The 144,179-nt window shown below is 38.5% G+C and overlaps 6 protein-coding genes and 2 non-coding genes across 8 annotated transcripts; 3 read left to right on the top strand and 5 right to left on the bottom strand.

Moving 5' to 3' along the window:
• The first annotated feature begins 22,698 nt into the window (after window positions 1–22,698).
• Window positions 22,699–22,770, top strand: TRNAW-CCA (transfer RNA tryptophan (anticodon CCA)). Its single transcript has one exon. It is a non-coding gene; the product is annotated as a tRNA-Trp (tRNA).
• Window positions 22,771–23,195: 425 nt separating this feature from the next.
• Window positions 23,196–23,267, bottom strand: TRNAW-CCA (transfer RNA tryptophan (anticodon CCA)). Its single transcript has one exon. It is a non-coding gene; the product is annotated as a tRNA-Trp (tRNA).
• A 6,165-nt stretch (window positions 23,268–29,432) lies between these two features.
• On the top strand, window positions 29,433–55,829 carry LOC141386907 (cytochrome P450 6a22-like). The gene is made up of 3 exons (XM_073955809.1): window positions 29,433–29,716; window positions 50,356–51,125; window positions 55,396–55,829. Exons 1-3 carry the CDS (start codon window positions 29,433–29,435, stop codon window positions 55,827–55,829), a joined length of 1,488 nt encoding a protein of 495 aa, XP_073811910.1.
• Window positions 55,830–62,798: 6,969 nt separating this feature from the next.
• LOC141405768 (polyprenol dehydrogenase) lies at window positions 62,799–89,464 on the bottom strand. The gene is made up of 6 exons (XM_073990454.1): window positions 89,129–89,464; window positions 72,578–72,821; window positions 72,399–72,506; window positions 63,877–64,050; window positions 63,605–63,812; window positions 62,799–63,537 (listed from the first exon to the last, which is right to left on the bottom strand). The coding sequence occupies exons 2-6, from the start codon at window positions 72,753–72,755 to the stop codon at window positions 63,144–63,146; spliced, it is 1,062 nt and encodes a 353-aa protein (XP_073846555.1). The 5' UTR covers window positions 72,756–72,821; window positions 89,129–89,464; the 3' UTR covers window positions 62,799–63,143.
• A 2,252-nt stretch (window positions 89,465–91,716) lies between these two features.
• NtR (neuronal acetylcholine receptor subunit NtR) lies at window positions 91,717–99,736 on the top strand. The gene is made up of 8 exons (XM_073990923.1): window positions 91,717–92,303; window positions 92,383–92,514; window positions 92,607–92,947; window positions 96,083–96,189; window positions 96,259–96,668; window positions 96,728–96,868; window positions 96,930–97,096; window positions 99,550–99,736. The coding sequence occupies exons 1-8, from the start codon at window positions 92,000–92,002 to the stop codon at window positions 99,676–99,678; spliced, it is 1,731 nt and encodes a 576-aa protein (XP_073847024.1). The 5' UTR covers window positions 91,717–91,999; the 3' UTR covers window positions 99,679–99,736.
• On the bottom strand, window positions 99,717–100,940 carry LOC141405962 (uncharacterized). Its single transcript, XM_073990924.1, has 3 exons — window positions 100,805–100,940; window positions 100,420–100,743; window positions 99,717–100,357 (listed from the first exon to the last, which is right to left on the bottom strand). Exons 1-3 carry the CDS (start codon window positions 100,814–100,816, stop codon window positions 100,109–100,111), a joined length of 585 nt encoding a protein of 194 aa, XP_073847025.1. The 5' UTR covers window positions 100,817–100,940; the 3' UTR covers window positions 99,717–100,108.
• An 8,129-nt stretch (window positions 100,941–109,069) lies between these two features.
• LOC141406295 (uncharacterized) lies at window positions 109,070–112,997 on the bottom strand. The gene is made up of 3 exons (XM_073991549.1): window positions 112,624–112,997; window positions 112,063–112,563; window positions 109,070–109,995 (listed from the first exon to the last, which is right to left on the bottom strand). The coding sequence occupies exons 1-3, from the start codon at window positions 112,633–112,635 to the stop codon at window positions 109,558–109,560; spliced, it is 951 nt and encodes a 316-aa protein (XP_073847650.1). The 5' UTR covers window positions 112,636–112,997; the 3' UTR covers window positions 109,070–109,557.
• A 9,602-nt stretch (window positions 112,998–122,599) lies between these two features.
• Window positions 122,600–137,703, bottom strand: LOC141405762 (uncharacterized). Its single transcript, XM_073990448.1, has 5 exons — window positions 137,392–137,703; window positions 136,665–136,890; window positions 133,478–133,496; window positions 125,474–125,675; window positions 122,600–123,089 (listed from the first exon to the last, which is right to left on the bottom strand). The coding sequence occupies exons 1-5, from the start codon at window positions 137,701–137,703 to the stop codon at window positions 122,742–122,744; spliced, it is 1,107 nt and encodes a 368-aa protein (XP_073846549.1). The 3' UTR covers window positions 122,600–122,741.
• Between the last annotated feature and the right edge of the window lie 6,476 nt (window positions 137,704–144,179).

Consider the following 144,179-nt stretch of genomic DNA (forward strand, 5'->3'; position numbering starts at 1 on the left):
GCCATCATTGTCATCATCTTTTGTACATTCACCAACCAATAGCTGTTGGTTGGAAAGGCGTTGGAATTGTCCAAACCATCTATGCCAGAAAACGCTCGAACAGCAACAACCAACAACAACAGCAACGTCAACATTATTACTGCCATTACCACCACTAAAATGCAATCCAATATCTCTTTGAAGTTGATCTTCTTCACATGGTTTCAAAAATTCTTCTTCATGTTGTTGTTGTTGCTTCTGTTTTACATGGCCTGTGGTAATGGGTTATTTGTTTTTAATTTGTTTTGGTTTGAAGGCATCTTTGGAAGAATTAAAATTGAAATAATTAAACAAAAACTATAACAATTTGTTAATTTTAAAATTCGGAATTTTTACCTTGATAAATTTCCGCTATTAAATGATGTTGAAGTTACTTTTGGGTCACAAAATAAGAAAAAAGAAGATTTTCTTAGGCTTGCCATAAGATGATAACAAATCTGATAGCTTTTTCAACAATCTTCCATTAAAGAACCAGTGAGCATAGCAAATCTGCGATATTTAACAAAAAGATCAGAGGATTTTCTTATAAAATATCAAAAGATATTCACACGAAGAGGGAAGTATTTCCCCTTAAAAGATCAGAAGAATCTGAAATATCTTTTCTTACAGCTTCATTATACTGCTTATAGGTTAGGATTAAAAAAAATCACAGGTCATCTGTTATAATATCCCCATTGGACAGAGTATATTTTCATATCAGAATCAGGTAATCTTCGCACAGAAGGTCAGCTGATCATCTCATAAAAATCGGTTGATCTTCGCATAGAAGATCAGGTGATCGCCTCGCAGAAGATCAAGTTATCTTCTTATAGAAGATCCGGTGATCTTCTCATAAAAGTTCGAGTAATCGTGTGATCTGCTCATTGAAGATTATCTGATCTTCTCACAGTAGATTAAGGGATCTTCTCATAGAAGATCAGCTGATCTTTTCATAGAAGATCAGGTGATCTTCTAATAAAAGATCAAGTGATCTTCACTTAGCAGATCAGGTGATCTTTACGTAGAAGATCAGGATATCTTCATATAATATTGATATTGGATGATATTCTCATAGAAGATCAAGTTATTTTCTCATAGAAGATTAAGTGATTTTCCTAGAAGATCAGATGATCATCTGATAAATGATCAGACTATCTTCCCATAGGAAATCAGACCATCTTCTCATAGAAGATTAGATGATCTTTCCATATATCAGACGAATTCGTCATAGAAGTTCAGACGAACTTCTTATAGAAGACAGGGTGATCTTCTCATGGAAGATCACGCAATCTTCTCTTTGTAGATCAGAGGACCCTCTCATGATTCTTTTATAAAACTTCAGTTGATCTTCCTTTAGAAGCCGGTATGATCTTATAGAATATTGGGTGATCATCTTATAAAAAATCGTTTAATATTCTCGTAGAAGAGCGGGATGACCTTCTTATAGAATATCAGGCGATCTTCTCATGGAAAATCTGATGATCTTCTCAATGAAAATGTAGTGATCTTCAAAACGAAGATGTGGAGATTATCTTTATAGAATATCAGGCGATCTTCTCATAGAAAATCGGATGATCTACTCATATAAGATCGGGCGATCTTCTGATAGAAGTTAAGGGGATCTTCTCAGGTGATCTTTTCATAAAAAATCGAATGATCTTCTGATAGAAGATCAGATGATCGTCTCATAGAAAATCGGATGATCTTGTTATAGAAGATCGGGTGATATTCTAATAGAAGATCGGGTGATCAGGTGATCTTCTCATAGAAGATCAGGCGTTCTTTTCATGAATGATCAAGTGGTCTTCTCATTGAAGATTAGGTGATCTCCACATTGAAAATCTCATGGAATATCAAATTAATTCCTTTTAGAAGATCAGACGATATTCTTATAGAAGGTGAAACGCTTTCCTCATTGAAGATCAGACGCTCTACCCATCTTCTCATAGAAAATCGGATGATCTTCGCATAAGAGATAGGATAATTTTCACATAGATGATCGGATGATCTTCTCATAGAAGATTGGGTGATCTTCTGATAGAAGACCGAGAGATCATCTGATAGAAGATCAGGTGTTCTGTGATGATCAAATGGCCTTCACATAAAATATCACGTGATTTTCACATCGAAAATCAGGTGATTTCCTCATAGCAAATTACGTGATTACCTCATTTCTTTTAGAAGATCGGACGATACTCTTATTGAAGATAAAACGCTTTCCTCATTGAAGATCAGACGTCTTCCCATAGAAGATCCAACGAACTTTGCACAGAGGAGAAGACGATCTTCTTGAAGAAGATCTTACGATGTATTTACATATGATCAGGTGATCTTCTCATAGAAGATCAGATGATCTTCTTATAGAACATCAGGTGATCCTCTTATAGAAGACCAGTTGATCTTCTTATAGAGTTTGCTGTTGAAGATCGGATGATCTTCTTATAGAAGATCAGATGATCTTCTTATAGAAGATCAGTTGATCTACTTATAGAAGATCACACGTTCTTCTCATACACGATAAGGTGATCCTCCATGTGAAATGAGGTGACATTTTCATACAAAATCGGGTGACATTCTCATGGAAAATCAGGTGATTTCCCCCTTTAAAGATCAGAAAATCTTCTCATACAATATAGTTTAAAATATTCATGGAAGGTCAAGTGATCTTTTCATTGAAGATCAAGCGGTCTTATCATAGAAGATCAGGGGATATTCTCATAGATAATCAAGTGATCTTCTCATAAAATATCATGTAATCTTAGCATAGAATAGAAGATTGAGATAGATAGAAGATAGATATTCTCGTAAAATATCAAGGGATCTTCCCACCGAAGATAAAGGGTTCTTCCCACAGAAGATCAAGTTTTCTCATAGAAAATCAGGCGGTCTTCGCAAAGAAGGTCAGACTAACATGATCGGGTTAGTTCCCCAGGTGATCTTCTCATAGAAACTCATGTGATCTTCTCTTAGAAGATCAGGTGATCTTCCATAGAATATCAGGTGATCTTCCACAGGAGATGATCTTCCATAGATGATCATGTGATCTTCTCATAGAAGATCAAGTGATCTTCTCATAGAAGATCTGGTGTTCTTCTCATAGAAGATCTGGTGATCTTCTCATAGAAGATCTGGTGTTCTTCTCGTAGAATATCAGGTTATTTTCTCATAGAAGATCAGGTGATTTTCTTATAAAGATCAGGTGATTTTCTCATAGAAGATCTGGTGATTTTTCATAGAAGACCAGGTGATCTTCTCATAGAAGTTCCTCTTATAGAAGATCAGCTGATCTACTCATAGAAGATCAGGTGATCTTCTCATAGAAGATATAGTGATCTTCCCATAGATGATCAGGTGATCTTCTCATAGAAGATCTGGTGATCTTCTCATAGAAGATCTGGTGATCTTCTGAAAGAAGATCAGGTGATCTTCAATAGAAGATCAGGTGATCTTCCATAGAAGATCAGGTGATCTTCCATAGAAGATCAGGTGATCTTCCATAGAACATCAGGTTATCTTCTCATAGAAGATCGGGTGATCTTCTCATAGAAGATCTGGTGATCTTCTCATAAAGGATCTGGTATTCTTCTCATAGAAGATCAGGTGATTTTCTCATAGAAGATCTAGTGATCTTCCCATAGAAGATCAGGTGATCTTCTCATAGAACATCATGTTATTATCTCATAGAAGCTCTTGTGATCTTCTCATAGAAGATCTGGTGTTCTTCTCGTAGAAGATCAGGTGATTTTCTCATATAAGATCAGGTGATTTTCTCATATAAGATCAGGTGATCTTCTCATAGAAGATCAGTTGATCTTCTCATAGAAGATCAAGTGATCTTCCATAGAAGATTAGGTGATCTTCCATAGAAGATCTGGTGTTCTTCTAATAGAAGATCTGGTGTTTTACACATAGAAGATCTGGTGTTCTTCTCGTAGAAGATCAGGTGATTTTCTCATAGAAGATCAGGTGAGTTTCTCATAGAAGATCGGGTGATCTTCTCATAGAAGATCAGGTGATCTTCTCATAAAAGATCTGGTGTTCTTCTCATAGAAGATCTGGTGTTCTTCTCATAGAAGGTCAGTAGATCTTCTACAGAAGATCGGGAGATATTCCTATAGAAAATCTAATGATCTTGCAATAGAAGATCAGGAGGTATTCTCATAGAATATCAAATGATATTCTTATAGAAGATCAAAAGGATCTTCTCAGAGGATCTTCTCAAAGTAGATTATTTGATATTTTCTTAGAAGATCAAGTGATCCTCTCGTAGATGATGAAGCGATCTTCTTATAGAATATCACGAGATCTTCTTAAGGAAGATTAAATGATCTTCTCATGCACATATAAGTGACTTTCTCATAAAAGAGGAGCTATCTTCTCATAGAATATCAAACGCTATTCTTATAGCATATCAGGTGCTCTTGTTATATCACATATCAAGTGTTCTTCTCATAGAAGATTAGTTGATCTTCTTATAGAAGAAAAAATCTTCTCATAGAAGATCAACTGATCTTCCCATATAGAAGATCATTTGATAGATTACTTGGATCAACGACTATAGACTAATTGAAATTCAAACTCCAATTTCCGATCATGTTTTGCTATATATTTTCTTATTTTACATTTATTTCTTAACATTTCTTATTTGTTACTTTCCAATGCCATGACGAACGCCTGGCACATTGCTCCTCAAAATAATAAAGGCCGATTTTGTAAAACAATTGCGGAACAACAATAAGTTCAGTAACAACAAATAGCCTTAGGCTTTTAATAATTATTTGAAAAGTAATTACTTCTTTTTTCCTAAAAAAAACATGTATGTAGTAAATAAAACCTTGAAGCAAAACGCAAGCGGAGTCATTTCTGATCTACGTGAACTAATAAACATTGCATCTCTCTTCCATTGATGTTGAAATCATCACACTCAATACATTGTTTACACCTATAATGTATGTATGTTGCCATGCATGTTTCGAAGAACTGTGGCGAATCTCCTGTTTCGAGAAGGGATTACATTTGTTTACTTGTATTTAAGGCTTCCACATAAAGTAAAGTCTTTTGAAATAGTAACCAAAATATTGTTGATTTGAAATTGAAGATAGTAACGAACTTGTTTTTCACATATTCTTCTTCTTTCTGAGGAGAATCCTAGCAAGGCCATTAAGACTTCTTCAGACTCTAGGAATTATCTAAAATTGTTTAAAACGTGGAATTTAATAACCCAGTTCTGCATTCCAATTGTTTTTCAAACATTTTAAAACTAAACAAATGATCTAAGTAGGAAACTAATAACAATCATCCGCTTAATAATGATCCACTTTACAAGAATCAAAATAATTTGTCTAAGTAAAACCATGTTATCGAACAATTTTATTTGCCTTTTTTATTGAATAGTTTAAAAAAGTTTCCCAATACTTAGCATGAGAAACACTTATTTGTCTTCCTATGGCATTGTTTGGAGTTGTATTCCGTCCTCAGTTTGTATTTAAAATAATTACACACATTCATTACATTGGTTACACGCATCGAATGCATGGCAATGGAGGGATTGCTGTGGCACTGCAATCAACACCCATTTATATAAAAAAAAACATTCCGAAAATAAAGAAACGAAACAGAAGCAGCAATGAAATCAAATTTTTACCAAATAAATTTTCTTAAAAAAAAACAAAAAAAAAACTATTGATTTCCTTTTCTGGCTCCACGATGAGTTGGACTGACTCTAAGGGAGTAAGTAAAGGGAGGGGGAGCTGAAACCGGTAATTGCATAATTTTCTTAAAAAAGAAGCATTTTAAACAAACAATTGTTTTGAGATTCCCTGAATGCCACATAACTACCACCATACTGACTGACATACTAAGCTGCTACTGCTGACTTGTTGCTGGTATTGGCAAAATATCGATATCGCATATCTTTCACAAAAAAGCAAAACAAGGAAGAATTAAAGAAGAAGAGGCAATACCCCAAAGTAGCTGAAAACTTTCAAATCTTCAAAGCAAATTTTGGAGGTATTTCATTAAACGGAAGCCTTTAAAGTCTATTTAAAAAAACAACTAAACAAATGTAATCCCTCCTCGAAACAAGTGATTCGCTGCAGTTTATTAAAATCAACTTATGCCGCCACAGGGGAAAGAGGAAGAGGGAGACAAATCAGAAAATTTGCCAACAAATATTCCGCACTTAATGAAATTCTGCTAGTCATTCATGGTAAATAGGACTGAATGATAGGTGTAAACACTAGTTAAAGTGTGAAGATTCCAACCGACTGGCAGACAGGGTAGAGAGAGGAAATGTTTTGGGGAACGGTTGTTAGTGGTCTCAAGGTAACACAATCTCAGTAACGGGAAGAAAAAGTGATTTCGGTTTTTAATAAGTAATATATGCCTTGGGCTATTTGTTGTTATTGTTGAAATAATTGATGTTGCGAACTTGTTATGGTAGTAGACAGCTTTTTTGATAATCAAAATCAAGGTTGTGATTTCGAAAAAAAGAATCCTTTCAATTAAAATTGTATGATAAGAGAAATTGTCTTTTCTCCCTGAAGGTGTGTAAGTAGAACACAAGATCTCACAAGAATGTTTTAAATAATTCAAGTGATATTCTATAAGCAGATGCTCCGACTTCCTATGATATAATCCGAGAGAAGATGATTTTCCGGTCGTCAACTACAATAAACTCTTGTTCCGTATGATATCTTTCATCAGTCATAAGAAAGAATGTCTTCTAAATTTTAAGAAGATATTCTATGAAAAGATCGACTGAAATGAACATCTTTGAGAAGATCCCCTGATCTTCTATGATGAAATCCCCTGTTCGTATGTGTGAAGATCGACATCACTACTACACAAACATCAACTGACCTTCTACGAAAAAAAATGCCTAAGAAAAGATCGTCAGGTCTTCATAGAGAAAATCACCTGGTCTTCTATGATAAAATTTCCTCACCTTCTGTGGGAAGGTTGTCTGATCTTTTATAAAAGATCGACCTATATTCTATGTGAATATGATCTTATCTTCTATAAGAAAATCGTCGGTTCTTCTATAAGAAGATTGTCGGATCTTTTATAAGTAGATCCCCTGGTCATTATGAAAGATACGCTTAATTACTATTGGAAAATAATCTTATCTTCTATGGGAAGATCATTTTACCTTTTATGAGAAGATCGCCAGATCTTCTTCATGAAGATAGCCTGATATTTTATGAGAAGACCACCATCTTCTGTGAGAAGATCACCTAATCCTCCTTGACAAAATCATCTCATCTTATGTGAGAAGATCACATGGTGCTATACGAGAAGATCTTCTGGTTTTCTTTGAGAAGATCACCTGATTCTCTATAAGAAGATCTTAAAATATTCTATGTGAAGATCATAATAGATTAGAGGATCTTCTGAAAGAACACAAAGTGGTCGCCTCATGAAAGATAAAGTTATCTTCTTACATAAGATCAGACGATCTTCTTATATAAGATAGAATGATCTTTTCATGAAAGACCAAATACCTTCCCATAGAAGATAAAACGATCTTCTGACAGAAAATCAAATGACTATCTCTTAGATGATCACGTGATCTTTTCCTAGATGATCAATTGACCTTCACCGAGAAGAACAAGTGATCTTCTGTTAGAAGATCAAGTGATCTTCGTTTAGAAGATCAAGTGATCTTCGTACAGTAGATCAAGTGATCTTCGTACAGAATATCAAGTGACTTTCGTACAGAAGATCAAGCGAACATCTTACAGAATATCAAGTGATCTTCTTATAGAAGATCAAGTGATCTTCTTGCAGAAGATCAAGCGATCTTCTTATAGAAGATCAAGTGATCTTCGTGTAGAAGATCAAGCGATCTTCGTGTAGAAGATCAAGTGATCTTCGTATAGAAGATCAAGTGATCTTCGTACAGAAGATCAATTGATCTTCGTATAGAAGATCAAGTGATCTTCGTATAGATGATCAAGTAATCTTCGTATAGATGATCAAGCGAACTTCTCACAGAAGATCAAGTGATCTTCTTACAGAAGATCAAGTGATCTTCTTATAGAAGATCAAGTGATCTTCTTATAGAAGATCAAGTGATCTTCTTGTAGAAGATCAAGTGTCCTTCTTATAGAAGATCAAGTGATCTTCTTATAGAAGATCAAGTGATCTTCTAATAGATGATCAAGTGATCTTCTTATAGAAGATCAAGTGATATACTTATAGAAGATCAAGTGATCTTCGTATAGAAGATCGAGTGATCTTCATATAGAAGATCGATGGATCTTCTGATAGAAGGTCGATGGATTCTCTCATAGAAGAACGATGGATCTTCTCATTGAAGATCGTAGAAGATCAAGTTATCTTTTTAGTGAAAATCAATGGATCTTTTTAGTGAAGATCAATGAATCTTTTCATAGAAGACTGAAAGGTTTTCTCATGGTTGATCGAGCAATGGGTCTTCTCATACAAGATTGATAGATCTTCTCATAGAAAATCCATGTATCTTCTCACAGAAGATCGATTGTTTTCTCATAGAAGATCGATGGATATTCTTACAGAAGATCGATGGATCTTTTCATAGAATATCGATGGATCTTTTTATAGAAGATCGATGGAGCTTCTCATTGAAGATCGATAGTTCTTCTCATAGAAAATCGATGGATATTCGCACTGAAGATCGATAGTTCTTCTCATAGAAGATCGATGGATCTTCTCATAGAAGATTGATGGATCTTCTCACACAAGATCGATGGATCTTCTCATAGAAAATCGATGGATCCGCTCATAGAAACTCGATGGATCTTCCCATAGAAGATCGATAGGTTTTCTCATGATGGATCTTCTCATTGAAGATCAGAGGATCTGCTCATCGAAGATCAAGCTATTTTCTCATAGAAGATTGAGGCAACTTCTCATTGTAGATCAGGGCAACTTTACAGTGAAGATCAAGCTATCTTCTTATAGAATATCAATGATCTTTTTATAGAAGATCAAGGTATCTACTGCTTGAAGATTAGGGGATCTTCTCATTGTAGATTAAGTGATATTCTCAAAGAAGAAAAAAGGATCGTTGAAGATGGATCTTCTCATAGATGATCGATGTATCTTCTTCCATAATATCGATGAGTCTTCTCACTAAAGATCAAGGGATCTCTTCATAGAAGATCAAGAGATCTTCTCATAGAAGATCAAGGGATTTTCTCATAGGGTTTCTCATTGAAGATTAATGGATCTGCTCATTGAAGATTACGCGATATTTTCTTTGCAGATCTTCTCATGTATGATCAACGGATCGTCTCACTAAAGATGAAGGGATCCCTTCATTGAAGATCAAGGATCTTCGCATAGAAGACAAAGGCAATTTCTCATTAGAGATCAATGCATCTTCTCATTGAATATCAAACGATTCCCTCATAGAAGATAAAATCATTTTCTCATCAGAAATCAATGCATCTTCTCATTGAAGATCAAGCGATCCTCTCATAGAAGATTAAGGCATCTATTCATTGAATATCAATTTTCTCATTGATCGATAGATATTGTCATAAAAATCAAGTGATCTTCTTATAGAAGATCAAGCGATCTTCTTATAGAAGATCAAGCGATCTTCTTATAGAAGATCAAGTGATCGATTTATAGAAGGTCAAGTGATCATCTTATAGAAGATCATGGGTCCTTATTATAAAAGATCAAGTAAATTGCTTATAGAATATCATGTGAACTTCTTATAGAAGATCAAGTGATCTTCTTATAGAAGATTATAGAAGTGATCTTCTTATAGAAGATCAAGTGATCTTTTTATAGGAGATCAAGCGATCTTTTTATAGAAGATCAAGCGATCTTTTTATAGAAGATCAAGTGATCTTCTTATATAAGACCAAGTGATCTTCTTATAGAAGTTTATAGAAGTAATCTTCTTGTAGAAGATCAAGTCATCTTCTCCAAGAATATCAGCACATAATCTCCGTAAAGATCAAGTGATCTTCTCATAGAATGTGTATTGATTTTCTCAAAGATGATCAATTGAAATTCCCATGGAAGATCATCTAGTAGATGATCAAGTGATCTTCCCCTAAAAGATCAAGTAATTAGAAGAACAAGTGATCTTCTCACAGAAAATCGATGAATCTTCTCAAAGAAGATTAGATGATCTTCCCATAGATGATCAAGGGATAGTGATTTTCTCATAGAACATCAAGTGAACTTTCCATAGAAGATCAAAGACCTTCTCATAGAACATCAAGTGATTTTCCCAAAGAAAATCAAGTTATTTACTCCTAGTATATCAGGTGATTTTCTCCAAGAAGATCAAGTGATCTTTTTACTGAATGTCAAGTGATATTCTCATAGACGACCAGATGTTCTCAGATGCGATGTTCCCATAGAAAATCACAGGATCTCCTCCTGGAAGTTTAAAGGATCTCTTCGAAGAAGATCTGAGTATCTTCCTATAGAAGATAATGTGATATTCTCATAGAAGGTTAAGAGATCTCCCCACCAAGCTGTTCGATGGCAAAGATCTCATTCAATCATGGGTAAAGGTGATCTGGCATGACATCTTCTTAGGTGAATCACCTATGAATTTTATAAGATCAGCCTATGCCCAATATCCAAAACCCCTAATAATACCTGTGGCAATTAAAAAGTGTATGTAACATGGATCCATGGCAACCCTGTAAGCGAGAATAACAAAGATAACGTTGTTAACCCTGTTTTCGATGCGTTTCGATGTTTTCGACTGGCTTATGTGTTTCACGAAATCGATTATTTCTATATTTTCGTGACTTTTGCACATTATTCCACTAAATATTCAAAAATAAGCAAAATTTCATTTTATTTCTGCTGAAATATGACCAGTTTTCTCTTTTCTGGGATAGCGTTTTTTCTTAGCGCTAAATTTTAATAATTTGCTATAAAATATAATATTTTTGCACACAGGAGCAAAGATTCGCAATTATTAAAATGTATACTAATAGTGCAGAAAAAGTTCGATAATAATCTGTTTTTGGCAAAATATTTAACACAAGTTACCAAAACCGAATATTTTTGACGCATCGAAAACAGGGTTAACACTGTTTTCTTTGTTATTCTCGCTTATAGGGTTGCCATGGATCCATGTTACATACACTTTTTAATTGCCACAGGACCAACATTTTTTTAAGTATTTGGGTTTTTGGATATTGGGCATGGGCTGCTAAAATACTGAGGTGTTATTATTGGTGAAATTAAAAACCGAATATTTTTGACACTCACTGTATGTATATCCATAAGTTATCTTTACAGAGAACCCACAAAGAACCATTATGAGGAAATCCTTTTTTCTTAAGAAACCAAGATGATTACTTTTTCCCATACCAATATCTTCTGTCGAAGAAGGTTATCTCCTCAGGGAAAACCAATATTAAGGTCTATAAAAACAACAATTTCCGCCTGATATTTGTTTATGTATTTGGTCATTTATTCAAATTTTAATATAACGTATAATTGTTACAATGAACTCCATTTATTACAATAGACATAAATTGCCAGCAATAAAAAATTGTTATGCCAAAATTTCAAGTTCAAATTGATAGGAGTTTGAATTACTTTACTCATCCCTTAATCTTTCCGCATGCTGTTAGCAAATAATAACTTATTTCGATGGATACCCATAACATCTGCGGGGCATTCCAAACTCTATTAACATTCTTTCTCAAGATAATTATGAAGACGAACATAAAACGTAACAACCGCCAAACATAAAACGTAATTTAACCAGAGCAACAATGATCCGGAGACGGTCATAATTCCATCGCTTAAAGAGATAAATTCTTTAAACAAATGTATGTACATAGTTGTAGTTGCTGTTGTACCGCAGGTCACATAAAATTCACAGCTTTTGAGTTTTATTGTCATATAAATAATTTTTAATTAATAAACGTAACAACGCTTTAATTTTATCTGAGGAAACAGCCAAACAGCCCGCCAGCCAACTCTTGTAGCAGACGTGAAAAACACGCACTTAATAGTCATCAAAAATGGACATAAAAATAGTCGTCCACTTGAGGATTTAACAATGTGGTCGAATGAAAAAGAAAAAGAAGAAGAAGAAAAATAAGCGGCAATAATTGAAGATGTTCGACATAACAAATAAACCAAAGAAGAAGAAGAAGAGTTTTATCCACCAAAAATACTACACATGACAAGATTCGCATGAGAACTAGAGGTTGGTTGTTACATTCATTCTTTGCCCGGGTACGAAGTCCATTTGAACAAAACCACAATTCCATGTCCGTCTGTCTGTCCATGGATTCTTCGTCTAGCCAGGCCACATGAATTAACAATTGTTCCATGAACAAATAATGCCAATTAACCTTTTAACATTTCATTTCATTGCTTCGCTGGCTTGCATTGCGAACGTTCTTTTTCCTTCCTCCTCTTCTTCTTCTCCTCCGTTGTGATGTGATTTGGGGTCTTCCAAGTTGAAAATGTGGCCAAAATGCACCTCATCCAAAATGAAAACAACAACCATATCTTCTGCCGTCATAATAAGTACCACCATTAAAAGTTCTCGTAAAAACACTTGATGATGACCACGCATGCGCATTGTCTGACGTACTGAACGGAGAACAAGAAGAAGAACACGAATAAACAGATTTAATGACAACCACAATAACTCAATGCTAGAAGCTAGAGCGGATTATGGGCTAGATCAGAACAAGAGGTAATAAATCATATTCAAATGGTTTGATAAAAGACGAATTTCTAAAGCCCTACACATTCGGAGGGACATGATCATGGAAGATCAAGAGATCTTTTTAGTGAAGATCAATGGATCTTCTCATTGAAGATCAAGGAAACTTCTTATTGAAGATCTAGGGATCTTGTTATTGAATATCAAGGGATCCTCTCATTGAAGATCAAGGGATCTCCTCATTGAAGATCAATGAATACTCTCATGGAAACTCAATGGATCTTATCATTATAGAAGATCAAGGAATTTTCTCGTTTAAGTTCAAGTGATCTTCTCGCTGAAGAGCAAGGGATCTTCTCATTGAAAATCAAGAGATCTTATTAAAAATCAAGGAATCTCCTCGTTGAAGTTCACAAGATCTTCTCATAGAAGATCAAACGATCTTCTGATAGAAGATCGAGGGATTTTCTTCTTGCAGGTGAAGGGATCTCTTCATAGAAGTTCAAGGAAGCTTTTCATTAAAGATGAAGGGATCGTCTCATTGAAGATCAAAGGATCTTCTCACTGAATATTAAGAGATCTTCTCATTGAAGATCAAGGGACCTTCTCATAGGACATCAATGGATTTTTTCATTGAAGATCGAAGGATCTTCTCATAGAAGATAGATAAATCTTCTCATAGAAGGTCAATGGATCTTTTCATAAAAGATCGATGGATCTTCTCATAGAAGATTGATGGAGCTTCTCACACAAGATCGATGGATCTTCTATTAGAACATCGATGGATCTTCCCATAGAAGATCGACAGGTTTTCTCATCATGGATCTTGTCGAAGATCGTTGGATCTTCTCATAGAAAATCGATGGATTTTCTCATAGAAGATTGATGGATCTTCTCACAGAAGATCGATGGATCTTCTCATAGAAGGCCGATAGGTCTTCCCTTAGAAGAGCGATGTATCTTCTCATTGAAGACCGATGGGCCTTTCATAGAAGATCGGTGGAGCTTCTCACACAAGATCGATGGATCTTCTCATAGAACATCGATGGATCTTCCCATAGAAGATCGACAGGTTTTCTCATGATGGATCTTGTCGAAGATCGTTGGATCTTCTCATAGCAAATCGATGGATTTTCTCATAGAAGATTGATGGATCTTCCCACAGAAGATCGATGGATCTTCTCATTGAAGACCGATGGGTCTTTCATAGAAGATCGGTGGAGCTTCTCACACAAGATCGTTGGATCTTCTCATAGAAGATCGATTGAACTTCTCATAGAAGATCGATGGATCTTCTCATAGAGCATCCATGGATCTTCCCATAGAAAATCGATAGGTCTTCTCATAGACAATCGATAGGTCTTCTCATAGAAGTTTGATAGGTCTTCTAATAGAAGATAGATGGATCTTCTCATAAAAGATCGATATATCTTCTCATTGAAGATCGATGGAGCTTCTCACACAAGATCGATGGATCTTCTCATAGAACATCGATGGATCTTCCCATAGAAGATCGATAGGTTTTCTCATGATGTATCGATGGGTTTTCTTGTGGGAGATCGTTGGATCTTCTCATAGAAGATCGATGGATTTTCGCATAGAAGATTGATGGATCTTCTCACACAAGATCGATGGATCTTCTCATAGAACATCGATGGATCTTGTCATTGAAGATCGATAGTTCTTCTCATAGAAGATCGATGGATCTTTTCATAGAAGATCGATGGACCTTTTCATAGAAGATTGATGGATATTCTCACAGAAGATCGATGGATCTTCTCATAGAAGATCGATGGATCTGCTCAAAGAAACTCGATGGATCTTCTCACACAAGATCGATGGATCTTCTCATAGAACATCGATGGATCTTCCCATAGAAGATCGATAGGGTTTCTCATAATGGATCGATGGGTTTTCTTGTGGAAGATCATTGAATCTTCTCATAGAAGATCGATGGATCTTCTCATAGAAAATCGATGGATCTTCTCATAGAAGATCGTTGGATCTTCTTGTAGAAGATCGTTGGATCTTCTCGTAGAAGATCGATAGGTCTTCTCATAGAAGATCGATAGGTCTTCTCATAGAAGATCGATAGGTCGATTGAACTTCTCATAGAAGATCGATGGATCTTCTCATAGAGCATCCATGGATCTTCCCATAGAAGATCGATAGGTCTTCTCATAGAAGGTCGATAGGTCTTCTCATAGAAGATCGATAGGTCTTGTCATAGAAGATCGATAGGTCTTCTCATAGAAAATCGATGGACCTTCTCATAGAAGATCGATGGATATTCTCGTTGAAGATCCATGGATATTCTCATTGAAGATCCATGAATCTTCTCATAGAAGATCTATGTATATTCTCATAGAAGATCGATGGGTCTTCTTATAGAAGGTCGATGGATCTTATCATAGAAAATCGATGGATCTTCTCGAAGGAGATCGGTAGGTCCTCTCACAGAGCTCGATAGGTCTTCTCATAGAAGATACATGGATCTTCTAATAGAAGATAGATGGATCTTCTCATAAAAGATCTATGGGTCTGCTCATAGAAGATCGATGGGACTTCTCATAGAAGATCGATGGGTCTTCTCATAGAAGATCGATGGACGTTCTCATAGAAGATCAATGGATCTTCTCATTGACGATCAAGGGATCTTCTCTTTGAAGATCAAGGGATCTTCTCTTTGAAGATCAAGACATCTTCTCTTTGAAGATCTAGATATCTTCTCATTGAAGATCAAAATATCTTCTCATTGAAGATCAAAATATCTGCTCATTGAAGATCATAGGATCTTCTCATCGAAGACCAAGCTATTTTCTCATAGAAGATTGAGGAAACTTCTCATTGTAGATCAGGGTATCTTTCCTGTGAAGATCAAGATATCTTCTCATAGAAGATCAATGATCTTCTTATAGAAGATCAAGGGATCTACTGCTTGAAGATAAGCAGATTTTCTCATTGTAGATTAAGTGATATTCTCACAGAAGAAAAAGGGATCTTATCATTGAAGATGGATCTTCTCATATATGATCGATGTATCTTCTTCTCACTTAAGATCAAGGTATCTCTTCATAGAAGAGCAAAGGATTTTCTCATAGAGGTCAAGGGATTTCTCATTGAAGATTAATGGATCAGCTCATTGAAGATCAAGGGGTCTTCTCATGTATGATCAACGGATCCTCTAACGGAAGATCAAGGGATCTTCTACTTGCAGATCAAGTGATTTTCTCATGAAAAATCAAAGCATATTCTCATTGAACATCAAGGGATCTTCCTTTTGAAGATCAGGGGATTTTCCCATAGAAGATCTAGGCGTCTTCTCATTTAAGATCAAGGGATTTTTCATTGAAGATCAAGGGATCTTCTCATAGAAGATACAGGCATTTTCTCATTAGAGATCAAGGCATCTTTTCATTGAAGATTTATCGATCTTCTCATTGATCGATAGATATTCTTATAAAAAAATCGATGGATGTTCCTATAGAAGATCAGTTAGTCTTATAATAGAAGAGCGATGTATATTCTCACACAAGATTGATGACTCTTCTCCTGGAGGATCATTGGATCTTCTCATCGAGGATCTCTGCAATTTGTCGTAGAAGATCGATGGAACTTTTCATGGATGATCATTGAATCTTCTAATAGAGCATCGCTTCTCATAGAAAATTAATGGATCTTCTTATAAATCATTGGATCTTCTCATGGAGGATCGATGGATCCTCCCATAGAAGATCGATGGATCTTCCTATAGAAGATCGATAAAACTTCTCCTAGAGGTCTATTGGATATTTGTATAGTTTCTGGAGTTTTGTGCAAAATAGCGTACCCAACAAACTTGTGCCATCAAATTTAAAGTTGTCTCATAATAGAAGGTATTCTCCAAAAAAAATATGTACAAACATATGACCTGTCGTTACCATCCAAAAACAAACGTTAACCAAAATCAAACAACCAAGAATATGACGAATTCTAAGTCACATGAGTGACTGAGTGAGTGCATACATATATCGTGGAGCTTCGCACAACCTCCTAAACATAATTTGTATGTTTTTAATGTATGTAAATAAATATTTTTTTCTCGTTGTCATAACGTGTAAATATTTCAAGTCAACTTACTTACCTGCCTACAAAGCCATCACTTCTCAGGTGGTGGTGGCTGTGCAAAAAAAAAACTCAAAAACCTCAACATGGATTCCTCTTTAGAAGACCACAACAAACAACAACAAAGAAACGAAAAAATGAAGCGGATATGCAATATGACAAGAAGATGATGAAGAAGAATAACAACGTGGTTTACAACAACAATAAACTCATGATTCACTAACTCCTCATTCATTCTTCACTCACTTTACTGACTGACTTACAATGTGATGCGGTTTTTGGCTGATGATATGAGCCCAACGCGGTGTAAATTCTGACAAGTTCAAATAGCTACCGGTGCGGTGGTGATGATGACGCTCGTCATGTCATCACCCTGCGCACAGTAGTAACAACAACTAATAAATACATGAATTTATGATGTTGAATTGAAATGGGAACCACCATTCCAAATCCCTTCAAATTACCAGCCGATGAAGTAATCTTGCCTCCGGTTGTTGAATGCTGCTAATAAAAATGGAAATAATAGTTAGTTGTAGGAAAACAATTTTAACTGGATCATAAAACATGTTATAACCATGTGGAAGAAGCAGAAGCACCAGTGGGAAATTATTAAAGTTTGTTGCTATGAATTATTTGCTAATTAAATTTTTAAAGAATTGCAGTTTGATGGAATGTGGGCTGGTGTGTCATCATTTGGGATTTGCTGCTAAAGAAGTAATAAAATTTAGAGTAACTTGATATGGCGGATATTGAAGTGGTGTCGCTATTTTGACATATTTAGTCGATAGCCTTAGATGCTATTGCTATTTTTTATACAATTTTATAATTTTTGGTGAATAATATAATTTTTGGTCTGATAAAAGACTTAAGACCAAGTTCGACCTAATAAAATGATTTCGGGATCACATTAACTCTTGATGGGAGTGGCCGATTTGGTCCATGCTTTACGCATCCTAATATATCTACCAGATATATGTAGATCAGGTTCGAATGTGGACTATATTCCTCCACTCCTTCGGGTACCTCACACACAAACCATTAGATAAATTCACTTTAAACCCTGCTCTTGAAGCACTTTGATTTTTGTTGAAGCAACTTGCATTTGCTGCCTCAATTACGACAGTAAAACTTTTTTCTGGGGTAAGTTCATACTTCTTGAGAAAACAGTCAGAAAGGTGTAAAAAACCCCTGTGGCACCATATGTAGTGGCTTGAACCCAATACTGTGTTTGTCCACACTTTCTATATCGTAATATTTCTTTGAATATGAGATGAAATTGGAAGGTGGTGCTTATAGGTCCACTCCTTCCAGTAACTCCCCTACAAAAGTTCGAAAATATTCGCAATATCTCAATCCAATCCATATGTTTGTCGGTTCATACGCCCAAAATTTTGAAAACGCCCCAAAATACATAAGCTTTTTTGGGAAAAAACCTATTTCAATCCACACAGGCTGAGGGTATACCGACTGATACTTTTTTACTTGTTATCAGATATATTAATTTGTTCGAGATTTATTGTACGCTCCATCCAGCCAGACTGACGGAAAGGGCTAGATCGAATCCAAAATCGTCTGAAGCGGATTTCGGAAAAACATAGTTGGATTTCAAAACCAATACTTCGATGAGGGTATAACCAGAAGACCAGACTTTCATGATATGGGGAACAAGAGCTATTTCTTCCTACTGATGACAAGAAGGTCTTCCTAGAAGACAAGAAAGTTTTCCTATAAAAAAACAAGTATATCTTCTTAAAGAAGACAAGAATGCCTTCCCTATAGAAGATTAGAATGCCACCTGGTCCTAAGAAGACCATAAGATCTTCCCTATAGAAGACCAGAAGGTCTTCCTTGAGAAAAACAAAAGGTATTCCTATAGAAGAGCAGAAGGTCCTGTTATAGAAAATTTAAAGGTCTTCATTACGGTATTCTAAGAAGATCACACGGTCTTCTTATAGAACCCCAGAAGTTTTTCCAACCACTCTGTATTCTCATAGAACAATAGTAGGTTTTCCTATGGAAGGCAATAAAATCTTCTCATAGATGACCAGAAGGTCTTCCTTAAGAAACCCTACATGGAAGATCAAAAGTTCTTCCCATGGAAGATCAGGCCTTTCTAAAGAACACAAGAAGGTCTTTCTCTAGAAGAGCTGAAGGTCTTCCAACAGAAGATAAAAAGAAGATACCCAGTAGGTCTCTAATAAATAACCCGTGTTTCTTCCCATAGAAGATCAGCAAGTTTTTCTACAGTAGACCAAAAGGTCTAAAAGGAAATGATCGGGAGGTCTTTCCTTAGACGATCAAAAAGTCTTTTTACAAAAAAAAAATTGTTAGAGTAGACCAGAAGGTCTTCGAGCAATCGAACCAGGATGTCTTCTCATAGAAAAAACAAATGTTCTTAATATATAAGACCAGAAGGTGTTCCTACGTGTGATCAAAAGGTGTTTTTTCCTGTAGAAGACCAGCAAATCATCCGATAGACGAACAGAAGGTATTCCGACAAAAAGAAAATACCCAGTAGGTCTTACAATAAATAACTCGGTTTTCTTCCCATAAAAGATCAGCAGGTTTTTCTACAGTAGACCAAAAGGTCTAAAAGGAAATGATCGGGAGGTCTTTCCTTAGACGATCAAAAAGTGTTTTTACAAACAAATTTTGTTAGGGGAGACCAGAAGGTCTTCGTACAAAGATCCAGAATGTCTTCTCACATAAAAACAAATGTTCTTAATATACATTACATGTGATCAAAATGTGTATTTTTCCTTCAGAAGACTAGCAGATCATCCCATAGACGAACAGAAGGTATTCCGATATAAGAATGAAAGGTATTCCTATAGAAAAGTAAAAGGTTACTCTTAAGAAGATCAACAGGTTTTTCTAAAGAAGTGCAGAAAATCTTCCAATAGACCTGAAGGTATTTCTCCCCTCGTATAGAAGATCAGCAAATCATTTTAAAGAAGACAAAAAGGTCATCCTATAGAAGATCTATAGAAAAATCGACTGATCTTCTCTTCTATAAGGATATCAACTGATCTTCTATCAGCATACCAGCCGATTTTCTCCAAAAAGATAAAGTGATCTTCTACAAGGAGATCAACTGATATTCAGCAAGAAGATACACTGATCTTATACAAGAAGATGAGGATATTAACTGATTTTCGTACCAACTGATATCCTCTTAGATGAGGAAATCAACTGATCTGTTATAAGACAAGATGGTCTTCTTATAGAAGAATAGGAGGTTTTCGTAAAGAGCAATAAAATATATTTCTATAGAAAACCAGAAGGCTTCTTCTATCGTCCGATTTTCAAGAAGAAAATTAATTCATTTTCCATAAGAAAATTACCTTATCTTCTATCAGAATATCAACTGATTTTCAGCAAGAAGATATACATACTACACAATATCACGTCAGCGGGTTCTTTGTACCGGATTGACCCGATACCAAAAGCGTTTCGGCCAGCGGCTGCCAACCCAACCCAACACCGAATCTTCTGCAAGAAAATCAAGCGATCTTGATAATGATTCTCTTCAAAAAATGTTCATCCACAGTTGCCATTTCTTGCCAGCATTCTGACCGTTTGGAATGCTCAAGGAGGCTTTTGGCATAATACCCAGCAACGAGCGTGAGTGAATAGCTCTTCAGCCACACTATCGCGAACAGCATCAATAATTCCAGTTGTACGAGCTGTACGAGCATGTACTGGTGTTTTCACTCCTCCTACAGACCCGACCGATTTGCTCAAATTTTTGTACGATTTTCAGACTCTACGCACATTTGGGCTATAAAATCGGCCGAAAAAACCTTGAAGTGCACGATTGCCTTGTGTGCCTTTCCATGGTTCAAATTGAGTTTGTATGAAATTGAGAAATGTCAAATGAAGTCCAGAAATAGACTTGGAGTTTAGGTGTTGTTTACATTCAATGACAGCCCTTAAAATGTAACATTGCCCGCTTACAAGATGAACTAGTTCGGCATCGGTAACTCGTCGATTCTTAGGGCTACAGTAACTAGTTCCACTTTAGACCCCTCACAGTGCATTACTAGTTCGGCCCAGAATTATTTCTGGGCTAATTGTGACAATTGGAATTTTCATTGGTAGTGGGTAGAGAAGATGGCAAATTGTATATTTCCTTCGTATTCCTTTTTTATACCAGAACAATGTGAAACATTAGGTACGAATATGTGCAGTCCATCAGCACTACCCGCTTGCGCAATGGGCTAGTTCGCATCGGAAACTCGTCGATTCTCAGCGTTACAGTAACTAGTTCCACTTCTGACCCCACACAGTGCAATCAACTGTAAACTTTAACATGGGGATGTCATAGGAGGTAACCAATTGACACTCTATGCATTACCTGTAGGTGGTATTGTACTAGTTCCAGGTTTACAGTCATATACCAGTTTATTTATAAAAAAAGTGGTGGGAAATAGTCACAACTGACGCTTCGTCGTTTACTTGGGGATATATTAGGTGTCAATTGGTTCCCTTCGCATTACTTATGGGTCAATTGTGAACTAGTACCACTTACCTCTAGTTTAGGACGACAGTTGAACCTCGATTATCCGTGAATCGATTATCCGTGAATCGATTATCCGGGAACCTCCATTATCCGGGATAAAAAAGAAATGTTGGTCTTTTTCCATTTCCTATATTTTTGGTTATAAACTTTATTATCCGGGAGTAAAAGCACACTTTCCAATAAATTTGATTAAGCAAACAAAAGAAAACTGGAAATTCTCCCATATTACACAATTTGTATATTAATAGTTTTACAAAAACCATGGGACAAAGTCAATTCAGATGAATCTGAAGATGGTATTATGTATCTTTCTAAAGTTTTGTAGAATACCTTTAGAAATATAACAAAAATTACTGACTCTATTATTATCGTACAAAACTATGCCATTTTTACTTATAAATATGTTTAAAAACTGCATAAAAACATTGCCTCCATTATCCGTGAAAATCGATTATCCGTAATGCCTCCGGTCCCGACCATCACGGATAATCGAGGTCCGACTGTATTTAAATTGCGACAATTGGAATTGCTAGCGGGTTTGCTATAGCTTCTGTTATTGGATGTTGCATTTATATGTTATTAAGAAAATGCAAATGTGAATTATTTATATAAATCGTCGTTTAAGTAAAAAAAATTGTGGATTTAATATAAAAGTGAATAATCGCATCTGACGTCTCGTCGTTTACTTTGGGATAAAAAGGTGTCAATTGGTTCCCTTCGCATTACTTAGTGGTCAATTGTGTACTAGTACCGCATAGAACTAGTTCTGGACTACTTAAATCACAGCAATTGGAATTTTCATTGCAAGCGGGTGGTGTCCAAAATAAATGAGAGAGAATTGATGGGAGAGTAATGTCCCTTTGTTAAACAACGGCTAACATAACTCTCATTTGAATTCGTTATTCTCTGTTGTTACGACAACGTTCATTCGTTGACATCAATGATATAAGCACCCTTTGGTGTTGAACTCAGTTCTATCAGCAAAATATCTCATCTTCAGCAAATACCTCATTTGCTCTGGCACCTAAAACAAGTGTTTTGAGCAAAACCGAATTTTTTGGCAGAAATTCAATGGGATTGTAAACATGTTTGATGTAAATGCGGTTCTACGATCATTCATAAAATTACTTTAGCCTTAGAATGCGTTTAAATTAGCACTTATGATCATAATAAAAAGTCTACTTTTTGCTCCAGTTCCCTTTTTTATAAATACGATTTATTTATTTTTTTTTTTTTGTGGTACAATGGTATCTTATTCTATCCCGTGCAAGCCATGGTGAGGGTCATAAAAAACAATTTAAAACATTTGCCGTACCTTTGTTATTGAAAACGATTTGAAATAAACGTTTAGAACTTGTATGTTCATAGTTGATTACGCATTATTGACACCCACCCTCCATGGGACTCCGTGGCGCAACGGTAGCGCGTCTGACTCCAGATCAGAAGGTTGCGTGTTCAAATCACGTCGGGGTCAATTCGACTAATCCTTTGTTTTTTTTTCTCTATTTTGTTATTGATTTTTTTCTTAGTTTTATTCTTAACAATGGTACAGAATACAAAATTTTCATAAACTATTTTCCAAAATTATTTAAATTTTTTTTTTATATTTTTTCATAGCACAATGACAGAAAACACAAAAGAAAAAACAATTATCTGTTGACATTCGCTGTCATTATTGTAATTTGAAATCCAATCGATGGTTCACAAAAATGCTGTGCGACAAGCGACAAAACGAATGTGGCTCCCAATCAAAAAAAAAAACAAATAATATCTGCAACAACAATTGACAATAAATGTAGATAACTTTTATTGGGAATTCGCTGCCTAAATTACTTTTTTATTGTTTATTTGCATGAAAATATAAAAGTAAAAAAATATAAAAAATAATTTCAAGTTGCTTGACCCCGACGTGATTTGAACACGCAACCTTCTGATCTGGAGTCAGACGCGCTACCGTTGCGCCACGGAGTCACATGTTGGACAGTTGCCAATACCCTCATATAAGTTACGGCAACCCGAGTTGTTGGTTTACTCAAGTTTTCTGTATCCACAATATGGTTCTCATTTCACCACTTATCCAACGTGGTGTGTTCTGTTGAAATACAACACAGTATAGCGAAGACACATTCCAATGGAAACAGCAACCACGCAACTACGTTAACAACAGCTAGCTAAACAACCCTGAATTAATGACGGACAAAATGTTTTTACAAAAAAACTTGTCAAAAAATACTTAATTTTTAAAATATTTGAATTACAAATGTAACTTTAATTAATAGTATTACAAATTGCAGGTGAAATATTTTAAATTATGTCTGAACTTATAACCTCAGCCGGCGACTGCACAAAAACAAATAATAACAGGCGTGGTGAACACGAATAGTAGTGCGATTCTCTAACTAATTTTTATACCATCATCCTTTAGGCTAACGAGGGTATACAGTAATTTTTGGTTACCTGCATTATTCATGGCTGCATTTTGGCGTTACCTGACCAAAAGTCTGTTTATAGGTAACTAGACTAGATTCCGTTCAATATATTATGTTTTAGTGCACATTCAATGCATTTTCGGCATAGCTGCATCAAAATGTTGGTGATTTTACTTCAATTTGGTTGTAAAATTTACATATGTATACCTATCTGCACAAGAAAAAATTTTAAATTGTTTTGCGAACTCAAAACATGGATAAAATTCAACCACTCTGTAGTGGGATTCTGTAACTCATTTTTGCTGTTATCGATAATTGTCGGTAAAATTAAAATGCTTATAATTTCGATAATTAACGAAATTTTTCGGTAAGTTAACGATGAATAAAAAGTAGTCGCTAGCCTCTACCGACACAAACAGTGATGTCTTTCGGGTACCTTACAAAAAATTTCTGTATTATCATGGTACAATAAAGTAAAGGTAGCCCAGGTATGAATATCGCTGAAAAATATAACCCTGCAGCCTTGGCTTAAAAAGTCAAATGGCATGCCACAACAATAAAGGTAGATGTATCTGCATAGTTAGTCCGTTTTACAAAAACATATATAAAAACATTAGAACTTCACTGTTTATATGTTAAAAGTACCAAATAGAGTAAAAAAATAAAAATTACTTTTAGCTAGGCTCCAGAATATTGTTGCTAGAAAAGTGTTACAAAAATAGCAAAAGTTGTACCCAAACTTATGAGAGTGAAAAAATGTAATTCTCTTATTAATTCTGTACGATAACCCAAAAGTTTGTACAAACTTTTATAAAATTCTGTTCGATAACAAACTTGTAAAGTAAAATCGAGCTAATTTGAAGAGCATTTTGGAGAGTTTTGTGACTGAGAACTTTCAAATTTTTGCAAGTAAAATTTTCCTTCTAAGAATTTGCAAGTTTGATCAGTTGATTTAAATTCGAATGTTTTCTGGCGGACTTTGCAATTCTTGACAAAAACATAAACAAACATTTGGTTATAAATATAGGCTGTGTTCCTTTACTTACCTGAGGTCACCATTTTTACCATTTGTTAACATTTTTAACCTGCAAAGCGTTCCTTAACCCCGAAAAGTGGCAAAACTGGAAGCAATTTTTAAGAGAGTGAGAGAGCGGAAATGGCTTTCTCTTCTACCACAGGCTACCAGACAAATTTCTGCAGGTAAAAAATGGCAGAATTGATTTTTCGACTTTTGTTTTGCGATTATTTCACAATGAAGAAGAAAATGGACGAAAAACAGAAGAAAAAGTCGAACGCTGACAAAACTAAATTAAAAACTGTGAAATAAAAGACGAAAATTGATTTATTTACGTTTCTTTTTGACATTGCTGCCAGATCTACCATTTTCCGTTCCTTACTTTTTTGGTAAAAATGTTCATGAAGCTGAAAACACATACAACGTTTGAGTAAAGTTTTGTGTTGGGCGTTGAGAAAAAACAACAATAGGGTGACGCCGATACCAAAGTCCAGCGTTTATCTGTTTGTCGGCATATATTTCAAATGAATTTGAATTTTTCGGCATCATGCCCAACAGTGTAAAAACGGCCAAAATGACACAAAACTTTAAGCTGTAAACAGATACAACGTTTGGGTAAAGTTTTGTGTCGTTTTGGCCGTTTTTACATGATGCCGAAAAATTCAAATTCATTTGAAATATATGCCGGCAAACAGATAAACGCTGGACTTTGGTATCGTCGTCGCCCTGTTGTTGTTTTTTTTTCTCGACGCCCAACGCAAAACTTTAATCAAACGTTGTATCTGTTTTCAGCTTTACCCAAACGTTGTACAGTGGCGGCCATATAATTAAGAACGACATCGTATTAAAATGTATTTGACTTGCTACGTTCCTAATATTTGAATATTTATATGGAACAAAATTTGTAAATAAAGTACAGGGTAAGCACTTTCAAATAAAGCCAAAACATGTTTTAATTCTCCCCCGTTTATACGAAAGAAACCACGATTTATTAAAATAGTCATAAATCGACCTGGTCACATAATTAAGAACGATATAAGAAAATGTTACTTTAACGTAATTTTCATATACAATATGTGAATATATCATTATGTATTTTAGAAATCGGTTACTTTGATTCATTTTTAGTATCAAATGTCCTTCAGTGGTACATATTATTGAATCTAAGTTCGATAATTGGGCATACCTAACGTTTTAAAAAATTTGCCCATAATTTGACGAATTTATTTTATTTTTGGGATCTAAAGTCACAGTTTTGGCTTCCTCTCATTCCCTCGATGACGCTCTGAACGATACCCCGTGTTTGTCGTTCCATAACCGGCGCTTATTTACCCTTAAATAGGCTTTAATCCCACTTGTTTGAGTCCTTTGCGAGGGAATTGTCTGGGAAATAGTTTCGTAAGATCCATTTCCACCTTATAAAGCGGTAGGATTTTTGTCTGCAGGTAGTAGATAGGAAATGAAACAATAATATAACGTCTATACAAAAATTGGAAGAATTCTACACTGAATATAACATTTATTAACATAATGTTTTGACTGCTCGAATTCCACAATAATTGTGTGTATGTACATCAGACATTAGTTTGTACAAAAATTGTATTTTCATCCATAAAAATTATTGATTTGACTGATTTTGATTTTAATATGAGCTTCATTGATTAAAAAGTCCTACATAACTATGCCTACCACACCCACAAAGACATTCTGCTGAAGGCTTTCAAAATATTAAACCTTTCATTTTTGTTCGGTGTACCGTTAGGCCAATTCTTTGTACAAAACGAAATTATTTTTTTTATTTCCTGTCTACTACCTGCAGACAACAATCCTAACGATTTATAAGGTGGAAATGGCTCATACGAAACTATTTCCCAGAAGTTTCCCTCGTAAAGGACTCAAAGAAGTGGGGTACAAACCAATTTAAGGGTAAATAAGCACCGACTTTGGAACGACAATCACAGGGTATCGTTTAGAGCGTCATCGAGGGAATGAGAGGAAGACAAAACTGTGGCTTTAGATCCCAAAAATAAAATAAATTCGTCAAATTATGGGCAAATTTTTGAAAACGTTAGGTATGCCCTAATTATCATATTAGACTCAATAATATGTAGCATTGAAGGACATTTGACACTAAAAATGAATCAAAGTAACCGATTTCTAAAATACATAACGATATGTTCACATATTGTGTATGGAAATTACCTTAAAGTAACCTTTACTTATATCGTTCTTAATTATGTGACCAGGTCGATTTATGACTATTTTAATAAATCGTGGTTTCTTACGTATAAACAAAGGAGAATTAAAACATGTTTTGGCTTTATTTGAAAGTACTTTCCCTGTACTTTATTTACAAATTTTGTTCCATATAAATATTCAAATATTTGGAACGTAGCAAGTCAAATACTTTTTAATACGATGTCGTTCTTAATTATATGGCCGCCACTGTATGTGTTTTCAGCTTGAGAGAGCAATTTTGACACTTTTCTCTTTTACCACTCTTACCATTTAAAAAGTACAGGAACAAAGTTATAATTCCAAGATAAATAAATTATGGAAAACGACTTATGTTGTAGTTTGTAGTTTATTTTGTAGGGTGAACACTATGTGGAAGGCCAGCCGTTAATTTATGATATGGAAAGAGAATTATTTTTGTAGCAATAATCAAATAATTTTCTTAAACAACCTTCGATTGTTAAATTAACAGCCTGTTTCTGTACGTCGAAAGAAGAATGTGTGCGAAAGAAACACGTCCAAAGTTTTGTGTGTTTTTCAAATTTGTTTTTTGTTTTGAAGCAAAAGCAAAGATAAAATTATTTCGAAAACTAAAGTTCGGGTGTGTTTCATTCGCACACATTCTTCTTTCGACATAAAGAAACTGGCTGTATATCTTATTCGCCAAATGCTAGGTTTACATTTACGAAATCCACTCGAATTCAACTGTCAATACCATTGCTTAAACGTCAAATGAAATCCAATGGATTTCAGATGCGATTTCATTTGACATATACACAAAGCAATTGACAGTTGGGAGGACTAACGGGAGAGAGAAGCGAAGACGAATAATATATCTGTTTACATAGCCAATCCTCTTCAAACGTCAACCTCACCCACTGTCCACTTGAGACTTGGTGTCCTCTGTTCACGCAAACGAGGCTCTGGCGACCGATCATGGGCGGTATAACCCCAAATGCAGCACGGAAGAAATGCCTGCAGCACTTTTTAACTGGAGCACTTTTCTCGACTCCTTGTTTGATTGTGATGGGATCAAGCAATAGGGATGGCAGCGGATGAGCCAATGGTATGGCCAACGGTGGCGCCCAAAGATCTTCAGAAGATTTACTATCAACATACCCTTGCCTAGAGGATGGCTGGCAGCCCCAGCACTAGGTGCGGATGCGATGGCCCAATCAGCCACCCATCTTTAAAACACCAGATTACAGAAACATCAACAAGCAATATAAGAACTGATAACCCCTCGATGACGACATATGGATTTAAAACCCGGTTTATGATTGGAACATGGAATGTAAGAACTCTCTCTGAAACATCGAGACTCTACCAAGTCCAGAGCGAAATGTCAAACTACCGTTTAGATGTCCTTGGACTAAGTGAAGTCCGCTGGACGAATTCCGGAACATTATCACTCAAAAACGGATACAATTTCATTTTCTCTGGGAATGCTATTAGCAGAAAAAATGGGGTCGGGATAATATTATCACCAAAGGCGAACAAAGCCCTCCTTGGATATAAGACCATATCCGAGCGCATAATCATGGTAAGGCTTAACTCAAAGTTTCGCAAGATATCCATCGTACAGTGCTATGCCCCAACGGAACCAGACGATGAAGAATCAAAAGACCTATTCTACTCTCAGCTTGATGCAGTTATGAACTCTCTACCGAAGGGGGACATCAAGCTTATTATCGGTGATTTTAACGCAAAAGTGGGTTGCAATAACAGCAATTTAAGCACTGTCATGGGCACACAAGGCCTTGGGGACATAAGAAACGAAAACGGCGATAGACTGGTTGACTTCTGTGCTAGACACCGTTTATTTATTGGGGGCACAAAGTTTGCACATAAAAATATTCACAAATACACATGGGAATCCCCAGATGGTCACACACGAAACCAGATTGACCATATTCTCATCAGCAAACTTTTCCTGGGATCGCTGATGGATGTAAAAACGAGACGCGGTGCCGATATCGATAGTGATCACATGCTGTTAGTTGCTACTCTACGTTTACGCCCGGCCGTTGTAAAGCGTCAACATCAAAAGCGCAATAAACTAAATCTTCTGCAACTGCAAAACCCAGAAGTCGCGCACAGATATAAGCTAATGCTTACTGAAAGGCTCCAAGGAAGCAACTCGAATACATGGGAAAATATAGCAGAAACGTGCAGAGAAGCAGCGACCACCGTCATTGGAACTGCAAAGCAAACTCTGAAGCCATGGATAACAAGCGAGACTCTCGAGGCAATAAAACACCGTAAGCGCCTACGCAATATATTCCTAAAATCCAAAACAAATGAAGCAAAAACACAGGCCAAAGCTAACTACCGTACCGCCGCAAATACTGTTAAGCGTTTAGCTCGTAGAGACAAACGTTTATATTACTAGCTGAACAAGCAGAACAAGCTTCTAATATTGGCAATATTCGTGGTGTATACGAAACAATTAAGATAATGAGTGGCAACAATATTAGGCCTATTTCAACAATCAAGGATGAAAACGGACAGGAATTAAGCAACCCTGATGAGCAAATAGATCGCTGGCGTCGGTTTTTCAGCACTGAAAACCCTACAGATAATGAGACACAGCCAAATACTTCTACTTCTACATTACGCCGCAACCCGAGGAGAGATGTAAATACAGATCCACCTACGTATGAAGAAGTATTAAGAGCTCTAAAGTCACTCAAAAATGGCAAGGCAGCTGGTCCGGATAACATACCCTCGGAACTACTCAAGTATGGAGCGGAACCCATTGCGCAAACTATCACCCCAATTATAAGAGACGTGTGGAAGACAAATGTCTTTCCCAACGAATGGAAAAATGGCACAATTGTTACAATCCCAAAAAAAGGTGATTTGACCCAGTGTAAAAATTGGCGAGGAATAACATTGTTAAACGCAATTAGCAAGGTAATGGCACAACTTATACTACACCGCATATCTCCAGTGCTCGATTCAATTTTACGGAAGGAACAGGCGGGTTTTCGCCCTGGTCGATCGTGTGCAGATCACATCAACTCCTTACGTATAATTATAGAACAGTCTGCTGAATTAAACTCACCTCTCTATCTTTTATTCGTGGATTTCGAGCGAGCTTTTGATACCGTTTACCGAGATGCTATGTGGAACGCCCTTTTAAATAAAGGCCTCCCTCCTAAAATTGTATCCCTAATCAGGGAACTCTATAGAGATGCCAAAACGTCCGTCCGTTTCAACGGCAAAGAAAGTCAACCCTTCGAAACCAGTAAGGGAGTAAAGCAAGGATGTCTCTTGTCCCCCACACTTTTCCTTATACTTCTAGATTCTGTTCTAGAGATAACAAACATCGAGGCCCCCCATGGCATTCGTTGGAATGTAAATGATTTCCTTGGCGACATCGATTATGCAGATGACATTTGCTTTTTCGCCCACAACTTCGACCACATCAAAACCAAATTGGAATCGCTTACCCGAAATGCCTCAAAAGTTGGTCAAATTATCGAAGACGTAGAACACTTCTGTTACTTAGGTAGCAAGATTACCAAAGACGGCGGATCAGAAGCAGATATCAACGATCGTATTAACAAAGCTAGAAATGCGTTCCGATCACTCAATAAAGTCTGGAGGTGTAGTGCCATATCAATCACAACTAAAATTAGGATATTTAACTGCAGTGTCAAATCTATTCTACTGTATGGTTGTACGACTTGGAGTTTTACGCAAGCGACCACTAGAAAGCTCCAAGTATTTATCAATCGGTGCCTACGCCAACTTCTAAGAATCTTCTGGCCTAATAAAATATCAAATTCGGAACTACTACTCCGAACCAATTGTAGCCCTGTCGAGGTAGAAATTCGAAGGAGGAAATGGACTTGGATAGGCCACATCTTTCGGCGACCACACAGTGACATCGCCAGAACAGTTCTAGACTGGAATCCGCAAGGACAACGTAAGAGAGGACGCCCAAGAAACACATGGATCCGTTGTACAAAAAGAGAGCTTGAATCAGCCCATATATCCTGGGGCCAGGCAAAACATCTGGCCAATGATAGAAGGAGATGGAGAGAGCTTGTCGATGCCCTATGTTCTACCTGAACTTTTTACATCTGTTTTTTATGTAATTAATGCAATTTTTTTATGTAAGATATACTGATGTAAATAAAGGACATATATATATATATATAATTGACAGTTGAAATCAACTCGATTTCGTAAATGTAAACATAGTCTTACTAAAACTTCTTGTTTGTCAAATCAGCTGACTTCTTGCAAGTTTTTGCAAATTGTTGTTTGTTCGATAACATTCTGCAAAATTTTTAGCTTCAAGAGAGTAAAATTAGTGGAGAGAAGTAACTGAGAACTTGCTAAGTACTTGCAAGTACTTTTTACTTGCGAAGTTATCGTACAGACCTATTTTCTACTTGACAAGTTTGGCTGACCTAACATCGTGATTGCTGGCATCCGATTTGCAGATACATTTCACCTACAATTTTTAGGTCTCACTAGAGTAAATTTCATTAAAAAATTTCATGAAATTAGGTGTTCTTAGGCCGAATTCCCCATTACAGCAATTTCATGATTATACTCTACTATGAAACTCAATCTAGAGACTCATAATTTCACGTTAAAATTTCGGTGAAATTATTCTAGAGTGGCCCGGGACTAGCATAATGTGCTAACATTTTCAGTATTAAACAATAAATTTGTAATTTGACGTATGTTTTTTGGGACGAATTCAATTAACAAAATTTTTTTTGACGTTTCAAATTCGATCAGATGGGCTGATGCATCTACCTTGGTAATTGTGCTATGAACAAAAATCACCTGACTGTCATTTAAATCCTCCAAAATGTATATCTAAATGCAATGAGATTTGTAGTGGATTTATTAAATTCAGTCGAGGATTTATGACAAGTCTAAATTAGCTATTATTGTCGATTATAAAACAGCCTTCGACAGCCCCGTACGTTCAAAGCTATTTCAAGACATATCTTGATTTGGTATCCCCGCAATGCTTATTCGGCTTTGTATATATATATACCACTATACACCAGAGTAAGGCAATATCACTCACGTGAGCATAAATTTACTCTCGCTCACCACCAGTCTACACAAGTTGTGAGCGAGAGTAAATTTAAGGTCACGTGAGTCACATTGTCTTACTTTGATATACACCAATAGTCACATGTTACTTGCTTATGCTGACGATATTCACATCATGGCACAGTGGTCCCACTTGTATGGAAAGGAGTGCCAAAAAATAGTTATAATCGAGCTACCGCCTCGAAATTTTAAACATAGTTTTATAACGAGCCCAAAAGAGAGAAAAAATGATTTTAATGAATGTAGGTCCACATTTGAGTGTAGACCCATATAAAGGTACCGCCCGATTTTTTATTTTGACGATTTTAGCCAAATTTTTCAATCGATTTGGCTGTAATTTTGCATTTTGTGTTCTGAGGGAACAACATACCTCCTTGCAACAAATGTTCATTATAAGTCCATGTTTAGATATAGGTCCCATATAATTCGGTATTTGACGATTTTAGCCAAATTTTCCAATCGAGTTGGCTGTATAAGGGGAATAACATCTGTAGCTGGGGACAGCTGGATCTTGTTTTATCGTTAATTAGAGACTTTCCCCTGTATTAAAAAAAATATGGGTTTGCCCTTGCTAGGCGTTTACACCAGACAGTCTGTCTTCAAATACAACTCTGATTTACTAACACATACATACATTTGTCGGCTGTCTCCCAACTGTCCATCATTTTTTCACAGACAAAGTTTTTAAAATTTTTGGCAAAAATAAGTGAGATAATAATTGAAATGTGTTGAAAACAAAAGAACATGAATAAAAACAAAATATGTGAACGGAAAACAAAAAGAAATCGACGATTTTCATTCATAATTCGACTACTTTTTTTGCAGTTGTCTGGACGCCTACGTCACACAGGCAAGTTTTGGGTTTTTGACAATCAATACATAAACTCAACTGTCCCGCAGGGTTACGGGGCCAACATTAGTAAAACTTAACATAAATTTAAAGTAATGATATTAAAAATAGCACAAAAAGTCATTTACAAAAAATTTATTTTTAAGGAAGTTAGACAACGATTTGTCGCCATAAATTGTTAAATTTTTGTCAACGGGCGGAACCACGGTGCATGGATCGCTCAGTAAAAGAAGTAATCGAAGGCCGAAGGAGAATCTATTAGAAAAATCTAACGGTCCTCTATAAGAAGACCTAAAGGCCTGCGTACATAAGCTGCCTTGCCTGCTTACCTTGCTTACTTCTGACAAAAGAATAAAAAAGAAAAGGGCAACCCAGTTCGAAATTTCCTCGGTCTTCTTTATTCTTTTATTTTTATTATGTCAAAAATGAAGCAGGAAAGCAAGGCAATCAGGCAGAGCAGCTTATGTACGCAGGCCTTAAGGGTCAATTGTACGAAGACCTAATGGCATTGTTCTAACGTTCTAACGACCTTCTATAAGAAGTCCTTACGGCCTATTGGCGTTCTATAAACAGAAGATCTGATGACTTTCTATAAAAATAATACATAATGGTCTTCTATAAGAAGTAGACCTAATGGCCTTTTATGAGAAGAAGACCTAATGGTCTTTTATAAGAATGCCCTTTGCCAAATGACATTCTATGAAAAGAAGACCTAATCTTTGCTATAAAAAGAATGACTAATGGCGATCTATAAGAAGGAGACTTTAAGGTCATCTATCAGAAGATGACCTAATGGTCTTCTTAATAAGTAGACCTAATGGTCTTTTATGAGGAGTAGACCTAATGACCTTCTATAAGAAGAAGACCTAATGACCTATTATTAGAAGTAGACCTAATGACCTTCTATAAGAAGAATACCTAATGGCCTTTTATGAGAAGTAGACCTAATGACCTTCTATAAGAATAACACCTAATAACCTTCTATAAGAAAAAAACCTAATGGTCTTCTATAAAGAAGAAATGGCCTTCTATAAGAAGAAGCCTTTTAAAAGAAGAATACCTTATGGCCTTTTATAAGAATCGCCTTTACCAAATTACCTTCTATAAAAAGAAGACCTAATCTTCTGCTATAAAAAGAAGGACTAATGGCGATCTATACGAAGGAGACTTTAAGGCCTTCTATAAGAAGAAGACCTAATGGTCTTCTACAAGAAGAAGACCTAATGGCCTTTTATGAGAAGAAGACCTAATGGGCTTCTATAAGAAGTCCTTGCGGCCTTAAGGCCTATGGGCCTTCTATAAAAAGAAGATCTGATGGCCTTCTATAAAAATAATATATAATGGCCCTCTATAAGAAGTAGACCTAATGACCTTCTATAAGAGTTAGACCCAATGATATTTTATGAGGAGTAGACCTAATGACCTTCTATAAGAAGAAGACCAAATGACCTTTTATGAGAAGTAGACCTAATGGCCGGCTACAAAAAAAACACCTAATAACCTTCTAAAAGCAGAAGATCTAATGACCTTCTATAAGAGAAAGACCTAATGGGCTTCTATAAAGAAGAAAATCGAATGGCCTTCTTTAAGAAGAAGACCTAATGGCCTTCTATAAGAAGAAGACCTAATGGCCTTTTATAAGAAGAAGACCTAATGGCCTTTTATAAGAAGAAGAAGAAGAGCTAATGGCCTTCTATAAGAAGAAAATCTAATGGCCTTCTATAAGAAGAAGACCTAACAGCCTTTTATAAGAAGAAGACCTAATGGCCTTCTATAAGAAAAAAGCCCAATGGTCTTCTATAAGAAGTCCTAAGAAGTACTAACGGCCTTCATTCATTAATTGTTTCCCAAAAGAGCTTTTGATTAATGAATTTAAGCCATCAGCATACTTCTCCAAACTTCGCACTTTCACCATAAACAAATTTTGAAGTAATCGACCATTGATAATTCCCATTTAATAAATTTCCAATTTGTTACCACTTCCCACACTCAATCAAACACATATTTGGCATACTTGAAATGCTTGCGCAAATTATTTTTTGCAAAGACCCTTTCACCTGTCAGTTTGCAAATTGTAATAACAACAACAACAATTATGATAAGATAAGTTTTTTATTAAAGAAATCAGATCGCTTCATTTCGAAACATTAAATATTTGTCGGCATATCTTTGCTCTTTTGTGAACTGACAAATTATGATTGTTAATCTCTACGAAATTGAATCAATAAAAATGTTGATTGGAAACTTTCAATTGTTGTGGCCTAAATTTCAAATAAAAAAATGAGATTAATTTTTTAAAGGTTTTATGATTATTTTGTTTGAAATGTAATTAAATAACATCCCCACTTCAACAATGAATGAATGGCCTTAGAGCAATTGGACGAATTGTTTTTTTTTATTAATCTGTGGTCTGGTATCAAAAACTAACTCGCACATTCCAGGCAGATAACCGTCTGCTAGCTAATAAATCATGCATTTATTAGGTTTGCACTACAAAGAAAGATATTAATTTTTCGGCAAATTAGCACCATGTCATCAACATCATCTGAGTCAGCTAAGTTAGGCCCATTAGTTGTAGTTAGTAGCAACAGCGTGCTGATAGCCAGCCCGACAGTTAGTTATGACAAATTAAGTGGTAAAAATTGACCAAAAATAAAAAAAGTTATTTTTAACGAAGAAAAAATGCAAATTACTAAAATCTACAGCTTGGCGTAATAGGCTCTTCTTTGCATCATCCAATATTTGCAGCAACTCTAAGGCCTCGCGGGCAATTATTTTATTAGCCACTTACTTGGTTACAGCCTACCTTTTTTCTGTTGTTAGTTTTTTGTTTGCGAGAGTCTTTGGATTCGTTAAACATCTGTTTTTTTCGCATGCAGGTATGGTCTAGCTGAAGACCCAGCTTGTAATTGAGTTTAAGTTGGGTTTTATTAGTTGTTTTTGTTTTTTCGTTTTATTATTATTTGCCATATTGCGAGGACTGATTTCATTTTTTTGTTACCATTGCTACTGGCTTCAGCTTCAGTAAAGTCCTTTCCATTTAGTTTTATTTTGGTTTTTCTATTGCTGCTGCAGATGATGTTGATGATGATCATCATCATTATCATCAATCATGAAGATAGAAAATATTTTTAAATTGCAAGGTTTATTGTTTAATATTTTCAGTAACTGCCAGTCGGAGACGAAGAGCGAGATGACATAGTGACATAAATTGAAAATTGTTGGGAACTACCCTACTGCTGGCAATCCAGATAAACAAAAAAAAAAAAAAAAATAAATAAATATTATACTTAAATGTGTCCATTCTACAACAGGAAAAATGGAAAGGGTATTAAGAAGCACCCTTTACTTCGGAAAGGGTATTAAAAAGCAGCCTTTACTTCGGAAAGGGTATTACGAAGCAGCCTTTACTTCGGAAAGGGTATTAAAAAGCAGCCTTTACTTCGGAAAGGGTATTAAAAAGCAGCCTTTACTTCGGAAAGGGTATTAAAAAGCAGCCTTTACTTCGGAAAGGGTATTACGAAACAGACTTTACTTCGGAAAGGGTATTAAGAAGCAGCCTTTACTTCGGAAAGGGTATTAAGAAGCAGCCTTTACTTCGGAAAGGGTATTAAGAAGCACCCTTTACTTCGGAAAGGGTATTAAAAAGCACCCTTTACTTCGGAAAGGGTATTAAGAAGCACCCTTTACTTCGGAAAGGGTATTAAGAAGCACCCTTTACTTCGGAAAGGGTATTAAGAAGCACCCTTTACTTCGGAAAGGGTATTAAGAAGCACCCTTTACTTCGGAAAGGGTATTAAGAAGCGCCCTTTACTTCGGAAAGGGTATTAAGAAGCACCCTTTGCTTCGGAAAGGGTATTAAGAAGCGCCCTTTACTTCGGAAAGGGTATTAAGAAGCGCCCTTTACTTCGGAAAGGGTATAAAGAAGCACCCTTTACTTCGGAAAGGGTATTAAGAAGCCCCCTTTACTTCGGAAAGGGTATTAAGAAGCCCCCTTTACTTCGGAAAGGGTATTAAGAAGCACCCTTTACTTCGGAAAGGGTATTAAGAAGCACCCTTTACTTCGGAAAGGGTATTAAGAAGCACCCTTTACTTCGGAAAGGGTATTAAGAAGCACCCTTTACTTCGGAAAGGGTATTAAGAAGCACCCTTTACTTCGGAAAGGGGTATTAAGAAGCACCCTTTACTTCGGAAAGGGTATTAAGAAGCACCCTTTACTTCGGAAAGGGTATTAAGAAGCACCCTTTACTTCGGAAAGGGTATTAAGAAGCACCCTTTACTTCGGAAAGGGTATTAAGAAGCACCCTTTACTTCGGAAAGGGTATTAAGAAGCACCCTTTACTTCGGAAAGGGTATTTAGAATCACCCTTTACTTCGGAAAGGGTATTTAGAATCACCCTTTACTTCGGAAAGGGTACTAAGAAGCACCCTTTACTTCGGAAAGTGTTTTAAGAAACGCCCTTTACTTCGGAAAGTGTTTTAAGAAACGCCCTTTACTTCGGAAAGTGTTTTAAGAAACGCCCTTTACTTCGGAAAGGGTATTAAGAAGCACCCTTTACATCGGAAAGGGTATTAAGAAGCACCCTTTACATCGGAAAGTGTATTAAGAAGCACCCTTTACTTCGGAAAGGGTATTAAGAAGCACGCTTTACATCGGAAAGGGTATTAAGAAGCACCCTTTACTTCGGAAAGGGTATTAAGAAGCACGCTTTACATCGGAAAGGGCATTAAGAAGCACCCTTTACATCGGAAAGGGTATTAAGAAGCACCCTTTACATCGGAAAGTGTATTAAGAAGCACCCTTTACATCGGAAAGGGTATTAAGAAGCACCCTTTACATCGGAAAGGGTATTAAGAAGCACCCTTTACATCGGAAAGTGTATTAAGAAGCACCCTTTACATCGGAAAGGGTATTAAGAAGCACCCTTTACATCGGAAAGGGTATTAAGAAGCACCCTTTACATCGGAAAGTGTATTAAGAAGCACCCTTTACTTCGGAAAGGGTATTAAGAAGCACGCTTTACATCGGAAAGGGTATTAAGAAGCACCCTTTACTTCGGAAAGGGTATTAAGAAGCACGCTTTACATCGGAAAGGGCATTAAGAAGCACCCTTTACATCGGAAAGGGTATTAAGAAGCACCCTTTACATCGGAAAGTGTATTAAGAAGCACCCTTTACATCGGAAAGGGTATTAAGAAGCACCCTTTACATCGGAAAGGGTATTAAGAAGCACCCTTTACATCGGAAAGTGTATTTAGAAGCACCCTTTAGTTCGAAAAGGGTAATAAGAAGCACCCTTTACTTCGGAAAGGGTATTAAGATGCACCATTTACTTTGGAAAAGGTTTCAAGAAGCACCCTTTATTTCGGAAAGGGTCTTAAAAGGCAACCTTAAGTTCGGAAAGGGTCTTAAGAAGCACCCTTTACCTTGAAAAGGATGCTTTCATAGAACTTTTCTGAAGGAAGGGGTGCTTCTATAGATGCTTTCTGAAAGAAAGTGTGCTTCTATAGATCCTTTCTGAAAGAAATGGTGCTTCTATACATCCTTTCTGAAAGAAGGGGAGCTCCTATAGATCCTCTCTGAAAGAAAGGGTACTTCTATAGATCCTCCTTGAAAAAATGTGCTTCTATAGATCCTCTCTGAAAAAGGGGGTTTCTATAGATCAGGAGGAGGCATTGTGACTCACAAGAGAGCCCATGTGCTCTAAGTGAGCGTAAATTTGTTATCGCTCACAGCCTGTGTAGATGCTAACACGTTGTGAACAACAACAAATTTACGCTCATTGAGAGCACAAGAGAGACCCAAAAATGTTCTCTGCCTCACTCTGCTATAGATCCTCTCTGAAAGAAAGGGTGCATCTGTAGATCTTCTCTGAAAGAAATGGTACCTCTAAAAATCCTTTCTGAAAGAAAGGGTGCTTCTATAGATCCTCTCTAAAAGAAAGGGTGCTTCTATAGATCCTCTCTGAAAGAAAGGGTGCTTCTATAGATCCTCTCTGAAAGAAAGGGTGCTTCTATAGATCCTCTCTGAAAGAAAGGGTGCTTCTATAGATCCTCTCTGAAAGAAAGGGTGCTTCTATAGATCCTCTCTGAAAGAAAGGGTGCTTCTATAGATCCTCTCTGAAAGAAAGGGTGCTTCTATAGATCCTCTCTGAAAGAAAGGGTGCTTCTATAGATCCTCTCTGAAAGAAAGGGTGCTTCTATAGATCCTCTCTGAAAGAAAGGGTGCTTCTATAGATCCTCTCTGAAAGAAAGGGTGCTTCTATAGATCCTCTCTGAAAGAAAGGGTGCTTCTATAGATCCTCTCTGAAAGAAAGGGTGCTTCTATAGATCCTCTCTGAAAGAAAGGGTGCTTCTATAGATCCTCTCTGAAAGAAAGGGTGCTTCTATAGATCCTCTCTGAAAGAAAGGGTGCTTCTATAGATCCTCTCTGAAAGAAAGGGTGTTTCTATAGATCCTCTCTGAAAGAAAGGGTGTTTCTATAGATCCTCTCTGAAAGAAAGGGTGCTTCTATAGATCCTCTCTGAAAGAAAGGGTGCTTCTATAGATCCTCTCTGAAAGAAAGGGTGCTTCTATAGATCCTCTCTGAAAGAAAGGGTGCTTCTATAGATCCTCTCTGAAAGAAAGGGTGCTTCTATAGATCCTCTCTGAAAGAAAGGGTGCTTCTATAGATCCTCTCTGAAAGAAAGGGTGCTTCTATAGATCCTCTCTGAAAGAAAGGGTGCTTCTATAGATCCTCTCTGAAAGAAAGGGTGCTTCTATAGATCCTCTCTGAAAGAAAGGGTGCTTCTATAGATCCTCTCTGAAAGAAAGGGTGCTTCTATAGATCCTCTCTGAAAGAAAGGGTGCTTCTATAGATCCTCTCTGAAAGAAAGGGTGCTTCTATAGATCCTCTCTGAAAGAAAGGGTGCTTCTATAGATCCTCTCTGAAAGAAAGGGTGCTTCTATAGATCCTCTCTGAAAGAAAGGGTGCTTCTATAGATCCTCTCTGAAAGAAAGGGTGCTTCTATAGATCCTCTCTGAAAGAAAGGGTGCTTCTATAGATCCTCTCTGAAAGAAAGGGTGCTTCTATAGATCCTCTCTGAAAGAAAGGGTGCTTCTATAGATCCTCTCTGAAAGAAAGGGTGCTTCTATAGATCCTCTCTGAAAGAAAGGGTGCTTCTATAGATCCTCTCTGAAAGAAAGGGTGCTTCTATAGATCCTCTCTGAAAGAAAGGGTGCTTCTATAGATCCTCTCTGAAAGAAAGGGTGCTTCTATAGATCCTCTCTGAAAGAAAGGGTGCTTCTATAGATCCTCTCTGAAAGAAAGGGTGCTTCTATAAAAAAATGTAAAATTCTGTAAAATGTTGTGTCGACTGACGGATCTGTTCCGCAGTAATTGGCTTTGTAAGTGCAGATAGACCCATATTCAATGTAGGGTATCTTTAATATGGCACAATTTCCTCCCATCCTAGAGCCAATCACCTTCACTTGTTGCTGCTACCACTTCTACACGTTCTCAATGTAGATTACAAATTATCTCTGAACGTTTGGTTACCACCTCCAAAAATAGTTTTTTTTTTATTATCATTTATATGAGAACACTGAGTTTAAATTATATTAAAATCTAATTATTTGGAGCGTGCATTTTTTAGCAGTTGCATAAAATTGCCACATATGACAGGCAAGCGAAGAGCTTATGCATGCATTTGGCGGGTGTAATATTAAATCCTCCAACAACTAATCCATCCAATAAATGAACTCATAGTTTATTCGGTCCATCCATCCACCATCCTCCTCCATGTTGTCTGGTAACAATTTGTCGCTGTCATTGAACGCATTCATTTCTGCACCATTTGCCAAGTTGTTTTTGTTGCCGGCAGGTTGGCAACAAGGCAAACAAAAAAAATAAGCGACAACAAAAAGGATGATCACGATTTTTGACACATTTTCGTGTGTGTTGGTTGGTCGGTTTGAGGTTGGTTTGAACAACCAAAAAAACTGATGCTTTACTTGTACCACATAATGCAATATATTGTAATTTGTTGTGTGGATTACAACATTTTTGAAGCTTGGCGTTTTTTGTTATACCTCTATATAGAAGAGAGAGTCATAGAAATAAGAAGTGCATGAGGAAGCATGTCTTGTGTGGTAACTGAAGACCACAAATATCTGTTACAATTACAAAATAATTTGTGTGTGATGAAGTGACTATTCTGTTAGAGTGACCAGGTGTTCACAGACTCATGCTAAAGTTTGGGCATTCCAGTACAAACGTGGCCCACGAATAAATTCGTACGTCAACCTCCCTTTGTTACTGTTCGTCCGTTTAGTTTGCAACCTATCATCAGCACGCTCCAGAAGGATTATCATAACATCCCCATCCACCAGATCAGAAGGCCCGAGCAATTTATCCTCTGTCATTTGTTAAAAATAATATTTTCCATATTCTTGTTATGGTCACCCAAATTGGACAACCTGAGAAAATTCGACATGCCCTCGTACAAAGGCATAATTTTGCGTTGTTTTTTTTAATTCTCTACTTTTGTTGTATGACCGTCCAAACAAAATATACACATTTTGCAAATATTCCCACATTGATGACGTTGTTGTCAATGCACTTCGTCATTTAGCATCCTCCAAGGTAGACAAGAGTCTGCATAAAACATTCATTCAGTGAGTTGGCAAATCCAAACAATCACACACTTCAGAACTAGGTCCGCCAAAAAACAAGTAAACAAAAACCTACAAACCTGTAAAACACAAAAACAAATTATATGAGATTCAGGGTATTGCTCCCAAAAAAGGTAGTTGGTGCACATTTTGGTTCAGCCTTAAAGAGAAGGGAGAAACAAGTACAAGCTTCATTATGACCGTCATGTTGGTTGAGTACGTGCAACATCACCTAGTCGCTTAGTCATCATGCTCCAAACATCTTTAAGAATGGCTGAGCATGATCATCTCAATGATTATGACTATCTATCGCCTGTGTTGAAGTCGCCAGCATTCCAGTACTTTTGGTACTTCATCCAAAATGTGTGTGTGATCCTAAAACAAAATGTGTAGTGAACTAAACCAATTATTTTGTAACTATTCACACTATTTTTGGGGAGGATGGTAGTACAGTGATTAAGAGGGGTAAGGTGGATCACTTGCTAGGAAAAGGAAAATGTGAGGAATATTTAATTACAATTTTGAATCCGATAAGCTTTCGAAACAAATAGAAAACCAATTGGAGTAATGCCATGCTTTCTTAAGAGAGCTCGCTAAGTTGTCCTGAAGTTAGAAGTTTGTTTTCTGGTCATGTTATTTTAATGAAAGAAGGGCTTGTGTCATGGGATCCAGACAGTCCCGTTCAGACGGTAAGGGTCTGTGGTCCATTCATTTGGAATCTCATGATGGATTCTCTGCTGCAGGAGTTAGCGGAAAGACAAAACTCACTGGGAATTTTCATTCAGAACAGCCCCCAATATCTGTGCATATTTTGATTATCTGCTTAACTTAATTGAGAGTTAGACTCCTACCGAGTGGGTGTTGTGGTGGCTGGTGACTAGATGGCGCTGATGCTGCTGAAAGCAGGTTGGCCACAGGGCATTGGTAGATAAGCGGCTGTCTTTCTTTCTTAAGTTGTTTCGATTTTGACTCTGCCGTTCCTTATTCTTTTTTCAGAAATTACGTAAGCAAGAATGCCATCCTGCTTAAGTTACAAGGATTACGAGGGATACTAAAAAACCTTCTGGCCTAGGCAACTCGCAGTGTCGCCAGGTGTCATTTGACTTTTTTTTTTGGAAAGTTTGACATATTACCATGTGTTGGGTTGATATATTACCAGTGGCTTGATTGAGACACCTCCAAAACATGGTTTTTGAACGCTTTTACAACATCTTCTGGCGACAAAAATCTTTGACCACGCATTTTCTTTTGATTTGCTGGAATCAAATGAAGTCATTGGATCCCCAGTCGAGGCTGTACTGCGTAAGACCCATCAATTCTACGTTTTGTCCGATGTAACAGGCGCTGGTTTGAATCGATGTTTGAGAGCTCGCATTGTCATGATGCAGAACAATTCGTCTTCCCTTGTTCGGTTTTCGAATTTATCAGGAGACTTCAGGCAAACAAATTGTAGTGTAATTTTCAGAATTAACCGTACTTTATTTCTCAAGCCGTAGAGTCGCCACACGGTCAGTATTGCCAAAGAGACAGGCAAACATTTGCTTCGAAGATCTATTTCCATGAACAACTCTGGTTGGATTTGGCTCGCTTTCGGAGACCCAAACGGTCGATTCCTGTTTTGTTTCGGGCTTCTAACAATAGATCCAAGATTCGTCATATGTGCTGATCTTATAAATGCCGTTTGAAGCACCGCGATTGTTTTTCTGCACAATTTCTTTGCACTAATCCACGAGATCCTTTTTTGAGCGATTGACCAATTTTGCTGAATCTAGCGAGAAAATCCATTTTTTCGGCCAGGTGTTCATGCAATCTCGAATGTTAGTTGGTGGAATAAATACCCAAGGATGTCTCTATCTGACGGTATTTAATACGGCGATCTTGGATTATCCGTTCACACGCGGCTTAATTTTTTTTTTTTTGGCACCACGGCCGTTTTTGGGCAACCTTCACGACCTTCGTTTCTTAGCGAGTGTCCGCCACGATTGAATTCATTGAACCAGTTTTTCATAGTCCTATAGGATGGTCCTTTATCGACATACAAAGATTTATTTTGATCGATGCACTCTTGCCGTGATTATCCACATTTTGATCAATTGAAGGATATGTTGACAGCTGTTGCTGTTATGGTCAGATGGGTCTTGCGGAGTGACTGGAGCAGGCACTCTGTGCGTACCACATATAGTGGGATACTGGTTGCAGCATATAGTGCACCTGTATAGCAGGCCGCAGCTGAGTTTGTTTTAGATCGAAGAAAGTTCTTGTCGTGTCAAAGTGTAGTCATGTTAGCAGGTCTATCTGTGTATCGTCAGTCAAATTAGAAGTTAAAGCGTGGGTTGAAATTGACTGATGACCGACGGGTCGGGCCTTCTGATGTGATGGACGAGGATATTAGGCGGGCCAATTCAATCCTTCGGGATCGTGCTTCTGATGGTGACGGATTAAGTGGACGAACAATGACAAAGGGAGGATGATGTATGATTTTGTTCGTGACGCTAAATTCGTACTGGACCGCTTTAGCACGAGTCTGGGATTCTTACTGACGCGGCACGGCTCTCTGAATGCATTTTTGAACGTGACACATTTAGGATGATGTGGGATGACTGAGGATTAGAGACATGCACTGACGGAATGTTCTTACTAGAATGACATTAGAGATTTGGCAAATATAAGTATATTACTCCTTACTAAGTAATGAGTATGGTCCCAGCCAGCATTTTTTTAATTTTAAATCAAATTAGATTATTTTTAGATCCGACTGCGCGATTAAAAAGCTGGAATATGAGCGCATTCTCTGATCATAAAAGACTCATTTGTCGGGAGAAAAACGTAACCTTGGGCGACTTTTCTACACAAATCACATATGAGTCTTCCTCTGCATTAGATACGAGACATTTTCACTCTGGGTATTCGTCTCTGTTCTACATCATGAAGACCTTTCCTGATATGCCTATCCACTAGATGCATCGACAACATCTTGTTGTGCCGACGCACCGGCAAGATCGCAGCCTCATAATGCAAGTGGTCCACCGGGAGGAGACAACCTGTTTAAGTTCTCAGGGCTGCATTCTGCAACATTTAAAACACATAAACGACATAGTCCGACTTGGAACTGAATCTAATTTTGTGTTCGTTTTCGAGAATGTAAAACACAAAGTTTTTCCTTTTCGGGGTTTTCATGAAAATTTCCCGTAAAATTGTTGTTAAATCATCGAAACCATTGGGGCATTTCGGGAATTGTGCTGCTACAAAATCTGAAAATTGTTGTCTCTTTCATAAAATTTGAAATATATACAGTCGGACATCGATTATCCGTGATGGTCGGGACTGGAGGCATTACGGATAATCGATTTCAGCTCTGAAAACCAGATACTAATTTTTTTGATTTGAGTGTATATACTTCTCATATACACTTTCCACACAACTTTGATATAAATATCGCGTATAATATTACGAGCATTGATTGCGTTCATCATGGTTTGCTACTTTAGCTGACAACAAAGACAAACAAAAAGCCACAAGCAGCCACCACAACATAAGGAATAATTAAACACCATAACAAACATGAAAAGGAAAGAAGAATGAAATAAAGAAGAAGAATGAAACAAAACAGAAACAAATAAAAACAAGAGTCTCATTGTTGGTATACATACACACAAAAACAAAGATAAAGGCTGCATGTCGTACAAACACCACAACTCACCAAAATTGTTTTGTTCAACACGGCATCGAATAGCGAGAGAAGAGAAAGAAAAGAGAGAAATATTGTTCAGTTGACACAAACTATTTTCGGATTTAACAAAAACGATTGTTGGATTCACAATACTACATAAGGAATCCAACAATATGTTAACAATACATATTTTGCTCTTGGAATATTGTTGGATCAAACATATTTTTTTCTCTGCGTGTAATGGAGACAATGTTTTTATGCAGTTTTTGAACATATTTTTGATTAAAAATGGCATAGTATTGAGCAATAATAATAAACTATGTAATTTTTATTATATTTAACAAATAATCCACCAAATTTTAGAAGGATACATCTTAATCTTTATCAGATTCATCTGAATTGACTTTGCCCCATGGTTTTAGTGATACCATAAATACAAAACTTGTGTAATACGGAAGAATTTCCACTTTTCTCTTGTTCACCTTTTGTTTGCTTAATGAAATTATGTGGAAAGTGTGCTTTTACTCCCGGATAATGAAGTTTTTTATAATGAAAAATAGAGGAAATGAAAAAAATGCCAAAATTTATTTTCTATCCCGGATAATGGAAGTTCCCGGATAATCGATTCACGGATAATCGAGGTTCAACTGTAGTTATACGAAACTTGGTTTTGAAACTAGTAACATTGTTGTAAGTACTTTTAGCTTCTTGGGATAATAACCCCCCGTTTACACATGCAAGTGACAGTTCGAAAAATGCCAATACACTCACACATATTCACTGCCACACCAACTATCAACCTCACTGCCGACAACATTTCCTTGTCAGTAATCAATGTAAGTGCTTTGAAAGTAACTTCAATTTTTCCGAACGTTTACACATGCATGTATAAGTTCGAAAAAATTTAAGTTTTGACTATAATATATATACACAACTTTCTGCAAGTTACTTGCAGGTAAGGTGCAGTAAATAAGGGTTGTTACCCTTTCATCATCTACTATTTCAACATTCGTTAAATAAGTTGATAGCGTTTCTATCTTATATCCTACTTCTGATTCCGATATGTAGGTTTTTACCGCTTCTTGATGTATTTTGATACCTGATAGGTATTTAAATAATTAAGTATACGGTCGTATAGGACAAGTTCTTAAAATAACCTAAGGTGGAAACAAAATAAACGTTTGGCTTGAGTTTAGCGTTTCACCGTGTTCGATAGATAAGCTTCTTCAATGCAACAGCGTAGGTCTGATAGCTCATTTCGAATGGAAAAAAAAAATTCTCATTTCGTTTGCTGCATAAATTTATATAGAGGAATTCCATCATTGCTCTAAATTTTGTAATATGTTCGTTCATTTATTGATGTCTTTTTAAATTTCAAAGCATACTTTTAGGAGTTACTAATCAAAATTTATTTTATAAATAAAATTTCACCTCTTTTGCTCTTCGTACCACTGTCCACAATCATCAAGTGCTAGATGTTTGCAATAAACTGCTATCTCTTCGTCTATGAGGTTTGATAGCTGCAAGATTGCACAAGTTTAAAAGGGGGCGCTTGACAATTGACCCACAATAAAATCAAATACAACGATGATGATGAGGCAGGCCATCGATAATCTCGTCTCTCATTTTTTTTTTTGATTACTTCAAAGTAATAATATGGATGATGGCGGTAAAAAATAGATTCAGTCAGCATCACGCAATAGCAATAAACTGATTTAACTAATTTTATTGTACCTAATTGTTGTAAATACTTACGCGAAAAAATATCGTTGCGGAAATACCTTTAAAATAGAGATCGATTATTGCACACAACTATTAACGTGACGATTGTAGTTTGGTTTTTAGTGTTATAAAAAATGTTTGCGATGCCTGGGAGCATTCTCAAAGACATTTTTTTTGCAGAGAAGACGTTAGATATGGTAACACAGCCGCAGATCCTAACATGCAAAGAAAAAAATGCTTCTAATGGGAGCTTCTTAAAACCTTTTCCAAAAGAGGGGGTGCTTCTAAAACCCTTTCCAATGGGGAGGGTGCTTCTAAATACCCTTTACAAAACAAAGGGTGCTTCTTAAGACCCTTTCCAAAGCAAAGGGGGCTTCTTAAGACCCCTTCCAAAGCAAAGGAAGCTTCTTAAGACCCTTTCCAATAGAAAGGGTGCTTCTTAAGACCCTTTCCAATAGAAAGGGTGCTTCTTAAGACCCTTTCCAAAGGAAATGGTTCTTCTTAAGACCCTTTCCAAAGCAAAGGGCTCTTCTTCAGACCCTTTTCAAAGAAAAGGGTGCTTCTTAAGACCCTTTTCAAGCAAAGGGTGCTTCTTAAGACCCTTTTCATAGCAAAGGGTGCTTCTTAAGACCCTTTTCAAAGCAAAGGGTGCTTCTTAAGACCCTTTCCAAAGCAAAGGGTGCTCCTTAAGACCCTTTCCAAAGCAAAGGGTTCTTCTTAAGACTCTTTCCAAAGCAAAGCGTGCTTCTTAAGACCCTTTCCAAAGCAAAGGGTGCTTCTTAAGATCCTTTCCAAAGCAAAGGGTGTTTCTTAAGACCCTTTCCAGAGCAAAGGAAGCTTCTTAAGACCCTTTCCAAAGCAAAGGGTGCTTCTTAGGACCCTTTCCAAAGCAACGGGTGCTTCTTAAGACCCTTTCCGAAGCAAAGGGTGCTTCTTAAGATCCTTTCCAAAGCAAAGGGTTCTTCTTAAGACTCTTTCCAAAGCAAAGCGTGCTTAAGACCCTTTCCAAAGCAAATGGTGCTTCTTAAGACCCTTTCCAAAGCAAAGGGTGCTTCTTAAGACCCTTTCCAAAGCAAAGGGTGCTTCTTAAGACCCTTTCCAAAGCAAAGGGTGCTTCTTAAGACCCTTTCCAAAGCAAAGGGTGCTTCTTAAGACCCTTTCCAAAGCAAAGGGTGCTTCTTAAGACCCTTTCCAAAGCAAAGGGCGCTTCTTAAGTGCTTCTTAAGACCCTTTCCAAAGCAAAGGGTGCTTCTTATGACCCTTTCCAAAGCAAAGGGTGCTGCTTAAGACTCAATCCAAACCAAAGGGTGCTTCATAAGACTTGATCCAAAGCAAAGGGTACTTCATAAGACTCGATCCAAAGCAAAGGGTGTTTCTCCTATAGTCCCTTTTTGAAAGAATGGGTGCTTCTATAGACTCTTTCTGAGAGAAGGGGTGCTTCTATAGACTCTTTCTGAGAAAAGGGGTGCTTCTATAGTTCCTTTCTGAAAGAAAGGGTGCTTCTATGGTCTCTTTCTGAAAGAAAGGGTGCGTCTGTAGTCCCTTCCTGAAAGAAAGGGTGCGTCTGTAGTCCCTTTCTGAAAGAAAGGGTGCGTCTGTAGTCCCTTTCTGAAAGAAAGGGTGCGTCTGTAGTCCCTTATTAAAAGAAAGGGTGCTTCTATAGTCCCTTTCTGAAAGAAAGGGTGTTTCTATAGTCCATTTCTGAAATAAAGGGTGCTTCTACAATCCCTTTCTGAAAAAGGGTGCTTCTACAGCCCCTTTCTGAAAAAAGGGTGCTCCTATAGTCCCTTTCTGAAAGAAAGGGTGCTCCTATAGGAAAGAAAGTTTGCTTCTACCGTCCCTTTCCGAAAGAAACGCTGCTTCTATGGACCCTTTCTGAAAGAAAGGCTGCTTTTATGGATCCTTTTTTTATAGAAAGGCTGCTACTATTGACCCTTTCTGAAAGAAAGGCTGATTCTGAAAGTTGGTTTTTGTATATGGTTTGGATGTTTGATTATGGATCAGTTGGGATGTTTGATTATGGATCAGCAGCGAAACACATTCAACCCTCGAAAACCTTAACCTTGACTCCAAACATTGTTTTCCATGCCCCTTGTGCAACGTGTAAAAACAATTTCAACACCATACATACATTCTTCTTACTTTTTTCACATCTCCTTTCCATTGCATTTCCTAATGCAACCATCAATCATTCCTTGATTTTCAACACGTTGGCGGTGAAGACCCCATATTAAAATCACTTGGCACATGGTGGCAACAACAACTGTGTAAACAAATGAAAATTTAATTAGCTCCAGTTAGGCTCCACTTGTCTCTCTGTCTCACATTGCATTCTGGACTTCACTCTGTTTGTGAGTATGTAAATCAAGTTGTAAAAACTTGAAAGGTGCAATTTTACAGATTAAGACATCGTTTTAAATTTCCATTCATTTTCTTTTTTTTTTTTTTGCAAGAAAAACAAGTGCTTCTTGTTGTCGTTGTTGTTACATTGTATGGATGGTTAAGGCGTAGGCGTGGAGTTTCGTGCTTTTCTGTGGAGATGTGAGCCAATGATAAGTGGGATAATTTTTTGAAGAAGCAGGGGCGTGTTGTTGTGCTTGGTTATGGGAGGAACAGCTACCACTGTTGTAGACAGCTACTTCCCTTGGTGTCCAGCGGTCCATTTGTGTTCAAACTGAAAAGTGATAAGAAGAGGCTTCTTTCTGTAGACTTCTTGAGAAAATGCAATGGGAAATTATTTAAAAATTACCTCGAAATGAGAGCTAATTAAAAGCTTTTTAATATGTTCGAATGATTTTAAATCTTCCGGTATGTCTTATCGAATCTCTGAGTCGTTTCATCAGCTCCAATCGTTGATATCAATCAGTCGTATTCTTTCCACTTGCGGTGAAGATTTGTATTTCATTCATTATTTTTTTTAAGGTTTCTTATCGTTTCCAAAAAGAAATTGTCAATGACCTCAGCCAGCCAACCAAATTTTCTATGAAAAACAATCCGTGGTTTGTTTCAATGACATTTGCATTTATTTAAAATAAATTGCAAATAATTTCACCATCTGTAAGTAGTGAAACAGGCCTCGTAGATAGAAACAAACCGAGCTGGAAGAAAATGTGGTTGCTATTAATTGCAATAATAATTTTTGGAATTATTATAAAATATTTACAAAACTTACATCACTGGCGGAAGTACGGCGTGGAGACGATTAGCTTCTGCAAACTGCTTTATAATTTGCTGCGTCGACAAATCGGTCTGGTATTGGGAGATATTTATCTAGAATTGCAGAAAAAACAAAAGCCACTCAATGTGGCAGTATCACCATTTATAACAATTCTGATACTGCAGGATATGGAGCTGATTAAAGCAGTGATGATAAAACAATTTCAATTCTTTTCGGATAGAGGCTTCAACAACCCCAATGATCCATTGAGCACAAATTTAATAAGATTGGATTATAAATGGTGGCATCCATTGAGGCAAAAGTTGTCGCCAGTATTTTCACCGGCAAAAATGAGAGCCATCTTTCCCACACTCTATAAAATGTGTGAGTTATTAACCTCCAAACTTGAAATTGCAGCAAAAGAGGCGAAACATAATCACATTTCCATACATGACTTGTGTGCGCGTTATACCACAGATGTAATTGGCAATGTGGCCTTTGGCATTGCTTTCAACAGTCTTGAACATCCAAACTCCCAGGTTCGCCAACAAGCTTTAAAACTTTTCGATTATAGTTGGCATCCAATTTTAGACAGCCTTATGGGCCACTATAGTTGGTTGGGAAATTTTTTTAATATCAAAATTTTCAAACCAGATTTAAGTAATTTTTTTGTAAAACTAGTCTCAGACATTATTGACTATCGTGAAAAGAGCGGAAAGAGACAATCAGATCTTATGGACACCTTAATTGGGTTAATGAAAAGAGATCAAGAATCTAGCTCAGAGTTTGTGCTATCTTTGGAATTGATGATTGGTCAGGTGTTTGGATTTTTTGGTGCTGGATTTGAAACATCTTCAAACACCTTGGAGTTTGTTCTCTATGAATTGGCCAAACATCCGGAAGTTCAAGAAATTGCAAGAAAAAATGTGCTGGAGGTGCTGCAAAGTCATGGCGATGAATTTTCATTTGATAATCTTAAGGAAATGGAATATCTACAGCAGGTACTACAAGGTAAGTCAAGGTTGTGACATGTCACAACAATAGAAGAGGCCCGTAGGCGCCTTCGAAAAAATAGAAGAGCACTGTAGGGGTTTTTAAAGAATAAAGAGCACCGTAGGGGTCTTCAATAGAACAAAAGGGCACCATAAGGATCTTCTGGAGAATAGAAGAGCACCGTAGTGGTCTTCTATGGAATAGACCACCAAAGGGGTCTTCTATAGAATAGAAGACCACCCTAGGGGTCTTCTATAGAATAGAAGACCACTGTAGGGGTTTTCTATAGAATAGAAGACCTCCGTAGGAGTCTTCCATAGAATAGAAGACCACCGTAGGGATCTTCTATAGAAGAGAAGACCACCGTAGGGTTCTTCTATAGAATAGAAGACCACCGTAGGGGTCTTCTATAGAATAGAGTACCGCCGTAGGAGTCTTCTATAGAATAGAATAGCACCGTAGGGGTCTTCTATAGAAGAGAAGACCACCGTAGGGTTCTTCTATAGAATAGAAAAGGCCCGTAGGGGTCTTCTATAAAATAGAAGAGGCCCGTAGGTGTCTTCTATAGAATAGAAGAGGCCAGTATTAGCCTTCTATAGAATAGAAGAGGCGCGTAGGGGCCTTCTTTAGAATAGAAGAGGCCCGTAGGGGTCTTCTATAGAATAGAAGAGGCCCGTAGGGGTCTTCTATAGAATAGAAGAGGCCCGTAGGGGTCTTCTATAGAATAGAAAATGCCCGTAGGGATCTTCTACAGAATAGAAGAAGTCCATAGGGGTCTTCGACGGAATAGAAGAGGCCCGTAGGGTTCTTCTATAGAATAGAAGAGGCCCGAAGGGTTCTTCTATAGAATAGAAGAGGCCCGTAGGGATCTTCTATAGAATAGAAGAGGCCCGTAGGGGTCTTCTATAGAATAGAAGAGGGCCGTAGGGGTCTTCTATACAATAGAAGAGGCCCGTAGGGGTCTTCTATAGAATAGAAGAGGCCCGTAGGGGTTTTCTATAGAATAGAAGAGGCCCATAGTGGTCTTCTATAGAATAGAAGAGGGCCGAAGGGGTCTTCCATACAATAGAAGATGCTCGTAGGGGTCTTCTATCGAATAGAAGATGCTCGTAGGGGTCTTCTATAGAATAGAAGAGGCCCGTAGGGGTCTTCTATAGAATAGGAGAGGCCCGTTGAGGTCTTCTATAGAATAGGAGAGGCCCGTTGAGGTCTTCTATAGAATAGAAGAGCCACCGTAGGGGTCTTCTATAGAATAGAAGAGCCACCGTAGGGGTCTTCTATAGAATAGAAGAGCCACCGTAGGGGTCTTCTATAGAACCAAAGACCACCGTAAGGGTTTTCTATAGAATAGAAGAAGCCCGTAGTGGTCTTTTATAGAATAGAAGAAGCACGTAGGGGTCTTCTATAGAATAGAAGAAGCACTTAGGGGTCATCTATAGAATAGAAGAAGTCCGAAGGGCTCTTCTATAGAATAGAAGAAGCCCGTAGGGGTCTTCTATAGAATAGGAGAAGCCCGTAGGGGTCTTCTATAGAATAGAAGAAGCCCGTAGGGGTCTTCTATAGAATAGAAGAAGCCCGTAGGGGTCTTCTATAGAATAGAAGAAGCCCGTAGGGGTCTTCTATAGAATAGAAGAAGCCCGTAGGGGTTTTCTATAGAATAGAAGAAGCCCGTAGGGGTCTTCTATAGAATAGAAGAAGCCCGTAGGGGTCTTCTATAGAATAGAAGAAGCCCGTAGGGGTCTTCAATAGAAAAGAAGAAGCCCGTAGGGGTCTTCTATAGCATAGATGAGGCCCGTAGGGGTCTTCTATACAATAGAAAATGCCCGTAGGGGTCTTCTATAGAATAGATGAGGCCCGTAGGTGTCTTCTATAGAATAGAAGAGGCGCGTAGGGGCCTTCAATAAAATAGAAAATGCCCGCAGGTTTCTTCTATAGAATAGAAGAGGCCCGTAGGGGTATTCCATAGAATAGAAGATCACCGTAGGGGTCTTCTATACAATAGAAAATGCCCGTAGGGGTCTTCTATAGAATAGAGGAGGCACGTAGGTGTCTTCTATAGTATTGAAGAGGCCCGTAGGGGTCTTCTATAGTATTGAAGAGGCCCGTAGGGGTCTTCTATAGTATAGAAGAGGCCCGTAGGGGTCTTCTATAGTATAGAAGAGGCACGTAGGGGTCTTCTATAGTATAGAAGAGGCACGTAGGGGTCTTCTATAGTATAGAACAGGCACGTAGGGGTCTTCTATAGTATAGAAGAGGCACGTAGGGGTCTTCTATAGTATAGAAGAAACACGTAGGGGTCTTCTAAAGTATATAAGAGGCCCGAAAGGGTCTCTTATTGTATAGAAGAGGCCCGTAGGGGTCTTCTATAGTATAGAAGAGGCCCGTAGGGGTCTTCTATAGTTTAGAAGAGGCCTGTAGGCGTCTTCTATAGTATACAAGAGGCCCGTAGGGGTCTTCTATAGAATAGAAGAGGCTCGTAGGGGTCTTCTATAGAATGGAAGAAGCCCCTAGGGGTCTTCTATAGAATAGAAGAGGCCCGTAGGGATATTCTATAGAATAGAAGAGGCCCGTAGGGGTCTTCTATAGAATAGAAGAAGCCCCTAGGGGTCTTCTATAGAATAGAAGAGGCCAGTAGGGCTCTTCTTTAAAATAGAAGACCACCGTAGGGGTCTTCTATAGAATAGAAGACAACCGTAGGGGCCTTCTATAGGATAGAAGATCACCGTAGGGGTCTTCTAAAGAATAGAAGACCCCCGTAGGCCCGTAGGGGTCTTCTATAGAATAGATGAGGCCCGTAGCGGTCTTCTATAGAATAGAAGAGGCCCGTAGGGTCTTCTATAGAATAGAAGTGGCCCGTAGGGGTCTTCTATAGAATAGAAGTGGCCCGTAGGGGTCTTCTATAGAATAGAAGTGGCACGCAGGGGTCTTCTATAGAATAGAAGTGGCCCTTCGGGGTCTTCTATAGAATAGAAGAGGCCCGTAGGGGTCTTCTATAGAATAGAAGAGGCCCGTAGGGGTCTTCTATAGAATAGGGGTCTTCTATGGAATATAAGAAAAACGTAGGGGTCTTCTATAGAATAGAAGAGGCCCGTAGGGGTCTTCTATAGAATAGAAGAGGCCCCTAGGGGTCTTCTATAGAATAGGGGTCTTCTATTTTATATAAGAAAAACGTAGAAGTCTTTTATAGTATGGAAGAGGCCCGTAGGGGTCTTCTATAGTATAGAAGAGGCCCGTAGGGGTCTTCTATAGAATAGAAGAGGCCCGTAGGAGTCTTCTATAGAATAGAAGAGGCCCGTAGGGGTCTTATATAGAATAGAAGAGGCACGTAGGGGTCTTCTATAGAATAGAAGAGGCCCGTAGGGGTCTTCTATAGAATAGGGGTCTTCTATGGAATATAAGAAAAACGTAGGGTCTTCTATAGAATAGTAGAGGCCCGTAGGGTCTTCTATAGAATGGAAGAGGCCCGTAGGGGTCTTTTATAGAATAGAAGAGGCGCGTAGGGGTCTTCTATAGAATAGAAGAGTCCCGTAGGGGTCTTCTATAGAATAGAAGAGGCCCGTAGGGGTCTTCTATAGAATAGAAGAGGCCCGTAGGGGTCTTCTATAGAATAGAAGAGGCCCGTAGGGGTCTTCTATAGAATAGAAGAGGCCCGTAGGGGTCTTCTATAGAATAGAAGAGGCCCGTAGGGGTCTTCTATAGAATAGAAGAGGCCCGTAGGGGTCTTCTATAGAATAGAAGAGGCCCGTAGGGGTCTTCTATAGAATAGAAGAGGCCCGTAGGGGTCTTCTATAGAATAGAAGAGGCCCGTAGGGGTCTTCTATAGAATAGAAGAGGCCCGTATGTGTCTTCTATAGAATAGAAGAGGCCCGTAGGGGTCTTCTATAGAATAGAAGAGACCCGTAGGCGTATTCTATAGAATAGAAGAGGCCCGTAGGCGTCTTCTATAGAATAGAAGAGGCCCGTAGGCGTCTTCTATAGAATAGAAGAACATCCTAGGTTTTTTTCTATTGAATAGAAGAACATCGTAGGGGTCCCTATAGAATAGGAGTGATCTTATATAGAATAGGTGTCTTCTACCGAATAGAAAACAACCGTAGGCGTCTTCTATCGAATAGAAGACAATCGTAGAAGTCCTCTATAGAATATAAGACCTCCGTAGGGGTCTTCTATAAAATAAAAGACCACAATGGGGGTATTCTATAAAATAAAAGACCACCGTGGAGGTATTCTTTAAGAATATGTACTTGTTCACCTTACACATTAATGTAACAATTATCTTTTCTTTCAGAAACCATGCGTCTGCATCCTCCAGCCCCCTATACGGTAAGGGTGTGTCGCCAAACATGTGTGTTAAAAACCAAAGAACATTCGCTAACAATACCCATTGGCACCAAAGTCATGATACCCATATATGGCATACATCGCAATCCAGATTATTATACTCAACCCGAACGATTTATACCAGAACGCTTTGCTACTAGTAGTAATGAGGATATACTTGCCAAACAACTGCCAACATTTATGCCATTTGGAGCTGGACCACGAATATGTATTGGTGAACGTTTTGCAAAAATGGTATTGATTTTATCCTTAGCCATGCTTCTAACAAGATTTAGGTTTTCATATTGTCCGGAGACACCAATGAAATTACAATTTGATCCCAAAAAGATGTTAGTATTATCAAGTAAATCTATAATTAAATTAAAAGTGGAAACTTTGTGAAAATTTAGTTGAAGAATATTTAATTTACTAACTATCTTGGTTGATTTATGGGAGATCATGATCCTTTGTCCAGATACTGATTTCAACAACTGATTTCAGATTTCTCTTCATCTTCATCAATTATTTTACAAATCTCTAAATCGTAATGTTGGGTAGTTTTGTCATTTGCTGAAAATGCTTTACCAATGGCAATTGACAACCAACGTCGTCATCCTCATTTCCAAGGCCACGATCATTCCTAAAAGGGAGCTTTTTGCCAACAAAGCTTTTGTGTTTCTTTCACAAGTCAATGGATCAAATACCTGTTTTGCCCCCTTTTTATCACATTTCTCGCATCACACACTCTGCCTCTGTTTTCTCTGTTGTGCTTGTCCGCTCCAATAAAACTTATCCAAACGTAAACCTACCAGTTTAACTCATTTCTATGCAAATGTTATGAACTGTTTTTGTGAGCCTCCAAGTGATGCCATAAAATTACTAGGGTAATCCTCCTCTATTGCATTTGAGTTGGAATTGGAGCAAACAAATTAATCAAATTAAATCATTTTCTGCAGAAGTTCTTCACGTAGACTCTTGGAATAAATCTTGGGAATAAGACAAGAAGTAGGTTGGCAATCAATATAAATAAGTAGAAAAAGTATAAGAGATATACCCTCAGCCTGTGACGTAATGAAAAGAAGCAAACCCCAAAAATTACTGTTGTAGTGAATACTGCGAGAACTATCTGAAATAATGTTTAAAATTTATACGCGAGCAGGTCTAAACCTCTTGTGAAACCCAAATGTATGAACTTTTATAGTGGTGGTATCGGAAGAAATAGACCGATATAGTCCATCTTCGACTTACCCCTGAAAAATTAATATTGTCGTAAATTAAGCCGGGGTGACAACCTGTTGTAGACATGTCCCTAAACTAAACATTTGCAAAAAGTTTTGTGTGGGAGGTACCAGAAGGAGTGGACCTATCGGTCATATTCTAACATTATTTAAGTGTGAAAAAATATTACAATGCGCTAAGGTGTCCATCAGGTACTTTAGTTGGTCGCCATGGATATTTTAAGAGCATTTGGACTAATATATCAGGAAAATTGGGCTTGCCCCTGAAAAACATCATATCGGTAAAACAAGTAGGAACGGCGTTAAGTTCGGCCGGGCCGAAGGAAGACTAAATACCGAATTTCAGATATTTCGGTAAAAAATGTTTCTAACCTTCAAAATACCGAAATTCGGGAGGTACCGTTCTATGAGGGTTATATGAAGGCGTCAACCTGTACGGACAAATTTCAGGTGGAATCTTTAATACCACCAACTAAGACTAAACGCCAACTTTCAGCCATTTCAATGGAATATTGAGACCACAAACTTCAAAATACCGAAAATTTGGATGTACTGTCCTATGGGGGATATATGAAGGCGAGGATCTATACCTACAAATTTAGAGAGGAAAGTTGAACACCCCCAACGAAGACTAAATACCAAATTTTAGCCATTTCTATGGATTATTGTGGTCATAACCTTCAAAATACCGGAAATCGGGAGGTACCGTTCTATGGGGGCTATATTAAGGCGTGGACCTGTATTGACAACTTTCCGGGGGAAAGTTATGTACCCCTCACGAAGATAAAATGCCAAATTTCAGCCATTTAGGAGCAATATTGGAGTCATAACCTTCATAATACCGGAAATCGGAAGGTACCGTCCTATGGGGGCTATATTAAGGCATGGACCTATACCGACAAATTTTATATGGAATGTTTAATACCCCAAGTGGGGACTAAATACCAACTTTCAGCCATTTCGGTGAAATATTGCGGCCACAACCTTCAAAATACTAGAAATCGGAAGGTACCATCCTATGGGGGCTATAAGAAAGCGTGGACCTATACCGACAAATTTTAAATGGAATGTTTAATACCCCAAGTGAAGACTAAATACCAACTTTCAGCCATTTCGGTGAAATATTGGGGCCACAAACTTTAAAATACTGGAAATCGGGATGTACCGTTCTATGGGGGCTATAAAAAGGGGTGGACTTATACTGACAAATTTTATATGGAATGTTTAATACCCCAAGTGAAGAATAAATACCAACTTTCAGCCATTTCGGTGGAATTTGGAGGCCACAACCATCAAAATACTGGAAATAGGGAGGTACCGTTCTATGGGGGGCTATATTAGGGCGTGAACCTGTACTGACAAATTTCCGGGGGAAAGTTATGTACCCCTCACGAAGACAAAATGCAAAATTTCAGCCATTTCGGAGCAATATTGAAGTCATAACCTTCATAATACAGAAAATCGGAAGGTACCTTTTATGGGGGCTATATTAACGCATGGTCCATACCGACAAATTTTATATGGAATGTTTAATACCCCAAGTGAAGAATAAATACCAACTTTCAGCCATTTCGGTGAAATATTGGGGCCACAATCCTCAAAATACTGAAAATCAGGAGGCACCATCCTATGGGGGCTATAAGAAAGCGTGGACCTATACCGACAAATTTTAAATGGAATGCTTAATACCCCAAGTGAAGACTAAATACCAACTTTCAGCTATTTCGGTGAAATATTGGGGCCACAACCTTCAAAATACTGGAAATCGGAAGGTACCGTCCTATGGGGGCTATATTAAGGCATGGATCTATACCGACAAATTTTATATGGAATATTTAATACCCCAAGTGAAGAATAAATACCAACTTTCAGCCATTTCGGTGAAATATTGGGGCCGCAATCTTCAAAATACTGAAAATCGGGAGGTACCGTTCTATGGGGGCTATAAGAAAGCGTGGACCTATACTGACACATTTTATATGGAATGTTTAATGCCCCAAGTGAAGACTAAATACCAACTTTCAGCCATTTCGGTGAAATATTGGAGCCACAACCTTCAAAATACTGGAAATCGGAAGGTACCGTCTTATGGGGGCTATATTAAGGCTTGGACCTATACCGACAAATTTTATATGGAATGTTTAATACCCCAAGTGAAGACTAAATACCAACTTTCAGCCATTTCGGTGAAATATTGGGGCCACAACCTTCAAAATACTGGAAATCGGAAGGTACCGTCTTATGGGGGCTATATTAAGGCATGGACCTATACCGACAAATTTTATATGGAATATTTAATACCCCAAGCGAAGACTAAATACCAACTTTTAGCCATTTCGGTGAAATATTGCGGCCACAACCTTCAAAATACTGGAAATCGGAAGGTACCATCCTATGGGGGTTAGATTAAGGCATGGACCTTTACCGACAAATTTTATATGGAATGTTTAATACCCCAAGTGGAGACTAAATACCAACTTTCAGCGATTTCGGTGAAATATTGGGGCCACAACCTTCAAAATACTTGAAATCGGGAGGTACCGTTCTATGGGGGCTGTAAGAAAGCGTGGACCTATACTGACACATTTTATATAGAATGTTTAATATCCCAAGTGAAGACTAAATACCAACTTTCAGCCATTACGGTGAAATATTCGGGCCACAATCTTCAAAATACTGGAAATCGGGAGGTACCGTTCTATGGGGGCTATAAGAAGGCGTGGACCTATACCGACAAATTTCATATGGAATGTTTGGTATACCAAATGAAGACTAAACACCAACTTTCAGCCATTTCGTTGGAATATTGCGGCCACAATCTTCAAAATAATGGAAATAGGGAAGTACTGTTCTATGGGGGCTATATGAAGGCCTGGACCTATACCAACATAATTCTGGGGGAAATTTGTATACCCCAAACGAAGACTAAGTAATGAAGCTAAAACCTTCAAAATACCGAAAATCGGGTGGTACCGTTCTATGGGAGCTATAACAAAACGTGGACCGATATAGCCCATTTACAATACCAAACATACCAGGAGTAATAGGAACTTCTATACCAAATTACAAAGCTCTATCTCAAAAATAGCGAACTGTATCTTGATTTCAACAGACGGACGGACGGACTTGGTTATATCGACTTAGAATTTCACCCTGATCAAGAATATATATACTTTATAGGGTCTCCGATGAATATTTCGGAATGACAATTTTAATTATACCCTCCATATTATGGTGGAGGGTATAATACACAGCAAACGATCCTCGAACAGCCCTTACACTGCATTTAAGCAAAAACGTCGAACTTTTGTGAGGAAGGTACACGAAAATATTTTCCACTATATACCTTCTTTGAACTTGATGTACGTTTGGAATAAATTGAAAAAAGTTTCGACTAAATCTGATAATCAATTCGTTTGCTTTTGTGCTGAACAGTTATTTGAATAGGTGCCGTCAAGGGTTATTTATGTCTTTTGGGACATAATCTCACAAATCAATATTGTACCAAACATTTTGAAATTTTGTAAGGGTGGTACCCAAAGAAGTGGATCGAAGCTGGTTATGTCTGTAATAAATATTATTGCAATCGGGGTTCTTCCTCAAGAGTTATCCTGCTTTGACGAACTTAAGGAAGTTTTTATAGACGAACTGAACGTAGTCTCTATAGACGAACTGATGGGAGACTCTGTAGGCGAACTGAAGATGACCTGGAAATAGTCTCCACATAAATCTATAGAAGAACTGAAGGAAATCTTTAGAGACGAGATGAAAGGAGTCTTTATAAACGAGCAGAATTGAGTTTCTATAGACGAACAGAAGAAAGTCTCTATAAACGAAAGGAAGGGAGTCTCTATAGACGACCTGTGGAAGGTCTTACATTTGTTGAAGGCCTAAAGAAGTTCTAATGTCTAAAGAAGATAGGGTTTCCAGACAAACGGAAAGCAATTAATATGGACAACTGAAGGGAATCTCTATAGATAAGTTGGAGGGAGTCTCTATAGACGAACTGAAGGGAGTTTCCATACAAGTTTTAATGTCTAAAGAACATTGGGTGCCTAGAGAAGCTGAAAGCAATTAATAAAGAGAACTGAAGGGAATCGCTATAGACATGCTGAAAGGAGTCTCTATAGACGAACTGAAGGGAGTCTCTATAGACAAGCTTGAGAGATTCTCTTTAGACGAACTGAAGGGAGTCTATAGACGAGCTGAAGGGACTTTAAACTGTATTTAAGCCCAACATTTTGAAATTTTGTTGAGAAGACAGCACAAAGAGTACACCAATATAGTCTATCTTTGAAATTGATTGTCAGTTTTTAGGTGAGAGACGGTGCTGAGAGGCAAAGGGTTACCATATGCCTCACCTCTCTCTCCTACAAAATGACAATTGCCGCAAGTAAACTCGCCCAATGTAAATTAGGACCATCTTACGATGTGCCTTCACCTAACTCTCTTCATCGCGTTCTTCGATGAGAAAGGTTTGTTTGGCCACACGTCCTAGTTCAGAGGGTCTGATCTCCCAACTATCTGCATCCTTAATTTATCTGATGTTGATTCATCTCTTTTATCTTTAACTCCTTAGAATTTGACGGGCGTTCTGTTTGTGCAGTGGCAGAACCTCTCAGCACCTTAAGAGGATGTTGAGGTGAAGATAGGTGAGTCGTTCGCGGAGCTCTGATTCAAGCCATCATCGCTCCTAATTTGGCCTTTGGCTCCGATTTGCCTCTTCGGTCATCGGGTTGAGTAAGAAAGATTATTACATTCAGGATTTCTCCTGGGTAAGTGAGGATGTTTCCTTTCAAACTTGCTCACCTCCTGTGATTGATCCCTATTTATTTATATTCTCTCATCGAGATGAACAAGGGTTCCCTGCCCATGTACTTCCTAAGGTAGTTCATCGATCTGCGACAACCAGTCTTCTCCTTTGCCAACCGAGTCGCAGTGCTAGTTGAGGCGGGGGTTCCATCTTCAATAGCGTCCTACTTCGGAAGACCTATGAACAGTCCTTCTGGGGTTTCGGCAATCCTGGTTTCAAGGGATTAGTAATTTCCACTGAGGGCGAGGCCAGTTTATCAGCACTACCCTGACAGAAACTTAGGGTCACCGTCCGCTCAAGAAGTTGTCTGCTTTGCCCAGCCAAGTTGTCTGCTTTGCCCAGCCAAGTTGTCTGCTTTGTCCAGCAAGAGTGTCTTAAACAACTTCTAGGTTGGGTGCCCTTTGTCCATCCCCACTCGGAACTGAAGTCCCGTCAACCGTAGGCTGAATTTCTCCAGTCCTGTTTTTTTAATCGTTGACCATGGGCGTTGCGAAAGTGTTGCCGTCATCGTTAGGTATTGATGTTTTTGTTGTATTTGTATTTAATTTATTCGTTTCCATACGTTATTGAGACGCCCAGGTTTCAGCGAGGTTCCGTTCTAATACAGTTGGTACTCTAACTGTAAACTATGGTACAATAAAATAAATAAATAAATAAATAATAATAAAATATTTGTACCATGCTGCAAACTTTGGAACCGCAATAGGCACGCGTTCGCCTGACACACCGGCTTTAGGGGATCTCTAATTCGTAGGCTATGTGAAAAACCTTTGTTCGGTAACAACACTTCCAAAATATTGAATGAAAGAAATTGTGACCTAAAGTCCCAACGTGCGCCAAGATTGTTATACCTGGCGGGGACCCGGAAGGCTTAGAAATGATCAAACATCTATTCATTCACTTCAGGGAACTCACGTATATATTTCCAAGCAACTCCAACGGAAACTGGAAAGGATCAAAATTGCGATCTTGGAGAGTGAAAAACTGATTATATCCCTTATTTAGGATTCAATCATTAGGTATAACGTGGAAATAAAGGTATGCCACAAAATATGGATTTAATTGTGAAGACTTTTGAGTAGCACTTTTAATTTGGCTGTTATGCCAGTTTCTCAAATGAGGTCTTGAAATTGTAACGAATAAATAAATTGAATTAACTTACTCTGGCAGATTTTCATAGACTTCTTCAAGGGTGGTTATTACAGACGAAACAAGTTTCACTTTTATTTCTCCTTTGCATCCTGCAGTTCATCATATAATAATTGTTGAACTTAATTTTATGTTCCTTGATCTGCCACCACTTGAACAACTCAACTCATATTTGTATCCACAATTATCTATTTCTTTGTTTTATTTTCTTCTTAAAGAAATAAAGATGAAAGCTATATATAAAAAAATCTATATAAAAGTATATATAAACTACATACATACAAATGTATATTGGACGTCATCTTCAATACAATTTTGTTGTTGTTAATTATAAAGGAAAGTGAAAGATAGGAGGGAATGTTTTAGTAAATCTAAATCAATAGAGGTGTACATAAATAAATGATGAGAATATATAAAAAAGTGTTATTCGTTGTTGATTTAAATAATTAAAGAACAAAAAGAAAAGACTCTGAGAGATGTTTAAAGCAGCATCAAGGAGACAGAAAAGAGGTAAACTCATTTGCCTGAACTAAATTCTTCAATTTTCAATAGATCACAAGTAAATTTAAAGAACCGTTCGCATTTATCTGCCTTAAGGACATGAGGATGTACGGATACTTTGCGGCAATTACTCAAATATAGGCCACCTTGACCTTCAATACGTGGTGAAATGGCGGCATAGACTGGTGTACGTGAACCTTCTTCGGGAGTTTTAAATAATAGCTTATTGAACCATGGCACAGCAGTGGTGGCCGAATGTTCAAACAGATCAGTGTCCACAACACCAGGATGTACAGCTAATACTTGAACATAGGCATTTTCTTCATCTAAAACTTTTTGTAAATGACGTGTGGAGAGGATTTGACCAAGTTTGGATTGACTGTAAGCATCACCGGGGGAGTAGAATTTTCTAAAGAAAAAGATAGGTTATTATAATTTATGTTTTGAGAGTGCGTATGTAGTTTCATTTGACTTACTCTCCATTGATGTCCTTATAGTTAATACGTCCCACCAAATGGGCACAAGAGGAAACATTTACAATGCGTGCCCGTTTTTCAGCTGTTCCGGCAGCCTTAAGCAGAGGCAAAAGCAAATGTTGCAATAAGAAATGGCCCAAATAATTCACAGCAAAATGCGATTCATAACCATCTTCGGTGATTTTATGGGGTGCAAACATAATACCAGCTGGAAGGTGAAGAACAAATTAATTATTTCACATAGTAGAGTGTGTTAATGTGTTTTAACTTACCATTGTTAATAAGAATATCAATTTTATCATATTTGCTTTTAATTTTTTGGGCAAAAGCTCTAACCGATTTTAAGCTACCAACATCTAACTCTTCACAGAACACTTTGCCGCCGCTCGTTTTTAAATCGACTATTTTTGTTATTGCTTCTTCGGCTGATTTGGGATTGCGTACACCTGTGTAAGAAGAGAAAAATAAGTTATTAAAATTTAAAGCATACTTTTAGGCTTTATAGTAAATTTTGGCCTTGACCGTAATAAAATATGATGGATCTTTGATTTGTATGCAAATCACGTCTAGATATGTAAAAAATGATATTCAAATGCAGATGACTTTAAACATAACGTTACACAATTGCCATATGTGAAGTGTCTATCACCCAATCACAAACAAAGAAAAGCGGTCAAGTCAAACCATTTCTGTCTGAAAAATGACGACAATTCATTCCATATTAAAAATTATGAATTTCATCCATGATTGAGTGATATGTGTCTACATAGGCCAGTTAAAAATACCTTATGGATGAGTAGGGTATTCGGATGGTAAGTTTTCTATCGGAACGTTTCACTGATCAGTTGTAATGGAAATGAAATAGAAAAATAACAAATCCAATATGTGCATGTTTACGTTTCTATACTCAAGAATGTCGGAGCGACGCCTTGACATATGTTTAGTTTCTAACTTCGTGTACTGAAGCAACTTTCGTCGAGGTGACGACTGTGTAAGTACCATAATAACTAGATGAGTGGATACGAAGACGACGACATACACAGCCTCAAAAGGTAGATAACTTGTCGAAGACATCTAACACACCAATTGTAATAGCAAAGATTACGACTAATGCGACTGGAACCAACTTTTCTAACTAAGCTGTGATGAAGTTAAAGAGAGAGAAAAAGACTACTACCCAAAGAAATAAAGTCCCTTCAATGATAAGTCATACGCACTTTGCGAGCCAAAAAGTAGAATATCAGATCTGTGCAAGGGATTGTTACAGATGATCTGATAATATCGATTTTTGCCAATGCCTGACCAATGTGTGCATTCAATCCCTGGGCGGCCGCTTCTATACTTGGAAGAATCATCGACCAGAGGCCGTCAAAAAGGAGTTATATAAGCACTATTTCCTTAACAAAGGGCTTACAGCAGCAACCTTACTTCCACAAAGGGTCTATAGATATAACCTTGCATCAAAAAAGGGTCTATAGATACAACCTTGCATCCAGAAAGGGTCTATAGATGCACCTTTTCTTTCAGACAGGGTCTATAGAAGTACCCTTTCTTTACAAAAGGGTCTATAGAAGTACCCTCTCTTTATAAAAGGGTCTATAGAAGCACCCTTTCTTTATAAACGGGTCTATAGAAGTACCCTTCTTTCAGAAAGGGTCTATAGAAGCACCCTTTCTTTCAGAATGGGTCTATAGAAGCACCCTTTCTTTCAGAAAGTTGTACAGAAGCACCCTTTCTTTCAGAAAGTTGTACAGAAGCACCCTTTCTTTCAGAAAGTTGTACAGAAGCACCCTTTCTTTCAGAAAGTTGTACAGAAGCACCCTTTCTTTCAGAAAGTTGTACAGAAGCACCCTTTCTTTCAGAAAGTTGTACAGAAGCACCCTTTCTTTCAGAAAGTTGTACAGAAGCACCCTTTCTTTCAGAAAGTTGTACAAAAGCACCCTTTCTTTCAGAAAGTTGTACAGAAGCACCCTTTCTTTCAGAAAGTTGTACAGAAGCACCCTTTCTTTCAGAAAGTTGTACAGAAGCACCCTTTCTTTCAGAAAGTTGTACAGAAGCACCCTTTCTTTCAGAAAGTTGTACAGAAGCACCCTTTCTTTCAGAAAGTTGTACAGAAGCACCCTTTCTTTCAGAAAGTTGTACAGAAGCACCCTTTCTTTCAGAAAGTTGTACAGAAGCACCCTTTCTTTCAGAAAGTTGTACAGAAGCACCCTTTCTTTCAGAAAGTTGTACAGAAGCACCCTTTCTTTCAGAAAGTTGTACAGAAGCACCCTTTCTTTCAGAAAGTTGTACAGAAGCACCCTTTCTTTCAGAAAGTTGTACAGAAGCACCCTTTCTTTCAGAAAGTTGTACAGAAGCACCCTTTCTTTCAGAAAGTTGTACAGAAGCACCCTTTCTTTCAGAAAGTTGTACAGAAGCACCCTTTCTTTCAGAAAGTTGTACAGAAGCACCCTTTCTTTCAGAAAGTTGTACAGAAGCACCCTTTCTTTCAGAAAGTTGTACAGAAGCACCCTTTCTTTCAGAAAGTTGTACAGAAGCACCCTTTCTTTCAGAAAGTTGTACAGAAGCACCCTTTCTTTCAGAAAGTTGTACAGAAGCACCCTTTCTTTCAGAAAGTTGTACAGAAGCACCCTTTCTTTCAGAAAGTTGTACAGAAGCACCCTTTCTTTCAGAAAGTTGTACAGAAGCACCCTTTCTTTCAGAAAGTTGTACAGAAGCACCCTTTCTTTCAGAAAGTTGTACAGAAGCACCCTTTCTTTCAGAAAGTTGTACAGAAGCACCCTTTCTTTCAGAAAGTTGTACAGAAGCACCCTTTCTTTCAGAAAGTTGTACAGAAGCACCCTTTCTTTCAGAAAGTTGTACAGAAGCACCCTTTCTTTCAGAAAGTTGTACAGAAGCACCCTTTCTTTCAGAAAGTTGTACAGAAGCACCCTTTCTTTCAGAAAGTTGTACAGAAGCACCCTTTCTTTCAGAAAGTTGTACAGAAGCACCCTTTCTTTCAGAAAGTTGTACAGAAGCACCCTTTCTTTCAGAAAGTTGTACAGAAGCACCCTTTCTTTCAGAAAGTTGTACAGAAGCACCCTTTCTTTCAGAAAGTTGTACAGAAGCACCCTTTCTTTCAGAAAGTTGTACAGAAGCACCCTTTCTTTCAGAAAGTTGTACAGAAGCACCCTTTCTTTCAGAAAGTTGTACAGAAGCACCCCTTCTTTCAGAAAGTTGTACAGAAGCACCCTTTCTTTCAGAAAGTTGTACAGAAGCACCCTTTCTTTCAGAAAGTTGTACAGAAGCACCCTTTCTTTCAGAAAGTTGTACAGAAGCACCCTTTCTTTCAGAAAGTTGTACAGAAGCACCCTTTCTTTCAGAAAGTTGTACAGAAGCACCCTTTCTTTCAGAAAGTTGTACAGAAGCACCCTTTCTTTCAGAAAGTTGTACAGAAGCACCCTTTCTTTCAAAAAGTTGTACAGAAGCACCCTTTCTTTCAGAAAGATGTACAGAAGCACCCTTTCTTTCAGAAAGTTGTACAGAAGAACCCTTTCTTTCAGAAAGTTGTACAGAAGCACCCTTTCTTTCAGAAAGTTGTACAGAAGCATCCTTTCTTTCAGAAAGTTGTACAGAAGCACCCTTTCTTTCAGAAAGTTGTACAGAAGCACCCTTTCTTTCAGAAAGTTGTACAGAAGCACCCTTTCTTTCAGAAAGTTGTACAGAAGCACCCTTTCTTTCAGAAAGTTGTACAGAAGCACAATTTCCTTCAGAAAGGGTCTATAGAAGCAGGCTTTCTTTGAGAAAGGGTCTAAAGAAGCACCTTTTCTTCCAGAAAGTGTCTACAGAAGCACAATTTCCTTCAGAAAGGGTCTATAGAAGCAGGCTTTCTTTCAGAAAGGGTCTATAGAAGCACCTTTTATTTCAGAAACGGTCTATTGAAGCACCATTTCTATCAGAAAGGGTATATAGAAGAAACCTTTCTTTCAGAAAGTTGTACAGAAGCACCCTTTCTTTCAAAAAGGTTCTATAGAAGCAGGTTTTCTTTCAGAAAGGGTCTATTGAAGCACCATTTCTTTATAAAAGGGTCTATTGAAGCACCATTTCTTTATAAAAGGGTCTATTGAAGCAGCCTTTCTTCCAGAAAGAGTCTAAAGAAGCACCCTTTCTTCCAGAAAGAGTCTAAAGAAGCACCCTTTCTTCCAGAAAGAGTCTAAAGAAGCACCCTTTCTTCCAGAAAGAGTCTAAAGAAGCACCCTTTCTTCCAGAAAGAGTCTAAAGAAGCACCCTTTCTTCCAGAAAGAGTCTAAAGAAGCACTCTTTCTTCCAGAAAGAGTCTAAAGAAGCACCCTTTCTTCCAGAAAGAGTCTAAAGAAGCACCCTTTCTTCCAGAAAGAGTCTAAAGAAGCACCCTTTCTTCCAGAAAGAGTCTAAAGACGCACCCTTTCTTCCAGAAAGAGTCTAAAGAAGCACCCTTTCTTCCAGAAAGAGTCTAAAGAAGCACCCTTTCTTCCAGAAAGAGTCTAAAGAAGCACCCTTTCTTCCAGAAAGAGTCTAAAGAAGCACCCTATCTTCCAGAAAGAGTCTAAAGAAGCACCCTTTCTTCCAGAAAGAGTCTAAAGAAGCACCCTTTCTTCCAGAAAGAGTCTAAGGAAGCACCCTTTCTTCCAGAAAGAGTCTAAAGAAGCACCCTTTCTTCCAGAAAGAGTCTAAAAAGCACCCTTTCTTCCAGAAAGAGTCTAAAGAAGCACCCTTTCTTCCAGAAAGAGTCTAAAGAAGCACCCTTTCTTCCAGAAAGAGTCTAAAGAAGCACCCTTTCTTCCAGAAAGAGTCTAAAGAAGCACCCTTTCTTCCAGAAAGAGTCTAAAGAAGCACCCTTTCTTCCAGAAAGAATCTAAAGAAGCACCCTTTCTTCCAGAAAGAGTCTAAAGAAGCACCCTTTCTTCCAGAAAGAGTCTAAAGAAGCACCCTTTCTTCCAGAAAGAGTCTAAAGAAGCACCCTTTCTTCCAGAAAGAGTCTAAAGAAGCACCCTTTCTTCCAGAAAGAGTCTAAAGAAGCACCCTTTCTTCCAGAAAGAGTCTAAAGAAGCACCCTTTCTTCCAGAAAGAGTCTAAAGAAGCACCCTTTCTTCCAGAAAGAGTCTAAAGAAGCACCCTTTCTTCCAGAAAGGGTCTAAAGAAGCACCTTTTCTTCCAGAAAGAGTCTAAAGAAGCACAATTTCTTTCAGAAAGGGTTTATAGAAGCACCCTTTCTTCCAGAAAGTGTCTATAGAAGCAAATTTTTCTTCAGAAAGGGTCTATTGAAGCAGGCTTTCTTTCTGAAAGGGTCTATTGAAGCAGGCTTTCTTTCAGAAAGGGTCTATTGAAGCACCCATTATTTCAGAAAGGGTCTACTGAAGCACAATTTATTTCAGAAAGGGTATATAGAAGCACCCTTTCTTTCAGAAAGGGTCTAAAGAAGCGCCCTTTCTTCCAGAAAGTGTCTGTAGTGTCAGAAAGGGTCTGTAGAAGCACTTTTCCTAAAAGATAGGGTATATAGAAGCACCCTTTCTTCCAGAAAGTGTCTATAGAAGCACTTTTTCTTCCAGAAAGTGTCTATAGTGTCAGAAAGTGTCTGTAGAAGCACTTTTCTTAAAAGAATGGGTCTATAGAAGCACCCTTTCTTTTAGAAAGGGTCTATAAAAGCACACTTTCTTTTAGAAGGGGTCTATAAAAGCACACTTTCTTTCAGAAAAGGTCTATAGAAGCACAATTTCTTTCAGAAGGAGTCTACAGAAGCACCATTTCTTTATGAAAGGGTCTATAGAATAACCCTTGCATTCAGAAAGGGTCTATAGAAGGAACCTTTCTTTCAGAAATTTGTACAGAAACACCCTTTCTTTCAGAAAGTGTCTATAAAAGCACAATTTCCTTCAGAAAGGGTCTATAGAAGCAGGCTTTCTTTCAGAAAGGGTCAATAGAAACACGCTTTATTTCAAAAAGGGTATATTGAAGCACCATTTCTTTCAGAAAGGGTATATAGAAGCACCCTTTCTTCCAGAAAGTGTCTGTAGTGTCAGAAAGGGTCTGTAGAAGCACTTTTCCTAAAAGATAGGGTATATAGAAGCACCCTTCCTTCCAGAAAGTGTCTGTAGTGTCAGAAAGGGTCTGTAGAAGCACTTTTCCTAAAAGATAGGGTATATAGAAGCACCCTTTCTTCCAGAAAGTGTCTATAGAAGCACTCTTTCTTCCAGAAAGAGTCTAAAGAAGCACCCTTTCTTCCAGAAAGAGTCTAAAGAAGCACCCTTTCTTCCAGAAAGAGTCTAAAGAAGCACCCTTTCTTCCAGAAAGAGTCTAAAGAAGCACCCTTTCTCCCAGAAAGAGTCTAAAGAAGCACCCTTTCTTCCAGAAAGAGTCTAAAGAAGCACCCTTTCTTCCAGAAAGAGTCTAAAGAAGCACCCTTTCTTCCAGAAAGGGTCTTAAGAAGCACAATTTCTTTCAGAAAGAGTCTAAAGAAGCACCCTTTCTTCCAGAAAAAGTCTAAAGAAGCACCCTATCTTCCAGAAAGAGTCTAAAGAAGCACCCTTTCTTCCAGAAAGGGTCTAAAGAAGCACCCTTTCTTCCAGAAAGAGTCTAAAAAAGCACAATTTCTTTCAGAAAGGGTTAATAGAATCACCCTTTCTTTCGGGAAGGGTCAATTGAAACACGCTTTTTTCAGAAAGGGGCTAAAAGAAGCACCCTTTCTTCCAGAAAGTGTCTATAGAAACACCATTTTTCTTCAGAAAGGGTCTATTGAAGCAGGCTTTCTTTCTGAAAGGGTCTATTGAAGCAGGCTTTCTTTCAGAAAGGGTCTATTGAAGCACCCTTTATTTCAGAAAGGGTCTATTGAAGCACAATTTATTTCAGAAAGGGTATATAGAAGCACCCTTTCTTTCAGAAAGGGTCTAAAGAAGCGCCCTTTCTTCCAGAAAGTGTCTATAGAAGCACTTTTTTTCCAGAAAGTGTCTATAGTGTCAGAAAGGGTCTGTAGAATCACTTTTCTTAAAAGAAACGGTCTATAGAAGCACCCTTTCTTTTAGAATGGGTCTATAAAAGCACACTTTCTTTTAGAAGGGGTCTATAAAAGCACACTTTCTTTCAGAAAAGGTCTATAGAAGCACAATTTCTTTCAGAAGGAGTCTACAGAAGCACCATTTCTTTATGAAAGGGTCTATAGAATAACCCATTCATTCAGAAAGGGTCTATAGAAGCAACCTTTCTTTCAGAAAGTTGTACAGAAACACCCTTTCTTTCAGAAAGTGTCTATAAAAGCACAATTTCCTTCAGAAAGGGTCTTTCAAAAAAAGTCAATAGAAACACGCTTTATTTCAAAAAGGGTATATTGAAGCACCATTTCTTTTAGAAAGGGTATATAGAAGCACCCTTTCTTCCAGAAAGTGTCTATAGAAGCACTCTTTCTTCCAGGAAGTGTCTATAGTGTCAGAAAGGGTCTGTAGAAGCACTTTTCTTAAAAGAAAGGGTATATAGAAGCACCCTTCCTTTTAGAAAGGGTCTATAAAAGCACACTTTCTTTTAGAAGGGGTCTATAAAAGCACACTTTCTTTCAGAAAAGGTCTATAGAAGCACAATTTCTTTCAGAAAGGGTCTACAGAAGCACCATTTCTTTATGAAAGGGTCTATAGAATAACCCTGTCATTCAGAAAGGGCTTATAGAAGCAGGCTTTCTTTCAGAAAGGGTCAACAGAAGCACCCTTTCTTTCAGATAGTGTCTATAGAAGCACAATTTTCTTCAGAAAGGCTTTCTTTCAGAAAGGGTCTATTGAAGCAGGCTTTCTTTCAGAAAGGGTCTATAGAAACAAGCTTTCTTTCAGAAAGTGGCTAAAAGAAGCACTCTTTCTTTCAGAAAGTGGCTAAAAGAAGCACTCTTTCTTTCAGAAAGGGTCTATAGAAGCACCCTTTATTTCAGAAAGGGTCTATAGAAGCACCCTTTATTTCAGAAAGGGTCTAAAAGAAGCACCCTTTCTTCCAGAAAGGTTCTATAGAACCACCCTTTCTTTAAGAAGTGTCTATAGAAGCGACCTTTCCTTTGCAAAAATACCAGAGTTCATTCCATATTCTATTTGATTTCTATATATGATCGAGGGGAATCGTCGATGCAACCATTGAAAACATAGACGACTCCGATCATAGAATTTGCGGGTATTTTATATTCGGGTAGAGGTGTATGAGATCTGCATTACGCTAGAAGAACATAGGCTATTCGATCAATGACACTTATGGTCATATCATAATTTGGTATCTCTTCAAAATTGATTGACCTCACAATTAATCACGGAACACTTGTTGAGTAGGTAGTTGACTTCTATTGCTCCGGTATGGTCTACAAAATCCCAAATTTGTACATAAGTCCGTAACATCGTGGGGCTGAAGGTAGAATTAGACGTGACATAACCATAACGCCATATCAATCAGCTGATTGAACCAAACCTCTGGAAATCAATGTATTCGATTAGTAGTAACATAAAATAATGCCATAGCCATAACCATAAGAAACCAATTGGGTTTTGGTTTTCTATGGTTATGGCGTTATGGCTATGTCACGTCTAATTCTACCTTCATGCTCCCTTGTATGTGATTGTGTTCCACTTTTCCATATGCAATGTTATGACGAGGTATATCCTTAAATAATGTGTTTACGCTGTGTTTTATAGCTGTTTTTGGAACCGCTCATGGCCCTATGGTCTAGGTTACTGTGTTTGTCAAATAAATTAAAATATCTTCCTGCTATGTACTTTGCCTTTCAATTTCTTTATATTCCATATTATTGTCTACTTACCAACCACAACAGTCATATCACAGGCCAATAATTTCTCAACCATCCGCAAACCAATACCACGATTTCCTCCGGTAATAACAGCAACGCGATTTGGTTGTTTATATAAATCTGTGGAAAATATATACCAAAAAAATTTATTACAAAATTATCTCAGGCTAAACATGAATTAATATACTCACCGATTCTGTTTACAGATCTGCATTTGAAATCATCCATCAGACCCAATATACCAATATATTGATAACGGAATTCTGTTTTCCATTCATACCATGTTTTGGGCATTTCTTTGGTGGTCTTGGTAAACCAAAAGGCACACGACAGTAGTACAAAAAGTATCGTAAATATTATTAAGAACATTTTGCGGGGATTACGATTAACTGTTGAGGTAGTTGTGGCTTTAAATCCTTAGTTTTATAAATTAAGCTAAAAAATAAGAAGAAGAAATGATGAGTGATTGAAATGAATAATTTGTGAACAAAAAATAGAAGAAAAAATAGAAATAAGTTATTAGAAAAAATATGTGCGGCTTCCTTCATACATAATTTGAAAAAGGGATACATTTGTTGTCTTACTTCCAATTTGGCCATAGTCATATACTAAAGCCCATGATCGGTATGTCATGCGTCATATAAAACAAAATAATTTTTTATCTTCCCTATTAATTATTTTATGGTTATCGTTGAATCATTCAACCACTGCTAAATCTTGTAACGTACCAAGGTCAGCCAACAAATAACACATTCAAAAGAAGATTTCACTTTTTATGTGTTAAAATTCCCCAGCACAAGAGTAAGACTATGAGATTTAACCCAAAACCTCCTCACTCACACAAATTCTGTGTTGATATTCAGTTTTCACACAAAAATGTTTTGTGAGTTCATGTATATTTTGTTTTCGATCAGATATTTACACATATGAATGGGGGGACTTATTTGCGTTTTAGGTTTTTCATTGAGCATCGTATTCAAATATCAATATTGAATATTAGACTCTATTTGTGATTTTGAAGAACACAACAAAAACAGCAAAAAAAAATACTTTTTTAATACAACGAGAATTATTTAGAGCTAGGAAAGTAATTATTATAGCTTCAATATTTTAGAATCTACTTTAAATTAATATTTCAATATTTAAACACTTGAATGAAGTATTATTAACGTATATTGCAACTTTATAAGGTAAATATTTACCCTTAGCTATACGAGTTTTTTAATGTAAACCGTTAAACTCCGATATTGAAATGAAAAATTAAATTCGCTGTGGCTATTATTTTAAACAGGCTGGCCAAAAACGACTTGAAAATTCTTTATTATTTTTTTTGGCAATTGTCAAAAGAACATTAAATTTGACTTTCGTTCTCTGTGTTAATAGCTTCGGCATCATGGAAGTTATTTACGGTTTGTTTTTTGTCGTAACAAGTTCAGAAAAGGTGTGCTGACCCAAATTCACTTAGTCAACTATAAAAAAGTGCATCATGCGTAAACAAAAGTAACATTAAAAGAAAGCAATGTAACGAACAGACATGGAGAAGTAATTTTATCTTTGGAATGCATCTCAAGACATCTTCTCTTGTCAATGGAAGACAACTAGAGGTCTTCCGTTGTTTATAAAACACGTTTGCCTTTGTTGTCTATTGTAGACCTTTGCCTAAAGAATATTTCACTGTCTAGAGGAGACTTCAATAAATCTTCTCAAGGGGTAGATGGCCTCAAAAGTATTTCATTTGTTTATAGAAGCTCTCCAGAGTCTTCTGTTGTCTATAGAAGACTACATAGAAGACTTTCAGGAGTCTTCTGTTGACTATATACGACCTCCAGAGTTGTTCTCTTGTCTATAGGAGATCTGAAAAGGTCTTCTGTTGTTTATAGAAGACCAGATGGCCTCAAAAGTATTTCATTTGTTTATAGAAGCTCTCCAGAGTCTTCTGTTGTCTATAGAAGACTACATAGAAGACTTTCAGGAGTCTTCTGTTGACTATATACGACCTCCAGAGTTGTTCTCTTGTCTATAGGAGATCTGAAAAGGTCTTCTGTTGTTTATAGAAGACCACATAGAAGACTTTCTGGAGTCTTCTGTTAACTATAGACGACCTCCAGAGTTGTTCTCTTGTCTATAGGAGATCTTCTGTTGCTTATAGAAGATCTGAAAAGGTCTTCTGTTGTCCATAGAAGACCTCAAGAGGACTTCTGTTGTCTATTGAAGACTTTAATATACCTTCTTTTGTCTATGGAAGACTTTACGAGGACTTATGTTGCACATTGCACTTGTCTGTTGAAGCCCTCAAGAGGTCTTTTGTTGACTAAAAAAGACCTCAAGAGGTCATCTGCTGTCTATAGAAGTCATCAAGAGGTCTTCTGTAGTCTACAAAACACCTCGAGGGTTTATCCGTTGTCTATATAAGACCTCTAGAGTTCATTTGTTGTATACAGAATACTTCAGGAGGTGTTCTGTTGTCTAAAGAAGACATCAAGAGGTATTCTGTTGTCTGTAGAAAACCCAAGAGGTCTTTTGTTGTCTAAAGAACATCCCACGAGATGTCGTTTGTCTACAGAAGACCTCAAGAGGACTTCTGCTGTCCATGGAAGACCTCAAGAGCACTTCTGTTGTCTATCGAAGACCTCAAGAGATCTTCTGTTATCCATAGAAGTCATCAAGAGGTCTTCTGTAGTCTACAAAAGACCTCGAGAGTTCATCCGTTGTCTATAGAAGACCTCTAGAGTTCATCTGTTGAATACAGAAGACCTCAGGAGGTGTTCTGTTGTCTAAAGAAGACATCAAGAGGTATTCTGTTGTCTGTGGAAGACCCCCCAGAGGTCTTTTGTTGTCCAAAGAAGATCCCACGAGAGGTCTTTTGTCTACAGAAGACCTCAAGAGGACTTCTGTTGTCCATGGAAGACCTCAAGAGCACTTCTGTTGCCTATTGAAGACTTTAAGTGGACTTATGTTGTACATCGAAGACCTCAGGTCTTGTCTGTTGAAGCCCTAAAGGGGTCTTCTGTTGACTATAAAAGACCTCAAGAGGTCATCTGCTGTCTATAGAAGACCTCAAGAGGTCTTCTGTCAAAAGAAGGCCTCAAGAGATCTTTTGTTATCTATAGAAGTCATCAAGAGGTCTTCTGTAGTCTACAAAAGACTTCGAGAGTTCATCCGTTGTCTATAGAAGACCTCTAGAGTTCATCTGTTGAATACAGAAGACCTCAGGATGTGTTCTGTTGTCTAAAGAAGACATCAAGAGGTATTCTGTTGTCTGTAGAAAACCCAAGAGGGCTTTTGTTGTCTAAAGAAGATCCCACGAGATGTCGTTTGTCTACAGAAGACCTCAAGAGGACTTCTGTTGTCCATGGGAGACCTCAAGAGCACTTCTGTTGTCTATTGAAGACTTTAAGTGGACTTATGTTGTACATCGAAGACCTCAGTAGGTCTTGTCTGTTGAAGCCCTAAAGGGGTCTTCTGTTGACTATAAAAGACCAAGAGAGGTCATCTGCTGTCTATAGAAGACCTCAAGAGGTCTTCTGTCAAAAGAAGACCTCAAGAGATCTTTTGTTATCTATAGAAGTCACCAAGAGGTCTTCTGTAGTCTACAAAATACCTCGAGAGTTCATCCGTTGTCTATAGAAGACCTCTAGTGTTCATCTGTTGAATACAGAAGACCTCAGGAGGTGTTCTGTTGTCTAAAGAAAACATCAAGAGATATATTGTTGTCTGTAGAAGACCCCCCAGAGGTCTTTTGTTGTCCAAAGAAGACCCCACGAGAGGTCTTTTGTCTAGAGAAGACATCAACAGGTCTTCAGTTGTCTAAAAAATACCTTAAGAGATCTAGTTTTGCCTAGAGAAAATTTCAGGAGACAATATGTTGTCTTGAGAATATAGCAAGAGGCCTTATGTGGTGTATAGAAAAACTCTAGATGTCCTCTGTGGTGCATAGAAGGCCTCCAGAGGTCTTCTGTCTAATGATGAACTCAATAGGTCTTCCGCCTGAACAAGACCTTAAGTTGTTTTCTATCTACAGAAAATCTCAGGAAGTACTCTGTTTATAGAAGGCCTTAAGAGTTCTTCTATCTATTGGAGACCTCAAGAGCTCTTCTGCCTGCACTTGTTGTTCCATCTCCGCAGACAGGAAGAAACCCTGAGAAAAATGTTCATATTATTGCTCCTTAATATTTTGTAAATGCGAATCGTTAAATGTAAAATATCTGAAACGGAAATTAAAATTTATTGTTTACATAAAACACCAAGCAATAAAAAATTTACTTTAATTATTTGTAAATATTTACACTATTGTATAATATTACAAGATATAACCTTGATTTGGACCTCGGTTAACATTTATGTCTTACATCGTGTCATACCAAAAACGAGGTCATACCGTAACACAGCTATTAATTACATTTTTGCTGTTGGGTGAAAGAGTTTCAACTCGGCAAGTTCATTGGCTTATAGCGTGAGTAGAGTAGACAGACAGACATACAACCAAAGAAGAGATGTTTGAACTGATAGATGAGGAAAAATATCAAACAAAAGAAACGGAGAAACGCATAAGCATAATATTTTCAAAATACAATGTACAAAAGGGTGTAACGCCTTTGAGAAGTATTAAGGAGGAAAATAAGAATTTAATTCAAATAAACTAATGTTTTAAAGAAATTTTAAAAATTAAATGACGATAACGAAAATGATAACAAAGCGAATTACCAAAAGAAATTTCCAACATATATCGGTATTATATAGAACGTTGGTTTTTTATATTATATACTTAATCCTCACAGGCACAATATAAGAATTTGCACATATTTAAGTATATACTTAATCTGAACTTCTCCTTCCAATAGAGCGCATTAAGAATTTATAATATGAAAGAAAATTTTAAAAATTTTCGTTTTGTCCTAATATCCACTAAAACGCCATTTAAATAAACAATGAAAATTTCATTGTTTTTTTTTTTCTTTCTTTAAGCAAATACCACTTATCAGTCATCGATCAATGGTCGATGCCAAAACAACAATTTGGAGAAACTGCACTAAAAAGCAGAGTCTCAACGTCAGCGATTCATTAACTTTTTTGGTCAGAAATGAACAACCGTTTTGTTGAAAAAATAACAAAAAACTCTGCAAAAGCAAAGTTCCATAAACTGTGTTTACACATGTTAAAGTCAAATTGACGACAACAAAAATTTTATTTACAATTTACATATGTATGTATGAAAAGTAAAGAAAGACGGTGCAAAAAACGGTAACAGATCCCTAATTTGAACAGATCCCTAATTTGGAAGTTTTGGGTCTGTAGAAGCTCCCTTCTTTCAAAAAGCGTCGATTGAACCAACTTTTTTAACAGAGATTTTTTGAGGAGCAATTTTTTTAAGAAGATTTGTTAAGAAGCAACTTTTTTAAAAAAGGTTCTTTAGAAGCATCCTTTCTTTTAGGAATGGTCTTTAGAAGGACACTTTCTTTTAGAAAGGGTCTATAGAAGCACCCTTTGTTTTAGAAAGGGCCTATAGAAGCTCCCTTTCTATTAGACAGGGTCTATAGAAACACCCTTTCTTTTAGAAAGCGTCTATAGAAGCACTCTTTCTTTTAGAAAGGGTCTTTAGAAGCAGATTTTCTTTTACAGAAGCACCCTTTCTTTTAGAATGGGTCTATAGAAGCACTCTTGTTTTTAGAAAAGGTATATAGAAGCAGCCTTTCTTTTAGAAAGGGTCTAAAGAGGCATCATTTCTTTTATAAAGCCTCTATAGAAGCAACCATTCTCTTAGAAAGGGTCTATAGAAGCAGATTTTCTTTTACAGAAGCACCCTTTCTTTTAGAAAGGTTCTATAGAAGCACTTCTTCTTTTAGAAAGGATCTATAGAAGCACCCTTTCATTTAGAAAGGTTCTATAGAAGCACCCTTTCTTTTAATATTGGTCTATAGAAGTCCCATTTCTTTTAGAAAGGGTCTATAGAAGCACTTCTTCTTCTAGAAAGGGTCTATAGAAGCACTTCTTCTTCTAGAAAGGGTCTATAGAGGCATCATTTCTTTTATAATGCGTCTATAGAAGCAACCTTTCTCGTAGAAAGGGTCTATAGAAGCAGATTTTCTTTACAGAAGCACCCTTTCTTTTAGAAAGGGTATACAGAAGCAGATTTTCTTTACAGAAGCACTTCTTCTTCTAGAAAGGGTCTATAGAAGCTCCCTTTCCTTTAGAAAGGGTCTGTAGAAGCACCCCTTCTTTTAGAAAGGGTCTGTAGAAGCACCCCTTCTTTTAGAAAGGGTCTATAGAAGCACCCTTTCTTTTAATATTGGTCTATAGAAGACCCATTTCTTTTAGAAAGGGTCTATAGAAGCACTTCTTCTTTTAGAAAGGGTCTAAAGAGGCATCATTTCTTTTATAAAGCGTCTATAGAAGCAACCTTTCTCTTAGAAAGGGTCTATAGAAGCAGATTTTCTTTACAGAAGCACCCTTTCTTTTAGAAAGGGTCTACAGAAGCAGATTTTCTTTACAGAAGCACTTCTTCTTCTAGAAAGGGTCTATAGAAGCTCCCTTTCCTTTAGAAAGGGTCTGTAGAAGCACCCCTTCTTTTAGAAAGGGTCTGTAGAAGCACCCCTTCTTTTAGAAAGGGTCTATAGAAGCACCCTTTCTTTTAATATTGGTCTATAGAAGCCCCATTTCTTTTAGAAAGGGTCTATAGAAGCACTTTTTCTAGAAAGGGTCTATAGAAGCACTTCTTCTTCTAGAAAGGGTCTATAGAAGCACCCTTTCCGTTAGAAAGGGCCTATAGAAGCACCCTTTCCTTTAGAAAGTGTCTGTAGAAGCACACCTTCTTTTAGAAAGGGTCTATAGAAGCACCCCTTTTTTTAGAAAGATCCTATAGAAGCACCATTTCTTTTAGAAAGGGTTTATAGAAGCACCCTTTCTTTAGAAAGGGTCTATAGAAGCAACCTTTCTTTTAGAAAGAGTCTATGGAAACACCTTTTTTAGAAAGGGTCATTAGAGGCACCCTTCCTTTAAGAAAGGGTCTATGGAAACACCCTTCTTTTAGAAAGTGTCTATAGAGGCACCCTTTCTTTTAGAATGTGTCTATAGAGGCACCCTTTCTTTTAGAAAGTGTCTATAGAGGCACCCTTTCTTTTCGAAAGGGTCTATAGAAGCACTTCTTCTTTTAGAAAGGGTCTATAGAAACACCCTTTCTTTTAGAAAGGGTATATAGAAGCACCCTTTCTTTTAGAAAGAGTCTATAGAAACACCTTTTTTTAGAAATGGTCTATAGAGGCACCCTTTCTTTTAGAAAGGGTCTATAGAAGCAGCCTTTCTTTTAGAAAGGTTCTATAGAAGCAACATTTCTTTTAGAAAGAGTCTATAGAAGCAACCTTTCTTTTAGAAAGGGTCTTTAGAAGCAACCTTTCCTTTAGAAAGGCTCTATAGAAGCTCCTTTCTTTTAGAAAGGGTCTACAGAAGCACCCTTTCTTTTAGAATGGGTCTATAGAAGCACTCTTTCTTTTAGAAAGGGTCTGTAGAAGCACCCTTTCTTTCAGAAAGCGCATATAGAAGCACCCTTTCTTTCAGTTCTTTAGAAGCAGCCTTTCTTTCAGAAAGGTTCTTTAGAAGCATCCTTTCTTTGAGAAAGGTTCTTTAGATGCCCCCTTTTTTCAGAAAGGTTCTTTAGAAATAGCATTTCTTTCAAAAAGTGTCATAGAAGCACGCTTTCTTGCAGAGAGGTTCTATAGAAGCACCCTTTCTATTAGAAAATGTCTAAAGAAGCAACCTTTCTTTTAGAATGTTTCTATGGAAGCACCCCTGCTTTAAGAAAGGGTCTATAGAAGGACTCTTTCTTTCAAGAAGGGGTTTAAAAAGGCACCCTTTCTTTTAGAGAGGGTCTATGGAAGCACTCTTTCTTTTAGAGAGGGGTCTATGGAAGCACTCTTTCTTTCAAAAAGGGTCTATAGAAGCACCCTTTCTTGCAGAAAGTTTCTATAGAAGGGTATACAGAACAGAGCTGGCGTACTATCAATAGTCCGACTACCGTTTTGATTGCTGTCGTAAATCTTTTTTTTATTAAACTCCAACTCAGCTATTTTTGAAATAGTCCGCTACTGATAACCCAAAAACATGCTTTGGCGAACGAAATAATCGCTGTTTTAAAACTACAATCAAAACGATAGTCGGACTATCGATAGTTTGCCAGCTCTACTATAAAAGCATTCTTTCTTTCGGAAAGGGTCTCTAGAAGAATCCTTTCTTTCAGAAAGACCCTATAGAAGTACCCATTATTTCAGAAAAAGTCTATAGAAGGACTCTTTACTTGGACCAAATCGGTTAATTCGTTCTAGAGTTATCGTTCACATCAGCCAGACAGACGGATTGCATGGTACAGTTAGGATCAATGTGCCAGATTCGACTGGCCTTATCCTGAATTCTTTGTTCTAGCTGCCGGCCGCATTTCTTTCGATGTTGCAATGACCAGGGACAACACAAAGTACCGATTGTTTTAGTGCCTCCAAATGTGAGACCTGAGTGATTTAAGGGCCTCTTGACTATTTACGTAGATAGTCATCGGTCCAACAATATCCCTTTTAGTATTATATGTCAGTTCTGCAACTTTTTCGATAGCAAATATTTCGGCTTGGAAGATACTACAATTTTCGTTCATCTTATATGAGAGCCGTAAGTTGAGGGTATCGCTATGATGCCTGTGAAATGCTCTTCACTGCACCGGTGATTAATTTTGATTCCGCTCTTTGGACATTGTTTAGCTTATGAAGGTACGGTGTCTTGCTCTAAGCATTCCATCATACCAGAAAACCATAAGTAAGAACTAATCGTACGATGGTCGTGAATATCCAATGGATGAACCGTGGTCTCAGTACGCAGCCCTTGCCAATGGAATTTTTGCGTTAACATAGGGAGCAAATTGAATACTCTCCCAGCTGTCGGAATCTGAAATTTTTACAACGTGTAGCTCTTTTCGTTTTGATTACAAAAATATAAATTTTTTTGGGAGTGGAAGTCCATACTTCCCGAGATATGGGCATTTGAAGTTACGAAAACTCCCTTCTTTATAATTTTGCCATTTTTGAACGGATGATAATAGTATGTACAGCTTACGGAATCACTATCATATATAATTCAATGTATCTCTAAATAGCCGGTATCCGGTGGGAGATTTAAGACTTTCCCCTATGGATAGGAAAAATTTCAAACAAGATTTTCTTTTAAATTGTAATTTATTTTCGAAGTAGCAGGCCTTTATGCAAGGGAATTTTTGGAACTTCAGAGGCCCAAAGTATGAACTTCCCCCAAAGAAGATCTTTCTGTGGTAAAAATTTCATATTTTTCCAACAGCTGGGAGAGTATTCAATTTATGACGAATATAGAGCCATTAGAAATCTCTTGGTACATTCTTCGATATTTCTTTTCCATTGGTAAATCGTCTCCAAATTATCTGAAACGGATTTCAGAACAACTCATACTTATTGCAATATTTTCTGCCGAAGGCCGTAACAATTATACCCAAAGGTAGTGACCTGTATTCGAAATGTTCTGAGATGGTCTCTTTCGAAAAAAAATACAATATTTCATATCAAACTGATCATAAATTTCAAAACCATAAACTTTGTCATAAACAATATGAATAAAGTTTGCAATATGGAAATGACGTTTCCTTCCTAAAATGTATAAATAAATCTAACGTATGTTGAAATACAGTCATATTCATCTCATGGCAGAAAATTAAATTTCATTGCATCACCTCTTAAAGTTACACTTGAATTCCATTAATTTACTAAAGTAATATTTAAAGTGTCAAGTGACTTGCAAATTGTTAGAACAAATCTCATTAATTCTCACTTTCAAATACAACGTACATGGCTATATATGAAAATGTTACACCTTTTGCAAACAAAGTAATAAATTTCCACCATTGAGATTTTTTAACAAAATAAGGAAGACAGAAAAAATGATTTTAATTTTGGTGGGGGCTGATGGGTTGCGTTCATGAGGAAAATATAAAATCTTTCAAATAGCTACATAGATATTCTGCTTATGAAATGCGTAAATAAATAGGAAATTTTATTACTTTTGTCAGTAGTTCCGATTCTTAGAATACATTTTGTACAGTTCTCAACTGCTGAATAGTTTTTACATAGTCACTCTTGATAAAGGCTGGGTATTATGTAGCACACTTCTGACTTTTTCACACTTCTTCTTCTTTATTTGCCAATTCGGTTTTCGAATTATAGGCGACCAAAACAATATTGCAAAAATTAATTATGTGCTTAAGATATTATAATTTCATATGTTTTTCAGGATCTCTGCAAAGGCATCTCTGTCTCTAGCATCACTTAGAAGTCTTACAGAATCCCGAATTCCAGTCCATGCTTGGATATTGTCTAGCCATATAGTTTCTTTTCTTCCTCTTTCCGGTCTGCCAGCAATAGTTGTCCGTAGTATATTTTGTAGCAATTTGTATTTGGGGTTTCTCATAATATGTCCTAGGTATGCTGTCTTCCTTCTCTTTATTAAATCGATCAACTCCCTCTCGCAGTGCATTTTTCTCAGGATTTCGGCATTTGGTATGAAATCAGTCCATGATATTCTCAGTACACGCCTATATATCCAGATTTCGAATGCCTCCAATCTTTTTATGTCTGCTGATTTTAAAGTCCATGTCTCAACGGCATATAGCAGAACTGACCAAACATACGTTTTTATAAATCGTCGCTTTGTTGTGAGATTAATATCATGACTTGACAAAATTTTTTTGTATTTATAAAAAGCGTCTCTTGCCATTTCTATGCGACTTCTAATTTCTCCTGAGCAATCCCATTTCTCGTTGATATTAAATCCAAGATATTTAAAGCTCTTTACTCTTTCGATGCAGGCGTCTTGTACTTGCAGCGTGATATCATTGTAACCAGCGTTGCCAGTATTATTTAGACTCTTTTCCCCAACTTGTCCAAAACTTTTCCCCAAAATTCCCCAGATTTTATTGAATTTCCTCAAAAAAATCCCCAGAAATTTTTTAACAAAAAATTACAAAAAAATTAAAATTAATTTTATTTTACTATTGAAATTCATATTATTAAACTTGTAAAGTATTCTATACACTTATATATGAATTAAATTAACGATATTGAAAACTTCCCTTTCCCTTTCAACTCGTACTGCATTTTATTTCTGAATATAGTTCAAAATAGAAGACTCTTTCTACTTAAGAATTACTTGTTGGAACAGAAAGTATATTTAATACCATCTCCAACTTACGAATGATAACTTTTTCCATTGCGATTCGTAAACAATCGTGGAGATTTTTGTGTTGACAACTGGTTCTAAAAAGGTTCGCATAGAGCTAAAATTGTGTTGACCCAGTGAATTGCTGCAAATATTGGGGTAAAATTGCTTGTAAGTTTAAAAATTGCATATTTATAGACATCGGTTTCAGCATTTGTATTAACAGCGTTTAAGATATTCGGCACTGGTTTTTTTAACTTTAATAATTGTTTACTCAAAAAAGTACAAGTCAAAATTAAAGCCTAGGTCCATGGCTCCTCATGGTAAATATGCCGAGTCGTCTTCGATCGACTCCACTATTTTTTCAATATCTTCTTAATTTTTTATAAATGGTTTCAATATTCGAGTGCACAGGGAAATGCATATTAGCAGTGTGCATAGGTTTGAAAATTTAGATTAAGGCCCGTTCTTACATCTTTTCTTTAAAATCCCTTTTTGTTATACCTTACTTTAAGAAAAAAAGGAATAAAGTTCGCATTACCAGGGATTTGTTATTACATCTTCAATTCCATTTCAAGCAAAACAATCTGTATACATCAAATTTATTCAAATCGGATTGGTTGATTTGAATTTGCTCTCAAATTTTTCTTGTTTTTGGGCGCACTTTAAATTTTTAAAAGAACACAAAGTTCCTTTTAGTTTATCTGACACTTATTATTAAATCAAACTTGTAGGAATAAAAAAACGGGTTATCTGTCCGATATCGGCCAACATTTAACTACAAAAAGGATATAATAACGGGCCTAAGCATATTTATCTCTTTTATAATTGGAGGAATGAATGCTAAATAAAGTTTAATTTCATCATTGCCCATCAATGCAGAAATCATTTCTGCAGTTAAAGGCCTGGGTACATAAGCTGTTTTGCCTGATTGCCTCAGAAGCAAGAAGGCGAGGCAGCTTATGTACCCAGGCCTTAGACTATGTTTACATTTACGAAATCCAGTCGATTTCATCTGTCAATTTCTTTGTGTATACGTCAAATGAAAACTCATCTGAAATCGATTGGATTTCATTTGACGTTTGAGCAAATAAATTGACAGTTGAAATCGAGTGGATTTCGTAAATGTAAACATAGTGTTAAGTCCCCTTCAGCAGTAGAAATGATGGAAAATGTTATTTCAATTCAACCCACTGTTCTAGTATAAATTATTACAGCTGCGACCAGTTAGTATATGATTCATGTATTTTGTGCGTCACGCGTGCTCTGCTACTATTAACGTACTGAAATTAAAAAAGATCAGATAATCTGAAGTAATTAGTCAAAAAAGAAATTCCCCAAAAATCCCCAAATATTTTTCAGATTTCCTCAACATTTTCCCAATTCCCCAAGTCGAAATTTTTTTCCCCATTTCAAATAAAAATTCCCCAATTTGGGGAAAAATCCCCAATACTGACAACGCTGATTGTAACTGTTGTTTTTGCTGATTATCATGTATTTCGTTTTTCGCATATTAATTTTTAGCCCGTAAGATTGGCTGTATGTGGATAGTTGATGCATTAGATATTTCAGTCCAAGCATGCTATCAGACAGTATTGTTGTGTCATCCGCATATCTTATATTATTAAGGAACATTCCGTTTAAATATATACCTTTTCTAACGTTGCTAAAAGCCTCTTGAAATATTTTTTCAGAGTAGATGTTAAAGAGTAAAGGGGAAAGAATACATCCTTGCCTGACACCTTTAGATATAATGATGGTTTCCGTCAGTTCTCCGCTTATTTCTATTTGTGCTGATTGGTGCCAGTACAAGCTTTTTATCACACATTAACTCCAAAATCTTTTTTATTAAAAAAACAATATTGTATAAACTTTTTTAGAAAGTTAGCTAGACATTTTCAGGAAACAATATTTCCACTGAGGATATTTATTAATTCTGTTTCATTTATTAGGTGTTTATGGAAGAGCGCTATGCGAAATTCTCTTAAGGCACCGACCTAGAAAATGCTATGCCGACATATCATAAGAGTAATCGTAGAAAATTCAGGTTACATAGCCTAGATGGTTGCTTAATGTATAAGCATGACCAATTTCAATTGCAGTTTCTAACATTAGTATATATGTCGATGTAAAACTAGGAATATTTATAATTGTTGTTTCATAATCTCATCATTGTTCGAAGTCGCCGAAGTATTTGTTGAATTTCTCTGTATTATGGGAGAAAATGTCGAATAGGGATAAGTAAAGTCGATTTCGGTTAATCGGTTATTTATCGCAAAATGTGTGAAAACCGTAGTCGACTATTGCCTGTGCGAAAACCGCAATATCGATTATTCTTAACCGACTTTCGAAAAACGAAGTCGACTATTGGTCGTAGTCGACCATTCATCGGAGTCATCTATTAGTCGTAGTTGACTATTGCAGAAAAGATGATGTTACTTTAATATAAACCCACTGGGTTTCAAATGTCAATTCCATAGCGTAAACTTCAAATAAATCATGATCAGTTCATTATCTGCTTTGTTTTTGCCACACATCAGTTCTTCATTCCTTGTTATACAAATTGTTGCGATTTTTGCATTATTAAGCTTTAACATATTTTTAAAAATCTTCCCATAGATCGTTTTGGCGATCCTTTATTTAAAATACCCTTGGCAAATGCATTTTTACGATTAGTTTGTTAAATCGTTCTTTACAGTTGGTTATGATCTTTCTGCTCTCAACGTCTGTTTTCGTCGCAGCCTTTTGCAATTTATCCTCCATTGCGGATTCCATATACAGTTGCATCATTTTCATAGGCTCTGATAATTCTACATTTCCAATATATTTATTTCGATTTCATCACTGCTGCTGCAGCTCGCTATATATTTCCCAGCAGAGTCCACCTGATTAGAAAATGAGAGTGATGATCTTCCAGCTTACACAGGAATTTTACAGGTTGGCACTACACACACACATAAATAACATTGAAATCGAATGTTATCTGTATATTTTTATTCAGCAGAAAATCCGGCGTTGTTGCGAAGAATTTACTCAATACATTTTCATGGTTGTAATATTTCACAAGCAACAAAAAAATTCCAGGCTCTAAGCCATATTTGCCCTAACTGGATGCGAACAGAGCACAAGAAGGGCAGAATAATATTGAAATGCCAATTGTCAATGCTGAGGTTAACGGAATAGAACAAAATCATGGAGAAATTCCTAATATTGAAAATGATGAAATGAGTGTTGATCCTGAGGATTCCGGCTTTCGAGGAAGAGTTGAATATAGTTTCTGCTTAAATAAATAATGCTATTTCCGGCATTGAAGTTCTAGATATTGAATACGATGATATGCCTGCACTAGAGGTAGAAGGGTCTGCACCCGAGGTAGAAGTGCCTGCAGTTGAGGTTGCACGACCTGAACCAGTGGTAGCAGGACCTGCACCACAGGTAGGAGGACCTGAACCAGAGGTAGCAGGACCTGCACCACTGGCAGCAGGACCTGAAACAGAGGTAGCAGGACCTGAAACAGAGGTAGCAGAACCTAATTGGGAAGACATTATCGCAGACATTACCAATCGCACCATTGATCCTCCATATAATGAAGAGCAGATGAAAGCAATAATATCTTTATTATCATACACAGAATCTGCCATTGGACCAGTTATACCCGGACTGTCCAATGGGTTTTAACGACAGAACAACAGAAATTTTAAGCAGCACTTTATCACGAAAACCCGAACAAGAAAGATTATGCGTGCTTTCGTTTGATGCTTTCAAACTGTACAATAATGGGAATGAAGTTCAAATGGTTCTATTAACCAGCTTTTACGGCATTTGGAAAATTTTTATTGGTGTAAAACACGTGGAACCATTTGATAAGCAACATCTTAGACAAATGTTGACCACAATATACAATGCGGCAACAAATATAAATGCAAACGTGGTATTAACGGTATGTGATTGCTTCCAAACACATTTACAGTTATTGCAACCTGTCATTGATTGTGAACAATTTTACGAGGCAGTACCAGGTTACAGAATGCGGTGGCATCCGATCCACAATTTTATAAAAGCATTGCTTAATTCGAATATTTATTATGGCGCTCCTCGTGTAGAAGCCAATCCAGATGCAATACTGAAACATGGAATCGGACAATACCTATATCGTATCTAAAAGACATTACGAACAAATTTTAAATAACACAGTTATTGGTATGTTACAATCAAGAAACAATGATCCAACAATAAATGCTACAATAGAAATTATTACACAAACAATACCTCTTATGAATCTGCTGTTCAATGAAACACATAGCATTTCTTTGAAGAAAAAATAGTGATTTTAAATGATTTTCTTACATATTTGCAGATTTATCCTTTGCATCAAAAAATTTTTTTATAGCAACTATAAAATCATTGCTGCACGTTATGGTAAATAATGAAAATATTTCTGTATCATGTTCGACTCATTACACTATCGAGAAATTTGGACATCAGGTAATAACGCGTTTGAGGTTATATATAGATCCCATTCATCGTAAAGGGATAATAATGGAGATATTGAGTCCATCCCATAAAATTTTAGAAGTCATCGTTGTAAGAACTGCACTTGGGGCTACCACTTCTAGCCAATCTTTAGGGCAGAAAACCTGTTCTTGTGGAACGCTACATAAATAAGTGCATTTATCAAATTTGCATTTTTACCCTCATATTGAAGTATTTTCTTTCATGCAGGTGTTGGAACCTACATATCGAAGTTTATCAGACTTCAGGCCAGGGTTTAGATTAGGAGTTTAGAAGTACATACAAATTTTCTGCATCGTCATCTATAACAAAGTTTTCTTTGATTAGTGTTCTCATATTGAATTGACGAATATCACCACAAATTCACAGCATCGTTCGACATAACTATGCTCACACAATCTTGATTATGGCCAGACGTCGTAGTCTGGGATGATAAGCCATGTATTATTAAAGCGATGCATAAGATGTGAGATGCTGCTAAAGTAGAAAACGCATACTAATTATATTTTCTATTTCCAAAAAAGTGAAAAAAATCAAATTTAACAAACGGTTGGGTGTCTCATTTTGAAAACTTCAAATAAAAAGACATAACATAACCGTCAAATACCATACTAACCAAAAACCGAACGAATCGAACTAACAACGTATCAGTAGAATGTATTTCAACCAACAACAATAATAATAACAACATAACTCACAAACAAAAACAACACCAACAACACACAATATGCACACACAAGCAAACGCAACTCTTCCTCAACTTTCTTTTTTCCCCCCAATTTACCATTTATTGTTTATTGGATAGTTTTTTACTCATCATCAAGCAGACGTCGTTATCGTTGTCGACAAATCCCCCAAAACCTACGTGATTTCTTTACTAATGAACCGGCCCAAAAAGAATAGAAATTGTTGTCTTCAATGGAGGACATGCATTCTTATTTCCCTTCAATGGGATGGGTCACAAAATAGCTTAATCAAACAGGTTGTAATAGAAATTAAATTATAAACACACTCACCTTATAACGGCTATGTTATGTGATGATGATGAGGGTGGTTGTTGTTGTATGTTGTAAAGATAAGCAAGCAAACATCCAAGAATATTCCGAATATTTCATCAAACTCTTGTTTCGTTTGGCCGATGTTGTCTAGTTTCAGGAGCGTGGCTTTGTTTACACCTTAGTTTCATTAACAACTTTGTAATAATTTGTAAATAATACACAACAAATAATAAAAAGTGAAATTAGCTAGCAACAACAACGTTTTGAACCGCGCTCGATTAATCAGTCCGCTTATTCAACAATATTCAACGAGCACGTCAAAACTGAACAAAATATGCCAGCTGATTTGTGATTAGTGTCTATAGGGTTCACTAAACACGATTTGTGATGTGTGCATAGTTGGTAACGCCGTTCTTGGGGCATACAGAGTTCACCAGATGCGATTGTGTGTAGACCGTTAAAAATGTTGCATTATAAAATTAAATAAATATTGATTAAAGGATTAAGTTATTAACAGCCTGTTTTTGTAAAAATACTTGCCTGTCACACGAACCGTTCGTACTAAAACGTCTACGTTCAAAATTTGGTTCTTGTAAAATTTTATGAACCATTCGTTTTTATCTAAAAGCTTTCGTCTATTTTATAAAAGCTTTTATATTTCAGGGTTTCCATAATACTTATTTTGTGAATTTTGCATAGGCATCTGCACGTAAAATGTGTTACTAGGTGGCAACCCCGATAAACAGATGACAAACAAAAAATAAGAAAAACATGTAATCAAATTTGTCCAAAAATAATTGTTGTAATATGAAGAAACGGATGTACATATACGCGTTTGCTTCTATGGAAATTAATAAAATTGCATTCCCTTCCAGTTTTCGTGTGTTTTGTGCCATTTATTACTCAACTTATTTAATTTTCATTCAAAACGATGGGTCTTCTCCATTCGTTTATTTTTGACGTATTCGTTCGTCTGATTTTGTTACGAAAACCAAAAAAATACGAAAATAAAAAGCTTTCATTTGTTTGTCACACGAATACAAACGTCAATCGCTATGAAAACCAAATTGTGTCTTCGTTCATGAAATTGACGAACGAATGGGCAAAAACTTTTTACAAAAACACGCTGTAAATATGTGGTAATCATGGTACAATAATTGGTCTGTTCCTTTACTTCTGAAAATAGTAAAACCGGCAAAAGTAGCAAAAGTTGTAAACTGCTCCCATATGAATTTTTTGGTGTCTGAAGTAAAGGAACGCTTTTCGAGTAAAAAGTGGTAAAACTTGAAGATTCTTGAACGTAAAGGAACAAAGCTAATACAGGTGGCATTATCAAGCCAGCTGATGGTAACATAAGCTTCGTTCCAGTACTTTTTTAATGGTAAAATGTTCAAAAGAGAAAACTGTCAAAAATGAGTTCAACGCACACATTTTTTCAAAATGAACGGGAACGGAAAAATTGCAGAAACGCCAAAAAATCTGGAACAAATGTCAAAGTCGGCGTGTCAGCGAATCGCAAGCCGGCAAACATGTTGCACATTTTTGCTCGCTCAAATTTGTCGTGTAAAAAGTTTCTAAAGAGAAAGCCATTCAGCGCCATTTTTGTTCAAAGAGAAGTGAACATTTTGCAACTTTTTTGGTGTACGGGAACGCATTTCGGGGAAAAATTTTCAAAATGTGTTAAATGTGTAAAAACTTTTTAGTTCTGGAACGAAGCTATAATGTGTCAATTGCATTGAATTGATGTCAAATTTTGACATCTTATGTTACCAACAATTGCCGATGCGGCTACCTGTGTATTTGTACCATGGTGGCAATGTATAATATTAGCTTCGTTCCAGAACTAAAAAGTTTTTACACATTTAACACATTTTGAACATTTTTCCCCGAAATGCGTTCCCGTACAACAAAAAAGTTGTCTTTGAACAAAAATGGCGCTGAATGGCTCTCTCTTTAGAAACATTTTACACGACAAATTTGAGCGAGCAAAAATGTGCAACATGTTTGCCGGCTTCCGATTGGCTGACACGCCGACTTTGACATTTGTTCCAGTTTTTCTGACGTTTCTGCCATTTTTCTGTTCCCGTAAATTTTGGAAAAATGTGTGTGTTGGACTCATTTTCAACAGATTGCTCTTTTGACACTTTTATCATTAAAAAAAAGTACTGGAACGAAGCTATAATAACATATAAAATTATGTAAACAAAACGAATTAACGAAGAATCGTTGTTAATAATGTGTAGCATACTTTTAGGCGTAAACATAATGACGTAAATGCACTGGAGCTGCCGTTATGTTATATTTACATTAGCGCTCATTTTACGGTTTATGTGAATTTGCTAAGTTTAATTATTATAAAATTAATTGAAATGTGTCAAAATAAACCCAATTTATCCCCTTAATCGGTATAATGAGCGCTAATGTCAGTATAACTTTAATATTTCTTTCCGAGAATGGCGGCTGGGAGGCAAACAAAAACAAAACGCATTGTATGTACCTAATTAAATATCATATGACACACATTGGCGGGAAAATATCTTTTACTAAAGGTTTGATTAATTTTCTATAAATTTGTAATTGCAATATTAAACTATTTTTATATTTTCATTCGTTTCTTTGGCGATTCTGACTTCAGCACTGCTGGTGTTTCAAGAGTCACCATTTTTCTCACTCTCCACAAAACATTCTCATTGTGGGTGGTGATAAGCGGCGTTATTTGTTCTGCAGCATATTTGTGATTATGAATGGATTCATATCCGAAATCGAACCGTTGCTTAAATAACTGACTTTAGTTCTTCATTTAAACTCGTTGGGATCGGTTCGTGATTTTTAATAAACAAAAAGAAGCAAAAACAGCTTTGCGGAAACCTGCAAATTCTCATTTGGAATATGGGCTTAACAAAATTTTGCATAATTGTGGTGATAAGTGCCGTTGTGCTGGTGGGCCAGGCAAAAGCAGATTTTAAATACAATGTCAGTTTGGCACAAATGGATACATGTCGTCATTATACCATACCCTTAAATCGAGGTTATAATTATGCTCATTTCTTCCACTTGCCCCAATTAAAAAACAATAAACTGGCTGATAATGAATTGTTACATTTGAAATTCTATGTCATGACAGCTCGTGATGCCCACATATTGCTTGCATCCACTGATCATCCGCGGCTTATGGATAAAGTTTATGAAATAGGTGAGTTGTGGGATCAGTAGAAGGTTCCAAGATTAGTATTATCAGAATAACACATTTGTTTCTTTTGCTTTGTTTCTAGTCATTGGTGCCGGTCGCAATACATTTTCCACCATACGTACCAGCATGGGACGTCGTCGTGTAGCCACAAATCAGGATCCAAATATTTTATCAATGCTTGATCCCACACCCATTGAAATCATACAAACGAAGGGTATAACCTTTAACACAATAACACACAACAAGTAGTTGTGGGGCTGATAACACGAAAAATGCATGCATTGTTGTTTTGTTTTTCTTTTTTAGATGCCAATTTGCTGGTTTACATAACGGGCCTCAAAGACGAACCACTAATGAATTACACTGATACGGAACCCTTGAAAATTGAATATATCAGTTTCACGACCTATGATAATATTCCGGCAAGTTGGTTTTATGATTGTCAGTTTGATGGATTTGCCTCCGAGTTGGAAGAGGAGGAACGCGATTTGACCCCACAACAGTTATTAGAGCAAAATATTACCGCCATGGCTGAGAATAGCTCATTTCCGGTTGATTTGGAAAGTGTGGAATTTGATTTTGTTGTGGCGTCCGTTAATTATCAGCATAATCGTGGAATGTTGCAGGCCAGACTGAATTTAAGATTGGTGAGTGGGTGAAAAAAAAAATTAAGAACAAAAAAGGAAGTGAAAAAAGTGCACCAGAGATTAAGCGAAATTGAATGTAAAAAACGTTTTTATAGAAAAGGTTTTCCTATAGAAATTGTTGGCGTTTTTTTCATTCAGCCTAGCTGAATAAGGTTTTCCTATAGAAAACTTTCATTCATTCTGGCTGAATAAGGTTTTCCTATAGAAAACTTTCATTCAGCCTGGCTGAATAAGGTTTTCCTATAGAAAACTTTCATTCAGCCTGGCTGAATAAGGTTTTCCTATAGAAAACTTTCATTCAGCCTGGCTGAATAAGGTTTTCTTATAGAAAACTTTCATTCAGCCTGGCTGAATAAGGTTTCCTATAGAAAACTTTCATTCAGCCTGGCTGAATAAGGGTTTCCTATAGAAAACTTTCATTCAGCCTGGCTGAATAATGTTTTCCTATAGAAAACTTTCATTCAGCCTGGCTGAATAAGGTTTTCCTATAGAAAACTTTCATTCAGCCTGGCTGAATAAGGTTTTCCTATAGAAAACTTTCATTCAGCCTGGCTGAATAAGGTTTTCCTATAGAAAACTTTCATTCAGACTGGCTGAATAAGGTTTTCCTATAGAAAACTTTCATTCAGCCTGGCTGAATAAGGTTTTCTTATAGAAAACTTTCATTCAGCCTGGCTGAATAAGGTTTTCCTATAGAAAACTTTCATTCAGCCTGGCTGAATAAGGTTTCCTATAGAAAACTTTCATTCAGCCTTGCTGAATAAGGGTTTCCTATAGAAAACTTTCATTCAGCCTGGCTGAATAATGTTTTCCTATAGAAAACTTTCATTCAGCCTGGCTGAATAAGGTTTTCGTATAGAAAACTTTCATTCAGCCTGGCTGAATAAGGTTTTCCTATAGAAAACTTTCATTCAGCCTGGCTGAATAAGGTTTTCCTATAGAAAACTTTCATTCAGCCTGGCTGAATAAGGTTTTCCTATAGAAAACTTTCATTCAGCCTGGCTGAATAAGGTTTTCCTATAGAAAACTTTCATTCAGCCTGGCTGAATAAGGTTTTCCTATAGAAAACTTTCATTCAGCCTGGCTGAATAAGGTTTTCCTATAGAAAACTTTCATTCAGCCTGGCTGAATAAGGTTTTCCTATAGAAAACTTTCATTCAGCCTGGCTGAATAAGGTTTTCCTATAGAAAACTTTCATTCAGCCTGGCTGAATAAGGTTTTCCTATAGAAAACTTTCATTCAGCCTGGCTGAATAAGGGTTTCCTATAGAAAACTTTCATTCAGCCTGGCTGAATAAGGTTTTCCTATAGAAAACTTTCATTCAGCCTGGCTGAATAAGGTTTTCCTATAGAAAACTTTCATTCAGCCTGGCTGAATAAGGTTTTCCTATAGAAAACTTTCATTCAGCCTGGCTGAATAAGGTTTTCCTATAGAAAACTTTCATTCAGCCTGGGTGAATAAGGTTTTCCTATAGAAAACTTTCATTCAGCCTGGCTGAATAAGGTTTTCTTATAGAAAACTTTCATTCAGCCTGGCTGAATAAGGTTTTCCTATAGAAAACTTTCATTCAGTCTGGCTGAATAAGGTTTTCCTATAGAAAACTTTCATTCAGCCTGGCTGAATTAGGTTTTCCTATAGAAAACTTTCATTCAGCCTGGCTGAATTAGGTTTTCCTATAGAAAACTTTCATTCAGCCTGGCTGAATTAGGTTTTCCTATAGAAAACTTTCATTCAGCCTGGCTGAATTAGGTTTTCCTATAGAAAACTTTCATTCAGCCTGGCTGAATAAGGTTTTCCTATAGAAGAGGAGGAACGCGATTTGACCCCACAACAGTTATTAGAGCAAAATATTACCGCCATGGCTGAGAATAGCTCATTTCCGGTTGATTTGGAAAGTGTGGAATTTGATTTTGTTGTGGCGTCCGCTAATTATCAGCACAATCATGGAATGTTGCAGGCCAGACTGAATTTAAGATTGGTGAGTGGGTAAAAAAAATAAGAACAAAAAAATAAAAAAAGGAAGTGAAAAAACTGCACCAGAGATTAAGCGAAAATGAATGTAAAAAACGTTTTTATAGAAAAGGTTTTCCTATAGAAATATTTCATTCAGCCTAGCTGAATAAGGTTTTCCTAAAGAAAACTTTCATTCAGCCTGCCTGCATAAGGTTTTTCTAAAGAAAACTTTCATTTAGCCTGGCTGAATAAGGTTTTCCTATGGAAAACTTTCATTCAGCCTGGCTGAATAATGTTTTCCTATAGAAAACTTTCATTCAGCCTGGCTGAATAATGTTTTCCTATAGAAAACTTTCATTCAGCCTGGCTGAATAATGTTTTCCTATAGAAAACTTTCATTCAGCCTGGCTGAATAATGTTTTCCTATAGAAAACTTTCATTCAGCCTGGCTGAATACGGTTTTCGTATAGAAAACTTTCATTCAGCCTGGCTGAATACGGTTTTCGTATAGAAAACTTTCATTCAGCCTGGCTGAATTAGGTTTTCCTATAGAAAACTTTCATTCAGCCTGGCTGAATAAGGTTTTCCTATAGAAAACTTTCATTCAACCTGGCTGAATAAGGTTTTCCTATAGAAAACTTTCATTCAGCCTGGCTGAATAAGGTTTTCCTATAGAAAACTTTCATTCAGCCTGGCTGAATTAGGTTTTCCTATAGAAAACTTTCATTCAGCCTGGCTGAATAAGGTTTTCCTATAGAAAACTTTCATTCAACCTGGCTGAATAAGGTTTTCCTATAGAAAACTTTCTTTCAGCCTGGCTGAATAAGGTTTTCGTATAGAAAACTTTCATTCAGCCTGGCTGAATTAGGTTTTCCTATAGAAAACTTTCATTCAGCCTGAAAAACTTCTAAAACCCTATTCAGCCTGCAGAATACGGTTTTCGATTGGAAAACTTCTATTCAGCCTGGCTGAACAGGGTCTCTGATGGGAAATCTTCTATTCAGCCTGGCTGAATAGGGTTTTCGTTGGGAAAACCTCTATTCAGCCTGACAGAATAGGGTTTCCGATAGGCAAACTTGTGTTCAGCCTGGCTGAATAGGGTTACCGATGGGAAAACTTCTATTCAGCATGGCTGAATGATTTTTTATATGTTAATAATTATACTTTTTATTCTTTTCTCAGAATTGGTTAGATTCTCGTATAACCTGGGATCCCAATAACTTTGGCGGTATAGATGTAATTCAACATTCCGATTATGAAGTGTGGCTGCCACAATTATTGGTAATCAAGTAAGTCGAATAGATGAATTGAAAAAAACGTTATTGGCTTAACCAAAACCAATCTCTTCTTCTCCCTAGTGGCGTGTCTAACTCAAAATCCCTTCTCGAAGAGGAACATAAAATAAAAGTACGTCATGATGGCCATATCGGTATAGAATTTTATAATGTCTTCATAACAACCTGGTGTCCAAATCCTTTTGAGAATTGGCCAAACGAACAGCTGTCTTGTGATATTGTTTTGGGTTTGGATCAGGGCCCACTAGAAAGTTTGCCACTAAACTACAATACCACATGGTCACATCCTCGCATAGATTCCCTGTCCGAATGGACTTTGCGTGAAATTCATGTCACCTCAGTAGCTAGCGGTGCCACTATGCGTTACACCGATAAACAAATATTACAGGCCATGGATGGTGATGTGGCCATTGTATTTGATATTAGCAGGAATGGTCGTTTCTATAGGAATGTCTTTTCAATGCCAATTTTGGGTAAGTCTCGCCATTGTTGTTAAATATTGGGTTTATAAATTTGGAATTTCTCTTTGTAGCTTCTCAAATCCTCATCATATTATCCTTCCTATTACGAGGCTATCGTCGTGGAGCCCTGATCTTGGTTGTAATGCTGATACTAATGTTGGGTCTAATGTTCCTAACCAAACATGCTCCCACATTTTATATTCCGCCAATAAGTAAGCTAAACGGAGGTGTTTTTGTTAGATAATTTCTTTGATAAATTTTTTATCTTTGCAGTGTTGGCATACCAGCATATTTTGAGAGTAGCCACATTCTGTTATCTCCTGCATATCTGCCTTATGTGGCTGGAATTGTATCCACCCAAAAATAAACCTCATGAATGGCTAACTGCGGCTGTAAATTGTTCGCCTTTACGTTTGGTGCTCTGCATGAGATTGGCTGAAGTAAGTAAAACACTGATAAGGCTGAATAAATTTTCCTATAGAATACTTCAATTCAGCCTGGCTGAATAAGGTTTTCCTATAGAAAACTTTTATTCAGCCTGGCTGAATAAGGTTTTCCTACAGAAAAGTTTTATTCAGCCTTGCTGAATAAGGTTTTCCTACAGAAAACTTTTATTCAGCCTTGCTGAATAAGGTTTTCCTATAGGACACTTTTATTCAGCCTGACTGAGTAAGGTTTTCCTATAGAAAACTTTTATTCAGCCTGGCTGAGTAAGGTTTTCTATAAAAAACTTTTATTCAGCCTGGCTAAATAAGGTTTTCCTATAAATAACTTTTATTCAGCCTGGCTGAATAAGGGTTTCCTATAGAAAACTTTTATTCAGCCTGACTGGATAAGTTTTTCCTGTAGAAAACCTTTATTCAGCCTGGATGAATAAGGTTCCCGTTAGGAAAACTTCTATTCAGCCTGGCTGAATAAGGTTTCCGTTAGGAAAACTTCTATTCAGCCTGTCTGAATAAGGTTTCCGTTAGGAAAACTTCTATTCAGCCTGGCTGAATAAGGTTTCCGTTAGGAAAACTTCTATTCAGGCTGGCTGAATAAGGTTTTCCTATAGAAAGCTTTTATTCAGCCTGACTGAAAAAGGTTTTCCTATAGAAAACTTTTATTAAGCCTGGCTGAATAAGGTTTTCCTATAGAAAACTTTTATTCAGCCTCGCTGAATATGGTTTTCCTACAGAAAACTTTTATTCAGCCTTGCTAAATAAGGTTTTCCTATAGAAAACTTTTATTCAGCCTTGCTGAATAAGGTTTTCCTATAGAAAACTTTTATTCAGCCTGGCTGAATAAGGTTTTCATAAGGTTTTCCTATAGAAAACTTTTATTCAGCCTGGCTGAATAAGGTTTTCATAAGGTTTTCCTATAGAAAACTTTTATTCAGCCTGGCTGAATAAGGTTTTCCTATAGAAAACTTTTATTCAGCCTGGCTGAATAAGGTTTTCCTATAGAAAACTGTTATTCAGCCTGGCTGAATAAGGTTTTCATAAGGTTTTCCTATAGAAAACTTTTATTCAGCCTGGCTGAATAAGGTTTTCATAAGGTTTTCCTATAGAAAACTTTTATTCAGTCTGGCTGAATATGGTTTTCCTATAGAAAACTTTTATTCAGCCTGGCTGAATATGGTTTTCCTATAGGCAACTTTTATTCAGCCTGGCTGAATATGGTTTTCCTATAGAAAACTTTTGTTCAGCCTGGCTGAATAAGGTGTTTCTATAGAAAACTTTTATTCAGCCTGGCTGAATAAGGTTTTCCTGTAGAAAACTTCTATTCAGCCTGGCTGAATAAGGTATTCCTATAGAAACGGTTTGTTCAGCCTGCCTGAATAAGGTTTTCCTATAGAAAACGTTTATACAGCCTGGCTGAATATGGTTTTCCCACAGAAAACTTTTATTCAGCCTGGCTGAATAAGGTTTTCCTATAGAAAACTTTTATACAGCCTGGCTTTATAAGCTTTCCCAAATAGAAAACTTTTATTCAGCCTGGCTGAATAAGGTTTCCGTTAGGAAAACTTCTATTCTATTGAATATGGTTTTCCTATTGAAAACTTTTATACAGCCTGACTGAATATGGTTTTCCTATAGAAAACTTTTATTCAGCCTGGCTGAATAAGGTTTTCCTATAGAAAACTTTTATTCAGCCTGGCTGAATAAGGTTTTCCTATAGAAAACTTTTATTCAGCCTGGCTGAATAAGGTTTTCCTATAGAAAACTTTTATTCAGCCTGGCTGAATAAGGTTTTCCTATAGAAAACTTTTATTCAGCCTGGCTGAATAAGGTTTTCCTATAGAAAACTTTTATTCAGCCTGGCTGAATAAGATTTTCCTATAAAAAAATTTTATTCGGCCTGGCTGAATAAGGTTTTCCTATAAAAAAATTTTATTCGGCCTGGCTGAATAAGGTTTTCCTATAGAAAACTTTCATTCGGCCTGGCTGAATAAGGTTTTCCTATAGAAAACTTTCATTCAGCCTGGCTAAATAAGGTTTTCCTATAGAAAACTTTTATTCAGCCTGGCTGAATATGGTTTTAATATAGAAAATTTTTATACAGCCTGGCTGAATATCGTTTTCCTATAGAAAACTTTTATTCAGCCTGGCTGAATATGGTTTTCTTATAGAAAACTTTTATTCAGCCTGGCTGAATATGGTTTTCTATAGAAAACTTTTATTCAGCCTGGCTGAATATGGTTTTCTATAGAAAACTTTTATTCAGCCTGGCTGAATATGGTTTTCCTATGGAAAACTTTTATTCAGCCTGGCTGAATATGGCTTTCCTATAGAAAACTTTTATTCAGCCTGGCTGAATATGGCTTTCCTATAGAAAACTTTTATTCAGCCTGGCTGAATAAGGTTTCCGTTGTATAAACTTGGATTTTAATTTAAATTTTGGTTTTTTTCAGTCCAACGACTACATTGAGTCCCAAAAACAACCCTGGCGGGAAGTGGCCAAGGTCTTGAATGGCTTGTGCTTTGTGGTAATAAACATCATTTGTATTTTAGTGGTTGTCTGTTTGCTACCTCATGTTTAACCTTAGTGTTTGATTTCAAAAGAATTAACAATAAAATATTTTTGTTTTTATGAAAAAAGTCCTAAATTGTTATTAATTTATTTAATTTATAAATATGTTTGTTTTTTGTTTATTTGTAGAACTTTTTTCTATGCCATTGTAAAAAATAATAACAAAAAGTTAATTGGAAAAAAGAGGAAAATTAGAGCGCATCTCTTAATTAACGAAATTAAAAATAAAAAAAATTAATACTTCAAATGATTCTTTCTGCTCTCAGTTTGTGTGACCCTATAACTAATGCATGTCCTGCTTCATGTATCCCTGTATAATTATAAAAGTGCAAGAGAAAATTTGTTGGAGAGAAAAAAAAACACAAATAATTGACTAAATTCGTGAAATCCTTAATGGCGTATCCTGGTTCCATGTCCCTTTGATTTTTCACAGTATTGATTTAATGATGCCCATAGCCATAGCCACCAAATCCATGGCCATATCCGCCATATCCCAGAGAAATGGCTGGAGCCGCGGCAGCATAACTAATGGCGGGAGCAGCATAGCTGATGGCAGGAGCAGCGGCCACTTTAACGGCAGGAGCAGCATATGAGATGGCTGGAGCAGCGGCAATAACTGGAGCAGCAGCTACCTTAACAGCTGGGGCAGCAACGGCAACAGCCTTTACGGTGGCTGGATGGTTCACAACCTAAAAAGTTATTCGTTAGAACTTATTTCAAACAAATTTTCTGTTATCCTTCACAGACATACCGAGGTAAAGGTTGAATAACTGGTGGCCGCCGGTGCAACAGCCTTAACAACAGCAGGAGCAGCAGCAACTTGAACGGCAGGGGCAGCATAGCTAACAGCTGGAGCAGCATAGCTAACAGCTGGAGCAGCATAGCTAACCGCTGGAGCAGCATAACTAACGGCAGGTGCAGCGGCTACCACAGGAGCTGCGGCAGCATAACTGACAGCAGGAGCAGCATAACTAATGGCAGGTGCTGCAGCAAAGCCACCATAGGCAATGCCGCCATGGCCACCATAAAGTCCACCAGGGGCCGCCAAAGCACAACCAATTAAGGATACAAGGATCTAAAAGTACCAAACAAACTTTAACACAAAGAAACACTTTTCCAACTCCTCTCTAGCTCACCAAAAGTTTCATATTTCGAATATTTCAAAGGATCAACTTGTCAAAAATGCAGAAACACTTGCCGTTCGTTAGCTCGTCTTAGCGTTTAAAAATGTTATGCGATACTGTAATCAATCATCTGTTTTGGTGATACTTTTATACGACACAATTCTCAATATTTTTTTTTTTTTAATTTTTGTAACATACTGCAACATAATCGGAGAATAAAAATAAAAAATCTAAAATCACACACACATTCAGACATTCAATATGTTGCAGCTGATTGGTGGAGCAGCAACCAACCATTCACTACAGATATGCCATAACAAGCAGTGGAACTAAAATTAGTGCAAAAGTATTGAACAAAAAACGCCCCAACACGAAGAATTGTATCAATTAGCATCAGAGTTTTGTAAGTTAACCTCCTCTCATGCCTTTTTAAGGCATGACAAGTTACAATGTTCCCCAAGTGATAGAGGCGGTTATGCAAAAGTTCTGAAAAACAAAAATCCATAAAAAAAATCATATTCAGATAAACTAAATATAAGATTCCTTATGGAAAATTCAATTCAAACAAGTTTAATAAAAGTTTTCTATAGGAAAACCTTATTCATAAAAGTTTTCTACAGGAAAACCTTACTCAGCCAGGCTGAATAAAAGTTTTCTATAGGAAAACCTTATTCAGCCAGGCTGAATAAAAGTTTTCTATAGGAAAACCTTATTCAGCCAGGCTGAATAAAAGTTTTCTATAGGAAAACCTTATTCAGCCAGGCTGAATAAAAGTTTTCTATAGGAAAACCTTATTCAGCCAGGCTGAATAAAAGTTTTCTATAGGAAAACCTTATTCAGCCAGGCTGAATAAAAGTTTTCTATAGGAAAACCTTATTCAGCCAGGCTGAATAAAAGTTTTCTATAGGAAAACCTTATTCAGCCAGGCTGAATAAAAGTTTTCTATAGGAAAACCTTATTCAGCCAGGCTGAATAAAAGTTTTCTATAGGAAAACCTTATTCAGCCAGGCTGAATAAAAGTTTTCTATAGGAAAACCTTATTCAGCCAGGCTGAATAAAAGTTTTCTATAGGAAAACCTTATTCAGCCAGGCTGAATAAAAGTTTTCTATAGGAAAACCTTATTCAGCCAGGCTGAATAAAAGTTTTCTATAGGAAAACCTTATTCAGCCAGGCTGAATAAAAGTTTTCTATAGGAAAACCTTATTCAGCCAGGCTGAATAAAAGTTTTCTATAGGAAAACCTTATTCAGCCAGGCTGAATAAAAGTTTTCTATAGGAAAACCTTATTCAGCCAGGCTGAATAAAAGTTTTCTATAGGAAAACCTTATTCAGCCAGGCTGAATAAAAGTTTTCTATAGGAAAACCTTATTCAGCCAGGCTGAATAAAAGTTTTCTATAGGAAAACCTTATTCAGCCAGGCTGAATAAAAGTTTTCTATAGGAAAACCTTATTCAGCCAGGCTGAATAAAAGTTTTCTATAGGAAAACCTTATTCAGCCAGGCTGAATAAAAGTTTTCTATAGGAAAACCTTATTCAGCCAGGCTGAATAAAACACGAAGAATTGTATCAATTAGCATCAGAGTTTTGTAAGTTAACCTCCTCTCATGCCTTTTTAAGGCATGACAAGTTACAATGTTCCCCAAGTGATAGAGGCGGTTATGCAAAAGTTCTGAAAAACAAAAATCCATAAAAAAAATCATATTCAGATAAACTAAATATAAGATTCCTTATGGAAAATTCAATTCAAACAAGTTTAATAAAAGTTTTCTATAGGAAAACCTTATTCATAAAAGTTTTCTACAGGAAAACCTTACTCAGCCAGGCTGAATAAAAGTTTTCTATAGGAAAACCTTATTCAGCCAGGCTGAATAAAAGTTTTCTATAGGAAAACCTTATTCAGCCAGGCTGAATAAAAGTTTTCTATAGGAAAACCTTATTCAGCCAGGCTGAATAAAAGTTTTCTATAGGAAAACCTTATTCAGCCAGGCTGAATAAAAGTTTTCTATAGGAAAACCTTATTCAGCCAGGCTGAATAAAAGTTTTCTATAGGAAAACCTTATTCAGCCAGGCTGAATAAAAGTTTTCTATAGGAAAACCTTATTCAGCCAGGCTGAATAAAAGTTTTCTATAGGAAAACCTTATTCAGCCAGGCTGAATAAAAGTTTTCTATAGGAAAACCTTATTCAGCCAGGCTGAATAAAAGTTTTCTATAGGAAAACCTTATTCAGCCAGGCTGAATAAAAGTTTTCTATAGGAAAACCTTATTCAGCCAGGCTGAATAAAAGTTTTCTATAGGAAAACCTTATTCAGCCAGGCTGAATAAAAGTTTTCTATAGGAAAACCTTATTCAGCCAGGCTGAATAAAAGTTTTCTATAGGAAAACCTTATTCAGCCAGGCTGAATAAAAGTTTTCTATAGGAAAACCTTATTCAGCCAGGCTGAATAAAAGTTTTCTATAGGAAAACCTTATTCAGCCAGGCTGAATAAAAGTTTTCTATAGGAAAACCTTATTCAGCCAGGCTGAATAAAAGTTTTCTATAGGAAAACCTTATTCAGCCAGGCTGAATAAAAGTTTTCTATAGGAAAACCTTATTCAGCCAGGCTGAATAAAAGTTTTCTATAGGAAAACCTTATTCAGCCAGGCTGAATAAAAGTTTTCTATAGGAAAACCTTATTCAGCCAGGCTGAATAAAAGTTTTCTATAGGAAAACCTTATTCAGCCAGGCTGAATAAAAGTTTTCTATAGGAAAACCTTATTCAGCCAGGCTGAATAAAAGTTTTCTATAGGAAAACCTTATTCAGCCAGGCTGAATAAAAGTTTTCTATAGGAAAACCTTATTCAGCCAGGCTGAATAAAAGTTTTCTATAGGAAAACCTTATTCAGCCAGGCTGAATAAAAGTTTTCTATAGGAAAACCTTATTCAGCCAGGCTGAATAAAAGTTTTCTATAGGAAAACCTTATCCAGCCAGGCTGAATAAAAGATTTCTATAGGAAAACCTTATTCAGCCAGGCTGAATATAACTTTTCTATAGGAAAACCTTATTCAGCCAGGCTGAATAAAAGTTTTCTATAGGAAAACCTTATTCAGCCAGGCTGAATAAAAGTTTTCTATGGGAAAACCTTATTCAGCCAGGCTGAATAAAAGTTTTGTATAGGAAAACCTTATTCAGCCAGGCTGAATAAAAGTTTTCTATAGGAAAACCTTATTCAGCCAGGCTGAATAAAAGTTTTCTACAGGAAAACCTTATTCAGCCAGGCTGAATAAAAGTTTTCTATAGGAAAACCTTATTCAGCCAGGCTGAATAAAAGTTTTCTATAGGAAAACCTTATTCAGCCAGGCTGAATAAAAGTTTTCTACAGGAAAACCTTATTCAGCCAGGCTGAATAAAAGTTTTCTACAGGAAAACCTTATTCAGCCAGGCTGAATAAAAGTTTTCTACAGGAAAACCTTATTCAGCCAGGCTGAATAAAAGTTTTCTATAGGCTGAATAAAAGTTTTCTATAGGAAAACCTTATTCAGCCAGGCTGAATAAAAGTTTTCTATAGGAAAACCTTATTCAGCCAGGCTGAATAAAAGTTTTCTATAGGAAAACCTTATTCAGCCAGGCTGAATAAAAGTTTTCTATAGGAAAACCTTATTCAGCCAGGCTGAATAAAAGTTTTCTATAGGAAAACCTTATCCAGCCAGGCTGAATAAAAGATTTCTATAGGAAAACCTTATTCAGCCAGGCTGAATATAACTTTTCTATAGGAAAACCTTATTCAGCCAGGCTGAATAAAAGTTTTCTATAGGAAAACCTTATTCAGCCAGGCTGAATAAAAGTTTTCTATGGGAAAACCTTATTCAGCCAGGCTGAATAAAAGTTTTGTATAGGAAAACCTTATTCAGCCAGGCTGAATAAAAGTTTTCTATAGGAAAACCTTATTCAGCCAGGCTGAATAAAAGTTTTCTATAGGAAAACCTTATTCAGCCAGGCTGAATAAAAGTTTTCCAGCCAGGCTGAATAAAAGTTTTCTATAGGAAAACCTTATTCAGCCAGGCTGAATAAAAGTTTTCTATAGGAAAACCTTATTCAGCCAGGCTGAATAAAAGTTTTCTACAGGAAAACCTTATTCAGCCAGGCTGAATAAAAGTTTTCTATAGGAAAACCTTATTCAGCCAGGCTGAATATAACTTTTCTATAGGAAAACCTTATTCAGCCAGGCTGAATAAAAGTTTTCTATAGGAAAACCTTATTCAGCCAGGCTGAATAAAAGTTTTCTATGGGAAAACCTTATTCAGCCAGGCTGAATAAAAGTTTTGTATAGGAAAACCTTATTCAGCCAGGCTGAATAAAAGTTTTCTATGGGAAAACCTTATTCAGCCAGGCTGAATAAAAGTTTTGTATAGGAAAACCTTATTCAGCCAGGCTGAATAAAAGTTTTCTATAGGAAAACCTTATTCAGCCAGGCTGAGTAAAAGTTTTCTATGGGAAAACCTTATTCAGCCAGGCTGAATAAAAGTTTTGTATAGGAAAACTTTATTCAGCCAGTCTGAGTAAAAGTTTTCTATGGGAAAACCTTATTCAGCCAGGCTGAATAAAAGTTTTCTATAGGAAAACATTATTCAGCCAGGCTGAATAAAAGTTTTGTATAGGAAAACCTTATTCAGCCAGGCTGAATAAAAGTTTTGTATAGGAAAACCTTATTCAGCCAGGCTGAATAAAAGTTTTCTATGGGAAAACCTTATTCAGCCAGGCTGAATAAAAGTTTTCTATAGGAAAACATTATTCAGCCAGGCTGAATAAAAGTTTTCTATAGGAAAACATTATTCAGCCAGGCTGAATAAAAGTTTTCCTAACGAAAACCTCTATTCAGCCAGGCTGAATAAAAGTTTTCCTAACGAAAACCTCTATTCAGCCAGGCTGAATAAAAGTTTTCCTAGCGAAAACCTCTATTCAGCCAGGCTGAATAAAAGTTTTCCTAACGGAAACCTCTAATTAGCCAGGCTGAATAAAAGTTTTCCTAACGAAAACCTCTATTCAGCCATATTCAGCCAGGCTGAATAAAAGTTTTCCTAAAGAAAACCTCTATTCAGCCAGGCTGAATAAAAGTTTTCCTAACGAAAACCTCTATTCAGCCGGGCTGAATAAAAGTTTTCCTAACGAAAACCTTATTCAGTCAGGCTGAATAAAAGTTTTCTATAGGAAAACCGTATTCAGTCAGGCTGAATAAAAGTTTTCTATAGGAAAACCTTATTCAGCCAGCCTGAATAAAAGCTTTCTATAGGAAACCTTATTCAGCCAGGCTGAATAAAAGTTTTCTATAGGAAAACCCTTATTCAGCCAGGCTGAATAAAAGTTTTCTATAGGAAACCCTTATTCAGCCAGGCTGAATAAAGGTTTTCTATAGGCAAAACTTATTCAGCCTGGCTGAATAAAAGTTTTATATAGGAAAGCCTTATTCAGAATAAAAGTTTTCTATAGGAAAACCTTATTCAGCCAGGCTGAATAAAAGTTTACTATAGGAAAACCTTATTCAGCCAGACTGAATAAAAGTTTTCTATAGGAAAAGCTTATTCAGCCAGGCTGAATAAAAGTTTTCTATAGGAAAACCTTATTCAGCCAGGCTGAATAAAAGTTTACTATAGGAAAACATTATTCAGCCAGGCTGAATAAAAGTTTACTATAGGAAAAGCTTATTCAGTCAGGCTGAATAAAAGTTTTCTATAGGAAAACCTTATTCAGCCTGGCTGAATAAAAGTTTTCTATAGGAAACCTTATTCAGCCAGGCTGAATAAAAGTTTTCTATAGGAAAACCTTATTCAGCCAGGCTGAATAAAAGTTTTCTATAGGAAAACCTTATTCAGCCAGGCTGAATAAAAGTTATTTTAGGAAAACCTTACTCAGCCCGGCTGAATAGGAATTGAAGTTTTTCTATGGAAAACCTTATTCAGCCAGGCTGAATTGACGTTTTCCTATAGAAAACCTTATTCAGCCAGGCTGAATTGAAGTTTTCCTATGGAAACAACAACACCAGATGATGATTAGGAGCAAGCAATGCAACGAAATCATGTCATTGTGTTGCTGTACTGGAAGACTCTTTGCTTCCTCATGTAGATGGTCCACTGAACACATGAGGATGTACCCTGTTTATGAATATTATTCCATTGCATATCACATAAACTCGCGAACCAAACTCCCTGTATTACTCTACGGGTTTGGACTTCTTTTTCCTGAACTGTACGTACGACTGGCGTCCACACATATAGTTGACCATCCAACATTTCAATCTGGGACGGAGGGTTGTTTGCTCAATGTCCTCATCATCTGCAGGAAAAGATCTAATGTGCCTAGTCACTCCCTGGGATGCTTGAAATAACTTGCGCACCTCTTTGGGTTTATCAACGTAATATCGCCAAACGTCACTGATTTCCTATCTTCCCTCCTTCCAGGGTTCGAGAGTGACTTAACCGTTGCCCATAATTCACTTATACCGGCTCCAAAGTTGCAACTCTTCAGACGATTTAACCACATGTTCCGCTTTTGCTCGCCGACCAACCTGGTAATCTCCAGTTTCAGCTCTCTGACTGGGGTGGGCTCGGCGAAGCTCTGCTGGGAAGTTTGATCTCACTTCGGGTATTCGACCAGCAGGTATTTGACGAGCGGTTGCAGCAGTGATGATGTCTCGGAACGCCCTTTCCGCTACCCAATCATCAGAAGGATTGGGCAGAGATCTGAAACGGTGATTAGTGAACTCTCTGAAACTCGGCCAATCGGCTTTCCCATGATTGACGAAAATGCGGCGTTCAGAGGTAATGAAATCGGTCGGTTTGATAATGGAGACAATTATGTCAGACCAGGTGACACGATGGTTATGTCGGTCGAACTGTGACACTCACCTCTCATTCTGGTAGGGGCGTCCGTATTGATCGTGCAAAACGTAGAGCTAAAAATCTGTTCAGCCATCACAGTACTCCTCGGGTCATTTCCGAGACCTGAATGCCACAACTCATGATGCGCATTAAAGTTCCCCAAGACCAGACGGTTATGGCCCACCAAAAGCGGCTATTTATCGGCGGGATGTATACGTTCAGCAACTCTACCACGGCAGTTCCACACCTAACTAATACCCCCATACAGTCCATGTACGAGTAGGGTCAGGCGCAAGCGTGATAGGTCTATATTGAACAAGGTGGTGTAATAGGAAGGTAAATCCGCAATCTCCACTCCTGGTGCGATCCTCCCTCAATACGTTGTAACATTGTAACACAACATTGTAAGCTGCAGTTGTTGTTGAGCTTGGTTTCCTGCAACGCCGCGAACTTCACATTCTTCCGACTCATGAAGTCCATTGCAAGTATTTTCTAGGATTTGAACAACAAAAACAGCAGGTGTTAAATGCTGCGCGTGCGTGAGAGAAACCGCTGTCGTGGGATTGAAGAGGTAGTTTGCCTTCTCGGTACTGGGGGACTTTTGAATATCGGACCCGTTATACAGTTTTATGGATCATCAAAGATGATGGTTTCTTATTTGGTCCTTCCAGGGGTGAATTGGGCTTAGTCAGACCCTTTCGTGAAATGATCGCCTTTACGGAAGTCATTTGATCTAGGGATAGACTCTTAAGCCTTCTTCGTACCCTTCTGGATTGAGCTCGGCTTCGGAGTAGTGGTCGACTCCACCTTTTTGCTCTGGGCAGTAAGTTTCACCACCACTACTGTTTTGCTTTCCGCCGCGGCTGGAAGTTCCCGTCGGGGCACATGAGAGTAGGTTCTCTCGAACTTCCTGACGCACCTGTGCTTGCCTCTGATGAAAACTTGACAACACGTTTATAGCGCTTTATATCCTTAACTTCTCTGGCAGTTCTGTCATTGGGGACACTGACTGTTGTTAAAGCCTCATTGGGTTCCCCACTATCAGTCAATGACCCTGTTCCATCCCTGACCCTGTCTTTTTAAGCTATCCTCAATAGTCCTCAGAGTCACGTCTAGGCCATCCCCGCCCAATGAATCGGTCCAGTCAGCCAGTTTTCGTTGTCTTAAAAATCGCCGTCTAGTCAACATTCATATCGTTAGTATTTTGTGTAGTTGTAGCAGGTACCCATCGTAGTTGTTTATTTTAGGGAAACTACCCCGATCGTGTTTTGGTCCACGAGGGATCCGCAGAGTGTGGAAGAGAGATGAGAAGACAAAAAGTGTATATTCAGCCTGGTTGAATTGAGCTTTCTATAGGAAGACTTCTATTCAGCCTGGCGGAGACATCATAAACCTTCTAGAAGAGATATTAAAACCCTTGAAGTTTTGCATTTTATGAAAAAAGTTCAATTTTATTTCAATAAATTCAGAATTCATTCTCTTTTAAAATCACATAATCTTTATAGCATTCTTTATAGCCTTAATCTTATCTTGTAGCTTCGCCTTTACTTTTTTTTTGGTTGCAGAACTTTCTTCTATGCCATTACACATGAACGAATAATAATCGTGAACAGGTACATATTGGAATCCTAACCTATAAAAATAGTTGTTAATTGGAAAGTTGAAGAAAATTAGCTCCACATACACACACATAACATGATTCTTTCTGCTTAGATACAAATACAAAATTGTTGTTATAATAAAAATTTATCAGCCTAAGATGGATCTTCTGCAATATCTCAGTGTTTCTCCCTTGAATTGTAAACCTTAATGTAAAAGAAAATTTGACAGAAATCAGTATTTGAAAACTTTGCTTTATCGTCGTTGTCCTCCGCATGAATTTAAAAATTTATAATGATGATGATCTCCGACTTAATGATGACCATAACCATAACCTCCATAACCACCATAACCTAATGAGATTGCAGGCGCAGCTGCAATAGATTTAAAGGAGACTGCAGGTGCAGCGGCGGCATAACTTATGGCTGGAGCAGCAGCAAAGGATTTAAAGGAGACTGCAGGTGCAGCTGCGGCGTAGCTAATGGCTGGTGCGGCAGCTACAGCTCTATAAGAAACTGCTGGAGCTGAATAGGCGATGGAAGGAGCATAAGATATGGCTGGAGCAGCAGCAGCATAAGAAATTGCAGGAGCAGCTGCAATAGCGGGGGCAGCAGCAACTTGTACGGCAGGAGCAGCAGCAACTTGTACCGCTGGAGCGGCGGCTACTTGTACAGCAGGAGCGGCAGCAACTTTAACAACAGGAGCTGGTGCTGCTACTGCTACCCTTAGGGTTTGTGGATGGTTGATGTACTGAAAAGAAGAGAATTGATTATTTTTTTACTTTTGGAGATTACGATCGTTTGGCTAGGGAGACTAGCCTCGGTGATTAGGGAGACTAGTCTCGGTGATTGGGGAGACTAGTCTCGGTGATTGGGGAGACTAGTCTCGGTGATTAGGGAGACTAGTCTCGGTGATTAGGGAGACAAGTCTCGGTGATTAGGGAGACAAGTCTCGGTGATTAGGGAGACTAGTCTCGCTGGTTAGGGAAGCGAGTTTCGCTGGTTAGGGAAACGAGTTTCGCTGGTTAGGGAATCGAGTTTCGTTGGTTAGGGAATCGAGTTTCGTTGGTTAGGGAAACGAGTTTCGCTGGTTATGCAAACGAGTTTCGCTGGTTAGGGAAACGAGTTTTGCTGTTAGGGAAACGAGTTTTGCTGTTAGGGAAACGAATTTCGCTGGTTAGGGAAGCGAGTTTCGCTGGTTATGGAAACGAGTTTCGCTGGTTAGGGAAGCAAGTTTCGTTGGCTAGGGAAACGAGTTTCGCTGGTTAGGGAAACGAGTTTCGCTGGTTAGAGAATCGAGTTTCGCTGGTTAGGGAAACGAGTTTCGCTGGTTAGGGAAACCAGTTTCGCTGGTTAGGGAAACGAGTATCGTTGGTTAGGGAAACGAGTTTCGTTGGTTAGGGAAACGAGTTTCGCTGGTTAGGGAAACGTGTTTCGCTGGTTAGGGAAACGAGTTTCGCTGGTTAGGGAAACGAGTTTCGCTGGTTAGGGATACGAGTTTCGCTGGTTAGGGATACGAGTTTCGCTGGTTAGGGCAACGTGTTTCGCTGGTTAGGGAAACGAGTTTCGCTGGTTAGGAAAACCTGTTTCACTGGTTAGGGAAACGAGTTTCGCTGGTTAGGGAAACGAGTTTCGCTGGTTAGGAAAACCTGTTTCACTGGTTAGGGAAACGAGTTTCGCTGGTTAGGGAAACGAGTTTCGCTGGTTAGGGAAACGAGTTTCGCTGGTTAGGGAAACGAGTTTCGCTGGTTAGGGAAACGAGTTTCGCTAGTTAGGGAAACAAGTTTCGCTGGTTAGGGAAACAAGTTTCGCTGGTTAGGGATACGAGTTTCGCTGGTTAGGGAAAAGTGTTTCGCTGGTTATGGAAACGTGTTACGCTGGTTAGGGAAACGAGTTTCGCTGGTTAGGGAAACGAGTTTCTCTGGTTAGGGAAACGAGTTTCGCTGGTTAGGGAAACGAGTTTCGCTGGTTAGGGAAACGAGTTTCGCTGGTTAGGGAAACGAGTTTCGCTGATTAGGGAAACGAGTTTCGCTGGTTAGGGAAACGAGTTTCGCTGGTTAGGAAAACCTGTTTCACTGGTTAGGGAAACGAGTTTCGCTGGTTAGGGAAACGAGTTTCGCTGGTTTGGGAAACGAGTTTCGTTGGTTAGGGATACGAGTTTCGCTGGTTAGGGAAAAGTGTTTCGCTGGTTATGGAAACGAGTTTCGCTGGTTAGGGAAACCTGTTTCGCTGGTTAGGGAAACGTGTTACGCTGGTTAGGGAAACGAGTTTCGCTGGTTAGGGAAACGAGTTTTGCTTGCTAGGTAAACGAGTTTCGATGGTTACGGAAACGAGTTTAGCTTGTTAGGTAAACGAGTTTAGTTAGGGAAGCGAGTTTCGCTGGTTAGGGAAACGAGTTTTTCTGGTTAGGGAAACGAGTTTCGCTGGTTAGGGAAACGAGTTTCGCTGGTTAGGGAAACGAATTTCGCTAGTTAGGGAAACGAGTTTTGCTGGTATGGGAAACGTGTTTCTCTGGTTGGGGAAACGAGTTTCGCTGATTAGGGAGACTAGTATCACTGGTTAGGGAGATTAGTCTTGCTGGTTAGGGAAACGAGTTTTGCTGGTTAGGGAAACGAGTTTCGCTGGTTAGGGAAACGAGTTTCGCTGGTTAGGGAAACGAGTTTCGCTGGTTAGGGAAATGAGTTTCGCTGGTTAGGGAAACGAGTTTCGCTGGTAAGGGAAACGAGTTTCGCTGGTTAAGGAGACTCCTCATCCTTACTAGGAAGACTAGACTCGCACATCTCACAGTTTAGGGATATAGGATACTTGATATACTTACAGTGCTGTAAGTAGTTGTAGTGGTCGAAGCGGGAACTAAAGTGTTAACAATTTTTACGGCTGGAGCGGCGGCAGCCACTTGGACAGCTGGAGCAGCAGCCACCTGAACAGCAGGAGCAGCAGCAATGGCCGGTGCAGCGGCGACTTGAATAGCTGGTGCAGCAGCTACTGCAACAGGTGCTGGAGCCGCAACAGCAACTGGTGCTGGGGCAGCATAACTAATGGCTGGAGCCGCCGCTGCATAACTAATAGCTGGGGCAGCTGCCACAGCTCTGAAACTAACGGCAGGCGCCGCAGCAGCATAGCTAATCGCTGGAGCTGCAGCATAACTAATGGCTGGTGCCGCGGCAACAGCTTTATAACTAACTGCCGGTGCAGCTGCCGCATAAGTTACAGCTGGAGCAGCGGCATAACTAATGCCACCACCATAATATCCACCACCATGACCACCATATAATCCACCCGGGGCAGCAAATGCAGCAGCAATCAAGGCAAACAAAATCTGTAACACATTTGAAATGTTTATTGCCGGACTTCTTCAAAGTCTTCTCATCCTGCTCACCAAAATTTGCATATTCACAATGTTTTTTTTCTACTTTCCCTGTTTCGATTCTCAGAGGATTCCACTCAACAAACTAAAAGCAAATCGCGACAACACTTCTAGGCGTTTAGAAGCGTTTTGTGTTACTGTAATCGATCAGAGCTGCTGTTGCAACTTTTATAACAACAACGAAAATTGTCAACTTAGAGACTTAGGCTGCGAACAAATTGGGCAGCAAAAAATGCTCACCAAAATTTAACCATCTAAAAGAATTTTTTGGCCAGTTTTAGTTTTTCTATTTGGCGAAACATACAATCTAAAATTGTTACACCACAGTTCAGTTAGGCAGCCAACTAGCCAGTCGACCAGCAAACAAATGAGGAATTGTCGTAAACGAAAAAAAGCTGTGAAAATATTTATGGTGCTGCTACTGCATTGGGAGAAACTTCTTAAATTAATTTCGCAATTGCCTGCTAATTGCTTGTCTTTTCCTATTTGTTCTCAATTGCCTTTTTTGGGGAGGGGTGTTTGAAGTCAAGGAGAGGCGAGAATTGAGACACGAGAATATTTTATGGTATACATTTTAAGCAAACACGAAAAGGAAATCTTCAGGACATAATAAGAAGATCACTCGAGCAATACGAGAACAACCTTCAATACAAGAACAGCCTCCTGTCTATGAAAAAATAATCCTCGTTGATTTCATAGTGGCAAACGATTGGAAACCAATTAAACCAGCGAAGGAGTCTTTGTGGTGGATAAACGAGTAAAATAGACTTTGTGATGAACTGAGGATGTGAATTTAGGCGATCGAATGAATATCTCCTATATTCGTACGAGTGAAGGAGTCTCCTGTAGACAAATTAACGCGTATAGGAGTTGCTATGGTCGACTTCTGATTCATAGAGAGCTCGAAATATTAAATTACGTTAAACTAAGTTTGGAAGAAAATTTTCAAAAAGTTTTGCTAGTAATCTTGTGCACTAGCCATGTTAGTATATGCCGGGAGGCTTTTTTGGGGCTTTTGAGCCATTATCTCAGGAAGTACGGACTTGCTCCGAAAACATTATACCGACGTAAAGGAGACCGTAAGAACAACCTACTGAAACAAATTTCAAAACGATCCGAATGGACCTATTAATCTTTAATTTTTTAGAATTTTGTGTGAGAGGTACCCGAAGGAGTGGACCGATATAGTCCAAATTCCAACCCGATTTATAAGTGGAAGGAATAATGCGATGTGGAAAGTTTGGACCAAATCGATTGCTTATCGGTCACACAAATTTAAAGATAATGTTGGTACCCAAAGAAGAGGACCAAAATGGCTTATCTTCGAACTTAAACTAAGTTTGTGCAAAATTTGTTTCGATTCGGTTGAACCGTTCAAGAGTTTTCGTGCGCACCAGCCAGCCGAACAGAAGGACAGACAACCACTAACAGACGGACGAGCAGAGCTAAATGGACTCAAAATTGTCTGAAACGAATTTCGTCGTCGACTGTAAAGCAGATGAAGGAGTCTTTTAAGAGCGACAGAACGAGTAGGTAGTTCATGGGGTCGTCTACTGTAGAGTAAATGGCCCACAGGGTCGTCTACTTTATAGTAGATGGTCCCTTGTGTCGTCTACTGTGGAGTAGATGTGCCCTTGGGTCGTCTACTGTAGAGTAGATGGCCCCTTGGGTCGTCTACTGTAGAGTAGATGGCCCCATGGGTCGTCTACTGTAGAGTAGATGGCCCCTTGGGTCGTCTACTGTAGAGTAGATGAGCCCTTGGGTAGTCTACTGTAGAGTAGATGGCCCCTTGGGTCGTCTACTGTAAAGTAGATGGCCCCTTGGTTCTTCTACTGTAGAGTAGATGGCCCCTTGGGTCGTCTGCTGTAGAGTAGATGGCCCCTTGGGTCGTCTACTGCAGAGTAGATGGCCCCTTGGGTCGTCTACTGTAGAGTATATGGCCGCTTGGGTCATCTACCGTAGAGCAGATGGCACCTTGGGTCGTCTACCGTGGAGTAGATGGCCCCTTGGGTCGTCTACCGTGGAGTAGATGGCCCCTTAGGTCGTCTAATGTAGAGTAGATGGCCCCTTGGGTCGTCGAGTGTAGAGTAGATGACCCCTTGGGTCGTCGAGTGTAGAGTAGATGACCCCTTGGGTCGTGTACTGTAGAGTAGATGACCCACAGGGTCGTCTAATGTAGAGTAGATGTCCCCTTGGGTCGTCTACTGTAGAGTAGATGGCCCCTTGGTTCTTCTACTGTAGAGTAGATGGCCCCTTGGGTCGTCTACTGTAGAGTAGATGGCCCCTGTGGTCGTCTACTGTAGAGTAGATGGCCCCTTGGGTCGTCTACTGTAGAGTAGATGGCCCCTTGGGTCGTCTACTGTAGAGTAGATGGCCCCTTGGGTCGTCTACTGTAGAGTAGATGGCCCCTTGGGTCGTCCACTGTAGAGTAGATGGCCCCTTGGGTCGTCTAGTATAGAATAAATGGCCCCTTGGGTCGTCTACTGTAGAGTAGATGGCCTCTTGGGTTGTCTACTGTAGAGTTGATGGCCCCTTGGGTTGTCTACTGTAGAGTTGATGGCCCCTTGAGTCTTCTACTGTAAAGTAGATGGCTCCGTGGGTCGTCTACTCTATTGTAGATGGCCCCTTGGGTCGTCTACTGTAGAGTAGAAGGCCCCTTGGGTCGTCTACAGTAGAGTAGATGGCCTCTAGGGTCATATGTTGTAGAGTAGATGGTCGTCTACTGTAGAGTGGATGGCCCTTAGGGTCGTCTACAGTAGAGTAGATGGCCTCTAGGGTCATATGTTGTAGAGTAGATGGTCGTCTACTGTAGAGTGGATGGCCCCTAGGGTCGTCTTCTGTAGAGTAAGTAGATGGCTCCTTCGGTCGTCTACTGTAGAGTAGATGGCCCACAGGGTCGTCTACTGTAGAGTAGATGGCCCACAGGGTCGTCTACTGTAGAGTAGATGGCCCACAGGGTCGTCTACTGTAGAGTAGATGGCCCACAGGGTCGTCTACTGTAGAGTAGATGGCCCACAGGGTCGTCTACTGTAGAGTAGATGGCCCACAGGGTCGTCTACTGTAGAGTAGATGACCCACAGGGTCACTGTAGAGTGGATGGCCCTTAGGGTCGTCTACAGTAGAGTAGATGGCCTCTAGGGTCATATGTTGTAGAGTAGATGGTCGTCTACTGTAGAGTGGATGGCCCCTAGGGTCGTCTTCTGTAGAGTAAGTAGATGGCTCCTTCGGTCGTCTACTGTAGAGTAGATGGCCCACAGGGTCGTCTACTGTAGAGTAGATGGCCCACAGAGTCGTCTACTGTAGAGTAGATGACCCACAGGGTCGTCTACTGTAGAGTAGATGATCCACAGGGACGTCTACTGTAGAGTAGATGGCCCACAGGGTCGTCTACTGAAGAGTAGATGGCACACAGGGTCGTCTACATTAGAGTAGATGGCCCACAGGGTCGTCTACATTAGAGTAGATGGCCCACAGGGTCGTCTACATTAGAGTACATGGCCCACAGGGTCGTCTACATTAGAGTAGATGGCCCACAGGGTCGTCTTCATTAGAGTAGATGGCTCACAGGGTCGTCTACATTAGAGTAGATGGCCCACAGGGTCGTCTACATTAGAGTAGATGGCCCACAGGGTCGTCTACTGTAGAGTAGATGGCCCACAGGGTCGTCTACTGCAGAGTAGATGGCCCACAGGGTCGTCTACTGCAGAGTAGATGACCCACAGGGTCGTCTACTGTAGAGTAGATGATCCACAGGGTCGTCTACTGTAGAGTAGATGGCCCACAGGGTCGTCTACTGTAGAGTAGATGGCCCACAGGGTCGTCTACTGTAGAGTAGATGGCCCACAGGGTCGTCTACTGTAGAGTAGATGGCCCACAGGGTCGTCTACCGTGGAGTAGATGGCCCCTTGGGTCGTCTACCGTGGAGTAGATGGCCCCTTAGGTCGTCTAATGTAGAGTAGATGGCCCCTTGGGTCGTCGAGTGTAGAGTAGATGACCCCTTGGGTCGTCGAGTGTAGAGTAGATGACCCCTTGGGTCGTGTACTGTAGAGTAGATGACCCACAGGGTCGTCTAATGTAGAGTAGATGTCCCCTTGGGTCGTCTACTGTAGAGTAGATGGCCCCTTGGTTCTTCTACTGTAGAGTAGATGGCCCCTTGGGTCGTCTACTGTAGAGTAGATGGCCCCTGTGGTCGTCTACTGTAGAGTAGATGGCCCCTTGGGTCGTCTACTGTAGAGTAGATGGCCCCTTGGGTCGTCTAGTATAGAATAAATGGCCCCTTGGGTCGTCTACTGTAGAGTAGATGGCCTCTTGGGTTGTCTACTGTAGAGTTGATGGCTCCTTGGGTTGTCTACTGTAGAGTTGATGGCCCCTTGAGTCTTCTACTGTAAAGTAGATGGCTCCGTGGGTCGTCTACTCTATTGTAGATGGCCCCTTGGGTCGTCTACTGTAGAGTAGAAGGCCCCTTGGGTCGTCTACAGTAGAGTAGATGGCCTCTAGGGTCATATGTTGTAGAGTAGATGGTCGTCTACTGTAGAGTGGATGGCCCTTAGGGTCGTCTACAGTAGAGTAGATGGCCTCTAGGGTCATATGTTGTAGAGTAGATGGTCGTGCACTGTAGAGTGGATGGCCCCTAGGGTCGTCTTCTGTAGAGTAAGTAGATGGCTCCTTCGGTCGTCTACTGTAGAGTAGATGGCCCACAGGGTCTTCTACTGTAGAGTAGATGGCCCACAGGGTCGTCTACTGTAGAGTAGATGGCCCACAGGGTCGTCTACTGTAGAGTAGATGACCCACAGGGTCACTGTAGAGTGGATGGCCCTTAGGGTCGTCTACAGTAGAGTAGATGGCCTCTAGGGTCATATGTTGTAGAGTAGATGGTCGTCTACTGTAGAGTGGATGGCCCCTAGGGTCGTCTTCTGTAGAGTAAGTAGATGGCTCCTTCGGTCGTCTACTGTAGAGTAGATGGCCCACAGGGTCGTCTACTGTAGAGTAGATGGCCCACAGAGTCGTCTACTGTAGAGTAGATGATCCACAGGGACGTCTACTGTAGAGTAGATGGCCCACAGGGTCGTCTACTGAAGAGTAGATGGCACACAGGGTCGTCTACATTAGAGTAGATGGCCCACAGGGTCGTCTACATTAGAGTAGATGGCCCACAGGGTCGTCTACATTAGAGTACATGGCCCACAGGGTCGTCTACATTAGAGTAGATGGCCCACAGGGTCGTCTTCATTAGAGTAGATGGCTCACAGGGTCGTCTACATTAGAGTAGATGGCCCACAGGGTCGTCTACATTAGAGTAGATGGCCCACAGGGTCGTCTACTGTAGAGTAGATGGCCCACAGGGTCGTCTACTGCAGAGAAGATGGCCCACAGGGTCGTCTACTGCAGAGTAGATGACCCACACGGTCGTCTACTGTAGAGTAGATGATCCACAGGGACGTCTACTGTAGAGTAGATGGCCCACAGGGTCGTCTACTGTAGAGTAGATGGCCCACAGGGTCGTCTACTGTAGAGTAGATGATCCACAGGGTCGTCTACTGTAGAGTAGATGGCCCACAGGGTCGTCTACTGTAGAGTAGATGGCCCACAGGGTCGTCTACTGTAGAGTAGATGGCCCACAGGGTCGTCTACATTAGAGTAGATGGCTCCTTGGGTCGTCTAGTGTAGAGTAGGTGGCCCCGTGGGTCGTCTACTGTAGAGTAGATGGCCCCTTGGGTCGTCTTATTTAGAGTAGATGGCCCCTTGGGTCGTCTAATGTAGAGTAGATGGCCCGTTGGGTCGTCTACTGTAGAGTAGATGGCCCGTTGGGTCGTCTACTGTAGAGTAGATGGCCCGTTGGGTCGTCTACTGTAGAGTAGATGGCCCCTTGGGTCGTCTTATTTAGAGTAGATGGCCCCTTGGGTCGTCTACTGTAGAGTAGATGCCCCTAAGGGGCGTCTACTGTAGAGCAGATGGCCCTAAGGGGCGTCTACTGTAGAGTTGATGGCCCTAAGGGGCGTCTACTGTAGAGTAGTTGGCCCTAAGGGGCGTCTACTGTAAAGTAGATGGCCCTAAGGGTCGTCTACTGTAGAGTAGATGGCCCTAAGGGGCGTCTACTGTAGAGTGGATGGCCCTATGGGGCGTCTACTGTAGAGTTGATAGCCCTACTGTAGAGTAGATTGCCCCTTGGGTCGTCTACTGTAGAGTAGATGGCCCCTTGGGTTGTCTAATGTAGAGTAGATGACCCCTTGGGTCGTCTACTGTAGAGTAGATGGCCCCTTGGGTCGTCCACTGTAGAGTAGATGTCCCCTTGGGTCGTCTATTTTAGAGTAGATGGCCCCTTGGGTCGTCTAGGGTAGAGTAGATGGCCCCGTGGGTCGTCTAGTGTAGAGTAGATGACCCCCGGGTCGTCTAGTGTAGAGTAGATGACTCCTTGGGTCGTCTACTGTAGAGTAGATGGCCCCTTGGGTCGTCTACTGTAGAGTAGATGACCCTTGGGTCGTCTACTGTAGAGTAGATGGCCCCTTGGGTCGTCTACTGTAGAGTAGATGGCACCTTGTGTTGTCTATTGTAGAGTAGATGGCCCCTTGGGTCGTCTACTGTAGAGTAGATGGCCCCTTGGGTTGTCTATTGTAGAGTAGACGCCCCCCTGGGTCGTCTACTGTAGAGTAGATGCCCCCCTGGGTCGTCTACTGTAGAGTAGATGGCCCCTTGGGTCGTCTACTGTAGAGTAGATGGCCCCTTGGGTCGTCTACTGTAGAGTAGATGGCCCCTTGGGTCGTCTACTGTAGAGTAGATGGTCCCTTGGGTCGTCTACTGTAGGGTAGATGACCCCTTGGGTCGTCTACTGTAGAGTAGATGGCCCCTTGGGTCGTCTACCGTGGAGTAGATGGCCCCTTGGGTCGTCTACTGTAGAGTAGATGGCCCCTTGGGGCATCTACTGTAGGGTAGATGGCCCCTTGGGTCGTCTACTGTAGAGTAGATGGCCCCTTGGGTCGTCTACTGTAGAGTAGATGGCCCCTTGGGTCGTCTACTGTAGAGTAGATGGCCCCTTGGGTCGTCTACTGTAGAGTACATGGCCCCCTGGGTCGTCTACTGTAGAGTACATGGCCCCCGGGTCGTCTAGTGTAGAGTAGATGGCCCCTTGGATCGTCTACTGTGGAGTAGATGGCCCCTTGGGTCGTCTACTGTAGAGTAGATGGCCCCTGGGGTCGTCTACTGTAGAGTAGATGGCCCCTGGGGTCGTCTACTGTAGAGTAGATGGCCCCTGGGGTCGTCTAGTGTAGAGTAGATTGCCCCTTGGGTCGTCTACTGTAGAGTAGATGGCCCCTTGGGTCGTCTACTGTAGAGTAGATGACCCCTTGGGTCGTCTACTGTAGAGTAGATGGCCCCTTGGGTCGTCTACTGTAGAGTAGATGGCCCCTTGGGTCGTCTACTGTAGAGTAGATGGCCCCTTGGGTCGTCTACTGTAGAGTATATGGCCCCTTGGGTCGTCTACTGTAGAGTAGATGGCCCCTTGGGTCGTCTACTGTAGAGTAGATGGCCCCTTGGGTCGTCTACTGTAGAGTAGATGGCCCCTTGGGTCGTCTACTGTAGAGTAGATGGCCCCTTGGGTCGTCTACGGTAGAGTAGATGGCCCCTTGGGTCGTTTACTGTAGAGTAGATGTCCCCTTGGGTCGTCTACTTTAGAGTAGATGGCCCCTTGGGTCGTCTACTGTAGGGTAGATGGCCCTTGGGTCGTATACTGTAGAGTAGATGGCTGCTTGGGTCGTATACTGTAGAGTAGATGGCTGCTTGGTTCGTCTACTGGGTCGTCTATTGTACAGTAGATGGCCCCTTGTGTCGTCTACTGTAGAGTAGATGGCCCCTTGTGACGTCTACTGTAGAGTAGACGGCCTCCTATGGTCGTCTAGTGTAGAGTAGACGGCCCCCTTGGGTCTTCTAATGTAGAGTAGATGGCCCCTTTGATGGTCTAGTGTAGAGTAGACAGCCCCCTGGGTCGTCTAGTGTAGAGTAGATGACCCCTTGGGTCGTCTAGTGTAGAGTAGATGACCCCTTGGGTCGTCTACTATAGAGTATCAGTAGTGAGGTAGTCTTCTATAAGCGACTGAAGGAGTTTTCTATAGAGGACTTGACGACTGAAGCAGTCTTATATAGGAGACTGAACGGGTGAAGGGGTCTTTTACAGGCGACAGAATGAGTGCAGAAGGGGACTGACAGCGTCTCTATAGGCGACTGAACGAAGGAAGGAGTCTTTTGTAGGCTACTGAACAAGTGAACGAGTCTCTATAGATTATTAAACGAGTGCAGGATTATTCAATAGGCAACCAGACGCCTGGTAGAAACTTTTAGACGACTGAACGAAAGAAGGTATCTTTTATAGACATCTGAAAGGGTAGATGAGTGTTTCATAGGCGACTAGACGATTGGAAGGGTCTCTATAGGCAGCTGGAAAGGTAAAGGGGTCTTTCATAGGCAACTAGATGACTGAAAGCGTCTATATAAGCGACTGAACGAGTACAGAAGTATTCTATAGGCTGGTAAACTGAAGAATGATAATGTGAATGAGTCTTCTATATGCACCTGAATGAGTGAATGAGCCTTACGTAGGCGACTAGATGACTGAAAGGGTCTCTATAGGCAACTGAAGTGGTGATGGAGTATTTCATAGGCGATTAGACAACTGACGGGTCTCTATAGACGAGTGTAGGAGTATACTATAGGCAACTTATTGGGATAAGGAGTCTTTCACAGGCAACTAGATGACTGAAAGGGTCTCTATAGTCGACTGAACGGGTGAATGAGACTTTCATAGCCGACTAAACGACTGACAGAGTCTCTATAGGCGACAGGACGAGTGAAGGAGCATTCTATAGGCAACGGAACGGGCGAAGGAGTCTTTCATAGGGAACTAGACGATTGACAAAGTCTCAATAGGCGACTGGATGAGTAAAGGAGTCTTCTAATGGCGACTGAACAAGTGAAGGAAACTCTATGGGTTACTGAACAAGTGAAACAGGCTTATATGGGCGACCAGAGACCTGACAGTGTCTCTATTCACGATTGAACGCTTGAAAAAATTAACTGAAGTGAAGTAGCCTCTATATGCGACCGAACAAGTGAAGGAGTCTGTGTATGCGATTGAACGAGTGCAAGAGTCTTCTATAAGCGACTAGACGTCTGACAGAGTATCTGTAGGACACTAGACGAGTGAAGGACTCCTATAGGTAACTAAATGAGGACATGAGGCCTGACATGAGGCCTCTATCGGTGACTGAGCGAAAGGAGCAGTCTTCTATAGGCGACTGATCTAGTGAAGGAGTCTTCTGTAGGCGTTTGAATGAGTGAAGGTGTCTTCTACAGGTGACAGGATGGGTGAAGGAGTCTTCTATAAGTGATTGAACTAGTGTAGTAGTCTCTTTTAGGCGACGGAGCGAATAAATAATCTTTTATAGGCGACTGAACTAGTGAAGTAGTGTTTGTTGGCTACCGAATGAAGGAGTCTTTTGTAGACGACTCAACCGTTGTAGGAGTTTTTTATTGCCGACTGAACGAAAGAAGGTGTAATTTATTGGCGCCTGAAAGAGTCTTTGTTTTTAAACGACGGAACGATTTAAAATAAAAACAAAATAAATTGCACTTTTATATGAAAAAAGTTCTTATTTATTTGGAATTTTTTCTGGCGTTTCTTTTTTGAAATATTTTTTTTTCTTTTCATGTTTATATCATTAAGATATACAATTTGGTTTTTTATAAACAAAATCCACGGTGGTTCCCAGTTATATTGTTCTTTTTTTCTCAAAAAGTTTGTCGAAAACTTTTGCAAAAAGCTTGGGATGAACTTTCTTCTGTGCCATTTAAAGCTGATTTAAAAGAAAGTAAATACGATATAATAAAAAAAAAACAATAAAAATGTTAGTATGAAATAAAAGATGTGGAAATAACAATGAAAATTAGTTGCTTATAATGCGATTGGAATGTGATTCTTTCTGTCAAAGTGCTCCGCTTCTCGCAGATAATAATTAAATATGTAATAAAAAAACAACTTAAAACTAAATGAAATATTTATGTCTTCAGAAATTCGTAGTTTACAATGCGGCGGTTTTGTTTTGGATTATTTCACAATTGCTTTGTTTTGTGACAGCAGCTCTCTAATGATGACCATGACCATAGCCATAACCACCACCATAGCCACCATAACCCAAAGATATGGCTGGTGCAGCGGCAGCATAACTGATAGCTGGTGCAGCAGCAACGGCCTTATAGGAAACAGCTGGTGCAGCATAGGAAATGGCAGGAGCAGCAGCATATGAAATCGATGGTGCATATGATATGGCAGGAGCAGCATATGAAACAGCGGGAGCAGCATAGGAAACAGCGGGAGCAGCATATGATATGGCTGGTGCGGCAGCAACTTTAACGGCGGGAGCAGCATATGAAATAGCTGGTGCTGGCGCAGCCACGGCAACAGCTTTTATGGCAGCTGGTTGATTTACAACCTAAAAAGAAATGCCATTGTTTTAGTTGGTGTTGTTAATTTAAAGTAGTCGGAAGGAAGTAGTTTGGAACAAAAATATTTATGACCAAATCGTTCAGGGCTTATATGCGACTAAAGGAGCCTGATCGCACATGTGAAGGAGAGTTCTATAGGTTACTAAACGAGTGAAGGAGCCTTCTATAGGTGACAGAACGAGTGAAGGAGACTTCTAAAGGTGATTGAATGAGTGAAGGAGACTTCTAAAGGTGACTGAACCAGTGAAGGAGACTTCTAAAGGTGACTGAACGAGTGAAGGAGCCTTCTATAGGTGACTGAACGAGTGAAGCAGCCTTTTAATGGTCACTGAGCGAGTGAAGGAGCCTTTTAATGGTGACTGAACGAGTGAAGGTGACTGAACGAGTGAAGGAGCCTTCTATAGGTGACTGAATCAGTGAAGCAATCTTCTGTAGGTGAGTGAACGAGGGAAGGAGCCTTTTAAAGGTGACTGAACGAGTGATGGAGACTTCTAAAGGTGACTGAACGACTGATGGAGACTACTAAAGGTGACTGAACGAGTGAAGGAGACTACTAAAGGTGACTGAACGAGTAAATGAGCCTTCTATAGGTGACTGAATCAGTGAAGGAGTCTTCTTTAGGTGACTGAACGAGTGAAGGAGCCTTCTGAGGGTGGATGAGCGAATGTAGGAGCCTTCTATAGGTGACTGAACGAGTGAAGAAGCCTTCTATAGGTGACTGAACGAGTGAAGGAGCTCTCTATAGGTGACTGAACGAGTGAAGGAGCCTTCTATAGGTGACTGAACGAGTGAAGGAGCCTTCTATAGGTGACTGAACGAGTGAAGGATCCTTCTATAGGTGACTGAACGAGTGAAGGAGCCTTCTATAGGTGACTGAACGAGTGAAGGAGCCTTCTATAGGTGACTGAACGAGTGAAGGAGCCTTCTATAGGTGACTGAACGAGTGAAGGAGCCTTCTATAGGTGACTGAACGGGTGAAGGTGCTTTCTGTAGGTGACTGAACGAGTGGAGGAGCCTTCTATAGGTGAAGAAGCCTTCTATAGGTGACTGAACAAGTGGAGGAGCCTTCTATAGATTATTTAACGAGTGAAGGAGCCTTATACAGAAGACTGAACGAGTGAATGAGTATTCCATAGGTGTCTGAACGAGTAAAATAGTTTTCTGAAGGTGGCTGAGCGAATGTAGGAGCTTTCTATGGGCGACGGAACGATTAAAGGAGCCTTCTATAGGTGACTGAACGAATGAAGGAAACTCCTATACGTGACAAAACGAGTAAATGGGCCTTCGGAAGTTGACTGATCGAGTAAAAGAGCCTTCTGAAGGTGACTGAACGATTGAAGAGCCTTCTATAAGTGACTGAACGAGTGAAGGAGGTTTCTATAGGTAACTGAACGATTGAAGGAGTCTTCCATAGGTGACTGAGCGATTAAAGAAGCCTTCTGAAGGTGACTGAACGAGTGATGGAGGTTTCTATAGGTAACTGAACGATTGAAGGAGGTTTCTATAGGTGACTGAATGAGTGAAGGAGCCTTCTATAGGTGACTGAACGAGTGAAGGAGCCTGCTATGGGTGACTGAACGAGTGAAGGAGCCTTCTATGGGTGACTGAACGAGTGAAGGAGCCTTCTATGGGCGACTAAGCGAGTAGGGAGTCTTCTACTGGTGACTGAATGAGTAAAGGAGTCTTCTTTAGGTGACTGAAGGAATGAGGAATATTTTATAGGTGACTGAACGAGTGAAGGAGTCTTCTATATCTGACTGAACGAACAAAACTAGTTCTTAAGGTGACTGAAAAAGTAAGGGAGGCTTTATAAGCACCGGAGGGACTGAAGCGTGTTCGTAGGCCTCTGAGTATGCCTTTATAGTTGCCCGAACGAACGATAGACCGCTCTTAATGCTACTTATCTAGTGAACGAACTATAAGTTACTCCCTAGGTGTGAGAGTCTTCTTTAAGGGAAGTGAACGAGTACTGGAATATTTTTTATAAGGCTGAATGATAGCTGAAGCTTTCAATAGGTAACTGGATGAAAGGAGACTGAGTGAGTAAAGGTGAGAACACAATGAGAAATTCATGCTTACCCAAGCCTCAATTTATGTAAAAGAATAAAGAAATGGAGGATCGCATTTTAATTAGGTAGTACCTCCCCTTTATTCTTTTATATGAAATTAAGCGTGAAGTAAGCGGCATATTTCATTGTGTTTGCACCTTAAATGTCTTTATAAGTGACTGAAGAAGTGAAGGTGTCTTCCGTTGGCGACTGAAGTAATGCTGAAGCCTTCTTTAGGCAACTGAACGAGTGTAAGAGTCTCTATAGTCTTGTCAAAGGAGAAGCGTTTCATTTCCCCATTTTTTTTCCTCTTTGCTACTTACACTACTGAATGTGGTAAAACTGGTAGCTTGAGGAGCAGCAACGGCCTTAACAACAGCAGGAGCGGCTGCGACTTGAACGGCAGGGGCGGCATAACTAATGGCAGGAGCGGCAGCATATTGGACGGCAGGGGCGGCATAACTAATGGCAGGAGCGGCAGCATATTGGACGGCAGGGGCGGCATACGAAACAGCTGGAGCATAACTGACAGCGGGGGCAGCGGCATAACTAATGCCACCACCATAACTAAGACCACCGCCATAAAAACCACCATGACCGCCATATAATCCACCAGGAGCTGCGACAGCAGCAGCGATCAAAGAAATCAGGATCTATAACACACAATAAGTTGCACATTATTAGTTTTACACTCAGAACATTTTGCAGAATCTTTTTTTTTTCTTTTCTTCACTTCTTCTTCTACTTCGCTTGCTCACCAAAAATTTCATATTGTTATTTTTTTGAGGTTTAAGGAAGTGTTTTTTTCGGTTTATTTTTATATTTTTATTTCGAGATTTTCCGATAAATTTTCGCTTGCAACAAAATGTTGTTAGTAAACAGGACTGTTCGTTTTGATACCTAAGGCGTTACTGTTATCTATCATTGTTACAAGCGATACTTTTATAAGAAAATGTAAAAAACGAACAAAACGCCACAAAAATGAAGTTGAAACCAAACAAAGCTTAAAGAATCTGCAGTAGGCCTTTAATCCCATATGGAGACCACACAAAATGAGTGTGTGTGGACAAAAATCAGTGCAAATACCGGCAATGCATTGCCTGCAATGATGCAACTTTTTAATGAAACATCAACGACAACAACAAACAACATTCGCATCATTTTTTCTTCTTCTATTGTTGTTACATTTGCCTCATTTGCCCACTTATCGGGTGATGTGACGGGTTTTTTAGTCGCCACTTTTTAACAAATTAAATGCTGTGAATTAAATTTTCTGGCCGCGTATTATTGTGCGTGTGGTCGACGGTTTGGTTTTTGTTGTTGTCATTGTCTGTTAGATCTTCATATGGTCAATGACGACCATATGCGGGTAAATCTACTTTAGGTTATATGCATTCCGCTTAGAGATGAAAAGTGTAAGAGATTTGTGAAATTTGTTTCTAGGCAATGTTCACGCCACATTTTAAACTTCATTGATTTACAGGGTCTTAAGGCAGACGCTGAAGTTGCTTAACAAGAGAGGTGAAATAATTTCTTTTCTCCCAAAAATGCAGTACTTTCCTATGCAATATTTAGCCGCAATCCATCAAACATACGTCATGAACTGCAATCCCTATCTCTCACATGTTCACCCCATGTTTTTCCGATGTTCATTAAGACATCTCATAACTAATCGTCAAATTTCTTTACCTTATTTAATTGTGTTATTGTTATTTAACCTAGAGCCTTTTTTACAATGCGGCTAAAAATATCGATTTCATGATTAAGAAGATTACAGTTACATGATGGGAAGCTAACAATTTGCACCCTAATGTCTGTTTTGTGGCATATGACATGATGGACTCAAAGGACAAAGAATTGATAATTGAAATGAAGGACATTCAAAAAGGAAGAATTTGTGATCGTTTGGGCTGTTAGGCACTGTCTGAGATTCTTGAGAACGTGCCTTATATAAAGGACTGTATCAGCGAAAGGGCTTTCAATAAGCGACTGAACGAGCGAATAAGTCTTTATAGGCCACTTAACAAGCGAAAGTGTCTCTGTAGGCCACCGAACGAGTAACAGAGTCTCTAAACTCCACTTCTGACTGAACAAGAAAGGAGTCGAACGTATGATAAAGTATTTTGTAGGACACCGACCAAGTGAAGGTGTCTCCACAGGTGACTGAACGTGTGAAAGTGTATCTGTAGGCCACTGAACGAGTGAATAATTTTTTGTAGGAAACTGAACAAGAAAATGAGTCTAAATAGGCCACTGGACACGCGAAGGATTTTTCTAAAATCGACTGAACGTACGATGAAGTATTTTGTAGGGGAAGGTATTTCCATTGGTGACTGAACATGTAGGCCACTGACTGAGTGAATGAAGGTCTATAGGAGACTGAACGATTGAAGAAGTTTCTTGAGGCGACTGAAAGACAGAAGGAGTCTCTTCAGGCGACTGAACGTGTGAAGCAGTTTTTATAGAACAATGAACGAGTGGAGGAGAATATACCCTGAACGGGTAAAGGAGTCTTCTATAAGTGACTGAACATGTGACAGAATGGAGTGAACATATGACAGAATGGAATGTTTAATGAACGAGTTAGGGAATCTTATTACGTATCTGAACGAGTGAAGGAATCTCTATAGGCGACTGAACCAATGAAGGGGCTCTTAAAGACGACTGAACAAATGAAGGAGTGCTGTGCTTAAAGACAACTTAGTGAGTGTAGGAGTCTTTTATAGGTGACTGAACGAGTAAAGGAGTCTCTTATAGATGACCTTTTATAGATGACTGAACGAGTGAAACAGTCCTCTATAGGTGACCGAAGGAGTAAATATTTTTTTTCAGACCACTGAACGAGTGGAGGAGTCTTCTATAGGGACAGAAGAGTAAAAGAGTCTTCTATAGGTAACTGAACGGGTGAAGGAGCTTTCTATAATTGAAGGAACGAGTGAAGGAGTCTTTTATAGGCGACTTAATGAGTAAAATGTTTTCCGCAGGCGACTACGAGTGCATACGTTTTTCTTTTTGACTGAGTGAGTGAATTTTTCTTCCATAGGCGTTAAGTGGGGTACACATGATCAGTTTTGACTGTCAGTTTTGCTCAAATAATCGGTTGCTTGCCAGTGCGGTCGTTCATTTTTGTCAGTCATCAGGCAACCATAAAATATTTTGTGATTGCTGGACAGTTTGACATTTATCGATATTTCCGAAAAATCGACAGTCAAAACTGATCGTGTGTACCCCGCTTTCGGGGTAGGTAATAGAAAGCAATAATCGATTTTTCAACTTATTGATTTTGGTCTAAAATTTAAAAATGCGGGTTTTCGGTCTGACGATTATTTCAGTTTTCCTAAAACTCGACTTTCGACTTTTTGATAACCGTGGAAAATCAATTATAATCGATTTTTCGTCGATTTTTGAGTTTTCTTTAGATGATTTTGTAGGTCACCTAACGAAACTTCTTCGAAACTTGTTCTATCGCGTATTAAAGAGTTTTCAAATTGAGTTTTTGGGAGAGAGAGAGGAAACAGCTCATCTACACGCTTTCTTAACCCATATTTCTTCAAAACACTATTGTACGTGTGACTACTTACTGGCTTTCTGTAAACTGAACAACCGCCAAAGTCAACTAAAATCGGGAAAGATCGAAAATCGATCACAAGATAATCGATTATGCGATTTTCTCTCCAGTCAATAGTCGACTTCGACTTTTAGACTTTGGATTCCAAAGTTTGGACTGCAACAAGTCGACTTACCCCTTCCTAATAGGCGTCTGAACAAGTGAAGGGTTTTTTATAGGAGACTGAACGAGTGATGAAGTTTACTATAGGTGACTGAACGCTTAAGAATAAGTCCCTATAGGCCAATGAACGAGTGAAAAAGTGTTTCATAGGCGACTCAAGGAGAGAAGAAGTGTTTTATATGACACTGAAAGAGAGAAGAGAAATCATGTAGGCGACTGAACGTGTGAATGAGACTCTATAGACCATTGAAAGAGTGAGGGAGTCTCTAAAGCGGTGATGCTCAAAATATTTTGTGCATTAGTTCCTCTTTGTCATTCCGTTTGTAACACATCGAAATATTCGTCGGAGACTGTATAAAGTATATAACCAGGTCCGTCCGTCTGTTGAATTCAAGATACAGCTCTCAATATTTAATATGGAGATGTTTTATATGGTACAGAAGCTTCAATTACTCCTAGGAAGTTTGGTATTGAAAATGGGCTCTATCGGTTCACGTTTTGATATCGCTCCCATACAACGTACCTACCGATTTTCGGTATTTTGAAGATTTGAGCCACATTATCATACCAAAATTGTTTAAATTTGGTATTTAGTATTTAGTTAGGTATTTAGTCTTCGTTGGGGCTACAAACTTTCCCCCAGAAATTTGTCAGGGTGGGCCCACGTTCTGATAAAGCCCCCATAGAACGGTATTTTCAAAAGTTTTAGCCTTATTATCCCATCGAAATTACTGAAATTAGATGCTTTGTATTCGATATGGGTATAAGACATTCCTATGGAGAATGTGGGTATAAATGTACATTTTAAATAGCCTAGAACTGACAAACTATCGATAGTCCGACTATCGTTTTGATAGCTGTCGTAAAGGCTTGTTTATATTGAACTATGAACAAATTATTTTTTTAAATAATTCGTGACAGATAGTCCAAAAAATGTTTTGTTGGCCGATGTAAACTTTATTTTTCGTCAGTAATCAAAACAATAGTCAGACTATCGATAGTTTGCCAGCACTAATATAGCCCCCATAAGAGAGGTATTGCAGGTTCTCATATTGGAATGTATGTACTTCGATACCGCTCGATGTGAAGTCTTTTAAATAATTAGTCTACCGTAGTGACTGTAACTTGATATTTCGGATTCTCAAAGGTTGGAAGAGATCCACGAAGAAAATTATCAATATCGGTTTATATTTTGGTATATTCCCAACTTGAAGGTACATACATACATCCAAATTTTTTAAATTTCTAGCAATTTTAATCTTGAATTTTGCATTTTTAGTTCCACATACATAAATTTTTTCTAGACTAGAGTATGTGAAATGGTACTGAATTGGCCGCGGTGGTACTTCGGTACTTTTTATAGTGAAATGGTACTGAAAAAGTACTATTGTACTAAATTTTCCATCCCTGGAATGAAGGAAGATTTTAAGCCACAAAACGGGTTAAGAATTCTTCCATAGGAGACTGCACGTGTGAAGGAGTCTCCATATAACACTGAACGAGAGAAGATGTGTTTTATAGGCCATTGAAAGAGAGAAGGTATCTCTATAGGACACTGAACGGGTGAAGGAGTCTCTATAGGCCACTGAACGAGTGTAGGAGTCTCTATAAATGACTGAACGAGTGTTATATAGCGACTGAAAAGGAGAATGGATCTTTTATAGGCCACTGAACGAGTAAAGGAGGCCATTAAGACCACAACACGAGTTAAAAACTCTTGTATAGGTTACTAAAGTTGGGAATTCGCCTCTATAGGCCACTGAACGAGTGATAAAATCTCTACAAACCGCTGAGCGGCTGAAGGAAGAAGTGTTTTATGGGCCACTGAAGAAGACAAGATACCTTTGAAAGCGAATAAACGAGTGAAAAAGTTCTATAGGCCACTGAAAGAGTGAAGTTGTCTCCATAGGCCACTGAACTAATAAAGAAGTTTTTATAGAAGACTGATTGAGTGAATTATGCTTGCTTTACATTTACGAAATCCACTCGATTTCAACTGTCAATTCCTTTGTGTACACGTCAAACGAAAACTCATCTGAAATCCATTCGATTTCATTTGACATTTAAGCAATGGAATTGACAGTTGAAATCGAGTGGATTTCGTAAATATAAACCAAGCTTTAGTCTCTTTTAGGCTACTGAACGAGATTAGGAGAATCTACAAGGCACTGTTCAAGTGTTCGAGTCTTCTGTAGGCGACTGAACGAGTGAAGACACCTTTTATAGGCTACTGAAGCATTGAAGGAGTCTTTAATATGCGATAGAACGAGTGTTCGAGTCTTCTGTAGGTGACTGAACGAGTGAAGGCGTCTTCAATAGGTGACTGAGGGAGTGGACAATTCTTTTAGAGGTGACTAAACGAGGCAATGAGTTTTCTAAAGGTGACTCGATCGAAGCCTATGAACGATGGCAATAGTTTCTACAGACCACTGAAGGGGTCTATTATAGACGACTGAACGAGTGAAGAAGTCTTTCAAAGGCGGCCGAAAGAGTAAACGGGTCTCATAAGCGGCTGAACGAGCGAAGGAGCCCTTTATATTAGACAAAAAAAGTAAATGAGTCTTTTATAGCCGAGTGAATGATAGATGTTATTTTTTATAAGCGACTGAACGTGTTATGGAGGCTCTTAAGGCCTCGAAATCCGTTCAGGAGTCTTTAATAAGCGACTGAAGGAACGATGTAATTTCTTTTAGGCAACTGGGTAAGTTCAGTAGTCTTTATAGGCCACTGAATGAATGAAGGAGTCTTCTGTAGTCGACTTAAGCAATGAAGGAGTCTTGTATTGGCCACTGAACGAGTATCTTGCTACTGAACGAGTGAAGACGCCTTTTATAGGCTACTGAAGCATTGAAGAAGTCATTAATAGGCGATCGAATGAGCGAAGGGATCACTTTAGTTGACTAAATGGGCGGTGGAGTCTCGTTAGGTGACTGAATGAGTCAATAAGTCGCTGTAGGTTCCAAAATGAGTAAAGAAGTCTTTTTTTGCCGACTGAACGAATCAAGAAGTCTATTACAGGTGACTTGAGAAAGGAAGGAACCTCCACAGCTGATTGAAGGAGTGGTGAAGTATCTATAGGCGACTGAATGGTCGAAGGAACGATCGAATGGGCCTTTATAGGCGACTGAACAAGCGATGAAGTTCTTTATGGCGACTGAACGAGTGAAAATGTTTGTATCTTCTTCTTTATTTGCATATTCGATCTCGAATATAAGCGACCAATACAATTATATATTATTATTTGTTACAAATTTTAAGGTATATTCATATACTATTCGTGATCTCCATAAAAGCTTCTCTATTTCTGGCTTCACTCAGTAGGATTGAGAGATTTCCAATGCCGGTCCATTTCAGTATATTGTCAATCCATGATGTTTCTTTCCGTCATCTGGATGGCTTTCCTTCTATCGTTCCACCGATTATGGTTTGGAGCAGCTTGTATTTTCGGTTCTCGGTTTTCTTTTTATTGTTGTAATGAGTTCACGTTCTCGATTAACCCTTGTCAGAACTACTGAATTGGGTATCAAATGTGTCTATGGGATTATTAAGAATACGTCGATAAATCTACATTTCAAAAGATTCCAGTTTCTTTAAGTCAACGGCTTTTAACGTCCATACTTCTGAGGCGTACAGCAATACCGACCAGACATACGTTTTGACAAATCGAATTTTTGTTTCCATGTTTATGCCATGACTACATAAGACATTTTTGTATTTGAAAAATGTACCTCTCGCCATTTCTATTCTGCATCGCATTTCTTTTGTGTTATCCCAGTTTTCATTTATTTTGACGCCGAGATATTTAAAGGTCTGTACTCTATCTATATGTACATTATTTATTTGTAATTCGGTTGTTTCTTGGTTTCTGGACTTGGTTATAACCATATATTTAGTTTTTGGGATGTTGATCTTTAACCCATACTTTCCGCTACAGATATTTAGACGATTCAGAAGGAATTGTAGTTCTGACAGGCTACTTGCAATTAACGTGGTATCATCTGCATATCTGATGTTGTTGACGAATGTTCCACCAATATATATGTCTTTACGAACGTTAGAGACTGATTGTTGAAAAATTCTTTCGGCGTAAGTATTAAAAAGTAACGGTGATAGTATGCAGCCCTGTCTAACTCCTCTCGATATTGCAATGGAGTCTGTAAGTTCTCCATTAATGTCGACTTGTGCTGTTTGGTTCCAATATAGTTCCTTGATGCATTGTAATTCCTTTCCTTGGATGCCAATAGAAATGAGAATTTCCATCATTTTGTCATGCTGTACGGTATCGAAGGCCTTTTCATAATCCACAAAACAAATGTATACGTCCTTTTGTACATTTCTACCTTTCTGTATTAAAACTTGTATAGAGAGTAGAGCTTCTCTCGTACCCATGCCTTCTTTAAATCCAAATTGCGATAGCCCCATGTATTCTTCACATTTTTTATATATTCTGGAATGTATAATTCTTAGAAATATTTTGAGAGCGTGGCTCTTCAAACTTATTTGGCTGTAATCAGTACATTGTCTTGGGTGGTTTTTCTTCGGAATCGTGATGAAAGTAGATTTCAGCCAGTCTTGGGGGTATGTTTGTATAAGTGACTACTGAAGCGACGGAATCCCTAGTAGGAAACTGAGTAAGTTGAGAAGAATTTACAGGCGACTGCACAATAGTCTTTTATACGCCACTGGTCAAATAAACTGATCTTTTATAGGCCACAGAACAAATGACGAAGTTTTTTTGTAGCCTACTGAACTAGAGAAGTAGTCTTCATTAGGCGACTGAACAAGGGTAGAAGTTTTCTGTAGGCGACTGAACTAGTGCAGTAGTCTTTTATAAGCGGCTGAACGAGTCTATAGGTGGCCGAAATAGTGAAGACTTTGTAGGTGACTAAACTATTTAAGGGGTCTCCACTGGTGACTGAAGGACTTATAGTTTCTATTGCTGACTGAATGAGTCTTTAATGGTGGCTGAATGAGTGAGTCTCCTTTGGTGACTGAACGATTGAAGGAGTAAAGGATCCTTTATAGGGTGACTGTACAAGTAAAGGAGTCTCTATTGATGACTGTACGAGTAAAGTATCCTCTATATGTGTCTAAACGTGAAAAAGTCGCTAATGGTAACTGAACACTTGAAGGAGTCTTCTACAAGCGATGGCTGAACGAGAGAAGGAGATTTGTATATGGCCCTGTATGAGTGAAGAAGTCTTTTGTCGCCAACTGGGGAGTGGAGACATCTTTTACAGGTGACTTAACGTATGAAGAAGCCTCCACAGCTGACTGACCGATTGAGGGAGTCTCTATAGGCGACTGAACGTGTCGCCTAATAATAAAAGGAGGTTTCTATTAGCTACTGAAAACCTGTTGGGATCTTTTGTAGGCGACAGAACGTATGAAAGATTATTTTGTAGGTGACTGAACGAACAAAGAAGTCGTGTGTAGGCGACTAAAGTTGAGGAAGTATCTAACGGTGACTGAACACGTGGAGGAGTTATCTATAGGCGACTGAACGAGTGAAGGAGTCTTTTATAAGAGTCTGAACGATTAAGGGAGTCTTCCATAGGCGACTCAAAGAGTAAATAAATTTTCTTTAGGCGACAAAAAGAGTGGAGGAGTATCAATAGGTGAAAATCCTGTGATGGCGTATTCTATAGGCGACTGAACGAGGGAAGAAGCAGCTGAACAAGTGAAGGAGTCTCTACAGGTGGCCGAAATAGTGAAGTCCTTGTAGGTGACTAAACTATTTAAGGAGTCTCCACTGTTGACGGAACGACTGATATAGTTTCTATTGGTGACTAAATGAGTCTTTAATGGTGGCCGAATGAGTGAGTCTCCTTAGGTGAATGAACGTTTGAAGGAGTAAATGATCCTTTATAGATGACTGTACAAGCAAAGGAGTCTCTTTTGATGACTGTACGAGTATAGGATCCTCTATATGCGACTTAACGTCAAAAAGTCTCTAATGGTGGCTGAACACTTTAAGGAGTCTTCTATAAGCGATGACTGAACGAAAGAAGGAGATTTTTATATGACCCTGTATGATTGAAGAAGTCTTTTATAGCCGACTGTGGGAGTGGATACATCTTTTACAGGTGACTTAACGTATGAAGAAGCCTCCAGAGCTGACTGACCGAGTGAGGGAGTCTCTATAGGCGACTGAACGAGTAAGGATTTTCCTCTAGGGAACTGAATAAGAAAAGGCTACTGAAAACCTGAAGGGATCTTTTGTAGGCGACAGAACGTGTGAAGGATTGTTTTGCAAGTGACAGAACGAACGAAGAAGTCGTGTGTAGGCGACAGAAGTTGAGGACTGAACACGTGCAGGAGTCGTCTATAGGTGACTGAACGAGTGAAGGAGTCTTTTATAAGAGTCTGAATGATAAAGGGAGTCTTTTGTAGGCGACTGAAAGAGGCGACAAAAATACTCCTCCACGAGTATCTATAGGTGAAAACCCTGTGATGGTTTTTCACCGAGTGAAGAAGCCCTTATAGGAGACGGAAGGACTCTTATAGGCCACCTAATGAATGAAGGGGACTTTTATCGACGACTGAACCATTAATGAGTCTTCTATAGGTGACTTCACGAGTGAACGGGTCTTTTATATGCGACTGAACGAGCGTAGGAGTTTTATAGGCGACTATACGAGTAATTGAGTCTCTGTAGGTGACTGTGCAAATGAAAAAGTTTTATTTAGGCGACTGAACGTGTGAAGATTTCCTTATAGACGTCTAATCTAATGAAGGAGTTATTTTAAGGCTTCTAAAGGAGTAAAGGCCTCGACACATAAGAAGCATGGCATTTTTGCTTAAGTCATATCTGATAAAAGACTAAATACCAAGTTCGACCTACCAAAAAGATTTCAGAATTATATTTGAATTAGCAGAAGTCTTTTGTATGCGAGTGAAGGATATCTTTAAAATCTTTTTAAGCGATGAAGTCTTTTTAGGAGACTAAAAGAGCGAAGGAATCTTTTATAGCGATTGTGCGAGTGAACTAGTCTTCCATAGGCGACAAAAGAGTAAATGAGTCTCTATAGTTGCTCTACTATAATAATAGCTTCGATAATAGTTCAATAATAAATTAACTACAGTATTTTTTATGAAAAAAGTTCACAAGATTTTTATTTACAAAATTAAATAATTTTAATGTCTAAATCAATTTATCACCATTTTCACTTTTTTTAATTTTGTTTGGGCTTAAATTAATTTTTCTTCTTCTTCTCTTTGTGTGTTGAACTTTTTTCTCTGCCATTTAAAAATACCACATTCGTAAAATTATAATAAAAAAATTAGTTGGAAAGAAAAATACATAAAAGAAATTAGAAAAAAAGGAAACTTACAAAATATTTTAAATCGAAATAATTTTTAATTTCGATTTTGTTGTTGTTGTTTTATTATAAATATAGAAATAATACATTTGATTCTTTCTGCTCCACAAAACAAGAAAAATAATACGAAAAACTGTAACAAAACGTAACGTAAGGTGTTGTAGATTGGTGGTGGCTGGTCAGATTTGTTGGTATATCACTCGCTGGGTCTCTTCGTTCTTTATTTGCTCTCTCTCTCTCTCTCTGATACGTTTTCGTCCTGGTTCCACATCCTTAATAAAATTTTCTCACATTTGTCACAAAATTAAATGACTAAACAACCGGAAGACTTGGAGATACTTAATCATTGAAACGGCGCGGCGTTGATCGTCTTGGACATTTTTGGGAATTTAGGTTTTGTGCGAAGGGTTGCAATAATTTAATGGTGTCCATAACCATAGCCATGGCCATAACCGCCATAACCATAGGATAAGGCAGGAGCGGCATAACTAATGGCAGGTGCTGCAGCTACGGCTTTGTATGATACAGCTGGGGCGGCATAAGAGTAGGAAGGTGCTGCATAGCTAATAGCAGGGGCAGCATAGGATACAGGGGCGGCATATGAAATAGCGGGAGCAGCAGCTACTTTAACAATGGGAGCTGGTGCTGCAACGGCGACAGCTTTAACGGCAGCAGGATGGCTGACAACCTGTGGAAAAAGAGAGGAAAGTGGATAATATAAGATCAAAGCCAGTATTCTAAACGAATGATGAAGTCTTCAAAAGGCGACGGAATGATTTGCGGAATCTTTTATAGGCCACAAAATCCGACTGATGAAATATTTTAGAAGTAACTGAACGAGTGGCGGAGTTTTTCATAGACGACTGAACGAGTGAAGAAGCCTTTAAGAGGACACTGAACGAGTGACGGAGTCTTTTATATACTGAACTAGTCAAGGCTTCTTTATAGGTTACTGAATCAGCGAAGAAGCCTTTGCAGCACTCGGTATGACTCTTTATGGGAGGTTGAATGATTTTTTTATCGATATACTGAACTGAACAATAAAAAACGTCATTTAAGTGACTAAACGAGTGAAGGGTATCTATAAATCACTAGGGAGGAGGTTTTTCAGGTGGTTGAACGATTAAAAGTGGTGGACGGAATGTTTGAAGGATCTTCTTCAACATTTTTTTGTCCATGAACTACTTACTGTACTGAAAGTAGAGTAACTGGTGGCAGCAGGAGCTACGGCCTTAACCACAGCTGGGGCAGCATAGCTAACAGCAGGTGCAGCATAACTAACAGCTGGAGCAGCATAACTGATGGCAGGGGCGGCTTTGACATAGGCTGGAGCAGCATAACTAACCGCAGGAGCAGCATAACTTACAGCAGGGGCAGCATAGCTGTAGGCTGGTCCAGCACTAATATAACCACCATGGCCACCATATAATCCACCAGGAGCGGCCACGGCAGCAGCAAACAAACAGGCAAGGATCTGCAACACACACAACAAAATTTTCATAATTTTTCACTCTTTCTCAAGCCAACACTTTTCTTCTCAAAGCTCACCAAAAATTTCATTTTAACTAAACAAAAATGGTTTCTTAAGGATTTAACAAGAAATATTATATCGGTAACTCTTTAAGACGACAACGAACTACCCGTTTAGATACGTTATTATGAACTGTTATTTATTACAAACTTTGTCGTACTTTTATAACAAACTTTAGCCGACTGTGCAACATAATTCTCAGGAAAGAAATCTGAAATGAATGAATTTTTTTCGTCTTTCAAAAATCATAACAAGAAAAAACAACAGCAAAGAGCGCGCTAAGTATGACTGCGAAAAGCCGAACGACATTAAAAGAATTTTAGTTATTGATATTTTATGTTGTGCGAAACACACAAAATTGACGCACAATTGCACAAAAATACCAAGTTTTAGGCTGACCATTGGCCGGCAAAAAAAAAACGAGCGAAAAACAAGAATTGAGTGGAAATCTATAACAGCAGCGATGCTATGAAAAATCTTTCAACTCCAAATGAAAATCAAAATTCGTATTCGCATCAATTTTCAATTGGACTTTTGTTTTGGGATTTCTTGTTGTTTGTTGTTGTCAGCTGTGTCCGAAGTTAGTTTGAAGTGCGACATGTTGCATGCCGCTTGTAAAGTTAAATGCTTTAATTCTTATGCCAGCTGAATACATCACCTGAAATATCTTGCCATTTAGATCTGGTGATCTTTGTCGTGCCTTTTTTTCTTTTGTTTTTTTTTTTTTTGTGATGTTTTTCTTCTAACCATGTCGAATAAATAAATCGATTTTAGATGAAGACAGGGTTTTCTTCTAAATGGGAAGTTGGCTAAGTATAGACTGGCTAGCACTGAGCGAAAAGGGCTGGAGATGTCCTACCGAAAAGGAGACTAAACTAGTGAGGGTGTTTCTATAAGTGGCTGAACGAGGCAAAAAGGAGTGCAAAGACTGCTGAACGAGTTCAACGAATATCTACAGGCGGCTGAACGAGTACAGGAGTCTTTAAAGTTCACTGAACGAGTGAAAGAGTTCTTTATAGGCGATTGAATGCGTGAAGGAGTCGCCTTAAGCGACTGAAGGAATCTCAATGGGCGACTGAACGAGCGAAGTAGTGTCTGTTGGTGACAGGGGGCCTATTCTGTAACTTTTTAACAACTTTACTTATTGTTTATTTTACAACAATTTCATTTGTTTGTTTTGAAGTTGTTACAAAAACAAAAGAAATTATAACAACTTTTCGATCGATAAAAGTTACAGAATAGGCCTAGAGGAGTCTATTGGAAAATTGAACAAGCGAAAGAGTCTTTTATAGATAACTGAACGATGAAGGAGTCTTTTAAAGGCGACTGAACGAGTCTCGTTAAACGACTGAACGAGTTTCTATCTGCGACTGAAGTTGTGAATGAATATCGAAAATCTGTTGATCGAGTCAATGCGAGTCTGGGCACGAATCAAGGAGTCTCTCCAGGCGACTGGACAAGTGAAGTAGATTTTCATAGGTGTAGGAACGAGTGATGGAGTTTCTACAGGGGACTGAACGATTGGGAAATTATCTATAGGCGACTGAACGTCTGAAGGAGTCTTTATGAGAGACTGAACGAGCGAAGGAGTCCTTTATAGGCGACTGAATGAGTGAAGGAGTCTCGTTAAAGTACTGGACGAGTCTGTATCTGCGACTGAACTAGTGAATGAATCTCGAGAATCTACTGATCGAGTCAATGCGAGTCTAGAGGTGAGTAAGTGTATCAGGGAGTCTCTTCAGGCGACTGCACTTGACTCTAATAGGCGATTGAACGAGTGAATAAACCTCTTATAGGCGAGTGGACAAATGAAGTAGACTTTCATAGGTGTAGGAACGAGTGATGGAATTCTCTATAGGCGACAGAACGTCTGAAGGAGTCTCTATGGGCGACTGAACGAGCGAAGTAGTGTCTATAGGTGACTGAACGAAAATTGAACAAGAGAAATAGTCTTTTATAGATGACTGAACGATGAAGGAGTCTTTTAAAGGCGACTGAACGAGTTTCTTCAATCTGCGACTGAATGAGTGAAGGAGTCTCGTGAGTCTACTGATCGAGTCAATGAGAGTCTGCGCACGAATCAAGGAGTCTCTCCAGGCGACTGCACGTGCCTCTTACAGGCGATTGAAAGAGTCAATGAGTCTTTTATAGGTGACTGGATTAGTCAAGGTACCATCATAGGTGACTGAACGCGCGAATGAGTCTCTATAGATAACTGAACGAGTGAAGGAGTCTCTATAGGCGACAGAACTAGAGACAGACTGTTTCATATGCGAATGAACGAAGGAGTCTTTTATAAGTGACTGAACGAGTCTCTATAGGAGATTGAACGAGTCAAAGAGGTTCCATAGGCGACTGAACGAGTGAAAGTGTTTGTGTGTTGGTGACTTAACTAGTCAAGGAGTCTTCTAGGCGAGTACTCTTTCATAAGTGACTGAACTAAAGAAGGAGTTTTTCATAGCAGACTGAACGAGTGAAGGAATCTTTTATAGGTGACTGAACGAGTGAAGGAGTCTTTTATAGGCGACTGAACGAGTGAAGGAATCTTTTATAGGTGACTGAACGAGTGAAGGAGTCTTCTATAGGTGACTGAACGAGTGAAGGAGTCTTTTATAGGCGACTGAACGAGTGAAGGCGTCTTTTATAGGCGACAGAACGAGTGAAGGCGTTTTTTATAGGCGACTGAACGAGTGAAGGAGTCTTTTATAGGCGACTGAACGAGTGAAGGAGTCTTTTATAGGCGACTGAACGAGTGAAGGAGTCTTTTATAGGCGACTGAACGAGTGAAGGAGTCTTTTATAGGCGACTGAACGAGTGAAGGAGTCTTTTATAGGCGACTTGACCATTGAAGGAGTCTTTACAGGCGAGCGAGTCTTTATGGGCGACTGTACGAGTGAAGAATGAACGGAGGAATCTCTTATTGGCTACTGAACGAGTGAAGGAGTCCCTATCGACGAATGAACGAGCGAAGAAGTGTCTATAAAGTACTAAACGAGTGGAGGATACAACTGAATAAGTGAAGGAGTCTTTATAGGTGACTGAACGAGTCTTCTTATAGGTGACTGAACGAGCGAAGGTATTTTAAAGGCGAATAACAGGTGAAGGAGTCTCTCTAGGCGACTGGGCGATGGAAACAGTCTTTAACAGGCGTCTGAACGAGTGAAGGAGTCTCGGATGGAATGAAGGAGTCTATGAATCTGAGCGAAAAAAGGAGTCTTCTGCGGGCGACTGATAGAGTAAAGAAGTCTCTTATCGTCGACAAAACAAGTGGAGAAGTCCTTTATATGCGCCCGAATTAGTGAAGTGGTTTCTTTGGGTGACTGAAAGGGTTTCTTTGGGTGACTCATGGATTGAATAAGCCTGTTATAGTCGTCTAAAAGGGTGAAGGAGTCTCTTATAGGCTAGGAAGTAATGACGAGTGGAGTAGTCTTTTGCAGGAGTCTAAACGAGTAAATTAGTCATTCATAGGCCTCTGGACAGGAGAACGAGTCTCATATAGGCTAGGAAGGAATGAAGGAGTCTCTATAGCGACTGGACGAGTGAATGAGCCTTTTATAGACGTCTAAACGAGTCAAGGAGTGAATGAGCCTTTTATAGTCGTCTCTCTCTTGTAGGTGACTGAACGAGTAAAGGAGCCGCTTTAGGCGACCGAATGAGTAAAGCAGACTTTTATACGCGTCTGAACGAGTGAAAGGGTTTCTATTTGCGAGTGAGCCAGTGAAGAAGTTTGTTGGCGACTGAACAACTGTAGCGGTCTGAACGATTGAAAGATTTTCTGAAGGTGTGAAGGGGTCTGTCTCTATAAGCTACTGAGAATCTGAAAAATGAAGGAGTTTATATTGGCGGCTAAGTCGTTGCCTTTAGATGACTGAACGGGTCTCCACAGACAACTTAATGCGTGAAGGAGTCTCAATAGTCAATTGAACGGACGAAGGAGTCTCTAAAAGCTAATGAACGAGTCAATGAATCTCTAGTTGCCACTAATGGAGCCATGGAGTCTCTATGGGCGACGGAACGAGTCTGAAGACACTACCGAACGAGTCAAGTAGTCTCCAGAGGCGACTTAACAAGTCAAGGAGTCCTTAGAGGCTACTGAATGAGTTAAGGAATCTCTGTGGGTTATTGAACGAGTCTCTACAAACGACTGAGCTAGTGAAGGAGTCTCTACAAGAGACTGAACGAGTGAAGCAGTTTCTACAAGTGACTGAACGAGCGAAGATTCTTTATAGACAGTCCGGGCGGCTGAAACAGTTGAGCAGGAATTGATGAAGGGTTTAATGATTGAATTTATAGGCAGTTGAAGAATGAATTTTCTTTATAGGCCATGGTACGAGTGAAAGTCTGCTCTGAATAAGTTAGTGCACCCCTTTAGTCGCCTGCATGAATGCACTGAACGAGCAAAGGGTTGTTTTGTCGTCCTAATGGTTTTATGGAATGACTGAAGGCTCGTTTAAAGCCTCCAGAAACGGTTTATAATTGATCAAGAGGGGCTTTGTGAATGAATGAAGTAGTCTTTATTGGCGACTAAATTAGTAGAGGTTCCTTTAGAGGTTCCGATTCAACGCGTGCATTCGTTTAAATGCATTGACCGAATGGGAGAGTTCCTAAAGGCGGCAAAATGTGCCTTTATTAAATAAAGTTTATATAAATAAAGTTTATTTATATACCACCATTTAAACCACTGCCGACCAAGAAGATGGCACACACAATTCTCAATATTGGCAACTTTTGACAGTGGGTTAGTAAGGTTGTATACACGCATGCTGCAAAACAAAAACAAATCAAAACATTTACTCTCTTTTGTGTGATCTTTCGTTGCGTTCGGGTCATGTGTGTGAGAATTTGCCGAAAAACTTCGTAACTTCAACAATACCAAAGAATGGCATTGATTTAAACTATGGTTTGAGTGAAAAAGTTTTCCTAAAAGACGTAGTATTGCTTGAGGTCGTTTCAAACGCTTAATCTAATATAATTTTAATCCAAATTATCTTGTTAAACAACATATGGCAAAACCTAGTTATAAACAAAAAGGAAACATGCATGGACATGGTATTTTGTGCGTCTTTCCTGAAATGGTGAAATTGAATTTTAATTGTCCTCTTTTGAGGGCTTTTTCCAGCAGACAACCGACACACATGATCTAGAATTTGAAAGCAAGGCATATAAATTATTACAAATATGGATCTCAGGAATTTTTTAACAAAACTAAATAATTACTAGCCGCCGTGTGCAGAGAGGGTGGGAGGTATACCAAGAACTACGAAAGAGTTTCCAATATTTAAGACAGAAATACAATGAAGTTATTTCTATAAAAGGTATGTTCAGTGCATTTACAACGATATGTTAACTCATGAGGAATAAGTGTTGCCACACTTTTCTATGTTTTTTTCATTGTTTTCCCGTCTTAATGTTTAAACAATAATTTCAAAGGAATTATCATTTATTTGATTTAAAAATTATCCTCCTTTGACCTTTGGCATACTTCCCTCACTGACTCCTTTGTAATAAAATCTCTGGCATCATGTTTTACTTAGTAACTAACAAATCGCGCACACACACATACATCTGTCCATTAACTTGGTCAACTGTCTTAAACGAAACAAAGATCTGGGCTACTTAATCATTTGGCAGATGTAAGTGATGCAATAAGGCGTTGTTTTGTGTGATGTGATTCCAATCCACGTTCAACTGGCGATTCATTTAAACTGCCTTGTTGGGAAATCCATGGCATAGAGAGCAGCAAAAAAGAGAGCGGACCACAGCACAAACCACCACCATGGAGACCATAAGTAGAAGATTTGTAACACCGGAATCACCATAATTGTATTATGACGTCTGATCGTCACTCGTTTGCTCACCAACCAGTCAACTGCCAAACCACGTTACAATGTTCATTTGGGTGGTTTTTAGGCAATTGATTGACTTGACTGACCGAACGACTACATGACGCGACACACAAAAATCGGTAGCAATTCCCAAAAAGCCAAATCAAGGCACGCCGAAAAAAAAAACAGAAGTAAAAATGTTTAAATTACCTTTTTCATCGAATTAGAATTATGAAAATTGTGGAATATGGAGTAGCACCATTAAAGATAGCAATCTGCAAATGTAACCACCAGTGAATGGATATTTCTATTTTAAGTGATTTTGGGAATGAACGAATGTCCGAACAAATTAAAATTATTTTCCACACGTCTGGAGTATGGTAAGGCGATTGCATCAATGAATGAATGCATGCCTTAATGATTTCTCAGTGGTTTTATTTTAACGGGAAGGATGTCAAAATGCTTATTATCGTTACAATAATGAACCAATTATGTTACTCTATATATAAGTGATAGATCTGAAAGTGTTTCTATAGAGAACTAAAATTTAACTATTTCTAGGAAATGAACAAATAGAGGAGTTCCTGTATATAACTGAACGAATCTTTAAAGGCGAAGGAT

Source organism: Musca autumnalis, unplaced genomic scaffold (assembly GCF_047663935.1).
Source record: "Musca autumnalis isolate F117 unplaced genomic scaffold, ASM4766393v1 scaffold_5, whole genome shotgun sequence".
Taxonomy (NCBI): domain Eukaryota; kingdom Metazoa; phylum Arthropoda; class Insecta; order Diptera; family Muscidae; genus Musca; species Musca autumnalis.

Bases quoted from the DNA above. Each gene is read 5' to 3' on its own strand.
- LOC141405762 (XM_073990448.1), bottom strand. From the start codon at position 137,703: ATGAAAATTTTGTTGTGTGTGTTGCAGATCCTTGCCTGTTTGTTTGCT. The intron at 136,891-137,391 runs GTAAGTAGTTCA...CTTTTTCCACAG, and splicing joins GTTACTCTACTTTCAGTACA to GTTGTCAGCCATCCTGCTGC. The intron at 123,090-125,473 runs GTAAGTAGCAAA...ATTTCTTTTTAG, and splicing joins GTTTTACCACATTCAGTAGT to GTTGTAAATCAACCAGCTGC.
- LOC141406295 (XM_073991549.1), bottom strand. The intron at 109,996-112,062 runs GTAAGTATATCA...TCTTCTTTTCAG, and splicing joins CTACAACTACTTACAGCACT to TACATCAACCATCCACAAAC.
- LOC141405962 (XM_073990924.1), bottom strand. The intron at 100,358-100,419 runs GTATGTCTGTGA...ATAACTTTTTAG, and splicing joins GTTATTCAACCTTTACCTCG to GTTGTGAACCATCCAGCCAC.
- LOC141405768 (XM_073990454.1), bottom strand. From the start codon at position 72,755: ATGTTCTTAATAATATTTACGATACTTTTTGTACTACTGTCGTGTGCC. The intron at 72,507-72,577 runs GTGAGTATATTA...TATTTTCCACAG, and splicing joins CAGATCTGTAAACAGAATCG to ATTTATATAAACAACCAAAT. The intron at 64,051-72,398 runs GTAAGTAGACAA...CTTCTTACACAG, and splicing joins TGATATGACTGTTGTGGTTG to GTGTACGCAATCCCAAATCA.
- LOC141386907 (XM_073955809.1), top strand. From the start codon at position 29,433: ATGAGTGGCAACAATATTAGGCCTATTTCAACAATCAAGGATGAAAAC. The intron at 29,717-50,355 runs GTATGGAGCGGA...CTTTTCGGATAG, and splicing joins ATACCCTCGGAACTACTCAA to AGGCTTCAACAACCCCAATG. The intron at 51,126-55,395 runs GTAAGTCAAGGT...CTTTTCTTTCAG, and splicing joins TCTACAGCAGGTACTACAAG to AAACCATGCGTCTGCATCCT.
- NtR (XM_073990923.1), top strand. From the start codon at position 92,000: ATGGGCTTAACAAAATTTTGCATAATTGTGGTGATAAGTGCCGTTGTG. The intron at 96,869-96,929 runs GTAAGCTAAACG...TTATCTTTGCAG, and splicing joins ATTTTATATTCCGCCAATAA to TGTTGGCATACCAGCATATT. The intron at 97,097-99,549 runs GTAAGTAAAACA...GGTTTTTTTCAG, and splicing joins TCTGCATGAGATTGGCTGAA to TCCAACGACTACATTGAGTC.